The sequence below is a fragment of the Narcine bancroftii genome, chromosome 12 (genome assembly GCF_036971445.1).
Source record: "Narcine bancroftii isolate sNarBan1 chromosome 12, sNarBan1.hap1, whole genome shotgun sequence".
Taxonomy (NCBI): Eukaryota; Metazoa; Chordata; class Chondrichthyes; order Torpediniformes; family Narcinidae; genus Narcine; species Narcine bancroftii.
In genome coordinates this window covers 69,726,119-69,855,550 of record NC_091480.1, presented here as the reverse complement: position 1 = coordinate 69,855,550, position 129,432 = coordinate 69,726,119, and the positions used below count along the sequence as shown (strand labels likewise).

The window sequence follows — 129,432 nt, the reverse complement described above, 5'->3', positions numbered from 1 at the left end:
TTAAAAATATTATTTCATTGGGAAGTCAGACTGAGAAGTTTTGAACGACTGGCTTTCCAACAGGAAACTCAAGGTGAAAATATTTTAAAACTTTATTTCACTCGGAATTCAGGGTAAGAAGGTTTAAAACTATGTTTCACTCAGAATTCAGGGTGGAAGGTTTTAAAAGTTTATTACATTGGAAATTCGGGGTGAGAAGGTTTGAATGACTGGTTTTCCAACTGCTAACTCAAGGTGAGAAGGTTTTTAAAACTTTATTTCATTGTAAATTCAGAGTGAGAAGGTTTGAAGGACTGGGTTTCCAACTGGAAACTCAGGTTGAGAAGGTTTTAAAACATTATTTCATTGGAAATTCAGGGTGAGAAGTTTGAACGACTGGTTTTCCAACTGGGAGTTCAGGACGAGAAGGTTTTAAAACTTTATTTCACTTGGAATTCAGGGTGAGAAGTTTTGAATAACTGGGTTTCCAACTGGAAACTCAAGGTGAAAATATTTTAAAACTTTATTTCATTCAGAATTCAGGGTGAGAAGGTTTAAAACTTCACTTCACTCAGCATTCAAGTCGCGAAGGTATTAAAACATTATTTTATTGGAAACGTAGGGCGAGAAGTTTTGAATGACTGGTTTTCCAACTGAAAACTCAGGGTGAGAAAGTTTTTAAAACTTTATTTCATTATAAATTCAGTGTGAGTAGGTTTTAAACGACTGGGTTTCCAACTGGAAACTCAGGGTGAAAAGGTTTTAAAAACTACTTCACTCGGAATTCAGGCAAGAAGGTTTAAACGACTGGTTTTCCAACTGGGAGTTCAGGATGAGAAGGTTTTAAAATTTTATTTCACTTGGAATTCAGGGTGAGAAGGTTTTAAAACTATTTCACCGGGAAATCAGGGTGAGAAGTTTTGAACGACTGGTTTTCCAACTGGTAACTCATGGTGAGAAGGTTTTAAAACTTTATTTCACTGGGAATTCAGGGTGAGAAGTTTTGAACGATTACATCCACGAAGGCGGACCTAGGTATGCCGTGTTTAAAATCCGTGTGTCCCATCCCAACTCAAGGTGAGAAGGTTTTTAAAACTTTATTTCATTGTAATTCAGGGTGAGAAGGTTTAAAACTTTATTTCATTCAGAATTCAGGGCGGAAGGTTTTAAAACTATAACATTAGAAATTCAGGGTGAGAAAGTTTGAATGACTGGTTTTCCAACTGGAAACTCAAGTTGAGAAGGTTTTAAAACTTTATTTCATTGCAAATTCAGAGTGAGAACGTTTGAACGACTGGGTTTCCAACTGGAAACTCAAGTTGAGAAGGTTTTAAAACTTTATTTCACTGGAATCTCAGGGTGAGAAGGTTTTAAAACTTTATTTCATTGGGAAGACAGGGTGAGAAGGTTTGAACGACTGGTTTTCCAATTGGGAATTCTGGGTGATAAAGTGCAGGAGAAACTCAGCAGGTCACATGGGGTCCTTCCAAGATTCAGTTAACTGTGACCATGATAGAACAGCATCGTATTCCATGACAATCTAGTTCTGCCTGCTGCAAACGCAGGCGGGTTCACCTCTGGTAGGAACTGCCCCAAGCACCACTTGCAGTCAGGTTTGCATTCAGGCTTGGAACCAGGTTTGCAGTCAGGCTTGGAACCAGGTTTGCAGTCAGGCTTGGAGCCAGGTTTGCAGTCAGCTTGTATGCAGTCAGCTTGTATGCAGTCAGCTTGTATGCAGTCAGCTTGTATGCAGTCAGCTTGTATGCAGTCAGCTTGTATGCAGTCTGCTTGTATGCAGTCTGCTTGTATGCAGTCAGCTTGCATGCAGCCAGGATTGCATCTGGCTTGCAGTCAGCCTTGCATGCAGTCAGGTTTGCAGTCTGGGTCGCATGCAGCCTGGCTTGCATGCAATCTTGCTTGCAGTTTGGTCTGCATGCAGTCAGGGTTGCAGTCAAGGTTGCGATCTGGCTTTCAGTCTCACTTGCAGTCAGGCTTGCAGTTAGGCTCGCAGTCAGGCTTACATGCAGTCAGACATGTAGTCAGCTTGCATGCAGTCAGGTTGACAGTCAGCCTTACATACACTCATGATTGCAGACTGGATTGCCGTCTGGGTTGCATGCAGTCAGGCTCGCAGTCAGGCTCACAGCCGGAGAAGCAAAAGAGACCCCCAGCCTATCTCACCCCACCCCCCACAACAGAGTCACTGAGTGCTTGCGGTCCGCCTCCAGCACTTCTGCAGCCCCCAACCTGCAGAGCCCAGCCCTGCAAGCCAGTCTCCAGATGGATTGGGGGTGGGGTGGAAAGGAAGGGTTTGAAAGCCACTGCTTTAATCTTCCCTCATTGACTCATGATGCACATGGTTTCGGAATGCCAGGGGACAATTTTTCTCAAGCAAATGACCGGGGTTCCCTTCCCACCTGATCGCCGAACACAGATGGTGCAGGGATTAAAGTGGGAATAAGTTTGGGAACCACTGCATTTGAGGAATTAAACCTCAATTAAAGCTGAATGTACATCAGGTAAAAGTTGTTCAAATTAATTTGTCCACCAGCTAGAAAATGTACTGCCATATCTTGGAAGTCGGGTATTGGTTCGGGGAGAAACTTGCAGACAATTTAAGTCATGGAGATTCTCAACCTCCTTCTGCCCCTCTAAGTAATCCCTGCAATTGAAATGAAACATGGAAAGCACCACGGTCGAATTAAGAACACAAGACGGCAGGAGAAACTCAGCAGGTCACACGGGGTCCTTCCAAGATTCAGTTTGCTGTTATCGTAGTAGAACAGCATCGTATTCCATGACATTCTAGTTCTGCCTGCTGCAAGGCAGGCAGATTCACGACTGGCAGGAACTGCAGTAAGCACCTCTTGCCATCAGGGTTCCAGCCAGGTTTGCAGTCAGCTTGTACGCAGTCAGCTTGTACGCAGTCAGCTTGTATGCAGTCACCTTGTACGCAGTCACCTTGTACGCAGTCACCTTGTACGCAGTCACCTTGTACGCAGTCACCTTGTACCCAGTCACCTTGTACGCAGTCACCTTGTACGCAGTCAGTCAGGCTTGCAGTCAGTCAGACTTGCATGGAGTCAGGGATGAAGTCAGTCAGACTCGCATTCAGTCAGACTTGCTTGCAGTCGGGCTTGGAGTCTGGCTTCCAGTCAGGCTTGGAGTCTGGCTTCCAATCTGGCCTGCCGCCAGGTTAGCAGCTAGGAGTGCAGCCAGAGACAGGGAGAACCAAAATAGAATGGAAAGCAAAAGTTTGGGAAAACCTGCTGAACCGATTAGGAACCTTGAGACATTGGGAGGGCGGGGGAAAGCCCCTCCCCACCCTGTAATCCTCTATTTTCCTTCATTCCGTGTGTCTGTCTCAGAGTCTCTTAAATTCCCCCAGAGGTATTCGAGGCCCCCGCAACTCTCTGGGGAAAAAAAACTTTCCCTAAACTTCTCCCCTCCCCTCTCCCCCTCCCCTCTCCCCTCCCCTCTCCCCCTCCCCTCTCTCCCTCTCCTCTCTTCCCTTCTCCTCTCTTCTCTTCTCCCCCTCCCTTCTCCCACCCCTCCCCCCACTCCTCCTCCCACCCCTCCTCTTACTCCTCCTCCCCTCTCCTCCCCCCACCCCTCCTCCCCTCTCCTCCACCCCTCTCCCTCTCCCTTCTCCCCACTCCCCCCTCCCTTCTCCCCACTCCCCCCCCACCCCTCCTCCCCTCTCCCCTCCCCTCCCTCCCCTTCTCTCCCCCTCTCCTCCCCCTCACCCTCTCCCCCTTCTCTCCCTCTCTCCTCCCCCTTCTCCTCCCCTCTCCCCCCTTCTCCCCTCTCTTTCCCCCCTCCCCAAGTTGTTACATGTGTGGAAAGAAAAAGTTTTCATCATCCCTCATTGACTCATTATGTGCATGGTTTCAGAACTCCAAAGTATTCATCGCTATGTGCTTGCCACTCCTTCCTATAATGTAAAGTTGTCCGATAAGGTTAGAGAATATAGGGAGCCTTAGCTTTTCAAAGGATATTGTGCAGTTTCATTACTCCAGAGGGACAATTTTTCCCATGAGCACAAGGTTTCATTAACGATCGGGGCTGGAGCAGCGGGTCCCCAACCTCCCCTTCCCATCTGAAGTGATCCCTTACTTGGAAGAGTGGGCTGGCATTTGCTGTCTTCTGGCAATGGCGCGTCCTGTACCTTCGGGCAGGAAGAGTTTGCACGCACCTGTCAGTGGCATCGGGAACCTCGCCTTTCTGGTGGGGAGGCAGGGTGAGATGTAGAGCAGGTGTAGGGCCAAATGAGGCCTCAGATAAGTGGGGAAATCCAACCGTGGGAAAACAAATTTGTCCATCAGTCCCAACATTGTAAGTTTTTAGTTAAAACTTTGACCCCATTACCAAATGTTGACCCAAGCACACCCCCCATAAAAAAATTTCAGAATGCTCTTAAATAAATATTTCCATTCTGATCTATCAAAAGCTCTTACAGCATCTGAAGCTGGGAACCAGTGCCAGTTCTAACTTCTGTTGAGACGCAGGGTTTGAAAGGGAACATTGCTTTTCTTATCAAAACAGGAATTAAGTCCGTTCAATATTTAGTTAAGCCTAATATTATAAACAAAATATGTTTTTAAAAAAATACCGAACAAGGCCAGGAAGGTAAAAATGGATGCGTGAGAGGGGGCCTTTGGCAGATAACGCAAAGGGCTTCTTCTGTGCAAGCAACAGGGAGTAGTGGTAGAAGGGGGATTGAAATGCTGACTGCAGCTCTTGCACCAGAAAAGGGGCTTGGAGTTTGTCGAAGGCGCCCGCCCAGAAGTTTCCTAAACCGACACGCAGAGAAACAAGCGAGAGAGTGGTGCAGGTGGCAGAAGGTGAGCACTTTGGCTGCAAGGTCATGAGTCTCAAGTTACTTACGGAGAAGGAGAGATCTGGTCCTCAGTTGAGAACCCCCATCTTAAATTCTACATAATTTTCTCAAGTTCTGTCTGTTCCTGAAACAATACCTGATTTCCAAGTTACGGCAATACATTATCCAGCCATGGGCAAAGCCAATTGAACAATACTTTACCTGATACACATTCAATTTTAATTGTAAAAATTGAATGAGAGATTACCAGGATGGTAGACGAAGGAAAGGGTGTGGACGTTGTCTACACGGGGATTCAACAAGGTTACCAATTTGATAGATGAAGGAAAGGCTGTGGAGTTGTCTGCTGGACTTTAGTCAGGGCTTCGACAAGGTTACCAAGAAGGTTGATGAAGGAAAGGTTGTGGATGTGGTCTACATGGGCTTTAGTCAGGGCTCTGACAAGTTCCCACATGAGAGGTTGGTTGGGAAGGTTCAGACACTTGGTATTCATGGTGAGGTAGTGAAATGGTTGGACGGGAGAAGCCAGAGAGCAGTGGTTGCTTCTCAGTGGCTAGCGGTGTGCCTCAGGGGCAGGGGGGGGGGTGTCATGGCTGGGACCACTGTAGTCTGCCATCTATGTCAGTGATCTGGATGAATCGGATCAGCAGGTTTGCAGATGGCACTGAGATCAGAGGTGTCGTGGACAACAAGGAAGGTTTTCGGGGCTTGCTGAGGGATCTGGACCAGCTGGGAGAATGGGCTGATAAATGGCAGATGCAGTTTAATGCGGGAAAGGGTCAGGTGCTGCATTTCAGAAGGACAGACCAAGGAAGGACCCTGAAAGTGGCATCACAGGTGGACAGTGTCATAAAGAGAGTTTTTGGCATGTTGGCGTTCATAAATCGAAGTGTTGAGTCCAGGAGTTTGGATGTTATGATAAAATTGTACAAAACATTGGTGAGGCCAAATTTGGAGCATTGTATGCAGTTTTAGTCAACGAACTACAGGAAAGATATCAATAAGATAGAAAGAAGGCAGAGAAGATTTGCTAGGATGTTGCTCGGACTTCAGGAACTGAGTTACAGTGAAAGGTTTAACAGGTTTGGGACTCTATTCCCTGGAGGGTAGAAGAACGAGGGGAGGGAGATTTGATATTTAGGACTTTATTCCCTTGGAGGGTAGAAAAACAAGGGGACATTTGATGGAGGTTTTTAAAATTTTGAGGGGGACAGAGTAAATATAGGTGGGCTTTTCCGTCTGAGGGGAGGTGAGATACAGACCAGAGGGCATGGGTTAAGGGTGAAGGTGGAGAAGTTTTGGGGGAATGTCTTCATACAGAGAGCGGAGGCACGAGGGAAAGGGGGAAAAGTTTAGGGGGAACTTCTTCACACAGAGAGAGAGAGAGAGAGAGAGAAAGCGATGGGACGAGGGAAAGGGGGAAAAGTTCAGGGGGTACTTCACGCAGAAAGAAAGAGAGAGGGAGAGAGGTGGGACGAGATAAAGGAGAAAGTTTAGGGGAACTTCACACAGAGAGAGTGGTGGGATGAGGGAAAGGGGGAAAAGTTTAGGGGGAACTTTATACAGAGAGAGAGAGCGCAGTGGGACAAGAGAAAGGGGGAAAGTTAAGTTGAACCAGAGAGAGAGAGAACCGTGGGACAAGGGAAAGTGGGAAATGGTCCGGCAGGGACTCGTGGTCTCATCTGGCAGCTGCTGTGTCAATGCTGAGAGGTGTAGAGGGGAGGGCTAGTTTGACTGGCGTCAGGCAGATCTTCCAGACTGTCAGTGCTGGATCAACGACGCCCTGTGTGTGTGTGCGGCTGAGGGACACTGAGGACTGATTGAAGACTATTTATTTAGCCTGCTGCTAGCTGCAGACAGGCTCTGTCAATGGAGAATGCAGCCCATTCATGTGAAACCTCACCTCCCGCACACGTTCCTCCCTCTCTCCTTACCTTCTGCTTCCAGGCACAGGACTCGCTCCACTTGAGCCTGGAACTCCTGGCCCCAAGCAGAGATGACCCCCACACCCCATTGATCGAACCCCTTGTGGGGAAACAGCAGATCTCGTGGGAACGGAGAAGGTCAGGGGATCCTCCACCCATCTGGGCGGAAACCTATCTCCCGCCTTGTTAATTCTCCCCTCATTCTTCTACCCTCCAGGGGAATAAATATCAAATCTCCCCTCACTCTTCTACCCTCTGGGGAAAAAAGTCCTAAATATCTCATCTCCCCTCATTCTTCTGCATTCTGGGCTTACTCAAAGAAATAGCTTGTGAGCCACTGGGAAGGTTACCTTACCTCAGTCCTGTCCTGCATCCCTTCCCAGGCCAGTGCCACCCTTCTCTGCAGCCTGCCTGCCCTCACCTACCCCCTTCCTGCCATGTTTTCACCCTCTGCTCTCCACCGGGGAGGGTGGGATCAGCTTCGTGTTCTGAGAATCTTCCCCCAGAGATCCTACCATGACTAAATCAGACATTCTCAAACACTCTCTTACCACCCACACGCCGCCTCTCACGATCCCATACTAATTACAGAGCATTGATGACGTATAGGGATTATTTCGAGGGGTTTGTGAGTGAAAAGAAAATTAGAGGCTTTTGGTTAATACCTCATCGTTATGTGCTCATCACTCCCTGTTACAATGTAGGCATCCAATAAGGTCAATGAATATAGGGAGCCTTGGTTTTTTCAAAGGATATTGAGCGGTTTCAGAACTCCAGAGGGAAGCGAGCTGACAACGATTCTTCCCCAAGCAAAACGTTTCGGTAACAATCAGGGCCCGGGGTAAGGTGTCCACAACCTTTCCTTCCCACCTGAAGTGATCCCTTACCGATCACGGATCACCGATGGCACAGGGATTGGTTGGAGTGGGGAGAAGAACCCCTGCGTTCGATGGATTAAACCTCAATTAGAAACTAATTTTTGTATCAGAAGCCAAGACTGACCTGGGTGATTTATGGAATAAGTGACCAGAGTTAGGTTCCCAGCAGGTCCAACGTTATTGTTAACTGGGAGACATTAGAGGGATTAAACCTCCATTAAAAACTGAGTATTAGTGATCCCTTACTGATTGCGGATCGCCAATGGCGCAGGGATTGCTTAGAGTGGGAAGAAGATTGGGAATCCCTGCGTTCAAAGGATTAAAGCACAATTAAAACTAATGTGTATCAGGTAAAATTAGTTCAATTGGCTTTGGCCACAGCTGGGAAATGTATTGCCATAACTTGGAAGCCGGGTATTGGTTCGGGAACGGACAGAGGTCCGGAGTTAAACTCCACCTGAGAAAATCACATACAATTTAAGTCAGTGATTTTTAACCTTCTTCTTTCCTCTCTAAGTAATCCATACGGCATCAGTGCTCGGCTATCAGTAAGGGATTGCTTCAGGTCATATGTCCGCGGAAAGAAAAAGGTTGAGAAACCCTGTTTTCATTGTCCCTGATTGACTCATGACATGCATGGTTTGAGATCTCCAAAGGACAATTTTTCCAAAGCAAAATATTTCAGCAAAAGATTGGAGGTCTGAAGCATGGATTCTCAACCTTCCCTTCCCACCCAAATGCCACCTTAAGCAATCCCACACTGATTGCAGAGTATAGGGGTTACTTTAAGGGGTTTGTGAGTGGAAACAAAATTAGCAGGATTAAACATTAATTAAAATTGAGTGTACGTCAAGTAAAATTGGTTCAAATTCCTTTGGCCATAGCCGGGAAATGTATTGCCATAACTGGGAAGTCGGGTATTGGTTCTGGAACAGACAGAGGTTTGGAGTTGTATTCAACTTGAGAAAATCATGCACAATTTAAGGCCCAGTTGTTCTCAACCTTCTCTTCCCACCGAGTCAATGAGGAAATGATTAAAACCTTCCCTTCCCACCCACACACCACCTTAAGCAATTGTAGAGCATATGGTTTACTTAAAGGGGTTTGTGAGTGGAAAGACAATTATAGAGATTAAACCAATTAAAATTGAATGCGCATCAGGTAAAATTGGTTCAAATTTCTTTGGCAACAGCTAGAAAATATATTGCCATAACTAGGAATTCGGGTATTGGTTCGGGAATGGACGGAGATTCGGAGTTGTACTCCACTCTGCTAATGATTGGGGTCTGGAGACACTGTGTTTTTGGCATCTCAAGCAATGGATGGGGACTTGTTCTCGGGATTAAAGCTCTTCAGCTGCTTCTGGGCCACTAATCGATGTCTCGCCCTCTCTCTCTCCCTCCTGGCATCCGCGCATGGCCCGCAAGGGAGCTGCGTCCAGGATGGGGAAACCTACAGGGACAAAGACGTCTGGAAGCCCGAGCCATGTAGGATCTGTGTGTGCGACGCTGGGACCGTGCTGTGCGATGAGATAGCGTGCCGGGAACTGCACGCCTGCGCGAACCCCGAGATCCCCTTGGGGGAGTGCTGCCCCATCTGCCTCGAACAGCCAGCTGCTTCTGCCAACCGTAATTTATCCGTCTAACTCTCTAACCACCCCCCCCACCCCCGCTGTCAGTGTGAATAAATTACGGTAAACCGTGGACAAGGATCCGAACCCCCACTCCTTGGGGGTGGATCTGTCTGTCGGCGGTCGCTTAGCTCCCTTTCAAAGCCTAAAGTGTGAAATCTCTGATTGAGGTCTTGTGCTTCGAGTTTCTGGTCATTTCCAGGGGAGTAAAGTCCTGAACATCAAATCTCCCCTCGTTCTTCTACCCTCCAGGGGAATAAATATCAAATCTCCCCTCCTTCTTCTACCCTCCAGGGAAATAAAGTCCAAAGTATCAAATCTCCCCTCATTCTTCTACCCTCCAGGGGAATAAAGTCCCAAACCTGTTTAACCTTTCCCTGAAACTCAGTTTCTGAAATCCGGGCTGCATCCCAGTAAATCTTCTCTGCCCTCTTTCTATCTTATTGATATCTTTTCCTGTAGTTCGGTGACCAAAGCTACACACAATGCTCCCAATTTAGCCTCACCAGTGTCTTGCACAACTTTACCACAATCTCCTGGACTCAATACTTTGATTTATGAAGGCCAATGTGCCAAAAGCTCTCTTTACAACCCTGTCCACCTGTGACGCCAATTTCAGGGAATTATGCATCTGCATCCCCAGACCTTTCTGGTTCTAGTGCACTCCTCAGTGCCCGACTGTTCCCCATGGACATCCCTTCTTACTTTTCCCTTCCGAAGTGTAAAACCTCATGCTTTGCTGCGTTAAACTACATCCTTCGTCCACCTTCCTGATAATCTCCTTAAAAATCTTATACAACTTTACACTTATGCCCCAACCCAGTGTCTGAACCAACCTCCCATGTGGGACCTTGTCAGATTCCTGACTAAAGGCCATGTAGACAACATCCATAGACTTTCCTTCAACTACCTTCCGGGTAACCTCCTCGATAAACATACAACTTTACCACAACCTCCTATTCTCAGTCCTTTAATTTATGAAGGCCAACGTGCTAAAGTCTCTCTTCATAACCTGTCTACCTGTGATGCCACTCCCGGGGAATTACATCTCTGCATTTCCCAGCTCCCCTCTATCCTCCCGCACTCCTCAAGGCCCGGCTGTTCCCCAAAGAAGCACAAGACCTTTCTTTAAAATCGCATTTCACCTTTTGTGAAGAAGCTGTTTGTGACTGAATTTTAGAGATAAGAGTTTCCAGCTTTTAACAATCTCGAGTGTTGTCTCACCCAGCTTCTCAAAGGTGGGGCTTGAATAAATCATGTTTTCAATCATGGTTTGATTTAACCTGGTCGCTACGCTTGAACAGGGACAAATAGAGGGAAGATTAGAGTCAGACAGACTTCCCGGGGTTATTTTAGTTGATGTTCCATCTCTCTGCCCACTGGCGCAAGCCTGGGATGAGTGCAGAAATTTATGTCAGCGCCCGCTGTCCCGCGGTGTTAAGTTGTGGACCGCGTCACTCATTGAAGACATTGCCTAACTCTGCATTTCTTACCCCCCCCCCCCACCCACCTCCCCTTTGCAGGGCTATCAAGATGGAAGGTAAGATTTCTCGACTTGTGACAGGCACATTATGTCCTAATAAATCATCAAGGGATAAAGTCCCGAACCTGTTGAACCTTTCCCTGTAACTCAGTTCCTGACATCCAGGGAACCTCCTAGTAAATCTTCAGGGGATAATGTTCCGAACCTGTTGAACCTTTCCCTGTAACTCAGTCCCTGACATCCAGGGAACCTCCTAGTAAATCTTCAGGGGATAATGTTCCGAACCTGTTGAACCTTTCCCTGTAACTCAATCCCTTAAGTCAGGGCAACGTTCCAGTAAATCCTCAGGGAATAAAGTCCCAAACCTGTTGAACTTTTCCATGTAACTCAGTCCCTGAAGTCTGGGAAACATCCCAGTTTATCTTCAAGGTATAAAGTCCTGAGTAAGTTGAACCTTTCCCTGTAACTCAGTCCCTGATATCCAGGCAATGTTCAAATAACGTCCTAAACATGTTGAAGCTTTCCCTGTAACTCATTCCCTGATGTCCAGGGAACTTCCCAGTAAATCTTTAGTGAATAGATTCCCAAAACTGTTGAATCTTTCCCTGTAACACATTCCCTGAAGTCCAGGCAACATCCCCATAAACCTTTAGGGGATAAAGTCCCTAAGCTGCTTAACCTTTTCCTGTAACACAGTTCCAGAAGTCTCGGCAAAATCCCAGTAAATCTTCAGGGAATAAGTCCCAAACCTGTTTAACATTTCCCTGTAATTGAGTTCCTGAAGTCCGGGCAACCTCCTGGTAAATCTTTAGGGAATAATATTCTAAATACCTCTGTCAAATCTCCCCTCATTGTTCTACCCTCTGGGGAATAAAGTCCTAAATATCAAATCTTCGCTCATTCTTCTACGCTCCACTGGAGCGTAACTTGTTTAACCTTTTCCTGTAAATCCCCGAAGTCCAGGCAACATCCTAGTAAATCTCCTCTGCACTCTTTCTCTCTTATTAATATCTTTCCTGGACAACATCTTCGTAAATTTTTCCTGCACTTTTTTTCTCTTATTGATAGCTTTCCTTTGCAACATCCTAATAAATTTTCCCTGCATTCTTTTTCTTTTATTGATATCTTTCTTTTGCAACATCCTAGTAAATTTTCCCTGCACTCTTTCCATCTCTTTCCCTTAGTTCGCTGACCAAAACCACACGGAGCACTCAAGGTTGAGCCTCACCAAAGCCATGCATAAGTCGAGCCGCACCTTCATTCACCTCCTATGCACCAAGGCCTCCTCCTGACCCCTTCCCCCTATCTTCCATCTCCGCACATTTCGGAATGAAAGGTTGTGGTGAAGTAACCCTCCAGTTTTCGCTTAATTGTATTTTTTTTCCCGCGGTGGGGGGTGCCCTAAAATTCCGACGTTCATGGCAACATCTTTGAATTCATTTCTAGGGGAAGAAAGGAGAACCAGGAAACATTAGAGATGTAAGTTTATATATTAATGAACGTTCTGCTGATGCTTGCTGCTGATTCAAAGTGTCACCCAATGTCACCCCTCTCTCCTCCCAACCCCACCCTCATATAGAGTTGTAAAACTATAGAATAACACTTACGGGAGGACCAAATACCCCTGAAAGGAAACTTCAGGGTAATTCTTCGAACGCAACATATATAGTTTGGGTTACAGAGCAGCACGACCAAACACAACTTAAGCATGACCTAACTTGAGAGAGCCATTTCATCAAATCTTTTCTCAACTTAAACATGATGTAACTTGAGAGAGCCACTGCATCAAATCTTTTTCCTTGTGGCCACTGGTGACCCCCTTCTGTCACAGCTCGGACTGAGATTTGGAATGGGGCAGGAAAACTTATTCTTCGACATAGGGATCCCGATGGATCACTGCAAGCTGAAGCATGTTGGGCACATAATGACGAGGTGATGGCCATTCCAAACATCTCACCCCCCCCCTCCAAAGTTCCTCTACGAACTGAGTGAAGGTCCCTTTCCCGAAGCACCTCTAACTGGAGAGACTGACTGAAATTTGCAATTTTTTTTTGTGTGTTGATCAGATGGTCGGACGCAGAGGACAAACTGGACCTGCAGTGAGTATCTCCAGCGAATAATCTTCATCTTCAACATTTCGGTAGCTAAAGCCCCTCTCCCCATCTCATTCCAAGTCCCGGCTGTCTGCCCTGTATCCCCTGACTCATTCGGTCCCTGTCAAACTTATCAACTCGTGATAACCAACCGCGAACGGCCCCACATCTTATCAAATTGCGATCACCATTTTCTCTTCAGGGACCAGCTGGAGAGCAGGGATCAAGGGGATTGCATGGACCAAAGGGGGAACCGGTGAGTGAACACTCCCATCGCTCTCTCCACGTGAAGAAATCCCCCCCAAAACATTCCCCCTCCCGCTTAATTCATCGCTCTCTCCAGGTGAAGAAGCCCCCCCCCCTGAAACTTTCCCCCTTTCACCCTTAACTCATGACCTCTGGTCTGTATCTCACCTCCCCACAGATGGGAAAAGCTGGCCTACATTTACTCTGTGTGTCCCCCCTCATAATTTTAAACACTTCTATCAAATCTCCCCTCGTTCTACCCTCCATGGGAATAAATATCAAATCTCCCCTCGTTCTTCTACTCTCTAGGGGAATAAATATCAAATCTCCCCTCGTTCTTCTACCCTCCAGGGAAATAAATATCTAATTTCCCCTCATTCTTCTATCCTCCAGGGGAATAAAGTCCTAAATATCAAATCTCCCCTTGTTCTTCTATCCTCCAGGGGAATAAAGTCCTAAATATCAAATCTCCCCTCGTTCTTCTACCCTCCAGGAGAATAAAGTCCTAAATACCTCTATTGTCTACCTTCTTGGTAATCTACCCAAAAAACTTGTGCACCTTTACCATAATGTCCTGACCTAGAGTCAGAGCCCTGACTAAAGTCCATGTAGACAACATCCGCAGCCTTTCCTTCATCTACCTATTTGGTAATCTTGTTGAAGCCCTGACTAAAGTCCACATAGACAACGTCCACAGCCTTTCCTTCGTCTCCCTTTCTGGTAAACTCCTCAAACAACTCTAAAAGGTTCATTAAGCACGCCGGGCCCTGCCGACTGTCCAAATGCTTGTGCCCCCCCCAGGTGTGGAGGGCCGTAGCATATCCTGAACCTAATCATTCCTTCCCTGTCCTCACCTCTTTTCTCTCGCTCTTCTTTCAGGGTTTGCAAGGGCCTCGAGGCAGAGATGGGGACCCCGGAACTCCAGGAAATCCAGGACCCCCCGGACCCCCTGGAACATCTGGCATGTCTGAACTCGGTGGAGTATGTAACTTTCCCACAGTCTTTATAAATTGTATGCGATAATGCTACCAACTTTCCCATGGTCTTTATAAATTGTATGCGATAGCGCTACTAACTTTCCCATGGTCTTTACATATTGTGTGTGATAGCACTACCAACATTCCTAAGCTTTTAAAAAATTGTTCACTATTTCCTCTCTCTCTCTCCCCCACTCTCTCTCTTCCGCCGCGACTTTCTCACGAGCGTGTTATCCCATAATGTGATACTTTAACTTTGGACATGTGTATTCCATGCATAACATTGTATGAGACAATGTCGTGCACAGAATGAAGTATCATTTATCGGATCCCTGGGGGTTGGTGGCAGGAGGGCAAGTTGCGGTCAGCGGGAAAGTGGATGGCATCCAGGGAGAGGGTGACCCCAGTGGGGAAATGACCCAGGATCTGAGACCCAAGAGCTAATTCGAACTGGTGTGTTCCTTTGGCTGGAAATTGTTTCTGCAGAGCTTCGCTTCCCAGATGGCTCGGGGGTTCGACGAGAAGGCTGGAGGAGCCCAGATGGGTGTCATGCAAGGCCCAATGGTAAGTAGAGCCGTTTAGTCCCACGCGTCTCATTACTCAGGGTGTGAGCTGTCTGGTCCCTCTTCAACCACAATTGGGATGTTGCCTGGACTTCAGGGATGGAATTACAGGGAAAGGTTCAACAGGTTCGGGACTTTATCCCCTGAAGATTTACTAGGACGTTGCTCGGACCTCAGGGACTGAGTTACAGGGAAAGATTCAACAGGTTCAGGAATCTACTGGGATGTTGCCTAGACTTCAGGGACTGAGTTACAGGGAAAGGTTCAACATGTTCAGGACTTGATTCTGCAGGAGTATAGGTGAATGAGGGAAGATTTGATATTTAGGACTTTATTCCCCTGAAGGGTAAAAGAATGAGGGGAGATTTGGTATTCATTCCATGGAGGGTAGAAGAATGAGGGGAGATTTTATATTTAGGGCTTTATTTCCCTGGAGGGTAGAAGACTGAGGGGAGATTTGGTATTAAGGGCTTTATTTCCCTGGATGGTAGAAGAACGAGGGGAGGTATGATAGAGGTGTTTAAAATTTTGAAGGGGATAGACGGAGTAAATGTAGGTCAGCTTTTCCATCTAAGAGGAGGTGAGTTACAAACCAGAGGACATGGGTTAAGGGTGAAAGGGGAAAAGTTTAGGCGGAACCTCATTACACAGAGAGGGGGTATTCCTGGAAGACTCCGCACTATCTAACTCGATCTGTCTTCCCTTGGTAGGGTCCCATGGGGCCAAGAGGGCCTCCCGGACCAACAGGCGCTCCTGTAAGTATATACTATCTCACCACATGGGACTGTGGGGCAGTGGGATCAGTGTGGGGACTGATACAGGACTGTGGGGCAGTGGGATCAGTGTGGGAACTGATACAGGGCTGTAGGGAGAGAGTGGGCAGTGGGATCAGTGTGGGAATAGATACAGGGATGTGGGGAGAAAGACAGGGCAGTTGGATCAGTGTGGGTATGGATACAGGGCTGTAGTGAGAGAGTGCAGCAGTGGGATCAGTGTTGGAATGGATACAGGGATGTGGGGAGTGAGTGGAGCAGTGGGATAACTGGGGACTGATACAGGGCTGTGGGAAGAGAGTGGGGTAGTGGGATCAGCGTGGGGACTGATACAGGGCTGTGGGAAGAGAGACAGCGCAGTGGGATCAGTGTGGGGATGGATACAGGGCTGTGGGGAGAGAGTGGGGCAATGGGATCAGTGGGGACTGATACAAGGCTGTGGGGAGAGAGCGGGGCAGTGGGATCAGTGTGCGGTCGGATACAGGGTTGTGTGGAGAGCATGGGGCACTGGGATCAGGGTAGGGACTGATACAGTGCTGTGGGGAGAGAGTAGGGCGGTGGAATCAGTGTGGGGACTGATACAGGGCTTTGGGTTAGAGAGACGGGGGAGTGGGATCAGTGTGGGGACTGATACAGCGCTTTGGGTTAGAGTCGGGGGAGTGGGATCAGGGTGGGGACTGATAGAGGGCTGTGGGGGAAGAGAGACAGGGCAGTGAGATCAGTGTGGGGAGATAGGGCTGTGGGGAGAGAGAGACAGGGAAGTGGGATCAGTGTGGGGACTGATAGAGGGCTGTGGGGAGAGAGTTGGGTACTGAGATCAGTGTGGGATGGATACAGGGCTGTGGGGAGAGAGAGAGGGCAGTGGGATCAGGGTGGGGACTGATACAGTGCTGTGGGGTGAGAGATGGGGCAGTGGGATCAGTGTGGGGTCTGATACAGGTCTGTGGGGAGAGAGATGGGGAAGTGGGATCAGTTTGGGGACTGATACAGGGCTGTGGGGAAAGAGGGTCAGTGGGATCAGGGTGGGGACTGATAGAGGGCTGTGGGGAGAGAGTTGGGTAGTGAGATCAGTGTGGGATGGATACAGGGCTGTGGGGAGAGAGACAGGGCAGTGGGATCAGGCTGGGGACTGATACAGGTCTGTGGGGAGAGAGATGGGGAAGTGGGATCAGTTTGGGGACTGATACAGGGCTGTGGGGAAAGAGGGTCAGTGGGATCAGGGTGGGGACTGATAGAGGGCTGTGGGGAGAGAGTTGGGTAGTGAGATCAGTGTGGGATGGATACAGGGCTGTGGGGAGAGAGATGGGGAAGTGGGATCAGTTTGGGGACTGATACAGGGCTGTGGGGAAAGAGGGACAGTGGGATCAGTGTGGGGACTGATAGAGGGCTGTGGGGAGAGAGTTGGGTAGTGAGATCAGTGTGGGATGGATACAGGGCTGTGGGGAGAGAGACAGGGCATGGGATCAGGGTGGGGACTGATACAATGCTGTGGGGAGAGAGACAGGGCAGTGGGATCAGTGTGGGGACTGATACAGGTCTGTGGGGAGAGAGATGGGGAAGTGGGATCAGTTTGGGGACTGATACAGGACTGTGGGGAAAGAAGGACAGTGGGATCAGTGTGGGGACTGATATAGGGCTGTGGGAAAGAGACTGGGCAGAGGGATCATTGAGGGGCTGATACAGGGCTGTGGGGTGCGACGCGAGGCCATGGGGAGAGAGACCGTCTGCTGGATCAATGCTGATCAGGATTATGCCTCTCACAGGGACCACAAGGATTTCAAGGCTCCCCTGGAGAACCTGGTGAATCTGGTTCTGCTGTGAGTAGTTCTCTCTGGTGTTACTCCAGCTGGGATCACGTGGCAGTCCACGCCAACTTCCAATTGGCTGGAAAGGCGCAGGGGGGTAGGGTGCAGGTTTCGTCCATCATGGCCCCTGGATAAAAGTGCCCCTCCTTCTCAGTGGGAAACACACAAGGCTGGTCAAGCAGTTTCCTATGTTTGCACCCCTTCCCAGCTCTATCGGAACGTCCTGGATAATCTCCTTTGTAACGTCTCCATGCCCAACCTGTCACAAGGTGACCGGAACTGAACGTCCTGGCGAATTTCCTCTGCCCTCTCTCCAGGCGCTTCCTATCATGAGGTGACTGGAACTGAACGTCCTGGTGAATCTCCTCTGCACCCTCTCCATACCTGTCCCGGAACTGAATGTCCTGGTGAATCTCCTCTGTACCCCTCTCCACGCCTGTCCCAGAACTGAATGTCCCAGTGAATCTCCTCTGCATCCTCCCCATGCCCATGCAGGATTTTGTGATGGTTGTATCTTGAACTGTGGAGTCTGCCGGTTCTCGTGGTTGCAACTAGACCTTGGTCGATTGATGTCATCCTCTCTCCTTCCTCCCCGCAGGGTGGCTTAGGACCTCGAGGACCTCCTGGACCCCCTGGCAAGCCTGGAGAAGACGTAAGTAATGCCCCCCACCTCTGTTCCCGCTGCGTCACTGCCCCTCGCCCCCCCGCGGCCTCTCGGTCTGTGTCAATCTGCCCGTTTCTGTCCAACAGGGTAGCTCCGGACGACCTGGGAAGGCAGGTGAACGAGGACCGACTGGACCTCAGGTAGGATATTGACTTGGCACGCCCTGCACCCACCCCCCCATCCATCCAAATTCTTCGTTGGTGTGAAAATCAGGCTCAGCACCCCCCGCCACCCTTGGTGTGAAGACGTTCCCCCTAAACTTTCACGCTCTCCCTTGTCCCACCGCTCTTTCTCTGTATGATGTTCCCCCTAAACCTTTCCCCCTTTCCCTTGCCCCACCGCTCTCACTCCATGTAAAGATTTCCCCTAAACCTTTCCCCGTCTCCCTCGCCCCTGCCGCTCTCTCTCCGTGTAAAGATTTCCCCTAAACCTTTCCCCTTTTCACCCTTAATCCATGTCCTCTGGTCTGTATCTCACCTCCCCTCAAACAGAGAAGCCGACCTACATTTACACTGTCTGTCCCCCTCAAAATTTTAAACACCTCTATCAAATGTCCCCTCGTTCTTCTACCCTCCAGGGGAATAAATATCAAATCTCCCCTCATTCTTCTACCCTCCAGGAAATAAAGTCCTAAATATCAAATCTCCCCTTCTGTCTGTGTTTTTCTGTGTGTCTGCGTGTGTGTGCATGTGTGTGTCTGTGCGCACGCGTGGGTGTGTGTGTTTGTGTGTCTGTGCGTCTGTCTGTCTGCACGCACATCTGTGCGTGTGCATCTGTCTGTCGGTGCATGTGCACACACGTCAGTGTCTGTCTGCGTGTGTGTCTGCGTGCGCATCTGTCTGTGTGCACGTGTGTGTGCGCGGGCACGCGTCTGTGTCTGTCTGCATGTATATCTGTGCAAGCGTGTCTGCGTTTGTGCGTGTGTCTGTGCGCGTGTGCATGCCTGTGTCTGTGTGCCTGTTGTGTTGTGTACCCGATGGTCCCTTTGTCACTGTCCAGTCATTTCCTATTCACTTCTCAAACTTCACTGGTACCAGGCAGTTTTCAGGACTTCCAACAGGCTCTGGTGCCTTCATTTGTTCCCCATCAGGAAGGTCCTTGGTGGGTGCAGAGAGATGTTCACTGGACACACAAACTGATTCCCCTCAGTTGTAAACCGAAACGGGCCTTCTTCCTGGTTACTGCAAAGAGTTCTTCTCTTCCCCATTTCAGGAGAAAGACTGCAGCCAGTCGCTGTGGAGATTTCGAGTTGGCTCTACTCGGAACTCAAAACCCGCCTGGAAATGAGGTCTTTAGCAGGGTTCTCACCGTGCCAGCCTTTCACTGACTGTCACAGCTTTTACTCCCTCCCTCTCTCTCTTTCTGTTTCTCTCCCTCTCTCTCTCTCTGTTTCTGTCTCCTGTCTCTGTAATGTGATATTTCCTTGTGAAAAGTAACCTGAACAACCAAATCTTCTTCCCCTTTTTTTAAACATATCTTATCAACTTATTCTGTTACAATAGTTTGAAAATTTGGTGTTCTTTCAGGCCAGACCTCAGAAGTATATTAAACACAAGCAGGATACCTGGGAAATGAAACATTCAGTTGCTGGTTATTTTGGATTCTTGCTTTTTGTTTCTCTGTTTCCTGCTGCCTGCTTCTTGTATGTCTGGAAGCCTGAGCCCTGAGTGGGTCCCAGCTGAGCATTGAAGCAGGTCTGGTGTTGCTATTCAGTTTCCTGCTGCCTGCTCCTTGTTAGCTTGGAAGTCTGAGCCCTGAGGCAGGCCCGGCCAAGCACTGAGGTGGGCCTAGTGTTGCTGTTCTGTTTATGGCTGCCTGCTTCTTATTTGTTTTTTTTTTTGTTTTTTTTTTAATTTTTTATTTTTCACACCATAAATCACATTAGCCATGATATACACTTTTTCTTTTTCACACATATACAGTTCTGCTTCTTATTTGTCTAGAGGTCTGAGCACTGGGACAGCTGTATTGCTGCTGTTCAGTTTCCTGCTGCCTGCTCTTTGCCGGTCTGGAAGTCTGAACCCTGAGGTGGGGCCCGGCTGAGCACTGAGGTGGGCCTGCTTTGCTGTTCAGTTTCCTGCTGCCTGCTCCTGGTTTGTCTGGAAGTCTGAGCACTGAGGCAGGCCTGGTGTTGCTGCTCTGTTTACGGCTGCCTGCTTCTTGTTTTTCTGGATGTTTGAGCACAGGGCCAGCCGCATTGCTGCTGTTCAGTTTCCTGCTGCCTGCTCCTTGTCGGTCTGGAAGACTGAGCACTGAGGCAGGCACGGCTGAGCACTGAGGTGGGCATGGTGTTGCTGCTTTGTTTCCTGCTGTCTGCTTCTTGTTTGAGAGTCTGTCATCAGCTCTGAAGGGCCTCTCAATGACATGACCTGTTGTTTGTTGTGTCAGGTGACTTTTTTTAAGTAGAATCTGTATGTAAAGCCTCATAAATGAGGAAAAATATCCTCACATTTTATCCACAATTTTTCCAGGGGGCACGAGGTTTTCCAGGAACACCAGGACTTCCCGGAGTCAAGGGTCACAGGGTAAGTGCGCCAGTGTGGGGACTGATACAGGGCAATGGGTTCAGTGTGGGGACTGATATAGGGCTGTGAGGAGAGAGTGGTGCAGTGGGATCAGTGTGGGGTCTGATACAGGGCTGTGAGGAGAGAGAATGGAGCAGTGGGATCAGTGTGGAGACTGATACAGGGCTGTAGGGAGAGAGTGGTGTGGGATAGTGGGATCAGTGTGGGATCAGTGTGGGATGGATACAGGGCAGTGGGGAGAGAGTGGGATAAGTGGGATCAGTGTGGGGACTGATACAGGGCTGTGGGGAGGGAGCATGGCACTGGGATCAGTTCTGAACAGATATTATTCTCTTGACATCACTACAGGGTTACCCCGGTCTAGATGGAGCCAAGGGCGTCCCTGGAGTGGCGGGAGCTAAGGTACAGAAACGTATCGATACTGTCTCTCAATGTCCCCAAACTTTATTAACCACCTTAAAATTTTATTCCATAAAACCCCCTCCTGACCTTAAAGACTGGCCAGTCTCTCCAGGAATTTATTAATAACGTTTAAGTTGTCGGTTCTTTACCGACAGACGGAAGTAAAATTAAATCTAGTCCGGAAGGGAAAGTGATTCTACTAACTACAGTCGTGTGGAAGTATTTTGAAGTCTCTTCAAATTTAACAGAAGGGTCAAAGTGTGCGGCTCCTGAACTTCCTCTGGACTTGAACATGATGTCATTTGAGAGAGCTACCGAGTCAGTCAGTGGATTAGAAACTCCCCCCTCCTCACTCCCCCTCTCTCCTCCCCTTCTCTCCTCCCCTTCTCTCCCCACCTCTCTCTACCTCTTCCCCCCTTCTCTCTCTCACCCCTCTTAAAAATGACATCGTTTGATAGAGCCAAAAGTCGGTGGATGCGAACCAGTCCATTTCACTAAGATCACTCCACCGTGACATAGAAAAGGCTGCGACTTGATCCTATGCGGGAGAGGGAGCCCATCCCCCACTTCCGGAGGCACCACACCAAGGGTTCAAAAAGAAGCCTCTGATTTACCTCCATTGCAATCGGAAAATATGGGCCACTTCATCTTTTGTAAGATGAGCCTGTTATATGACCTGAAACCGGATCGAAGAATGACGAGCAGATATTGAAGATGCAGAGATCTTCCCCCATGATTCCCCTGAAGACCCTCTTTTTTTTAAAAAAAAGATCAGTTTCCCGTTTCCACCCACTGAAAATACAAACATTTCTCCACCCAGGGTGAAGCTGGTGCTGCAGGGGAGAATGGAGGAGCTGGACCCATGGTAAGTGTTGGACCATGGGGTGGAGGGATGTGGGGTGTGGTCCGCGCAACCTGGAGGGGGAGAAATGTCAAAATCCGAGACTCGGTGGTGGGGGAGGGGTTTCCTCGCGCAGGATTTATGGGTTGGATTGGCAAAATGAGGGATGATATTGAGGACTTTATTCCCTGGAGTGTAGAAGAAAGAGGGAAGATTTGATATTTATTCCCTGGAGGTTAGAAGAATGAGGGGAGATTTGATATTTATTCCTTGGAGGGTAGAAGAACGGGGGGAGATTTGATATTTATTCTCTGGAGGGTAGAAGAATGAGAGGACATTTGATATTTGGGACTTTATTCCCCAGGAGGGTAGAAAAATGAGGGGAGATTTGATATTTATTCCCGAGGGAGGTAGAAGAATGAGGGGAGATTTGATATTTAGGACTTTATTCCCCAAGAGGGTAGAAAAACGAGGGGATCTACAAGAAGTATAGATAGGGTGGGCACCCAGCACCCATTTCCCAGGGCAGGATCAGCAAACACCAGAGGACACATGTACAAAGTGAGGGAGGGAAGTTTAAGGGAGACTTCAGGGGTAAATTATTTATGCAGAGAGTTGCGGAGTGGCTGGGATACCTCAATGGGAATGTTTTCGGATGCTTGGACTCTGGTCGCATTTAAGAGACCTTTAATCACACGCATGGAAGGAAAATACGGTGGTTATGAGGTAGGGGGGGTTTAGTTATTTGCTTTTAGGGATATATGGGTGAGCACAGCATCAAGGACTGAATGGTCTCTACTCTGTCATTGAGTTCTAGGCCATCGGATTGTAACAAGAATGATTTTGCTCTTTGGAAGATAGAGTTTTTGTTCACTGTTGTAAAGCAGAGCCGATGGGCTGAATGGCCTGTGAGCTGGGTAACTGACCGATGCGAATTCTTGGCCGGGGTTCTTATGGACTTTGTTTCCTTGGCAGGGTCCACGCGGATTACCCGGCGAGAGAGGACGTCCCGGATCACCTGGTTCTGCTGTAAGTACAGGCACCATCTATAAATCGTGCATGTTCTTTTTTCTCACCAGGCCCCATCCATAAATCATGTGTGTTCTTTTTCCCCCAGACACCGTCCATAAATCGTGCGCTTTCTTTTCCCCCAGTCCCTGTCTATAAATCGTGCATGTTTTTCCCCCCAGGCCCTGTCCATAAATCGTGCACATTCTTTCCCCCCCCCCCCAAGCCCTTTCTATAAATTGTGCGTGTTCTTCCCACCCCCCCAGCCCTGTCTATAGTGTGCGCTCTTTCCCCCCCCCCCCCCAGGCCCTGCCTGTAAACTGTGGGTGTTCCTTTCCCCCTGGGCCCTGCTGTGAATCGTGCTCATTCTTTTCCCTCCCCTGGCCCTGTCTATAAATCATGCGCCTTCCTCTCCCCGCATCTGCTCTCGATGGCTCGTGAGCATTTGACAGGTAGCAATATACTCACGCAGGGTGCACATCTAGCGTACGGCGGCAGGGGTCTACCGAGTTTGTAGAATGTATGTCTAATGGGAAAACGCGTTCATCATGCTGTAAGGCTTTGTTGTCACTGCTCCCGAGACCTTTTGAGCGTTTCGTGCCCAGTGGACCACCTTCAATTGAATTATTGAATACTGCTGAGTGTCTGTAGACATGCCCCACTCTTTCCCCCATGCCCCCCAACAGCCGCGGAGCTGGCTCTTCGTGTTGACCTGAAATGTTGACTTGGCCTTGACTTCCTTCCTTGCAGGGAGCTCGTGGTAATGATGGTTTGCCTGGTCCTGCTGGGCCACCGGTGAGTATCTCCCAGTTGAATACCCATGCCAGAGGATGGTTCATTCTGCGTCCCCGCCACTCTCTCTGTGTGGAGAAGTTTCCCCTCTCCCTTATCCCACCACTCTTTCTCTGTGTGAAGTTCCCCCTAAACTTTCCCCCTTTCCCTCGTCCCGCCAATCTCTCTGTGTGAAGACTTTCCCACCTTAACCTTTCCCCCTTCCCTTGTTTGACTGCTCTCTCTCTGAAGAAGTTCCCCTAAACCTTTCCCTCGTCCCATCGCTCTCTCTGTGTGGAGAAGTTCCCCCTAAACCTTTTGCCCATCAGCTTAAAACTTTGACCTCTTGTATTGATCTCTCCCAATATGTGGAAAAAGCTTGTTTGCATTCACTCTGTATATACCTCTCAAAATCTTGTAAACCTCAATAAAATCTCCCCTCCTTCTTCTACCCGCCAGGGGAATAAAGTCCTAAACGTCAAATCTCCCCTCATTCTTCTACCCTCCAGGGGAATAAAGTCCTAAACGTCAAATCTCCCCTCCTTCTTCTACCCTCCAGGGGAATAAGGTCCTAAATATCAAATTTCCCCTCAATCTTCTACCCTCCAGGGGAATAAAGTCCTAAATGTCAAATCTCCCCTCCTTCTACCCTCCAGGGGAATAAGGTCCTAAATATCAAATTTCCCCTCATTCTTCTCCCCTCCAGTGGAATAAAGTCCTAAATATCAAATCTCCCCTCGTTCTTCTATGCTCCAGGAGAATAAATTCCCGAACCTGTTTAACCTTTCCCTGTAACTCAGTCCCCGAAGTCCAGGCAACATCCCAGTAAATCTTCTCTGCCCTCTTTCTATCTTATTGATATCTTTCCTATGGTTTGGTGACCAAAACTGAACACAATGCTTCCAATTTGGCTACACCAATGTTTTGTGCAACTTCACCCTAACATCCCAACTCCTGATTTATGAAGGCCAATGTGCCAAAAGGTCTCTTTTCAATGCTGTCCACCTGTGATGCCAATTTCTGGGAATTATGTATCTGTGTCCCCAGATCCCTGTCCAAACACACTCCTCAGTGCCCGACTGTTCCCTGTGGACGTTCTTCCTTGGTCTGTCCTTCTGAAATACCACACCTCACACCACATTCAACTGCATCTGCCATTTATCAGCCCATTCTCCCAGCTGGTCCAGATCCCTCTGCAAGCCCCGAGAACCTTCCTCGCCGTCCACGACGCCTCCAATCTCAGTGTCGTCTGCAAACCTTCTGATCATCAAGCTCACTGACATAGACGGCAGACTACAGTAGTCTCAGCACCAACCCCACCCCCCACACCCCACCCCCTCCCCAGGTACACCACTAATCACTGAGAAGCATCCATCCACCACTGCTCTCTGGCTTCTCCCATCCAACCATTTCACTACCTCACCATGAATACCAAGCATCTGAACCTTCCCAACCAACCTCCCATACGGGAATTTGTCAAAGCCCTGACTAAAGTCCACGTAGACAACGTCCGCAGCCTTTCCTTCATCTACCTTCCTGGTAACCTTGTCGAAGCCCTGACTAAAGTCCATGTAGACAATGTCCGTAGGCTTTCCTTCATCTACCTTCTTGATGATCTTGTCAAAGCCCTGACTAAAGTGAACATATACAAGATCCGTAGTCTTCCCTTCTCCTCGAGAAACTCTGTTTAATGTTTTATTTTAACCGTGGTCTTCTGTTTTCAAGGGCGCTGTTGGACCCACAGGAACGCCAGGATTCCCAGGCGCCCCTGGATCTAAGGTGAGTTCAGCAGGCATGGCTTGATCAGTCTAATCACTGCTGACACCTGGAACAGGCATCAGCGCTGATCTGGAAGCTGCAGGAAGTGGAGGCCCCCCCACCCCCACACACAGTCTCCTTCCGCTCCAGATGCCTTTCTGTTTAGGGCAGGGAAGGAATGGGGTGGGTGGTGGAGGTAGAGAGAGAGAGGGTGGGGGGTTTGGAGAGCAAGACTAGAGAGAGAGGGTGAGGGGAGGGAGAGCAGGATTGGAGAGAGAGAGAGAGAGGGACGAGATAGGGAGAGACAGGAGATAGAGAGAAAGAGAGAGAGACAGGAGAGAGGTAGAGGGAATGAGGCGAGAGAGGGAGATGAGAGGCAGGTAGAGGAGAGAGGGAGAGGGGAGAGAGAGCGAGGGAATGGTAGAGGGGAGAGAGCAGGGGGCAGAGAGGTGGGGGGGGTGGGGGGAGGCGGGGAGAGAGAGGGAGCATAACTTGCCAGGGTGGCCAGATGACAGGAATTTCAGGTTCCAAAAGGCCACAACGCTGCTGGAACAAAGCAGCTCTTTGAAGCCAAATTCTCGGGCCACATTCTTTCACCAGGCTGCAACGCTCAGTGTGGGGGGCTGGGGATTTGCACCTGCACGACTTGGTTCCAGGGAAAGAGAGAAGTTCCCTCCACCCCACCCCCGGCAGTGTAGACTGCTGTCTGCACACAGAAAGACTTTACTCTGAGTGAACGCTTGCGATGGTCAATAACCGTAAATGCCTTCCCGAATTCCTTCAACGTGGGTTGTCTAATTAGGTTGTATTCACACAGAAATGAAAGGCTCTGTTTGAACTGGATAAATTCCTTGGCTTGCTGCACTGAAATCTCATTAAAATTCTTGGCCTGGAAAGTGAGGTGCGAGCTCTGAGCGAAGGAGTTAGTGGGACGTAGGAGGGAGGGGAATTAGGGGGAACTTTTTCATGCAGAGAGAGAGAGCGTTGGGACAAGGGAGATGGGGAAAGTTTAGGGGGAACTTAACGCAGAGAGTGAGAGAGAGTGATGGGATGAGGGAGAGGGGGAAAGTTTAGGGGGAACTTTCACAGAGAGAGAGAGAGAGCGGTGGGATGCAGGAAAGTTTAGGGGGGAACTTCACGCAGAGAGAGAGAGAGAGAGAGAGAGAGAGCGGTGGGATGCAGGAAAGTTTAGGGGGGGAACTTCACGCACAGAGAGAGAGAAAGAAGGGCTCAATTTTAACAATAGAGTAGAATTTGGATGGGAGAGGTACGGAGGGCTGTGGACTGGGTGCAGGTCACTGGGACTAGGCAGAAAATGTGGTTTGGCACAGATTAGAAGGGCAGAAGGGCCCTGTTTCTGTGCTGTAAGGTCCCAGAGTTCTCCATGTTAAATGAAATGAAAGCTCCCACGTGATTTGATTCCCTGTTCTTGCTGTATGAGTGTGTGTGTGTGTGTGTGTGTGTGTGTGTGTGTGTGTGTGTGTGTGTGTGTGTGTGTGTTTGTGTGTGTGTGTGTGTGTGTGTGTGTGTGGGTGGGGGCGGTGGGTGTATATCTGAGTGTGTGGGGGTGTGTGGGTGTATCTGTATGGGTGGGTAGGTGTGTGTGTGTGTGTGTGTGTGTGTGTGTGTGTGTGTGTGTGTTTGTCTGTTTGTGTGTGTGTGGCGTGTGCGTGCCTGTGTGTGGGTTTGTGTGGGTGTGTGTATCTGTGTGTGGGTATGTGTGTCTGTGTGTTTTTGAGTGTGTGTGTGCATCTGGGTGTGTTTGGGTCTGTGCGTGTCTGGGTGTATCTGTGTGGGTTTGTGGGTGTGTGTTTGTGTCTGTGTGTGTGGGTTTGTGTGTGTGTTTGTATGTGGGTGTGTGTGTATCTGTGTTTGTCTATGATTGTGTGTGTTGGTTTGTGTTTGTGCATGTGCACGCATGTGTGTGTGTCTGTGTGTGAGTGGTTTTGTGTTTGTGTGTGTGTATATGTATGAAGACTGTTTACGCAGAAGGCCTGTAGACGCTGGGATTTATTAATAAGGGGACTGAGTTCAGGAGTCGGGATGTTATGTTACAACTCTACAAATCTCTGGAATGATCACACTTAGGGTATTGTATTCAGTTCTGGGTCACCTCGTGACAGGACAGGTGTGGAGAGGGTGCAGAGGAGACTCACCAGGACATTCAGTATGTTCCCTCATTACAGGAAGGGTGTGGAGAGGGAGCAGAGGAGATTCACCAGGTCATTCAGTTCCGGTCTCCTCGTTACAGAACGGGTGTGGAGAGGGTGCAAAGGAGATTCACCAGGATGTTCAGTTCTGTTGCCTCATTACAGGAACGGTGTGGAGAGGGTGCAGAGGAGATTCACCAGGACCTTGCCCAGACTGGAAAACAGGTCTCTTGAGGCAAGGTCAGGAGAGCTAGGACTTTTTTTTTATAGCATTGAAGGATGAGAGGAGACTTGATGTAGAAGAGGCATGGACAGGGATGGACCAGAGGTTATGGGACAGGGAAGATCTGGTACCTGTTTTTTTTAAGGGACCTATGGGATAGCACAACATCAAGGGCTGAAGGGCATGTACAGTGCTGTAGTGTTCTATGTTCTGTACTTTTTTTTCCAGGAACTTAAAAGTGGCATTTCAAATTTCTTGGATGGTTAGAAGTTTTTATGACCTTAAAGGTTAAATTCACTGTTGCCATGACATTCAAGATCAAATGTTTACTGCACTTCGAGTAAATAGTAATGCAAGTCAGTGCTAGAAAATACTTGTATAACAAACAGTAAATGAATGTCAGAACAATCTTGTAAAAAAAATTAAACTTCATATGACCTTAAAGGTTAAATTAAATGCTGTCATGACATTTGGGGTCAAATATTTACTGCACTTCGAGTAAACAGTAATGAAAGTCTGTGCTAGAAAATACTTAAAACAGTAAATGAAAGTTAGAACAAGCTGGTCAGAAAAACACTTTTAAACTTTGTATGACCTTAAAGGTTAAATTCAATGTTGTCATGACATTCAGCATCAAATGTTTCCTACAATTTGAGTCAACAGATGCTAGTCAGTGATAGAAAATACTTGTACAATAAACAGTAAATGATAATCAGAACAAGCTGGTCAGAAAAACACTTAAATTTCGTATGATCATAAAGGTTAAATTCAATGTTTTCATGACATTCGGGATCAAATGTTTACCGCACTTGGAGTAACCAGTAACATAAGACAGTGCTAGAGAACCGACATGCCCAAAGAGTTCCCCATTCTTGCAGAACTCCAGTGTTCCTGGCCACAGCGAGTAAATGTGTCCTGCCCTCTTTCTGTCCCCACCCAGGGAGAAGCAGGGCCAACGGGGGCCCGGGGACCGGAAGGCCCACAGGGTTCAAGAGGAGAGTCGGGGAGCCCAGGATCGCCTGGCCCCGCAGGGGCGCCGGTAAGCTGTGTTTATTTCCCACCCCCCTTTGGAATGGTTCGATTGTTAAGAAAAAACAATAACGGCAGGAATCAGTTCTTCATGAAATTCTGATGAAATTACTTTCTTACTATTTTCCCTTTTGAAAGAAAATTTCCTGACTGGTTTGTTTACATCTCGAAAAACCTTTTGAGGTGTAAAAATAGGTAAAGATTGAAATAAATGTTGAATTCTTGGAAACATATCATTTTAGTACAACTAACTCTTTCGATGAATGTAATAGGAAAATTGACCCATTTCGATAAATCTTTTAAAATATTGGAATATAATTTAATGTACATAAATTTTTCAAATTATTATCAATACGTAGATGTTTCCCCTCTGGTCTCGTTCGATGTCCTCCCCTCTGGTCTCATTCGATGTCCTCCCCTCTAGTCTCGTTCGATGTCCGCACCCCCCCACAGTCTTGTTCGATGTCGCTCCCCCCCCCCCCCCCCCCCACCCCTCTGATCTGGTTCTTTCATTCTACTTGGTGATATGAGATGGTGAAACCCTTTTTGGAATAGATTTAAGAAAGTTTTAGAAGCTGTTTTTAAATTGAAGGTTCCACTTGATCCTTTAGTATTTTTGTTGGGTTACATTAAGAGATTGAGTTTGGAGTTAACATTATAATTTTATTCATCAATTATATTTAACTCTGGAGAAATTAATGTAACTCAACAAAAATACTAAAGGATCTAATGGAAGTTTCAGTTTAAAGACAGCTTCTAAAATTCCCTTAAATCTATTCCAAAAAGGGTTTTACCGTCTCACATAACCAAGTAGAATGTAAGAAGGAGCCGACTTCCTGATGACATCTAAAACATAAATCCTAAGGAATAAAATTATATTTCCTTAATTTCTCCAGAGTTAAATATAACTGATGAATAAAATTATGATGTTAACTCTAAACTCAATCTCTTAATGTAACCCAACAAAAATACTAAAGGATCAAGTGGAATTTTTAATTTAAAAATAGCTTCTAAAACATAAATCCAAAGGAATAAAATTATATTTCTTTAATTTCTCCAGAGTTAAATATAATTGATGAATAAAATTATAATGAGCTGATTGATATCTTACATTTACAATTTTAGTCCTCGCATAAATTCATCCAATCATCCTGAGAAATAGATATTGACAAATTTTTTTCCCATTTATGAACATAAGCATTTTATCCTACAATAAAGTGTACATCTCAGATAGAAATCCATTCTCGACACCCTCAGTAAGTAAAATTTCAAACTTAGACCGTCTGGGTATCCGTAAAGTATGCCCAAAATGATCCAAGAATAAGGCTTTAATTTGATAATAAGAAAAAAGAGTTTTCAAAGATGTTTCTTATTTCTCTTTCATTCTTTGAAAAAAATAAAATATCCTGCTTCGTAACAATCTTGCACCAATTTAATTCCCTTTTGATCCCACAACTTCAAAAGTCGATTATTAAGAGTAAAGGAAAAAAGCTTATTTTGATATAAAGTTTTACCTGAAACTTTACCTCAAGTCCCTATGACTTCATTTTTTTATATACCATAAATCCATTAAATGTTTCCAAAAGATAAATTATAATTACTCAATAATTTAGGATTCCATCTGTAAATAAACTGATCCATCTTCTTCTTGCCAATCTGAGATAACTCAATATCAGTACATAGCAAATGTTTATCCACTTCAAACATCCTGTTAATAAATTTCAATTGTGATGATTCATAATAATTTTGAAAATTAGGGAGACTTCTCACAAGGCATAGATCGAAGTGCATCTATTACTTCTTTAGCAGTAAGAATCATGTCTATTAGAATAGAATGAATAATCCCTTTCTCTAGGATATGTCCTTCTCCGGTTCAATTATTTTAACAGAATAAAAACTTTACACAGGGCATGATCTTTTATTTTCAAAGCATTTTCATTCATTTGATGGAGAGAGGATTTGGGATGATTGGCCGGCAGGGCCTGTTACCGTACGCACCCGAATTTTCTTTGTTAATAGAAATAATGATTTAAATTACAGACCGTTATTTTGGAAATATGCACTTACTTTTAATGTTGTTAAACTCTGCCTGTTTTTGCAGGGGAACCCCGGTACAGATGGCATTTCTGGAGCTAAAGGCTCTGCTGTAAGTTGAACTGCGCTGCAATGACAAGGCGCCACTCATTCCCAGCACTGAGCCTCACTCAAAGTACGACTGCACTGCATTAAAACAGGGTCTCTTGTTCCCCTCACTGAGCATCAATCAAAGTACACCCACACTGCGTTAAAATAGAGTCATTCATTCCCCACACTGAGGCTCACTCAAAGTACACCTGTGCTGCATTAAAACAAGGTCACTCATTCCCTGCATTGAGCCACACTCGAAGTACACCTGCACTACATTAATACAGTGTCACTCATTCACCACACAGCCTCATTCAAAGTACACCTGCACTGCATTAAAACAAGATCTCTCATTCCTCGCATTGAGGCTCACTCAAAGAACACCTGCGCTGCATTAAAACAGTGTCACTTATTTGACACTCAGAGCCTCATTCAAAGTACACCTGCGCTGAATTAAAACAGGATCTTTATTCCCCATACTGAGCCTCACTCAAAGTACACCCACACTGTATTAAAACAGGATTACTCATTCCCTGCGTTGAACCTCACTCAAAGAATACCCACCCTCTATTAAAACAGGGTCGCTCATTCCCCACACTGAGGGTCACACAAAGTACACCCGTGCTGTATTAAAACAGGGTCACTCGCTCGCCACACAGTGGCTCACTCAAAGTACACCCACACTGTATTAAAACAGGGTCACTCATTCCCCACACGGAGTCTCACTCAAAGTAAACCTATGCTGCATTAAAACAGGGTCACTCATTCGCTGCACTGTGGCTCACTCAAAGTACACCCGCCCTGCATTAAAACAGAGTCACTCATTCCCCACACTGAGGGTCACACAAAGTACACCGTGCTGTATTAAAACAGGGTCACTCGCTCACCACACTGTGGCTCACTAAAAGTACACCCAACACTACATTAAAACAGGGTCACTCGTTCCCCGCACTGAGTCTCACTCAAAGTAAACCTGTGCTCCATTAAAACAGGGTCACTCGCTCGCCACACTGTGGCTCACTCAAAGTACACCCAACACTACATTAAAACAGGGTCACTCGTTCCCCGCACTGAGTCTCACTCAAAGTAAACCTGTGCTCCATTAAAACAGGGTCACTCATTCGCTGCACTGAGGCTCACTCAAAGTACACCCACCCTCTATTAAAACAGGGTCACTCGCTCGCCACACTGTGGCTCACTCAAAGTACATCCAACACTACATTAAAACAGGGTCACTCGTTCCCCGCACTGAGTCTCACTCAAAGTAAACCTGTGCTCCATTAAAACAGGGTCACTCGCTCGCCACACTGTGGCTCACTCAAAGTACACCCAACACTACATTAAAACAGGGTCACTCGTTCCCCGCACTGAGTCTCACTCAAAGTAAACCTGTGCTCCATTAAAACAGGGTCACTCGCTCGCCACACTGTGGCTCACTCAAAGTACACCCAACACTACATTAAAACAGGGTCACTCATTCCCTGCATTGAGCCTCACACGAAGTACACCTGCACTGAATTAAAACAGTGTCACTCATTCGCTGCACTGAGGCTCACTCAAAGTACACCCAACACTATATTAAAACAGGGTCACTCATTCCCTGCATTGAGCCTCACACGAAGTACACCTGCACTGAATTAAAACAGTGTCACTCATTCGCTGCACTGAGGCTCACTCAAAGTACACCCACCCTCTATTAAAACAGGGTCACTCGCTCGCCACACTGTGGCTCACTCAAAGTACACCCACACTGTATTAAAACAGGATCACTCGTTCCCCGCACTGAATCTCACTCAAAGTAAACTTGTGCTGCATTAAAACAGGGTCACTCATTCCCCGCACTGAATCTCACTCAAAGTACACTTGCACTGAATTCAAACAGTGTCACTCATTCGCTGCACTGAGACTCATTCAAAGTACTCCTGTACCGCATTAAAACAGGGTCACTCATTCCCTGCATTGAGCCTCACTCAAAGAATACCTTGTATTAAAACCGTGTCACTCATTCCCCGCACTTAGTCTCACTCAAAGTAAACCTGTGCTGCATTAAAACAGTGTCACTCTTTCACTGCACTGAGCCTCACTCAAAGTACACCCGCGCTGTATTAAAACAGGATCACTCATTCTCCGCACTGAGCCTCACTCAAGGTACACCCGCGCTATATTAAAACAGGGTCACTTATTCCCTGCACTGAGCATCACTCAAAGTACACCTGCGCTGCATTAAAACAGTGTCACTCATTCGCTGCACCGAGCCTCAATCAAAGAACACAGCATAATTATTCAGGTTAAATAATCCTTTAGACAGGTGAAGTTTTACATTTGATAGGATAGTTGAGAAGGCCTACGGGATGCTGTGATTCATTAATAAGAGTTGAGTTCAGGAATAGAGAGGTCATGTTATAACTCTACAAATATCTGGTGAAACCTGGAGTATTGTGTTCAGTTCTGGTCGCCTCATAACAGGACGTATGTGGAGAGGGTGCAGAAGAGATTCACCAAGACATTCAGTTCTGGTCACTTCATTACAGGATGGGTGTGGAGAAAGTGGAGAGGAGATTCACCAGGACATTCAGTTCTGGTCACCTCATTACAGGAAGGGTGTGGAGAGGGTGCAGAGGAGATTCACCAGGATGTTCAGTTCTGGTCACCTCATTACAGGAAGGGCGTGGAAGCTCTGGAGTGGAGATCGACCAGGATGTTACCTGGATTGGAAAATAAGTATCACGAATTGGGGAATTGAATTCAGGAGTAGAGTAGAAAAATGGAATGGATGCTCTGTAAGCTTTGAGTGGGGCTCAGTGCAGAGAACGAGTTTATTAGTTATGATGACTGAAAAGTTATTTGTTTTGAAGATACCATTCTCTCGGTGAATTCGTATCACTGCCCACGGTGTCGCTCATGTCCTCTGACAATCACGGGGGTGGGGAGGGTGCCCCGGGGACCGTTGATGTTAACTTCTCTTGTTCTTCCCCCACTCCAGGGCGCACCTGGGATCGCTGGGGCTCCCGGGTTCCCGGGACCGCGTGGACCTCCAGGGCCCCAGGGGGCGACAGGCCCCCTGGGGCCGAAAGGCCAACAGGTAAGCCAGGCCACCAACTCCCCCCCTCCCCCCGTGCTCTCGTGGAGGGGCGGCGCTGCCCATGCAGTTTTTGCAGGATCTCACCCTGCTCATGTGGGGCCTGATTTTAAAAATGTGGACTGTATGCGGACAAGAGGGTACACAACTAACGTTTCCGTCTTGACCCAGCCCGTAGCCTCTGGACTCAGCCCATCCACAGATCTGTCCAAAATCTCCTTACGCATTAAAATCGAGTCGACATTCACCACCTCCACTCGTTCCACACTCCCACCACTCTCTCTGTGTGAAGTTCCCCCTAAACCTTTCCCCTTTCACTAATTCCATACCCCCACTGCTCTCTGTGTTAAGTTCCCCTAAACCTTTCCCCCTTTCACTCATTGCACACCCCACCACTCTCTCTCTCTCTGTGAATAATTTCCTGCTTAACTTTTCCCCTTTCACCTGTCCCACACCCCCACTGCTCTCTGTGAAGAAATTCCCCCTAAACTTTCACCCTTTCACTCGTTCCACACCCCCACCACTCTCTTTGGGTGAATTTCCTCTAAACCTTTCCACTGCTCTCTGTGAAGTCTTCTAGTCCATGCCGAACACCTTCACCCACCTAACCCCACTGACCTATATAACAATTACAGCACAGAAACAGGCCAACTTGGTCCTTCTAGTCCATGCCGAACACTCTCTCCCACCTAATCCCACTGACCCATATAACAATTACAGCACAGAAACAGGCCAAATTGGTCCTTCTGGTCCACGCTGAACACTCACCCCCACCTAATCCCACTGACCCACATAACAATCACAAAAACTTTTCCTTAAATATTAAAATTGTGCCTGCGTGGACCTCTTCGAGGGAAGAAATCCACCCTCCCCCAACTTCTCCCCATTCGGTCCCACTCCATCCCCGGCATTCTGCACAGGCACCCCACCCACCCCCAACAGCTGATCTCCCGTGTGGAGTCCCCAAAGCTGTCTTCTGGATCATCACATCTTTGATTTGTTCTGACAGGGTGGACCTGGGGCTCAAGGCTTCAAGGGAGAAACAGGCCCGAAAGGTGAAATTGTAAGTATTTAAAATTTTCTTTTGAGGGTAGAAGAATGAGGGGAGATTTACTATTTATTCCCCGGAGGGTAGAAGAGTGAGAGGAGATTAGATATTTAGGACTTTATTCACCTGGAGGGTAGAAGAAGGAGGGGAAATTTGATATTTAGCTCTTTATTCCCCCTGGAGGGTAGAACAACGAGGGGAGATTTGATATTTAGGACTTTATTCCCCTGGAGGGTAGAAGAAGGAGGGGAGATTTGACGTTTAGGACTTTATTCCCCTGGAGGGTAGAAGAACGTGGGGAGATTTGATATTTAGGACCTTATTCCCCTGGAGGGTAGAAGAATGAGGGGAGATTTGATAGAGTTGTTTAAAATTATGAGGGGTCAGACAGAGTAAATGTAGGTCGGCTTTTCCGTCTGAGGGGAGATGAGAAACTGATGAGAGGACATGGGTTAAGGATGAAAGGGCAAAGGTTAGGGGGAGCATTCAGATAGAGGGAGAGTGGTGGAACATGGGAAAGGGGAAAGGTTTAAGGGGAACATCTTCACACGGAGAGAGCAGTGAGATGAGTGAGGGGAATGGTTTAGAGGAACTTCATACAGAGAGATAGCTGTGGGATGAGGGAGAGGCAGAAAGGTTTGGAGGATAGTCTTCACGGAGTGAGCGGTGGGATGAGGGAGAGGGAATGTTTAGGGGGAACATCTTCACACGGACTGGACAGTGGGATGAGGGAGAGGGGGACAAATTTAGGGGGAACATCTTCACACGGAGAGAGTGGTGGGACAAGGGAGAGGGGGAACGTCTTCTCACGGAGGGAGGGCGGTGGGACAAGGGAGAGGGGAAAGGTTTAGGAGGATCGTCTTCATACAGAGAGAGCGGTGGGACAAGGGAAAGGGGGAACGTGTAGGGGTATGCCTTCACATGGAGGGCGGTGGTACGAGGGAGAGGGGGAAAGGTTTACGGGGATCGTCTTCACATGGAGGGCGGTGGGACGAGGGAGTGGGGAAAAGGTTTGGGAGGATTGTCTTCACACGGAGAATGTGGTGGGACAAGGGAAAGGGAACAAGTAGGGGGAATGTCTTCACACGGAGGAACGTCTTCACACGGAGGGCGGTGGGATGAGGGAGAGGGGAAAGGTTTAGAGGGAACATCTTCACGCTGAGAGAGTGGTGGGTTGAGGGAGAGGGAAAAGGTTTAGGGGGGACATCTTCACGCTGAGAGAGTGGTGGGTCAAGGGAGAGGGGAAAGGTTTAGGGGGACATCTGAGAGAGCAGTGGGATGAGGGAGAGGGGAAAGTTTTAGGGGGAACATCTTCACGCTGAGAGAGTGGTGGGTTGAGGGAGAGGGAAAAGGTTTAGGGGGGGACGTCACGCTGAGAGAGTGGTGGGTCGAGGGAGAGGGGAAAGGTTTAGGGGGGACATCTTCACGCTGAGAGAGTGGTGGGTCGAGGGAGAGGGGAAAGGTTTAGGGGGGACATCTGAGAGAGCGGTGGGATGAGGGAGAAGGGAAAGGTTTATCGGGAATGTCTTCATGCTGAGAGAGCAGTGGGACGAGGGAGAGGGGGAAAGATTTAGGGGGAAATGTCTTCATACAGAGAGCGGCGGGACAAGTGAGAGGAAGAATGTCTTCACACGGGGAGAGGTGGGGGTTTGGGACTGAGCTGGAACAGGGACTCCATTTTTTAACAGTGGAGAAGAACTTGGACACATACAGGTCTAAGAAGGTGTAGATCAGTGGGGCTGGTCCACAGTGGTCCAGCACAGACTAGAAGGGCTGAAGAGTCTTGCCCTTATGAGTCATTTATCGTTGGAAGTCGCCAATTAACTCTCAGGTCATTTAATTTTCTTCTCATTCACTTCCTCACCCCCTACCCCCAGGGCCCAGTCGGTCGACAAGGCGCCCCCGGGCCAGCCGGTGAGGAGGGAAAGAGAGGACCACGGGGTGAACCTGGCTCTGCAGGACCAAACGGGCCGCCGGGCGAGAGGGTGAGTCTATGGGGTGTGAGAGAGCAGGTGCCCGTTGGCCACGAACGTTGCCCGGATCTGTCCCCACACTGATCCCACTGCCCCCTCTCTCCCCACAGCCCTGTATCAGTCCCCATATTGATCCCACTGCCCCATCTCTCTCCCCACATCCCTACATCAGTCCCCACACTGATCCCACTGCCCCACAGCCTCATGTCGGTCCCCACACTGAGTCCACTGCCCTACTCTTTTCCTGTGGCCCTGTATCAGTCCCCACACTAATCCCATTGCCCCGCCTCTCTCTCCACAGCCCTGTATCAGTCCACACACTGATCCCACTCTCTCCCCACAGCCCTGTATCTGTCCCTACACTGATCCCACTGTCCCACTCTCTCCCCACAGCCCTGTATCAGTTCCCACACTGATCCCACTCCACCACTCTCTCTCCACAGCCCTGTATCATTCCCCACACTAATCCCATTGCCCCACTCTCTCCCCACAGCCCTGTATCCATCCCCACACTGATGCCACTCTCTCCCCACACCCTGTATCAGTTCCCATACTGGTCCCACAGTCCCGCTCTATCCCCACAGCCCTGTATCAGTCCCCACACTGATCCCACTTCCCCACTTCCCCACAGCTTTCTATCAGTCCCCATACTGATCCCACTGCCCCGCTCTATTCCCGCAGCCCTGTATCTGTCCCCATACCGATCTGACTGCCCCGTCTCTCTCCCCTCACTGATCCTGCCCCTCGAATACCGAGCTTCCGGAAACCTTGCCTTCCTTTAACGTTTAATGCTGCCCCTTTGTCCACCAGGGTGCTCCTGGTAACCGTGGCTTCCCAGGTCAAGACGGACTTGCCGGTCCTAAGGTAAGGGAGCCATCCGCCCCAAGTGGTATCGGGGTGGGGGGGGGGGAAATGACACAGGACGTCTTTGGGGGTGCGTCTCTACGGTCAGAATGGGACGTCTCTGAGAGGGTCGTCTCTAGGGGTGTGTCTTTGGGGGTGTGTCTCTGGGAGGGTTGACTCTGGAGAACGACAATGGGGGGCCGACTCTGGGGTGTCGACTCTCGGGTGTTATCTTTGTGGAGGGGGAAGCACGGTGTTTTAATAAAAGGGACGTCTCCTTGTTCCAGGGTGCCCCAGGGGAGCGAGGAGCTGTTGGTGTGGCAGGGCCTAAGGGTGCCAACGGGGATCCTGGACGTCCTGGAGAGCCTGGCCTTCCTGGAGCAAGGGTAAGTCGCAGTCTTTGCCTGGCCACAGTAGAGTGTTTGCCAGATGTGCTTTCATGACTTTATCCCCAGACTATTTACGGGGATGTTGCCCAGACTTCAGGGACTGATCTGCAGGGAAAGGTTCAACAAGTTCAAGAATTCACTAGGATGTTGCCTGGACTTCAGGGACTGAATTACAGGGAAAGGTTAAACAGGTTCAGAACTTTATTCCCCTGGAGTGTAAAAGAATGAGGGGAGATTTGATATTTAGGACTTTATGCACCGAAGGGTAGAAGAATGAGGGGAGATTTGATCGAGGTTTATAAGATTTTGAGAGGTATATGCAGAGTGAATGCGAATAGGCTTTTTCCACAGATTAGGGGAGATCAGTACGAGAGGTAAATGTTTTAAGCTGATGGGGAAAAAGTTTAGGGGAAACCTCTTCAAACAGAGAGAGCGGCGAGATGGGAGAAAGTTTAGGGGGGAACTTCTTCACACAGTGAGTGCGGTGGGACAAGGTAAAAGGGAAAGGATTAGGGGGAACTTCACACAGAGAGAGTGGTGGGATGAGGGTGAGGGGTAAAATTTAGGGGGAACTTCTCCCCGCAGAGAGAAGTGGATCATTTAGGGGGAACTTCTTCATGCAGAGAGAGCTGTGGGACAAGAGAGAGGGGGAATGTTTATGAGGAACATCTTCACGCTGAGAGGGAGAGCAGTGGGACAAGGGGAAAGGTTTAGGGGAACTTCACACAGAGAGAGAGAGAGAGAGAGAGAGAGAGAGAGAGAGCGGTGGGACAAGGGAAAGGGAAAAGGTTTAGGGGGAACCACAGAGAGAGAGCGGTGGGATGAGGGAAAGGGGGAAAGTTTTAGGGGTAACTTCTTCACGGAATAGCTGAGTTGACGAATGCAGAGATCACTGCTGGGTAATGGGCAATGTCGATGTTCTGCTTTGTCCCCTTCTGTTTTGATCCAGGGTTTGACGGGCCGACCTGGAGATGCCGGGCCACAGGGAAAAGTTGGAGCAACTGTGAGTCTCTCCCACCAACCCACCCTGCCCTGTCCCTCACCAATGCCTTGTGTAACTTTCTCCCTAACGCCCCGACTCCTGAAGGCCATCGTGCCCAAAGGCTCTCTCTTCACCACCCCATCCATCTGCGTCACCACTTTCAGGGGATGGTGCCTCTGTTTCTCCCACATCCCTCTGTTCTCGCGCATTGGTCATGGCTCAGCCATGGACGTCCTTTCCTGGTTTGACGTTCCTGACTCTCTAACACACTAAGACCCTGACCCCTTAAACTCTGACCTTTTAGACCCTAACTTCGTAACCCAAAATCAGTGCCCGTAAATCCCTGATCCTCTGACACCCTAAAACACTGACCCTCTAACACCCTGACTCTGACCCTAAAACCCTGACTCAAAATCCCTGACCCCACCCTCACACCCTGACACTGACCCTCACCCTCATTCTGGGGCTGACCCTGTCCACCCTCCTACCTCCCCGCCTCTGGGGCCGAGATCCACCACATATCCCCCTCGCACTGGCCCTGGACTGAAGCCCGTTTGCCACCGCTGACCTTCTGCCTCTCTTTCTCCCCAAAGGGGGCTTCTGGAGAAGACGGGAGACCAGGCCCCCCCGGTCCTCAGGGGGCAAGGGGCCAACCTGGAGTCATGGGATTTCCTGGTCCCAAGGGTGCCCACGTAAGTAAGACCATCCATCGATCTCCTCATAATGCAGAGGGTCGAGGAGAATTCAGAAATGTATGGCCCACTGAAGGATAGTCAGCGCAGCTTTGTGTAGGGAAGGTCGAGCCTCACGCATCTAATAGGCGAGGGTAGGGTGGTGGATTTTAGCAAGGCACCTCACAGCGTCCCCTACAAGACACTCATTCATAAAATCTCCTCTGCACACTCTCCACACCTGTCCTATAATGAGGCGACCGGAACTGGACGTCCTGGTGAGTCTCCTCTGCACCCTCTCCACACCCTTCCTGTAACGAGGTGACCAGAACTGAATGTCCTGGTGAAGCTCTTCTGCACCTTCACACCAGTCCTGTCACAAGGTGACCAGAACTGAAGTCCTGGTGAATCTCCTCTGCACCCTCTCCACACCTGTCCTGTAATGAGGTGACCAGAACTGAACACAATTCTCCAAGTGTGGTCTCACCAGAGATTTGTAGAGTTACAACAGGACCTCTCTACTACCAAGCTATATAACAAATACAGCACAGAAACGGGCCAACTTGGCCCTTCTAGTCTGTGCCAAACACCTTCTCCCACCTAACCCCACTGACCTATATAACAATTACACTATGGAAACAGGCCAAGTTGGCCCTTCTAGTCCATGCCGAACACCTTCTTCCACCCATATAACAATTACAGCATGGAAGCAGGCCATCTTGGCCTTTCCAGTCCATCCTTCTCCCACCTAAACCTCGCTGACCCCATATACCCACATAGCTATTAGAGCCCAGGAACAGCATGCCCTGTCCAGCGCCGTGGAATTCCTTGCCTGAGGGTGGTCGACGAGTGACTTTGACCACCCCCAGGCAAGGAATTCCCCAGAATACATAGTCCCTGAAGAGGTTGGCAATCTAGGAAAGTTTGGGGGTCCCTGTTTTAACTGTAGAAGATATTCCCTCTTGGCCTTTTCGACCCTTTAACATTCCACATGGTTATCTCCATGGGGGCAAAATCCTGATTATTCCTAGGATTGAGTTAAAGCACAAGCCGATCTGAATGCCAACTGGTCTGCACTTTTGGCCTGGTCATGGGCGAACCCCAGGGTACTGAGAACAAATGCATGCTAAAGTCAAACTTTCCTTTCCTCAGGGGGAGCCCGGGAAGGCTGGAGAGAAGGGTCTCCTTGGACCTCCTGGATTGCGGGTAGGTAAACCCTCTCCTTGGGGGTATTACACATGTGGTTACATTGTTTAAAAAGGGGTTCGAGGAGTGGGCCTGGCAATTATCGGCCTGTAAGTTTGACGCCGATGGTCGGTAAGTTAATGGAAAGCATTCTTAGAGAGATCATCTGGAGAGGCAGGGTCTTATCAGGAACACTCAATGTGGAAGGTCATGTTTGATCAATCTTGTTGAAGTTTTTTGGAAGAGGTGACTGGGAATGTAGAGAAGCCAATATTGTCTATATAGACTTCAGTAAGGGCTTCAGTAAGGTTCCGAAAGAAGGTTAGTTAGGAATGGTCAGATGCCAGGTATAAACTTTGAGACAGTCAAATGGATTCAACGGTGGCTGGAAGGGAGATGCCAGAGAGTCGTAGTGGATGACCATCTGTTGGGCTGGAGGCTGGTGGCAAGCAGTGTGCCTTGGGTCCCTTGGTACATTAACAATCTGGATGATGGATTAGAAAATGCGTGGGTGATACTAAAATAGGTGGAATTGCAGATAGTGAAGAAGGTTTTCAAAGATTGTGGGAAGGATTTGGACTGCTTAGAAGAATTGGCTGAGAAGCGTGAAGCACTTCAGTTCAGAAGGACTAATCGAAGCAGGACATCCATAGTAAACGGGAGGGCATTGAGGAATGCAGGGGAGCAGAAAGATCTTGGAATAATGGTGCATCATTCCCTAAAGGTAGAATCTCATGTGGACAGGGTGATGAAGAGGGCTTTAGGTAGACTGGCCTTTTATCATTCAAAGCATGGAGTACAGGATTTGGGATGTGATGTTGAAACTGTACGAGGCATTGGTGAGGCCAAATTTAGAGTTCTGGTCAACGAATTATAAGAAGGATATCAACGAGTTAGAGAGGGTGCAGAGAAGATTTACCTGGGTTTCAGCATCCAGATTACAAAGAAAGATGGAGCAGATTATGTCTTTATTCCTTTGGGCATAGAGGGGATTTGATAATTAAGATTATGAAGGGGACAGATTATTCCTTGGAGCGTAGAGGGGATTTGATAGAGGTCATTAAGATATTGAGGGATGGATTATTCCTTGGAGCGTAGAGGGGAATTAATAGAGGTCATTAAGATTATGAGAGGGATAGATTATTCCTTGGAGCGTAGGGGGGATTTGATAGAGGTCAATAATATTCTGAGGGGCAGAGATGGAACTGATGTGGATAGGCTTTTAACCCTTGAGGGTAGGAGAGGTCATGAGTTAAGGGGCAAAAGTTGAGAGGTAACAGGAGGGGGGGAACTTCTTCACTCAGAGTGGCGGTTGCGTGGGACGAATTTATGGCCGCGTCCACTTTGTCATTCAAGGAAATATTGGATAGGTCAATGGATGGGAGGGAAGTGGAGGGTTATGGTCAGGTTGTGGGTAGGTGGGCCAAGAGGAGAGGAATTGGTTCAGCACGGACTAGAAGAGCTGAAATGGCTTGTTTCTGTGCTGTAACTGTTATATAGGTCAGTGGGGTTAGGTGGGAGGAGGTGTTCAGCTTGTTTCCGTGCTCTAAATAGTTCTATAGTTATAATCAAGTCATGTTGAAAAGAACCTGCTTCTTTACAACAGCTGAAGCATAAATCTGATGAAATTCTATTTCTTTAATCTTTGAAAAGTTAAATACAACTGACATATAAAATTATAATGAACGAATCTATATCAAACATTGACAATCTTTACTAAATGCATTGTGTTATCATTATACATTATTGTGACAGATTATGTTATAGTGTGTATAAATATGTTCTGAAGGAGATAGATTGTTGGGGGTATTATAGAGTAGGGCACGATACATCACAAAACTGATCTCATTTGAAATGCCAGAGCTCTGCTCATGCCAGACTGTCCAGGCTCCCAATTGCTTGGTAAAGACCACGGAAACTGCTTCACTGAAGGACTTCACGAGTCGGCGATAATCGGACGCGCTGAGGAGTGAACGGGTGGTCAGTTTTGGAAAGCATCAGCTGAAAGGGCTCGGAAGATTGGGTCCAGTTCCGCAGTCCATCTGGGTGGCAGTTTGATGTTCTAGGACAGTTGTGGGGTTTTGCAAACAGAGAGGTCCAACAAACTTCCCTCTGTGTGTGTGTGTGTGTGTGTGTGTGTGTGTATGGTTAGGCGCCAGGTATAAACTTTGAGACAGTCAAATGGATTCAACGGTGGCTGGAAGGGAGATGCAGGGAGTCGTAGTGGAGAGAGACACACAGCTGGTTTCCTGCAGTGGTTTTTTGGAAGGTGTTTAGGGCATCCCGCTTTTGAAGATGGATGATGGGTTCTGAGTTCAGCCTGTTCAAAGACCAGAGGAGATGGCTGGCTGCATATGTTTCGCCTGAGTTCAAGGGAACAGAAAAGGAACTCTGTGGTGAGAAAGAGGTGGTCACCTGAAAAACCCATGATGGGGACGTTTCTTCAGCAAGACACTGACGTGGCTGATTAGAAGGTATCAGTTTGTGTCCAACGAGCAACATATTTCTCTCTGAAAACTGATGAGAACCTTCCTGAGCAGGTAACCATTTACCTTTCAAGACCCTGAAGTGGCTGATCGGAAGGGATCAGTTTGTGTCCAACGAGCAATTAATCACTCTCTGAAAACTGACGAGAACCTTGCTGAGCGGGTATCCTTTCAAGACAGTGACGTGGTGATCAAAAGGAATCAGTGTGCATCCAACGAGCAACAAATCTCTCTCTGAACAAAATGACGAGAACCTTCCTGAGCAGGTAACCATTTACCTTTCAAGATCCTGAAGTGGCTGATCAGTGGTAATCGGCGTGCGTCCAAAGAGCGACGGATCGCTCTCTGAAAAAAACAGAGGAGAGCCTTCCCCAGCACCAGAGCCTGATGGAAATTCACAAAATGTTCAATTCTGTGCACAATAGAAGAATTGCCCTGACACCAGTGAACTTGGAGGGGTGGGATTGGACTGTGAAACAGGGAAATTTCCTGAACTTATACACGTGCATTTAGAATTAAAAGGACAGGGGCAGGAACAAAACATTTGTTTCCGAAAGGTATAAATTATTTTGATCTGTCACATGAGGGGTGAACCTATGGGGTGGGTGATGTGTGGAAGAGATTGGTGGAGAGCTGAGGGCTGCCTCCTTCATTGTTACACATTGCTCTCGACAGGGTGTACCAGGCAAAGATGGGGAGACGGGAGCCCAAGGACCCTCCGGCCCGTCGGTGAGTTGGATGTTTGCTGCCTCCCTGCCCCCCCCAAATATTCCGGCCTCTGCCAGTAAGCCCCCCCCCCCCAACCGCATCTATCCCTGAAGTCCCCTTGGTTCATACACGTGCCCTCTACATGTGGCCTCTAGTGTTGGCTGGTCCCATCCTGGGGAAACGGGCGCTTTATGTCCATCCCTGTCCATGCCTCTTGTAAGACCTCTGTCGAGTCTCCAGATAGAAAAGTCCGAGCTCTGCTCACCTAGGCTCATCGGATTTGTTTCCCAAACCCGGCAACGTCCTGGTGAATCTCCTCTACACCCGTCCTGTAATGAGGTGACCAGAACTGATTGTACTGGTGAATCTCCTCTGCAACCTCTCTGCACCCGTCCTGTAACGACGCAACCGAAGTTGAACGTCCTGGTGATTCTCCTCTGCACCCTCTCCACACCTATCCTGTGACAAGGTGACTGGAACTGAATGTCCTGGTGAGCCTCCTCTGCATCCTCTCCATGCCCTTCCTGTGACGAGGCGACGGGAACTTCCTCAATCACCTCTTTGGCAGAACTTGTGTTTCCAAGCGGGGGGTGGGGAGGGGTTTTGGGCTCAAAATTCACACCTGATTGCTCGCTGTTGTGTTTTACAGGGTCCAGCTGGTGAAAGAGGAGAACAAGGTCCGCCAGGACCATCTGGTTTCCAGGTAAGCGCCACTGGACTGTAGACCACTGCTCTCTCTGCGTGAAGAAGTTCCTCCTAAACTTCTCCACCTCCCTCATTCCACCGCGCTCACTGTGCGAAGAACATCCCCCAAAACTTACCCCCTCTCCCTCATTCCACTGCTCTCTCTTGGTGTGAAGAAGTTCCCCCTAAACATCTCCTCTTTTGCTCGTTCCACTGCTCTCTCCATGTGAAGATATTCCCCCTAAACTTTCCCCCCTTCACCCTTAACCTATGTCCTTTGGTCTGTATCAGACCTCCCATCGGACAGAAAAGCTGACCTACATTACACTGTCTGTCCCCCTCAAAATTTTAAACACTTCTATCAATCTCCCCTCTTTCTTCTACCCTCCAGGGAAATAAAGTCCTAAATATGAAATCTTACCTTGTCCTTCTATGCTCCAGCGATTAAAGTCCTAAATATCAAATCTCCCCTCATTCTTCTACCCTCTGGGGAAATAAACTCCTAAACATCAAATCCCCTGACTAAAGTTCATGCAGACAACGTCCTTAGTCTTTCCTTCATCTACCTTCTTGGTAACCTTGTCGAAGGCCTGACTAAAGTCCATGTAGATAACGTCCGCAGCCGTTCCTTCATCTACCTTCTTGGTAACCTTGTCGAAGCCCTGACTAAAATCAATGTAGACAACATCCACAGACTTTCCTTCATCTATCTTCCTGGTTATCTCGAAAATCTTATACAACTTTTCCAGAACATCCCAACTCAGTGTCTGAACTAACCTCCCATGTAGGACCTTGTCGAAGCCCTGACTAAAGTTCACATAGACAGGTATAACAGACTGACATGTATAATGATACTGGTGTTGTTGAGCAGGAAGATTTATTTGACTGCTGTTTCTGCTCACTGTGTCTTCTCCTTCTGTACCAGGGGCTCCCCGGACCCCCAGGACCGCCAGGTGAAGGAGGGAAACCCGGAGATCAGGTACGTGGTCCACTCCTGACCAGCAGCCCTTGCTTGAGTCAATAAAAGGCCCATCTGCTCTGATGGGGTGCAAAACCTAACCACCCCCCTCCCTCCTAAATCAAAGACCCAAGGGTACAGTGCTGGAGGATTGGCATTTTGCATGTTTGGTTCCGTTGTTTAAAAAAGGGTTCGAAGAGCGAGTCTGGCAATCATCGGTCTGTTAGTTTGACGTCGGTGGTCGGTAAATTAATGGAAAGCTTTCTTAAAGATCAGAAACACTCAATGAAGGTTTGTGTGTGGAAGGTCGTGTTTGACCAATCTTTTTAAATTTTGTTTGGAAAAGGGGACTGGAAATGTAGAGAAGCGGATGCTGTCTATATGGACTTCACTAAGGGCTTTGGTAAGGTTCCGCAGAGGCTAGATAGGAAGGTCCAGTCGCCAGGTATGAACTTTGAGACAGTCGAATGGATTCAACAGTGGCTGGAAGGGGGATGCCAGAGAGTCGTAGTGGATGACCATCCATTGGGCTGGAGGCCGGTGGCAAGCAGTGTGCCTTGGGTCCCTTGGTATATTAAAAATCTGGATGATAGATTAGTAAATGCGTGGGTGATACTAAAATAGGTGCAATTGCGGATAGTGAAGAAGTTTTTCAAAGATTGCGGGAAGGATTTGGATGGCTTAGAAGAATGGGCTGAAAGGTGGCAGATGGAATTTACTGCTGAGAAGTATGAAGTGCTTCATTTCAGAAGGACTAATCGAAACAGGACATGCATAGTAAACGGGAGGGCATTGAAGATTGCAGGGGAGCAGAAAGATCTAGGAATAATGGTGCATCATTCCCTAAAGGTAGAATCTCATGTGGACAGGGTGGCGAAGAGGGCTTTTGGTAGACTGGCCTTTTATCATTCAAAGCATGGAATACAGGAGTTGGGATGTGATGTTGAAACTGTATGAGACATTGGTGAGGTAAAATTTGGAGTTCTGTTTACCGAATTATAGGAAGGATATCTACGAGTTAGAGAGGGTGCAGAGAAGATTTACCTGGGTTTCAGCATCCAGATTACAAAGAAAGATGGAGAAGATTAGGTCTTTATTCCTTGGACCGTAAATCCCGGCTCTCTTTTATGGCCCCATGTATCGGGGTCTAGGAGAGGTAGATAGGAGCGCTGTTATTAGGGCCCCATGTATCAGGGTCTGGGTGGGTGGATCTGAGCTCTGTTATGGGGCCCCATGTATGGTGGAGGGGGAGCAGCTGTTCCTGAACCTGGCGGTTAACAGAGATCCTACCAACTATGCTGAATCTGTCACGGAAATTAACTCAAAGGTGGACACTTTGAGGTTCTCTGAGTTTATCAACATAAGGTCACCTGTCTGTTATAGGGTTCCATATATACAGGTCTGTTGGGGCTAGATCTGGGCTCTGTTATATGGCCCCATGTATGGTGGAGGGGTAGCAGTTGTTCCTGAACTTGGTGGTGTGAGTCTTGTGGTGTCTGTGCGCCCCTCTCCGGATTGCAGCCGCGGTCACGCAGCCTGTGCCGGGCGGTGGTGGACCCTTGATGATCATGCTGTTCTGAGCGTTTGGTGACCTGCCCTCTCTCTCTCTCTCTCTCTCTCTCTCTCTCTCTCACTCTCTCTCTCTCCCGGACAGGGCGTTCCAGGGGAAGCTGGAGCAGCAGGGGCAACAGGACCCAGAGTAAGTAACAGCCTCCCGAGTGCAACACCTGTACCTCACGGCGATGTCCCCACCAGGCATGTCCCTGTCTCAACCATCGTCAAACACACAACTCTCTGCATAAATAAACTTCTCTCCCTTCACTTTCTACACTGGTATTTGCTGATCCTGGCATCGGTGGGGAATGGGCGCTGGGTCATCCAACCCCCCTGTCCGCACCTCCTGTGGACCTCCGTCGAGTCTCCTCTCGTCCTTCTAGGGCCCAAAGAGAAAAGACGCAGCTCTGCTCACCTTGCCATCATGAGACTTGCTTCCCAATCTGGGCAGTGTCCTGGTGAGTCTCCTCTGCACCTTCTCCAAGCACGTCCTGTAATGAGACGACCAGAATGGAACATCCTAGTGAATCTCCTCTGCCCCCTCTCCACACCCTTCCTGTAATGAGGCGACAGGAATGGAACATGCTGGTGAATCTCTTCTGAACCCTCTCCACACCCATCCTGTAATGAGGCAACCGGAACTGAATATCCTGGTGAATCTCCTCTGCACGGTCTCCACACCTGTCCTGTCATGAGATGACCAGAACTGAACACCCTGGTGAATCTCCTCTGCACCCTCTACACACCCTTCCTGTAATGAGGCAACTGGAACTGGAGATCCTGGTGAATCTCCTCTGTAAACTCTCCACACCCCTCCTGTAATGAGGCAATCGGAACTGAACATCCCGGTGAATCTCCTCTGCATCCTCTCCACACCCATCCTGTAACAAGGTGACCGGAACTGAACATCCTGGTGAATCTCCTCTGCAACCTCTCCACACCAGTCCTGTCATGAGATGTCCAGAACTGAACATCCTGGTGAATCTCCTCTGCACCCTCTCCACACCAGTCGTTTCATGAAATGACCGGAATTGAACATTCTGGTGAATCTCCTCTGCACCCTCTCCACTGACTCATATAACAATTCTGGCACAGAAACAGGGCAACTTGGCCCTTCTAGTCCATGTCGAACACTCTCTCCCTCCTATCCCCAATGACCCATACATGAATTACAGCACAGAAACAGGCCACTCTCTGAGTAACAAAGTCCCCCCTCATGTTTCCTCTAACTGTCAGCTCTCGTTAGTTTCTTATAGCAAAAAGCCTCTCCATGTCAACTCTGTCCTAAATTCCTCAATCAAATCTCCCCTCTTTCTTCTACCCTCCAGGGGAATAAAGTCCTAAATATCAAATCTCCCCTCGTTTTTCTACCCTCCAGGGGAATAAACTCAGAACTATCAAATCTCCCCTCATTCTTCTACACTCCAGGGGAATAAAGCCCTAAATATTAAATCTCCCCTCGTTCTACCCTCCAAAGAATAAAGTCCTAAATATCTAATCTCACCTCATTCTTCTACCCTCCAGTGGGATAAAGTCCTAAATATCAAATCTTGCCTCATTCTTCTACCCTCCAAGGGAATAAATATCTAATCTCCCCTTGTTCTTCTACCATCCAGGGGAATAAATATCAAATCTCCCCTCATTCTTCTACCCTCCAGGGCAATAAACTCCTAAATAACAAATAAATATGCTTTTCTTCAGGGTGAGCGTGGTTTCCCTGGTGAACGCGGTGCCCCCGGATCACAAGGCCTGCAGGGACCCCGCGGGCTTCCTGGAACGCCCGGCGCTGATGGCCCAAAGGTAGGTTTTCCCTCACCTTGATTCTGCAGGGTTTCCCCTTCGGAAGATGACGCTGAGGAATTGTCGTTTTGAGGGATCTTCTGTTCGATGACAAGGTGGATCCGGGGGGAGTGGGGGTGTCATGGACAGCGAGGAAGGTTTTTGAAGCTTGCAGCTGGGAGAATGGGCTACAAATTGGCAGATGCAGTTTAACATGGGCCTTTCGGAGGGACAGATTGAGGAAGGGCGTCCACGGGGAACGGTTAGGTATTGAGGAGTGCGGTAGAACAGAGGGATCTGGACCAGTTGGGAGAATGGGCTGATAAATGTCAGATGCAGTTTAATGTGGACAAGTGTGATGTGCAGCATTTCGGAAGGACAGACCAAGAAAGGGCATCCATGGGGAACAGTCAGGCATGTAGGAGTGCGGTAGAACAGAGGGATCTGGACCAGTTGGGAGAATGGGCTGATAAATGTCAGATGCAGTTTAATGTGGACAAGTGTGATGTGCAGCATTTCAGAAGGACAGACCAAGAAAGGGCATCCATGGGGAACAGTCAGGCATGTAGGAGTGCGGTAGAACAGAGGGATCTGGACCAGTTGGGAGAATGGGCTGATAAATAGCAGATGTAGTTTAATGTGGACAAGTGTGAGGTGTGGCATTTTGGAAGGACAGACCGAGGAAGGGTGTCCACAGTGAACGGTTGGGCACTAAAGAAAGCCCAAGGGGGGAGTAAAGATCTGGACCAGCTGGGAAAATGGGGATACAGATATAAAATTCCCAGAAAGTGGCGTCAAAGGTTGACAAGGTCATAAAGAGAGCTTTTGGCACAGTGGCCTTCATAAATCAAAGTACCAAGTCCAGGAGGTTTTGGTAAAGTTGTATAAGACATTGGTGAGGCCAAATTTGGAGCACTGAATTGGGATGTTATGATAAAGTTGTATAAGTTTTTCAAGGAGATTATCAAGAAGGTAGATGAAGGAAAGGCTGTGGATGTTGTCAACATGGAACTTCGACAAGGTTCCTTGTGGGAGGTTGGTTCAGACACTGGGTCAGGATGTTATGGTAAAGTTGCACAAGTTTTTCGAGGAGGTCTCCAGGAAGGTAGATGGGGTGAAGGGGACCTGTTCCTACGGTGGCAAGACCTCTCTCTGACCAGCCTCTCCACCTCGCAGGGAGCGGGAGGAGCCCCAGGTCCAAACGGGGCGCAAGGTCCGCCCGGTCTTCAAGGGATGCCAGGAGAAAGGGGAACAGCCGGAATTCCTGGACCCAAAGGCGACAGAGTAAGTTTCCAGCCTCAGTACTACCCCACGCAGGCTCGTTTGTGGGCCGGTCATAGACAACATTTCCAAGTCCTCTCCCCCACTCTCTCTCCACCCTCCCTCTCACCCCCACCCTCTCTCTCTCTCTCCCCTCCTCTCTCTCTCTACCCCACTCTCTTTCCCCTCCCCTCTCTCTCCCCTCACATCTTTCCTGTAATGAGGTGATCAGAACTGAACACAACACTTTGTGTGGTCTTCCCAAACCCCCTCTCTCCCCATCCCTCTCCCCCTCGCTCTCCCCCCTCTCTCTTTTTAAATCATTTTATTAACCATCCTGGCTGTGTATGGTGCAGGAGGAGAATCGGAGGATGTAATTGGGAAGGGGGAAGAGGAGACACTGATGCACTACATTACATCGCACCACAGTTCACCTCAAACCCAAATCTTCAAAAAAAGGGAAACATTTTATTCTATAAAACCCCCTCCTGATCTTAGACTGGCCATCCGCTCTGGAGAATTTATTAATAAAATTTAAATCGACGGAGGGAAGTAAAATTAAATCTAGTCCGGAAGGGAAAGTGATTCTACTAACCATAGTCGTGTGGAAGTATTTTGAAGTGTATTCAAATTTAACAGAAAGGCCAAATGTCTGGCTCCCGAACTTCCTCCGGACTTGAACATTACGTCATTTGAGAGAGCCTCTTTACTGCTGGCTCTGCGATTGGTAAGGGATCGCTTCAAGTGGTTGGGGACCCCTGCTCCGGACCCAGTCATCACCAAAATGTTTGGCTTGAGAAAAATTGTCCTCTGGAGTTCTGAAACTGTGTGCATCAAGAGTCCTTGAAGGATGGTTAAAATTCTCTCTTCCCACCCACACAGAGGGGCATTGGCGCAGGGATTACTTAGAGCAGAAAGAAAAAGGATGAGAACCGCTGTGACTTAAATTGTACGTAATTTTCTCAAGTGGAGTACAACTCCAAACTTCTGTCTGCGACTGAATCAATACCATACTTCCAAGTTATGGCAACAAATTTTCTAGCTGTGGCCAAAACAATTTGAACCAATTTTGCTTGATACATATTCAATTTTAATTGAGGTTTAATCCCTTGAATGCAGGGGTTCTCAACCTTTTTCTTTCCACTCTTAGTAATCCCTGTAAAGAATCCCAATAAAGAATTTAAAAAGAGAAGGAAATATCTATCCAATACCTCTCCAACCTCAGGAGCGACCACTCTTGACATCCTTTCTCCAGGGAAAGGAGAGATAAAAAATAAAAAACGGGGGCCTCTCCATCAGCTTGCCAAGATCTTGACCAAAGTGCAGACACAAAGTCTACCTTTGCATAGCTCTGGCCTGGCAAGTGAGGTGTTTGATGGCGAAGAACGACCTGATAACTAAAACCTCATGGTCTTTTAAGATAAATTTTTACCATCATCACGTCACAGTATGTCACGGCATTCGTTCGTTAAATTTGATGGAGGGGAGGGCAAAGGGGAGCTGAACCCGTAAAAGCAAAAACCTGAACTTAAACTGAAATGTTTGTTTCTCAGGGTGACAATGGCGAGAAAGGTCCTGAGGGCGCGCCTGGGAAGGACGGAGCTCGAGTGAGTAAATTCAATATCCTTCCTGTTACAGGAAGGATGTTGAAGCTGTGGAGAGGGTCACATCATTACAGGAAGAGTGTGGAGAGGGTGCAGAGGAGATTCACCAGGACATCCAGTTCTGGTCACATCATTACAGGAAGGGTGTGGAGAGGGTGCAGAGGAGATTCACCAGGACATTCAGTTCTGGTCGCCTCATTACAGGAAGAGTGTGGAGAGGGTGCAGAGGAGATTCACCAGGACATTCAGTTCTGGTCGCCTCATTACAAGAAGGGTGTGGAGAGGGTGCAGAGGAGATTCACCAGGGCGTTCAGTTCTGGTCACTTCATTACAAGAAGGGTGTGGAGAGGGTGCAGAGGAGATTCACCAGGACATTCAGTATTCAGTTCTGGTCGCCTCATTACAGGAAGGGTGTGGAGAGGGTGCAGAGGAGTTTCACCAGGACATTCAGTTCTGGTCACATCATTACAGGAAGAGTGTGGAGAGGGTGCAGAGGAGATTCACCAGGACATCCAGTTCTGGTCACATCATTACAGGAAGGGTGTGGAGAGGGTGCAGAGGAGATTCATCAGGACATTCAGTCCTGGTCGCCTCATTACAAGAAGGGTGTGGAGAGGGGTAAGAGGAGATTCACCAGGACGTTGCCCAGATTGGGATACAAGTCCAAAGAGGCAAGGTCAGTGGAGTTGGGACTTTCTCCTTTGGAGCGTAGAAGGGCAAAAGGAGACCCAACAGAGGTCCACACGGGGCATAGATGGGTGAACGGACAGTGCCCGTTTCCCCTCCCGGGGGGGGGGGAGATGGTGGCAGAGACTGGGACATTGTGGGGGGCATTTAAGAGACTCTCAGACGCACGGGTGGAATAGAGGGTTACAGGGCAGGGTTTTCTCCCTGGGGGGAGTGTGAAGCTGGTGTGATCGTTGCTTCTCTTTCTGGCTTCCAGGGTTTAACCGGTCCCATTGGCCCACCAGGCCCTGCTGGACCCAACGGCGAGAAGGTAAGCCCGTTTCACTTCCTTTTTCCTAGTCTGGCCCCACCCAATCCATGTGCAGGACATAATATGAAAAAAACCATTTAATCACTGTTGTCAGCCTAGGGTGTTTGGAGTTCAATAGGATGGCTCTTCTAGCCAACAATGTAGAGAAGGTCACAACCTGCTGCTTGGATCCAGAAAAATGTCCTAAATAACCCCTGGAAAGAGCCGTTGTTGGACTGGGGTCAGAGCTCCACCCAGAAAGATATTAAAGATTTCTTTCCGGTAGATTTCTAAGCAATACCAGGTTTGCATCTGTCCAAGAGGAGGGTTAATATTAAAAAAGATACAAGTCAGCGTATCTTTGGCCACATGAGCACAATGCATGACATTGAGTTGGATCTATGAATGTTGGGCACATTTTGAAGATGCATTCCCCAGTTATTACGCTTGCCCCAGACATCCTCCGATAAGGGTCTTGCAAGTTCCAGTTTTCAAGCCTTTTCTTTCTTGTTCAATCTTTTTAATTGGTTTTTATAATAAGGGAATGAAACTTAAAATACAGTATCACATTTGCATGTATATATCAAGATAAAACTTCAAACAGTATAAACTCGGTCCCTTACTCCACTGCACTATTAAGACATCAAAAATATCATATTTATTTATAAAAAACACTAAAATCTTACTCTATCAAAAAAAAACATCTTACCCTGAGGGCTACATCCATTTTGTACCTTTTGATTCCTGCTGTGAATCAAAACAAAGGTCAGGCTGTATCTCATTGGGGAGGAGGGAGCGCATCTAATCATATTAAAGACATTTACATCGAAGGAAAATTAAGACGTAAAAGATCGCCATGTATCTTCAAATTTCTCTGATGGACCAAAGGTGTGACATCTAATATTTTTCTTGAGCTTAAACAAGACAAAATACAAAAAAAAACCATTGAATCACTGTTGTCATTCTTGGGTCTTTGCAGTTGAATAGGATGGCTCTTCTAGCCAACAATGTAGAGAAGGTCACAACCCACAGAGCAGGTCCAGAAAAGCTCCCTATGCCTGGGTCAATACCCCCCAAAAAGAGCCTAACACATCTACATTTTTTTTCCCCCTCGAGCCTAAGTGAGACTTAATACGAAAAAAAACCCATTGAATCATGGTTGGTGGTCTAGGGTCCACCTAACTAGCTCTGCTGTGCTTCATTCAGGGTGAAGTTGGCCGTCGGGGTCCGGCAGGAGCGGCTGGTGCCAGGGGTGTTCCGGTGAGTGTGAATGGTTTTATTTTTTTAGGCTCCTGGGCCTTTATCCCCGATTGTAGTAAGAGTGATCTGGGTGGTGGGGGATCTTTGAGGTTAGAGGCTTCAGTTCGCAGAGGTCAGGGTGGGGGCTGAAGGTTGTCGTAGGCTACAGGAGGATGCGGAGCTGGGCCGAGAAGCGGCAGATGGAGTTCAATCCAGATACCTGTGAGGTGACGGATTTTGGAAGGGCAAATCAGAAAGGCTGAGGACAGGGTCATCAGTCAGTGACTGAAGAGTGTGCTGAACAGAGGGACCTTAGGGTTCAAATCAAAGTCGCTGTGCAGGTTGACAGTACCATTAAGATGGTCTATGGGATGCCGGGCTTCATTAGTCAAGGGATTGAGTTCAGGGTTGGAGTCCACCTCATTACACGATGGGCATGGAGAGAGTGCAAAGGGGATTCACCAGGACGTTCACCTCATTACATGATGGGTGTGGAGAAGGTGCAGAGGAGACTCACCAGGACATTACCTGGATTGGAAAATAAGTATCATGAATTGGGGGCTTGAATTCAGGAGTAGAGTAGAAAAATGGGATGGACCCTCTGCATGCTTTGAGTGGGGCTCAGTGCAGAGAACAAGTTGAATAATTTTAGAGGATACCATTGTCTTGGTGAATACTTATAACTGCTGGTCTACAGGGTAGATGGGGCTTGATAGAGGTCGACAAGATTATGAGAGGCACAGACAGGGTGTCGGTGTTAATTTTTTTTAAGTAGACTTAAGTACAAATTACTGGCAATGTTCCCCTTTGGCCAGTATCATGAACTTTGTGACAGCATTGCTAACTGTGTGTACTCTCGTGTTTCAGGGTGAACGCGGAGAGACAGGTCCTCCTGGCCCGGCCGGGTTCGCTGGCCCCCCTGTAAGTATGAACCCCACCGCCCCCACCTCCAGTAACCTGCGTGATGCCCCCTCGCCAGGGAGGGGTGGGTGGTGTGCCAGGAATGGGTTAGTGGGTTGTGGGGTGGGGAGAGACTTTACCTGATGGAAGCTGTCCATTAGCCCCGAAAGATGGCAGGCCTCTTCAAACTTAGTGTTATCAAAGTGTTCCTGAACTTAAACATGACGTAACTTGAGAGAGCCACTGCATCAAATCTTTTTCCTGAACTTAAACATGGCATAACTTGAGAGAGCCACTGCCTCAAATCTTTTTCCTGGACTTAAACATGACGTAACTTGAGAGAGCCACTGCATCAAACCTTTTTCCTGAACTTAAACATGATATAACTTGAGAGAGCCACTGCACCATAAAAAGTGAATTGGTATATCTTGGTGGGGTAGGGAAAAGTTCTCTCCGGTATTTAACTCTCAGACCAGGAAATCGTATCAAAATTAAAAATGAGACAATTTTGCCTTAGAAATGTGCACTCTCTGTACCACTTGGAATTGAAAGAGAGAATGTCGATCACGTAATGAAGAGCTACTAACCGAGAATTGTGCTCAAATTGCGGAAGCGTTCCACAACCGAAAGACAAAAATAAACTGTGGAAAGGATTCTCGAAGCAGCCACTCACACGCCAGCCTTGTCCCCCCTCTCGTCTGCAGGGTTCCGACGGCCAGGCCGGTCCCAAGGGTGAAGCAGGAGAAACTGGGCAGAAGGGTGATGCAGGGGCCCCGGGTCCCCAGGGCCCATCGGGAGCCCCAGGTCCACAGGTGAGCAAGCCCTGTGCACCGAGCTGCAGCGTACTGCCCCGCACCGGTCACGCAGGAAAATCCAACCTGTACCGACCCACTATTTTCCTTCCATCCGACTGCCCATCTCTTGAATGCACACAGGGTTTCAGGCTCGTAAATGCCCCCCATAAATTCCCAGCATCCACCAACAAGGTGTACCAGGCCACCATGACTCTCTGTTGATCTTGCCCCAGGGGGTGAAACAGGCGTTGGCCATCCAGGCCCTGTCGGGTCTCCTCTTGTCCTTCTTCCCTCTGAAGAGAAAAATTCCCAGTTCTGCTCACCTTGCCTCATGAGACCTGTTTTCCAATCCGGGCAACGTCCTGGTGAATCTCCTCTCCACACCTGTCCTGTAATGAAGTGACCAGAACTGAAGGTCCTGGTGAGTCTCCTCTGCACCCTCTCCACGCCCATCCTGTTACGAGGTGACCCAGAACTGAACACAATGTGTGGAGTTGCAACATGACCTGAACTCAATCCCCCTATTAATGAATCTCCGTATCCCCTAAGACACTGCAGCGCAGAAAACAGGCCATTTTGGCCCTTCTAATCTGTGGCGAACCAGTTTCCTGCCCAGTCATGCTGACCTGCCCCCTTTCCCTCATCCTACTGCTCCCCTGATCAAAGAACTTTCCCCTTTCCCTCCACTCTCCCTGATTGAAGAATTTCCCCCTTTCCCTCATCCCGCCGTTCTCCCCGATTGAAGAACTTCCCTTGTCCCGCCATTCTCCGGTTGAAGAATTGCCTTGTCCTACCGCTTTCCCTGACCAAAGAACTTCCCCTTTCCCTCATCACGCCACTCTCTCTGATCAAAGAACTTCCCTCGTCCTGCCGCTCTCCCCAATCGAAGAACTTCCCCCTTTCCCTCATCCCGCTTCTCCCTGCACAGGGGACAGGCATGCAAAAGTGCAACCTCACTGAGAATTTTCTTCTCTCCCCGGTTCCAGGGTCCGACTGGCGTTTCTGGTCCAAAAGGTGCTCGTGGGGCCCAGGGCCCACCAGTGAGTATGGGTTTTGATACCAGTTGCTTGGGAAGGTTTTGGAAGGTTGTTACGCAGGGACAGACCCATTCCCACCAGTACTGTACCCCGGTGTTACACAGTGACAGACCTGTCCCCACCAGTACTGTACCCCATTGTTACACAGCGCCCGACCTGTCCCCAACCAGTCCTGTTCTCCGGTGTTACACAGCGATAGACAAAGAAAAGGCTGTGGACGTTGTCTACATGGATATTAGTATAGCCTTCGACAAGATCCAACATGGGAGGTTAGTCAGAAAGGTTCAGACGCTCGAAATGGTTGGACGGGAGAAGCCTGTGGGCATGTTGCTTCTTGGTGACATGTGGTATGCTTTAGGGCTCGGTGCTGGGACCCCTGTGGCCTGTCATCCACATCAATGAGTGCCCCACTTCTTAGCATGGCAGCTTAAGACAGAGCAAACTAAGAAAATGGTATTGGCAACAAGGAAAAAAGACAAACAAATTACATATAATCCAAAAGAAATTAAGGAAAACTTCAGAGAATTCTATGAACAATTATACCGAACCGAAAACGAAGGGAAAGAAGGGAAAATAGATGAATTTTTGACTAAAATTGAACTACCAAAACTACAAATAGAGGAACAAAATAAATTAACAGAACCATTTGGAACAGTAGAAATACAAGAGATAATAAAAAATTTACCAAATAATAAGACACCAGGAGAGGATGGACTCCCAATAGAATTCTACAAAACATTTAAAGACCTAATAATACCGCCCCTCCTGGATGTAATCAACCAGATTGATGAGACACAAAACTTACCAGATTCATGTAAAACAGCAATAATTACAGTGATACTAAAACAAGGGAAAGATCCACTCTCACCAGCGTCATATAGACCAATATCTCTGCTAAACACAGATTATAAGATAATAGCTAAACTATTAGCGAACAGATTAGCAGAACAGGTACCGAAAATGGTAAATTTAGACCAAACTGGATTTATCAAAAAAAGACGCACAACAGACAATATTTGTAAATTTATTAACTTAATTCATGCAGTAGAAGGAAATAAAGCACCGGCAGTAGCAGTTGCTTTAGACGCAGAGAAGGCCTTCGACAGAGTAGAATGGAATTACTTGTTCAAAGTATTGCAAAAATTCAGTTTACCGGAGAAGTATATTAATTGGATTAAAGCATTATATAAGGGACCGTTAGCGAAAGTGACAGTAAATGGACATGTATCAAAGCAATTTAACTTAAGCAGGTCAACGCGGCAGGGATGCCCACTATCACCATTATTGTTTGCACTAGCTATAGAACCACTAGCAGAATCGATAAGAAGAGATAATAATATAAAAGGAATAAAAATAAAAGACAGGGAATATAAAATCAGTCTGTTTGCGGATGATGTGATAGTGTACTTAACAGAACCAGAACTATCAATAAAAGAACTATATAAGAAATTGAAGGAATATGGAGAAGTGTCGGGATACAAGATAAACGTAAATAAAAGTGAAGCAATGCCTATGAATAACGCGGATTTCTCAAAATTTAAGGAGGAATCCCCATTCAGATGGCAAACGCAGGCAATAAGATACCTAGGTGTGCAAATAAACAAAAATCTAGGCCAATTATATAAACTCAATTACAATCCACTAATGAAAAAATTACAGGACGATTTAGAGCATTGGAAAGAGCTACCACTAACACTGATAGGAAGGATAAACTGTATTAAAATGAACATTTTTCCAAGGATACTATACTTATTTCAGGCATTGCCAATACAACTGACAGAAAAATTCTTCAAAGAGTTAAAGAAAATAATAAGGAGATTTTTATGGAGAGGGGGGAAACCGAGGATAGCACTAGATAAATTAACAGAATGGTATAAACAAGGAGGCTTACAATTGCCAAACTTCAAAAATTATTATAGAGCCGCACAATTAAGGTACCTATCAGATTTTTATCAAACAAGGGAAAAACCAGACTGGACGAGACTAGAATTAGATAAAATAGGGGAAAAGATACCTGAACACATATTATATAAATGGGACGAAAAATTGGTACAACATAGAACTTCTCCAGTATTACACCATCTCCTCAATATATGGAAGAAGATTCATGTAGAAAGAAATAAAATAAATTACCAAATACCAAAACTAATATTGACGCAAAATAAGCTACTCCCTTTTACAATAGACAACCTTGCCTTTAGAAAATGGGAAAAAAAAGGGATTAAAAGAATAGAAAATTGTTTTTCAGGAAGTAGATTCTTATCCTTTGAACAAAAGAGAGATAAGTACAATATAACTGGAGATACAGCGCTGGCATATTACCAACTGAGATCCTACTTGAAAGATAAATTAGGAAGCAACTTGAGTTTACCAGAGGGAAGTAACCTTGAATATGTGATTACAGATACAATGTTAATCAAAAGATTTATAAAAAATATGTATATTAAACTGCAAGAAAAGGAGAATGAGGAAACAAATGGTAAAACTAAACAAAAATGGGAACAAGATTTAAATATAAAGATAAAAAAGGAAACATGGGAGAAGTTATGCTCTGGAACGATGAGAAATACAATAAATACGAGGCTGCGTATGATACAATATAATTGGTTACACAGACTATACATTACACCGCAAAAGTTAAATAAATGGGACCCAACAGTATCTGATAGATGTTTTCGATGTAAAAAAGAAAGGGGAACAACAATTCATGCAATCTGGACATGTGAGAGAGTAGAAAAATTTTGGGATGATCTCAATCAGATATTAAATAAAATAACAGAAAACAATATACCAAAGAATCCAGAGATCTTTCTCCTAAGTAACATAAAAAATAAAGAATTTGGAATTGACTTGGAAGATGCACAAAAAAGATTTGTCAAGATAGCCCTAGCCGTAGCAAAAAAATGTATTATGTCAACCTGGAAATTGGAAGATAATTTGAAAATACAACAATGGTATATAGAAATGAATAAATGTATTCCATTTGAAAAAATAACATATAGTTTAAGAAATAATATTGAAATATTCGAACAAGTATGGGAGCCTTACATTAAATACAATAGCGAAAACCTACCGGGAACAAACATTACCTAAGTTGATGGAAGGAGAAGAAAAGAAAAGAATGGACTCAGTAGAATTTCTGGTGTATTTTTGTTGAATGACAACATTGTCTAACTGAATTAATGCAACCTAGATTGTATACCTAAAATGGATGAGAGGGGGGGGGGTGGGGGGGTGGCTTGGGAGGAGGGAGGGGGGAGGGAGAAAAAAGTCACTGTAAATGTGTGGAAAAGAAAAAGTGTATATCATGGCTATTGTGATTTATGGTGTGAAAAATAAAAAATTTAAAAAAAAAAAAAAAAAAAAAAAAATGAGTGCCCCACTGACTTCATTGTTGGACATCAGTCTCACTCGTTCCCTGCACTGGACCTCACTCACTGGCCCCAAAGCGAATTAAAACCTATTTTTCAATTCACACCGTGGCAAGGGGTCCACAGAAAGCAAAGGGGCTTCACATTGTCGTCTGCTTCTCTTCTAGGGTGCGACCGGATTTCCCGGAGCTGCTGGTCGGGTGGGACCTCCTGGTCCTAATGTAAGTGCTACTCAGAGTCATGTCTTCCCTTTTAAATGGTGGTCGATCCGGATTATCCTTCGGGAACTTGTCCAAGATCCCCCGACTGATTTAGCTTGAAGAGTGTGAAGATTGTCCCCAACTTGAGAACTTCTGCACATCCTGCCCGTATTTTGGTGGCCAAAACTGCATGCAATGCTCCAAATTTGGCATCACCAATGCCTTCTACAACCTTACCCGAATGTCCCCGACTCCTGGATTCAATACTTTGACTTATAAAGGACAACATGCCAAAATGTACTCTTTCTGACCCCCGTCCACCTGTGACGCCACTTTTGGGAAATTTTGTATCTATCTCCCCCCGATCTTTCTGGTTTTAAAGCACTCCTCAGTGCCCAACCGTTCACCAAGGATGCCCTTTCTCAGTTTGTCCTTCTGAAATGCCACACCTCCCCCCTGTCCGCATTAAACTGCATCTGTCATTGATCAGCCCATTCTCACTGCTGGTCCAGATCCCTCTGTTCTACCATACTCCTCAGTGCCCAACCATTCACCCTGTAGGTCCTTTCTTGGTTTGACCAACCTACATTTACTCTGTCTGATCCCCCTCATAATTTTAAATACCTCGATCAAATCTCCCCTTATTCTTCTACAATCCGGGGGAATAAAGATCTAAATATCAAATCTCCCCACATTCTTCTACCCTCCAAGGGAATAAAGTCCTAAATATCAAATCTCCCCTTGTTCTTCTACATTCCAGGGGAATAAAGTCCTAACCTGTTGAAACTTTCCCTGTAACTCAGCCCCTGAAGTCTGGGCAACATCCCAGTCAATCTTCTCTGCTCTCTCTCTATCTTATTGATGTCTTTTCTGTAGTTCGGTGACCAAATCTGCACACAGTTCTCCCAGTTTGGCCTCACCAATGTCTTGTACAACTTTACCACAACCTCCTGGACTCAATACTTTGATTTATGAAGGCCAACGGTGCCAAAAGCTCTCTTTACAACCACGTCCACCTGTGACGCCACTTTTGGGGAATTATGCATCTGTATTTCCAGATATTTCTGTCCTACCACACTCTTTAGTGCCTGACCATTCCCCGTGGAGGTCTTTCCTTGCTCTATCCTTCCGAAATGCCACTCCTCACACTTGTCCACGTTAAACTGCATCTGCTGTTTATCAGCCCATTCTCCCACCTGGTCCAGATTCCTCTGTTCTACCGCTTTCTTTAGTGGCCAACCATTCACTGTGGACACCCTTCCTCGGTCTGTCCTTCCAAAATGCCACACCTCACACTTGTCCACATTAAACTGCATTTGCTATTTATCAGCCCATTCTCCCAACTGGTCCAGATTCCTCTGTTCTACCGCTTTCTTTAGTGCCCAACCGTTCACTGTGGACACCCTTCCTCGGTCTGTCCTTCCAAAATGCCACACCTCACACTTGTCCACGTTAAACTGCATCTGCTGTTTATCAGCCCATTCTCCCAGCTGGTCCAGATTCCTCTGTTCTACCGCTTTCTTTAGTGCCCAACCATTCACTGTGGACACCCTTCCTCGGTCTGTCCTTCCGAAATGCAAAACCTTACCCTTCCCCGCATTAAATAGCATTTGCCGCTTTGCAGCCCAACTCCTGAACCCACCCCCCATTGACGAACGGCTGCAGATTTCCCTGATGCAGACCTGACTGGAGATGTTCATCGGCCCGATCCTGACCCCCTTTTTGCTTCCCCCTTGCCACACAGGGTAATCCTGGTCCTGTGGGTGCCCCTGGTGCCCCGGGCAAAGATGGACCCAAGGGGCTACGTGGGGACCCTGGTCAAACTGGCAGAGCAGGAGACCCCGGACTGCAAGGTCCCGCTGGCGCTCCTGGGGAGAAGGGAGAGCCTGGTGAAGATGGACCTTCTGTAAGTCGATTTGATATAGTTCTGGGGGATTTAGATGGGAGAGGGTGTTCGGCATGGACTGGAATGGCGAAGTTTGCCTGTTGCTGCGCGGAATTGTTATATGGGTTTTGGTGGGAGAAGGTATTCATCATGGACTAGAAGCTCTTCACAGGAGATCTTCTCTGCCCCTTCTCTGCATTGAAGTCCCCCCTTTGCTCTTCCCCCGCAGGGTCCTGATGGGCCATCAGGCCCTCAAGGTCTGTCGGGCCAGCGTGGTATCGTAGGTCTTCCCGGTCAACGTGGAGAAAGAGGTTTCCCCGGCCTCCCTGGCCCATCTGTGAGTATCACACAAATCTCCTCTCCTCTCCTGCCTCGTAAAGGGCTTTAGATCACAGCTGTGAGACTGCGCTCATTGACTGGCTCTTTCCCACCCCTCCCCCAGATCTCCTGACACCTGGCTCTGGATCCTCCTCCAGGGCTGCCAAGAGGATGGTCCAGACCCAGTCGTCAGCAGGGGTGGCAGGGGAGTTGGGGGGAAGGTCATTGGGGGCAGGGAAGTGGAAGTAGAATGGGGAGACATCTGAAATGGGGTCAGTTTTCTTTCCAATTTCAAGTCAAGTCTGTTTGGCCCCCAAAAGAAAATTTGGATAATTGTAAATTCCTGATTTGTTCTCATCTATACAGAGTTGCACTTGAAATATTGTGGAAGTCTGCTATGTTCAAGCCAATTTTTTATCCATACAGTCAAGAAAATGGTTGAGAACTACTGTCTTGTTGAATTTTTTGAAGAGGTGACGAGGAAGTTTGATGAGGGTAGAGCAGTAGATGTAGTCTATATGGATTTCAGTAAGGCCTTCGATAAGGTTCCACATGGAAGATTCACACGCTAGGTATTAATGTTGAGATAGTCAGATGGGTTCAACGGTGGCTAGAGGGGGAGATACCAAAGGGTCGCAGTGGGTGACCATATGTCAGGATGGAAGCGGTGTGCCTCAGGGATTGGTGTTGGGTCCCTTGTTGTTCATCATTTACATTAATGATTTGGATGATGGAGTAGTAAATTGGGTTAAGAAATATGTGGACAATACAAAAATAGGGGGAGTTGTGGAGAGTGAAGTTGGTTTTCAGGGACTGCAGAAGGATTTGGTTAGCTTAGAAGAGTGGGCTGGAAGATGGCAGATGGAGTTTAATATCGATAAGTGTGAGGTGCTTCATTTTTGGAAGAATAATCAAAACAGGACTTGTGCAGTGAAGGGGAGGGCATTGAGGAACAGAGAGATCTTGGAATAATGGTTCATTGTTCTTTGAAAGTGGTAAAGAAGGCTTTTGGTAGGCTGGCTTTTATAAATCAAAGCATAGAATGTAGGAGCTGGGAGGTGATGTTGAGACTGTTCAAGGCATTGGTGAGGTCATATTTGGAATACTGTGTGTAATCTTTTCCCCAAATTATAGGAAGGATATCAATAAGGTAGAGAGGGTACAGAGAAGATTTACTAAAATGTTGCCTGGATTGCAGTATCTAGAATACAAAGAAAGATCGAGTAGACTGGGCCTTTATTTACTGGAGTGTAGTAGGTTGAGGGGGGATTTGATAGAGGTATTTAAAATTATGAGGGGGATACAGTAGATGTGAATAGGCTCTTCCCCTTGAGGGTCCGTGTAATTGGAACGAGGGGGCATGTTATGGGTTAAAGGTAAAAGTTTAGGAGTAACATGAGAGGGAGAGGGGTGGCTGAGTGGAATGACCTTCCAGAAGAGGTGGTCAATTTTGTAATTTAAGAGGAGGTTGGATGAGTGTGTGGATGTGAGTGGATTGCAGGGCTATGGACAGGGAGTGGGGAGGAGATTACTTAAATCGGTGCAGACAAGAGGGGCCGAGATAGCCTGTTTCTGTTCTGTAATTGTTATATGTTTAAATTGCCTCTAGTGGAATGCAACTCTGAACTTCTCTCTGTTCCTGCACCAATACCCGACTTCCCAGTTATGTCAATACATTTTCTAGTGGTGGTGAAAGCAATCTGGGCAAATTTTGCTTGATACACGTTCAATTTTAATTGAGGTTTAATCCCTTGAATGCAGGAGTTCTTTTTCCCACTCTAAGCAATCCCTGCTCCGTCGGCAATCCGCGATTGGTAAGGGATTGTTAATTATCAGTTTTTAATGGAGGTTTAATCCCTCTAACATCTCCCCATTAACAATAATGTTGGACCTGCTCTGAACCTGACTCTGGTTGCTTGTTCCATAAATCATCCAGGTCAATCTCCGGCTTCTGATACGTAAATCAGTTTATAATTGAGGTTTAATCCCTCGAACACAGGCGTTCTTCTTCCCACTCCAACCAATCCCTGTGCCATTAGTGATCTGCCATCAGTAAGGGATTGCTTCAGGTGGGAAGGATAGGTTGGGGCACCCTGCTCCGGGTCCCGATTGTTACCTAAATATTTTGCTTGGGGAAGAATCGTCTTTGGCCTACTTCTCTCTGGGGTTCTGACTAAAACAGCACAATATCCTTTAAAAAACCTTGTCTCCCTACATTCTCTAACCTTATTAGACAACTTTATATTGTAGGAGGGAGCGGCAAGCACATAACGATGAGGTACTTTGGAGTTCTGAAACCACACACATAACGAGTCAATGAGGGACGATGAAAACTTTTAATTTCCACTCAAAAGCCACCTGATGTGATCCCTTGCCAATTGGCAAACATTGTCAGCATAAGGATTGCTTCGAGTGGAAAGAAAAATGTTAAGAACCTCTGTGGATGTAATTGTATGTGATTTTCTCAAGTGTAGTACAACTCAAACTTCTGTTCATTCCTGAACCATTACCTGACTTCCAAGTTATGGCAATACATTTACCCAGCTGTGGCCAAAGCCAATTGAACCAATTTTACTTTACCCCGATCATCACTGAAACGTTTTGCCTGGAGAAAAATTGCCTATGGCTTGCTTCCCTCTGGAGTTCCAAAACTGAGTGTCACAAGCCAACGACTGAAGCTGCGGCTTTCAAAACTTTCCCACTCCCACACCGCCTGAAGGAATCCCTGTCCATACAAGGGGCCTCTGTGGTTAGCGCCACTTGGTTCAGGGGTGGCTGCTCCCCTTCTGCTGCCAGGACCCCCCCCTTTAACGATCCACTCAATCAGGGACTCGTTTGAGGACTCTGCACTTGGGCCCTTGGCTGATCTCCCTTGATGCTTCCCTCTGGAGTTCTGAAACTGCGCAATATCCTTTGAAAAACCAAAGCACGCTATATTCTCTAACCTTATTGGACTACTTTACATTATAGGAGGGAGTGGCAAGCATATATCGATGAGGTATTAACCAAAGCCTTTGGAGATCTGAAACCGTCCACCTGAGTCAACGAGGGACAATTAAAACTTTTCCTTTCCTCTCACATACCACCTTAAGCCATCCCTTGCCGATCACTGAGCATCGATGTACAGATTATTTAGAGGGGAAAGAAGAAAGTTGATAACCACTGTCTTAAATTCTATATGATTTTCTCAAGTGTAGTGCTACTCTGAACTTCTGTCTGTTGCCAAATTGATACCTGACTTCCCAGTTATGGCAATACATTTCCCAGCTGTGAACAAAGCCAATTGAACCATTTTTACTTGACACAATTTTAATTGAGGTTTAATCACATTAATTTTCTCCCCGCTCACAAGCTCCTTTAAGTAATCCCCATGCTCTGCGATCGGTAAGGGATTGTGTCAGGTGGCATGTGGGTGAGAAGGGAAGGTTGTGAATCCACTGCTCCATACCCCCAATTGCTGATGAAATATTTTGCTTGAGAAAAATCACCAGTGGCCCCCCCCCCACCCAGAGTTCTGAAACTGTGAACGTCATAAGTTGACAAGGGACGGCAAAGTCAGTGGTTCTCAAACTTTCTCTTTCCACTCACATGCCAGCTGAGGCAATCCCTTACTGATCACAGAGCAATGATGGTGTAGGGATTACATAGAGTGGAAAGAAGAAGGTTAAGAACCCCTGCATTAGAGGGATTAAACATCGGTTAAAATTGAATACATATCAAGTAAAATTTGTTCAAATTACCTTTGCAATAGCTAGAAAATGTTTTGCCATAACTTGGATGTCAGATATTGATTTGGGATGGAAAGAAGTTCGGACTTGCACTCCACTTGAGAAAATTGCGTACAATTTAAGACAGGGGATCTCAAACTTTTACTTTCCACTCTCATCCCACTTGTTGATTGCTGCAGCGTTCCCTGTAGATGTTTTGGATGGTGGGGAGGGTTTTTTCAGATCTAGTTTCAATAGAGATCCTACCAACTATGTCAAATCTTCATGGAAATGAATTCAAAGGCAGAGACTTTGAGTTTATCAACATAAGATCACCTGACTGTTATAGGGCCTTGTGTATTGGGGTCTGGGGGTATAGGTCCCACCTCTGTTATAGGGCCCCATGTATGGTGGAGGAGTAGCAGCTGTTCCTGAACCTGGTGGTGCAAGTCTTGTGGCCCCTGTGCCCCTTTCCTGATGGCAGCCATGGGAGCAGTGAGTGCCGGGTGGTGTGTATCCTTGTTATTTGCTGCAGTATTCCCTGTACATGTTCTCAATGGTGGGGAGGGTTTTTTCAGATCCTGTTTCAATAGAGATCCTATCAACTATGCCAAACCTGTGGTGGAAATTAACACAAAGATGGAGACTTTGAGATTCTCTGTGCTTGGGGGGAGGGTTTTCCCCCATACTGGACCCCGTGTTTGGTCCCAGGAAACACAAAATAGAATCTCTCCTTTTTCCCTTTCAGGGTGAGCCTGGAAAACAAGGAGGCCCAGGACCTTCCGGCGACAGAGGACCCCCTGGTGCCGTTGGGCCACCAGGTCTCACAGGACCCGCTGGAGAAGCAGGGCGCGAGGTTTGTATATTTTCCATACTGCATATGATGATCCGCTCCTGATGTCGTGCTATCCCATTTATTCCCAACCCTCCCTGCTTTTATTTTCCTTCTGTCCATGTGCCTGCCTCTCAAATGCCCCCCCCCCAATCCCAGCCTCCGCCGCCTCCCCCCATCCCCCCCCTCCCCCAGCGAGAGGTGTTCCAGGCCACCATGACTCTCTGCACTGAACAGAAAAATACTTCCCTCCCTTCACTCTGTACGCGCATCCTCTGGTCCCGCCCTGGGGAAACGGGCGCTGGCCATCCAACCTGTCTGTGCCTCTCAGGACCTTGCAGACCTCTATCAAGTTTAGTCTCCTGCTACGTTGTAAACCAGCAGCCATATAAATTCACCAAGAGAGTATCACTAAAATAATTTTTAGTGATAATAATTATTGAACTTGTTCTCTGCACTGAGCCCCACTCAAAGCATATAGAGTGTCCATCCCATTTTTCTATCTACTCCAGAATTCAATCCCCCTATTAACAATACTTAATTTCCATCCTGTCCTGTAATGAGGTGACCAGAAATTAACAAAACACTCTGTGTGGTCTTCCAAACCGTCTCTCTCCCCATGTCTCTCTCTCCCCCTCTCTCTCACCCCTCTCTCTCTCTCCCCTCCTCCCTCCCCCCTCTCTTCCCCCTCACCTTCTCTCTCTCCTTATCTTCCCCCCACTCTCTCTCTTCTCACCCTCTCTCCCCTCATTTCTCTCTCTCCCCAATCTCTCCCCCACCCCACATCTCTCTCCCCTTTTCTTAAGATAAACATGACACAGTTGGAGAGAGCCACCTAGTCAAATTTTGTGGATGCAAGCCATTCCATTTCCCTAAGATCGTTCTTTCCCATCGCAATGTAGATAGGTCTGCGTCCTGACCACATGCATGAATTGGAGCTTGTCCCCCACTTCTGGAGGTACCACCCCAACACAAGTTCAGCTGCGAACAGACATCCAGTGTCACCAGCAAAGTCTTAAAAATAGCTCTCCCAATGTCGGGTCTGCTAGAGATAGAGAAAACACCTCAGATTTACCTCGATCGCATACAGAGAAAAGTACAGAATTTTTCTTTCCGCATCTGAGCACTTTAAACCGGATTGAAGAACAACAAGCACATATTGAAGATTCCTCTGGAAGGTTTATCTGAAGTTCCTCCTTTACCCACACCCTTTTAATGTTGTCTTGTATTGTCCCAACAGGGTAATCCTGGAGCAGATGGCCCCCCAGGCCGTGATGGTGCACCTGGAAATAAGGTACAGTGATCTAAGAGATCAGAAATACAATTGTTTGGGCAGATTAGGGATAGTCAGCATGGTTTTGTGTCCGGTAGGGTCATGTTCAACCAATCTTATTGAGATTTTCAAGGAGTTTACCAAGAAGGTAGACTAAGGAAAGGCTATGCATGTTGTCTACATGGACTTTAGTCAGGGCTTCGAGAAGTTCCCACATGGGAGGTTGGTTCAGACACTGGGTTGGAACATTATGGTAAAGTTGTACAAGTTTTTCAAGGAGGTTTCCAGGAAGGTAGACGAAGGAAAGGCTGTGGACGGTGACTAGTGGTGTGCCTTGGGTGTCAGTGCTGGGACCACTGTTACCAATGATCTGGATGATAACGTGATGAATTGGATCATCAAGTTTGCAGACAACATGAAGATTGGAGGCATTGTGGACAGCGAGGAAGGTTTTCAAAGATTTTACCTGCTGGGAGAATGGGCTGATAAATGGCAGATGGAGTTTAATGCAGACAAGGGTGAGGTGTTGCATTTCAGAAGGACAGACCAAGGAAGGACGTTCACAGGGAACGGTCGGGTTCTGAGGAGTGCGGTAGGACAGAGGGATCTGGGAATACGGATACATAATTCCCTGAAGCTGGCATCAAAGTTGGACAGGGTTGTAAAGAGACCTTTTGGCACATTGGCCTTCATAAATCAAAGTATTGAGTACAGGCTTGGGATGTTAGGGTAAAGTTGTACAAGACATTGGTGAGGCCAAATTTGGAGCATTGTGTGCAGTTTTGGTTACCGAACAACAGGAAAGATCTCAATAAGATAGAGAGAGTGCAGAGAAGATCAACTGGGATGTTTCCTGGGCTTCAGATTTATGGTCAGAGGACGTACACGAGATCATGTACGACCCTGAGTTTCCTTTTCCCCTGCAGGCTAGACAGAATTACTGCAAAAATTAACTGTACATGTAAACAAATAAAGGTCTGTAAACAGATTTATCGTCAGAGGACGTACACGACATTATGTACTGCCCTGAGATCCTTTTTTCCCCCAGGCACAGGAAAAAACTCTACAGAATGTACACATGTAGACAACCAAAAGAACTGTAAACAAATAACAGTTAAACAAACTGACTGTGCAATACAGAAAGAGAGCAAAGAAAATCATCAAGTTCACAAGTTAGAGTCCCTGATTGAGTTTGTTTCTGAGGGGACTAACGGCGGAGGGGAAGCAGGTTTTCCTGAACCTGGTGGTTAACAGAGATCCTACCGACTATGCCAACTCTGTCATGGATATTAACTCAAAGGCAGAGACTTTGAAATTCTCTAAGTTGATCATCATCAGATCACCTATCAGTTATATGGCACCATGTATCGGGTTCTGGGGGGGAGTAGTTCTGGGCTCTGTTATAGGGCCCTATGTATGGTGGAGGGGTCAGAGCTGTTCCTGAATCTGGCAGTGTGAGTCCTGTGCCCACCATGCCTCTTTCCTGAGGGAAGCAGCATGTGCTTGGTGGTGCAGGGCTTTGCCAATCACCGCTGCCCATATACAGGACCATTCCCTTGGGTATTGGTGTTTCCCGTGCCAGATGCTTTCAATCGCACCTCTGTGGAAAGTCCAACCAGATTCTTGAGGCACTGATGGGCTTCCTTTGCAGTGCCATTGACCCAGGAAGAGAGATCCTCTGATACCGCAACTCCCTAAATGTCCCATCCCCCCCCACCGTTGATTCGCCCCAAAAAACAGATTTCAGCTCTAATCCGCTGCAGTTTGCTGATGACTTTACTTCTTGCTGACAGGGTGAACGAGGTCAGACTGGCCCAGCAGGTGCCTCAGGCTCTGCCGGTGCGCCGGGCGCTCCTGGTCCTGTTGGCCCAACTGGAAAGCAAGGGAACAGAGGTGAACCTGTGAGTATCCGTGGCTTTGGAATGTCGGTGGTGTCCTTTCTGGCTCTTCACTTTCCCTTTTTAAAATATGTTTTTTATACTTGAATTCAAAAGAAAAACAGTCGCCTTTACTACATTGATGGCCAGACGAGCAATGTCAATGAACTGGGAAGCTAAAGTTAAATTAACTCGTTACAGGATAACAAGCTTGATCTGATTAATAAAACTTCATTCTGTGCATGACATTGTCGTGGAATACGCATGCCCAAAGTTAAACTATCTCGTTACTGGAGAACATGCTCAATCTGATTAATAAAACTTAATTTAATGTCGCGCGTAGAATACACATGTTCAAAGTTAAACTATCTCATTATGGGGCAGTGCACTCGATCTGATTAATAAAACTTCATTCTGTGCACGACATTGTTTAATTTTTCAGAAATTTTATTATATAAAACCCATCCTGATCTTAAAGACTGGCAACCTCTCCTAAGAATTTATTAATAAAATTTAATCATCTGATCTTCACTGATGGAGGGAAATAAAATTAAAACTAGTCCGGAAGAGAAAGTGATTCTACTAACCACGGTCATGTGGAAATATTTTATAGAAGGTCCCCAAGTCTCTTCAAATTTAACAGCAGGGTCAAATGTACGACTCCCAAACTTTCTCTTAACTTAAACATGGCATCATTTAAGAGAGCCTCTGAGTTAGTGGCTTAGAATCTCTCCCCTCCTCTATCTTCCCTCTCTCTTCCCCTCCCCTTCTCTCTCCCCTCTCTCTTCCATCTCTCCCCCCCTCTCTCCCCACCTCCCCTCCCCCATAGCTCTCACAATGTCAGGTCTGTTAGATTTGCCTCAATCGCAAACAGGGCTAACATTGAAAAAGATACAAGCCAATTTGTCTTTTGACGTATGAACGCTTTTAAACCAGATCAAGGAATGATGAGCACATATTGAAGATTCCCTCAGGAAGATGTGGCTGAAGTTCCTCTTTTACCCGTGTTGTTATGAGGTTAACAATCTTTGTGTTGAATTATTGTGCTTTGACTGTATGTTATCATCAAAATAAATTAAATTGTGTTCTTTTGATGCAGGGTGTCCAAGGCCCAATGGGTCCTTCCGGACCGGCAGGTGCCCGTGGAATGCCTGTGAGTAATTTCATTTTAATTTTTAAATTATTATTCATGGTGGGCTTGGACTGCAGAAGGTTGGGTGGAAATCTTAGGTTGAACCCTCACGGTGGAGGGTGGAGAATAGGAGAGTGGACTGGGCACAGGCGAAAATATTGAATTTTCGAATTTACAGTCGACGTCACTAACATCCCTGAGATTCCTCTTTCCTTGCAGAATTACTGCTAATCGGCAGTGCAAAGATTAACTGTACATGTAAACAAATAAACAGATTTACTCTCGGAGGATGTATACAACATCAAGTATGTCCCTGAGATTCCTACATCCCCGTGGGCCAGGCAGAATTACTGCTAATCGGCATTACAAAAATTAACTGTACATGTAAACAAATATACAGATTTATCATCAGAAAACATGTCCCTGAGATTCCTTTCTCAGAATACTTTCTCCCGCCTAACCCACTGACCCATATAACAATTACAGCACTGAAACAGGACAACCTGGCCCTTCTAGTCTGTCCTGAACACCTTCTCCCACCTAACCTCACTGACACATCTAACAATTACAGCACAGAAACAGGCCAACTTGGCCCTTCTAGTCCATATTGAACACCTTCTCCCACCTAAACCCATTGAACCATATAGCAATTACAGCACAGAAACAGGCCAGTTTGTCCCTTCTAGTCTGTGCCAAACACTTTCTCCCATGAAACCCCACTGATCCATATAACAATTACAGCACAGAAACAGGCCAGTTCGTTCCTTCTAGTCTGTGCCGAATAGTGGTGGACGTAAGGGTCACCCCCCACACTCAGTGTGATGGCCTTGGAAACAGCCGGACTGATGTGGTCTCCCCGACAGGAAGTCAGGAACCCCCAGTGGCAGAAGGGAGGTGCACCCTAGGGCCCAACCTCCCAACCCGCTACTGAACTATGATCATACTACTATTAACTTAACTCCCCCCCATCTAATTGTAACTGCATGTGTATGTGATATGTGTGCAGTTACGAGCCCAGAGGACCTCAAACAAAAGTTGCTTTTAATAATCTTTAAACCTGGAAACAGGTTCAAACTCCACTTAATACTATTAACTTAACTCCCCTTCTAATTCTAAGTGCACATATATATAATGTGTGTGTATAAGTTCAGAAAAGTTCTTTAATTCACAGTCCAATCTCACTCCTCCAAGTTCACTGGTTGCAGTCAATTCTTCTGCTGTGCACAGAACTTAACATTTATGAATCTTCACCAGGCTTTGGTACTTTAAAAGTAAAGGGTTACCGCTCAGGAAGGTTCTCATTGGGGTTTCAGAGAGAGATTCGTTGCTCATTGGACACCCACAACTGATCCCTTCCGATCAACCCCTTCAGTGTCTTGAAAGGTAAAGGGTTACTGCTTAGAAAGTTTCTTGTCAGGTTTTTAGAGAGAGATTTGTTGCTCGTTGGACACAAACTGATCCCTTCTGATCAGCCACATCAGTGTCTTGAAAGGTAAAGGGTTACCGCTCAGGAAGGTTCTTGTTGGGTTTTCATAGAGAGGTTCATTGCTCGTTGGATGCAAACTGATTCCTTCCGATCAGCTACTAATCAACCTAAGAAGACAAAAATCTCCATCAAGCTGCTTCAGAATAGCTTTTAAAATTCGGTCATCTCAAACTTCCTTGATCTTTTCTCCATGTCAAGTCACCCTTGCCAAATTTCCTCTCCATAAAAACTCCCTGATATTCTTATTTGGCCATCTAAAAGAAAACACGTTGGGTGCCTCAATCGATGAGCGAATGTTTTGCTTTTTTGGAGAAATCGTTTAGAATTTCACCCATCTCTTCTGGCTCCCTCCTCATCCTCAAGGGGCCCAGTTTTACCCCTCACTATTCTTTTAGTGTACCTGTCAAAGTACCCCTTTGGATTTATTTTAAACTTCCCTGCCAAAGCAGCTCTGTGGCTCCTGTTTACCCTTCAAATCTCCTGAAGATTTTTTGTGACCGCTCCTCAAGGGTTCACCCCTTCCTTGCAGCTTGTACTCATGAGACATCGGGCGAGAGTTGGTATCAGACCAGAGTCACTGCCTCCCGGTGGCCGTCCAGGCGTGTTCTGCTGGAAACGAGGACCCTTATGGGCCTCTCCTCCCTGGGTAACCCCTATATAACAATTGCCATACAGAAACAGGCCACCTAGGCCCCTCTGGTCCATGCTGATCTAAGTGATCTCCTCTGACCCCTAACTCTCCAATCCCCAATTGCAAAATTTGACCTCATCGCGACCACTTCTCCCAGAAGTTTGTTCCGCTCAGGCACCCCTCTCTCTGAGTGAAGAATCTCCCTACTCACGTTACACCTAAACGTTTTCCCCATCCCTTAACTTATGACCCCTCGTTCCAATCCCACCTACACTCAAGGGGAAAGAGCCTATTCACATCTATCCCCCTCATAATTTTAAACACCTCTATCAAATCTCCCCTCAGCCTTCTACACTCCAATGAATAAAGACCCAGTCCACTCAATCTTTCTTTGTATTCTAGATACTGCAATCCAGGTCACATTTTTGTAAATCTCCTCTGCACCCTCTCTACCTCGTTGAAGTCCTTCCTATAATTCTGGGACCAGAACTGCATACAGTATTCCAAATTTGTCCTCACCAATGCCTTGAACAGTCTCAACATCACGTCCCAGCTCCTATATTCTATGCTTTGATTTATAAAGGCCAGCCTACCAAAAGCCTTCTTTATCACCCTATTCATGAGAATCCACTTTCAAAGAATGATGAACCGTTATTCCAAGATCTCTCTGTTCCTCAATGCCCTCCCCTTCACTGCATATGTCCTGTTTTGATTATTTTTCCCAATATGAGGCACCTCACACTTGATATTAAACTCCATCTACCATCTTCCAGCCCACTTTTCTAAGCAAGTCCAAATCCTTCTACAGTCGCCAAAAACCATCTTCACTCTCTACAACCCCCCCTATTTTTGTATCGTCCGCATATTTACTAACCCAATTTACCAATCCATCATCCAAATCAATGTAAATGACAAGCAACAAGGGACCCAACACCGATCCCTGAGGCACACCGACTCATCACCGGCCTCCATCCTGACACAGTTTTCCACCATGACTCTCTAGCATCTTCCCCTCCAGCCACCGTTGAACCCATCTGACTATCTCAACATTAATATCCAGCACCCGAATCTTCCATGTGGAACCTTATCGAAGGTCTTGCTGAAGTGTGAGTAGCGGCATTTCACCAGTGGCCTCCCAGAAGGTCTCCACCCTCATTCTGCACTGTCTCCCCACAGTGCCAAGCTAGAGTCGAGCTCAACAGGGTCTTCTTTCCCCGCCACTTCTGCCAAGCCCGTTCCCGTGGCTGCAGTTTCGCGAAGTAGGGACAGTGTGAATCTCATTCATACATTCTCGCCCGTCACTAATTAGATGATGAGGCGCTTGGAAAATACATGGATTGCAAAAAGAAGCTTAAGAAAGACATTAGGAGAGCGAAAAGAAGGTAGTGATCAGGGTGAAAGTAAATCCAAAGGGTATTTACAAATATGTGAAGAGCAAAAGGACAGTGAAGGATAAAATTGGTCCCTTAGAGAATCAGGGCAGACAACTATGTGTGGAGCCGAATGGAGCTGGGGGAGGAGATATTGAATGAGTTCTTCTCTTCAGGAGAAGGATATGGAATCATGTAGGATAAGGGAAGCCAAAGGGATGATTATGGAAAATGCGGGGATTAGGAAAGTGGTGCGGGGGGGGGGGGGTGTTGGAATGAGTTCTTCTCTTCGGGAGAAGGATATGGCATCATGTAGCATAAGGGAAGCCAAAGAGGTGATTATGGAAAATGCGGGGATTAGGAAAGGGGGGGGGGGGAGAGTGTTGGAACTTTTGAGGCAGACGAAGGTGGACAAGTCCCCAGGTCCTGATGGGATATTCCCCAGGACCTCGAGGGAAGTCAGGGAGAAATAGTGGAGGCTCTGACAGTAATCTTTCAACAGTTACTGGAGGTGGGGGGGCATGGTGCTGCAGGATTGGCGTGTCGCAAACGTGGTTACACTGTTTAAAAAGGGCTTCAGGTGTAGGCCCAGCAATGATAGACCAGTAAGTTTGACGTCAGTGGTTGGTAAACTAATGGAAAGTATTCTTATAGATAATATATAAGAGAGGCAGGGATTGATCAGGGACACCCGACATAGGTTTGTGCAGGGAAGGTCATGTTTGACAAATCTTGTTGAATTTTTTGAGAAGGTGTCTAGGAAGGTTGATGAGGGTAGAGCAGTAGATGTAGTGTACATGGATTTCAGTAAGGCCTTCGATAAGGTTCCACATGAAAGGTTCAGGCGCTAGGTATTAATGTTGAAATAGTCAGATGGGTTCAACAGTGGCTAGAGGGTAGATGCCAGAGAGTCATGGTGGATAACTGTCTGTCAAGATGGAGGCCGGTGATGTGCGGTGTGCCTCAGAGATCAGTGTTGGGTTCCTTCTTGTTTATCATTTACATTAATGATTTGGATGATGGAATAGTAAATTGGGTTAGTAAATGTGTGGACAATACAAAAATAGGGGGAGTTGTGGATAGTAAAGATGGTTTTCAGAGACTGCAGGAGGATTTGGACTGCTTAGAAGAGTGGGCTGGAAGATGGCAGATGGAGTTTAATATCAATAAGTGTGAGGTGCTTCATTTTGGGAAGAATAATCGAAACAGGACGTATGCAGTGAAGGGGACGGCACTGAGGAATGCAGAGGAACAGAGAGATCTTGGAATAATGGTTCATTGTTCTTTGAAAGTGGAATCTTGTGGATAGAGTGGTAAAGAAGGATTTTGGTAGACTGGCCTTAATAAATCAAAGCATAGAATATAGGAGCTGGGAGGTGATGTTGAGACTGTTTAAGGCATTGGTTAAGCCAAATTTGGAATACCGTGTGCAGTTCTGGTCCCCAAATTATAGGAAGGATATCAATAAGGTAGAGAGGGTGCAGAGATTTACTAAAATGTTGCCTGGATTGCAGTATTTAGAATACAAAGAAAGATTGAGTAGACTGGGTCTTTATTCATTGGAGTGTAGAGGTTGAGGGGGGATTTGATTAAGGTATTTAAAATTATGAGGGGGATAGACAGAGTAGATGTGAATAGTTTCTTCCCCTTGAGGGTAAGTGAGATTGAAACGAGGGGTCATAAGAGTTAGGGGGCAAAAGTTTAGAAGTAACATGAGAGGGAGAGGGATGGCTGAGTGGAATGACCTTCTGGAAGAGGTGGCCAATTTTGTCATTTAAGGGAAGGTTGGATAAGTGCATGGATGTGAAGAGATTGGAGGGTTATGGACAGGGAGTGGGTAGGAGATCACTTAAATCAGTGTGGACTAGAGGGGCCAAGATAGCCTGTTTCTGTACTGTAATTGTGTTATGGTTATAACGCTATGTTGTTTTTGACAATGATGAGGTGCATTTTTCACAGTTTAAAGGGTTGTGTCCATTACTGTTGTTATTGGGAACGAGCCCCAATCTTTAAACTGTTGTATTGTTATAGCCAATCGTCTTTGGCCAAGGTGAACATCTTGTTATTAGGCTTGGTGTAAACCACTGATTCTTGGGCAACTCTAGGCCGGGAGCGGTGGCTGGGAGATCAGAGTGAAGAGGATATCCGGGAGTGACTGCGGGGTGAAGGACGGAGTGGAACGGGGAGAACTCGGACAGTCCAGACAAAAGTTGCTTTTAATTTTCTTTGAACATTAACGTAGGAACAAACTTTAACTGATTAACTCAACACCCCCCCCCCCCCCCCCACACCAAGCGCATGTGTACGCTTTCAGCAAGGTTCTCCAATTCGAAGTCCGGCCTCACTCCTCCAAGTTCACCGGTATCATGCAATTCTTCTACTGTATGCAAAATTTAACATTTGTGAAGCTTTGCCAGGCTCTGGGGCTCAGGAATGTCTTTGCTGGCTATTTCGGGGAGGGGGTTGATGCTCATTGGATGCAAACTGATTCCCTCTGATCAGCCACTTCTTGCTGGAAAAATTTGCCTCCCCCCATCCATGGGTTTCCCAAGCGATCGCCTCTTCTTCTGGGTCACTGCCAAGTTCCCCTTGTTTCAGGAGAAACACTCCAGCCAGCCGTTTCCTCTTGTGAGGACAGCAAGAGTTTTGAACGGAGGGGTTCTTCAAAAGCCACTGGTGCCTGGATGTCTGGCTTCAGCAAAGCACTTGCATTTTGAATGAGGTGTCTTTTGTGAAGTGCTATTCTGTTTGTGAAGTGTAACCTACACATTAAACCCCCCACAATCTATCTCTTTTAAAGACACATTTTACCCATAACTATTCTAACATACCCCGTAACACTCTCCCCCTATAAAGGAATTTTAAATGAGATGTGGTGGAAGTATCTGTTTGTGAAGTGACCTACACTAAACCCCAGTAATCTATCTTTTAATAACATTTATGTATAATATAAAATGTAATAGTACCCGTAACAATCTCCCTCTCCAAATAATTTTAACTCTCGAGTTTTGTTACACTGTGAATTGTAACCTACACTAAACCCCACAATCTCTTTTTGAAGACACACTTTACCCATAACCAATATGACCCATAACACTTGCCAACCTTAACCTGGTCCACTTGATCTCCTTCCTGCAGGGTCCTCAAGGTCCTCGTGGAGACAAGGGTGAAGCTGGAGAGACGGGGGAGAGAGGCCAGAAAGGTCACAGAGGTTTCACTGGCCTACAAGGTCTGCCAGGGCCCCCCGTGAGTACTGTTGTATTTTATTTTTGTTTGAAAGAAACTCAGATTAAATTGAAAATGTAATCTCAATCCTGCCAGTGCATCGTTTGATCCCACATGCATCTAGTCTTCCTAATGGCTCAGGTAGTGATTTGGAAGATTTCTGTGTGAGGTGATGCATTTTGGAAGGAGAAACCAGAAGGGTGAGTACAGGGTAAATGGTCAGTGACTGAAGATTGTGGATGAACAGAGAGACCTTGGGGTCCAAATCCACACATCCCTCAAGGTCACCGCACAGGTTGACAGGATAGTTAAGGAGGTCTTTGGGATACTGGGCTTCATTAGTTGAGGGATTAAATTCAGTAGAGAGGTCAGTTGGAACTCAACAAATCGCTGATGTGACCACACTTGAGTGACGTTCAGTTCTGGTTGCCTTGTTACAGGGAGGGTGTGGAGAGGGCACAGAGGAGATTCACCAGGACATTCACCTCATTACAGGAAGGGTGTGGAGAGGGTGCAGAGATTCACCAGGATATTGACCTCATTACAGGAAGGGTGTGGAGAGGGTGCAGAGGAGATTCACCAGGTCATTGCCCGGATTGGAAAACAGGTCTTATGAGGCAAGGTTAGCAGAGCTGGGACTTTTCTCTTTGGAGCATAGAAGGATGAGGGGAAACTTAATTGGAGAGTGCAGAGAAGATTTACCAGGATGGTTCCTGGGCTAACATAGATCAGCTCTTGGACTGTACTTATGGGGAGTGTAGAAGAAGGAGAAGGGATCTCACAGACAGGTTTGGACAGAGTGGATGGGAATAAGACGTTGCCCTTGGTGGGTGAATCCAGGACTAAAGGGCAAGGTCTCAGAATGAGAGAGTGCCCATTTGAAACCGAGAGGGGGAAAATTCCTTGAGCCAGAGATTTGTGGAGGTCAGATCATTGGGGGTATTCAAGAGGGAGTTTGATGGAGACCTAATGAGTCGGAGGATACGGGGAAAAGTCTGGGAATTGGAACTAGATGGGAAGAAGCTGTCCTTGTGCTGCTGAGTGCTCATCTTTAGGCTCCCGGACCCTTCCCCCCTCCCCCCCGCCCGATGGTAGCAGAGTGAAGAGGACATGGCTTGGTTGGTGGGGGGGGGGTCCTTGAAGATCGAGGCTACTTTCTTACGATACCACCTCATGCCACAACAACCCTCGAGTTTATTCATGCCCTGAGGGTTACCAGGCAGGGAAGGCTCACTGCGGTACACCTGCAGAAGTTTACGAGAGTCTTCACACCTCGGAGAGCTTGCGCTGATTTCGAGATACGAGTGAGAGGCATTAATTGATTTATGTTTTGTTCTCTTCCAGGGCCCCTCAGGTGATCAAGGAGCTGTTGGACCGGTCGGTCCTTCCGGTCCCAGAGTGAGTACCAGCTGTTCGTTTGGGGCTTTTCACTAAAGAACAATACTCCAGAGTCAGAGCCCTTGAATGAGTCCCTCATTGAATTGGTCACTGAGGGGGTCTGGCAGTGGAAGGGGAGAGGCTATTCCTGAACCTGGTGGTTAATAGAGATCTTACCGACTATGCCAAATCTGTGGCGGAAATTAACTCACAGACGGAGAATTTGAGATTCTGAGTTTATCAGCAAAAGATCATTTGTCTGTTATAGGGCTGTGTGTATTGGGGTCTGGGGGTAAATCCAGGCTCTGTTATAGGGCCCATATATGGTGGTGCCAGTCTTGTGGCCCCTGCACCCCTTTCCTGATGGCAGCCGTGAGAACAGCGTGTGCGCTGAATGGTGTGGATCCTTGATGCAGCATTTTCCTGTAGATATTCTCGATGGTGGGGGGGGGTTTCAGTTCCTGTTTTGTGAGAGATCCTACCGACAATGCCAAATCTGTCACAGAAATTAACTCAAAGCCGAAGACTTTGAGATTCTCTGGGTTTATCAACACAAGATCATCTGTCTGTCATAGGACCCAATGTATCGGGATGTATACGCAGTTAAAGTGATGGGGACCTGCGTCTGAATCCTGTGCTCCCTGTCAGGAGTTTGCATGATGTCCTGTTCTCACACCCCAACCGCTTTCCTCCGGCCATTCGAAATGTGCTGGGGTAGGGGCCAGGTTGTGTAAATTGGGCACATGGGCTGTGCATCCAACCAAAAGGAACTTTAGGCCCACCCCCGAGACCCGTCTTGGAGTCAACCCCACTCTGTTCTGCCACACAGCGGTCTGGCGGTCAGTGCAACACCTTCATGGTGCCAATGTAAGGGTTAAAATGGCTTGCAGACATATTTATTAGCTTGCATTGGTCTGAGAAGATTGTGTTGACATTCTCTTGAATGTCTCTATAGGAACAGGGTTCTTTATCAAGGTTTTGTTTTGAATTTGCTTTTTAGATGGAGGCAAGCCGGACAATTCTTTTTGACCGCCCTTTTGATTGTATTCATGTTTTATTGTCAGTTTTTATCAATTGTTTTAAGTGTAGTTTAATGGACAGCGAGCAAATTGTGGGGGCGTTGCCACGATGACTGCGTGTCACTACGATCGATGATGGAGGGGAGAAAACTGTAGCAGCCGGCGAATGGGGTTCGAACCCCGTGCTGCCGGCGAGGTGTTCGTGCATCCTCCCTCCCACTTCCGTGGCACCCAATGAGCTGAAATGAAAATATTAGATTTGATTGACGGGTGGTCTGTTGCTGCTATTTCAGGGAGCGCCCGGCCCCATCGGGCCGTCAGGAAAGGATGGATCGAATGGTCTCCCAGGCCCCATTGGTCCCCCCGGTCCACGAGGTCGGTCTGGTGAGAGCGGTCCAGCGGTAAGTATCATGCTGTCTTCTACCCGCTATTTGTGCTGAGGGTCTCCATTCCATCTCAGTACATCTAACAGCCTATTCTCATCTGTGGCCCACCTCCTGGATTTCCCCACCCCTTCAATGTCCCAGCCCCCACCACCGTCCCCCTGGCAGGGCCTTCTGGGCCCCTACAACACTGTGTAAAATAAAAACTTCCCTCCCTTCACTTTGTACATGCATCCTCTGGCATTTACTGATCCTGCCCTGTGGAATGGGTATTGGCCATCCAATCTGTCTGTGCCTCTCAAGACCTTATAGACCTCTATCAAGTCTATGCTCCTGTTACATCTTAGACCAGCAGCGATAGAAAATCACCAAGAATGTGATATCTTCAAAACAAATAAGTTTTCATAATAATTGATGAACTCATTCTCTGCACTGAGACCCACTCAAAGCATAGAGTGGCCATCCCATTTTTCTACTCTACTCCTGAAATCAATGGTACTTTATTTCCATCCTGGTAAATCTCTGCACCCTCTCCACACCCTTCCTGTAACGAGGCGACCACCAGAACGTTCAGTTCTGGTCACCTCGTTACAGGACCGGTGTGGAGAGAGTGCAGAGGAGATTCACCAGGACATTACCTGGATTGGAAAATAACCATCATTAATTGGGGGATTGAATTCAGGAATTGAGCAGTACAATGGGATGGACACTCTGTATGCTATCAGTGGGGCTCAGTGCAGAGAACGAGTTACTGGACTCTTTTGCTAGAGGTCAGCAAGAAGTGATTGCAGCATGAATCTTGACACTTCTCTGCCCATCGCAGGGTCCCCCTGGGAACGCAGGCCCCCCCGGACCCCCGGGGCCCCCTGGGCCTGGCATCGACATGTCCACCTTCGCCGGCCTGTCGGCCCCTGAGAAGGCGCCGGACCCCCTCCGGTACTTCCGTGCAGATGAGGCGGCAGCCAACCTGCGCCAGCGAGACGAGGACGTGGACACCGCCCTGAAGGATCTCAATGGCCGGATCGAGGGCATCCGCAGCCCAGAGGGTAGCAGGAAGAACCCAGCCCGGACCTGCCGCGACCTGAAGCTTTGTCACCCAGACTGGAGGAGCGGTACGGGGGGGGGGGGGGGGTGCTTCGAGCCTGCTCTGGTGGACACTGGGGGACAGGCCCCATGGGTGACATGGGTTCGTGGACCTAAAAGGAGGGGGGAGGGAGAAGGGGAGAGAGAGGAAAGCAGGAAAGAGAAGTGGGGGAGAGAGAGGTGGGGGGAGATAGGGGGAAGAGGGAGGAGAGAGGAGGAAGAGAAAGGAAAGGCTGTGGACATGTCTCCATGGACGTTAGTCATGGCTTCGACAAGGTTACCAAGAAGGTAGATGAAAGAAAGGCTGTGGACGTTGTCTACATGGACTGTAGTCAGGGCTTTGACAAGGTTACCAAGAAGATAGATGAAGGGAAGTCTGTGGACATTGTCTACATTAACTTTAGTCAAGACTCTGACAAAGTCCCACGTGGGAGGTTGGTTCAGACAATGGGTTGGGACATTATGGTCAAGTTGTGCAAGTTGCAGACGATTGAGCGGAGATTTGATAGAGATGTTTAATATCTTCAATATCTTCTTCCATCGCAGGAGATTACTGGGTCGATCCTAACCAGGGCTGCACTCTCGACGCTATCAAGGTCTTCTGTAATATGGAAACAGGCGAGACCTGTGTGTATCCCAACCCAGCAAGCGTTCCCCGCAAGAACTGGTGGTCCAGCAAGGCAAAGAAACACGTATGGTTTGGGGAGACTATGAACGGTGGATACCATGTAAGTTCCTGAAGGACACAGCACCGATCCTCGTTCAGCCTCACCCTGCTTCCTCCCATCCATGTAGCTCTCTGAAAAAAATAACTCAACCCCCCCCCCCCCCCATATTCCTCCTAAACCTCTCCCCTTTCACTCGTTCCACAACTTTCTCCATGTGACGAAGTTCCCCCTAAACGTTTCCCCTTCTACACTCCAGGGAATATAGTCCTAAATACCTCGATCAAATCTCCCCTCTTTCTTCTATCCTCCAGGGGAATAAAGTCCTAAATATCCACACTCTAAAGTGAAAACTCCCAGCTCTGCTAACCTTGCTTCATAAGACTTGTATCCCAATCCGGGCAACAACCTGGTAAATGTTATCTTCACTCTCTCCAGAGCTTCCACATCTTTCCTGTAATAAAGTACCAAACACTCTCTCCCACCTAAACCCACTGACCTATATGACAATTACAGCACAGAAACAGGCCAACTTGGCCCTTCTATTCAAAGCCAAACACTTTCTCCCACCTAACCCTACTGGCCTATATAACAATTACAGAAACAGGCCAACTGGCCCTTCTAGCCCATGCTGAATCTCCCACCTAATCCCACTGATCCATATAACGATTACAGAAACAGGTCAACTCGGCCCTTCTCGTCCACGCTGAACCTTTCAGTTCTTCCCCCCCCCCCTCCCCCCCACCTCCGGCCCTTCAGACACTCACCGGAGGGGGCTTGCACACATTGGGCTCATTTCCTAATCACTCTGCTGACTGAGCCTTGACCTCCCTCTACCTTCCAGTTCAGCTACGGAGACAGCAGTCTGCCGGCCAGCGCAGCCACAATCCAGATGACCTTCTTGCGTCTGTTGTCGACTGAGGCGTCCCAGAACCTCACTTATCACTGCAAGAACAGTATTGCCTACATGGACAGAGCGATGGGTAACCTTAAAAAAGCTGTCCGATTGCAAGGGGCCAATGACATCGAACTGCGGGCGGAAGGCAGCAGGTTTACCTACACAGTCCTGGAGGACACCTGTACAGTACGTCCTTCCTATTCTCCACTGAGGGCTGGGTGTTTATCCTCTCCAGTCGGGGCCATGCACAAAATAATTCCTAACACACGTCCCACTGCATTAGGGGGGTTAAAGGTGGGGGGGGGGAGGAGAGAGAGGAAGGGAGAGTGAAGGGGGAGAGAGAGAGAGGGAAGGGAGAGGGGGTGTTAAAGGTGGAGAGGGTGGAGAGAGGGGTGTGTTAAAGGAGGAGAGAGGGGGGGTTAAAGGTGGGGGAGAAAGAAAAGGGTAGAGAGGGGGAGAGATGGGACTGGGGGAGAGAGAGGGAAGGGGAGAGAGAGGGGAGAGGGAGAGAAAGGAGGAAGAGATAGGGAGAGAGAGGAGGAAGAGATGGGGAGAAAGGGGAAGGGAGGGAGAAATAGAGGTTGAGAGAGGGGGGGGTGAGAGAGAGGGAGGAGTGATGGGGAGGGAGAACAGCACTCTCCCACCGGTCCCCGCCTGCTGGATCCACCCTCATGCGCAGTGAGCCCAGAGAACATTTGAGGGGAGACAGTGTGGGTGCAGGATAGCGAATGTAAAGGGAAGCTTGGTTCCCTTCTGTCATTCGCAACTCCTGCCTGCACGGTTGAGACGAGATAGCACTTTTCACGAATCCCGTAAATGTAGACACCCTCCACCCCCAGGTCCCCTTCTACATCAAATTAGTCCAGAGCGGGGACGTCGAATTAGACCGGGGGGGGGGGGGGGGGAAATGACATCGAACTAGACCAGAGGGCGCGGGGGGGGGGGGGAACGACATCGAACTAGACCAGAGGGCGCGGTGGGGGGGGGAATAAAAGTAGACCAGAGGGAGAACATTGAACTAGACCAAGAGGGGAAACATCCTACTAATCGTGAGGGGAATCTTCCCTTCCAATCTTACTGCACCGCGTAAACGTAGATCCCAACCCCCTCCTTCCTGTGGTGTAGGGTGGGGTTTCATTCCTGCCTGCATCAAGATCGCGTGCCGGGGGCGGATCTGGCAATTGATGTCAGCGTTCTTCTATGTTCCCCCCCCACTAGAAACACACCGGAAATTGGGGCCGGACAGTGATCGCCTACAGGACCCAGAAGACAGCCCGACTCCCGATCATTGACATCGCGCCCCTGGACGTCGGAGGCCCAGATCAGGAATTCGGTGTGGACATCGGGCCGGCCTGCTTCCTGTAACGCAAGGAGGGAAGGAGATGAGAGAGAGAGAGAGAGAGAGAGAGAGAGAGAGAGAGGAGGGGGGTTGGTGGTGGTGTGCGTGTAGGACTTTATCCGCACACTGGCCGGCATTGGAGAGTCGCGGGCCAACATATTTTTTTGTGGGGGGGTGGGAGCGAACTCTGCGGTGAAATCGGCCGATTTATTTATTGTAAGATCTGTGGGTCAAGCGAAACATTTCTCGAAGCTGTACCTATTTGTAAAAAAAAGTAATTTTAAAACTTTGCGTCCATGAAACTGTAAAATACAGAAAGGAATGGTGCTATTAAGTTGTCGAACTGGTGTGTAAACGCGAAGGTGAATCCATATATTAAAAAGCCACCCGTAATAAGCGCAAATCGATCCGGGCTTTGTTTTCTGAATTCTCCTCCCTCGCAGCCCAGAGCTTCGAGGGCAGGGTCAGACTGGTCCAAACTGGACAGAGCGGCATTTACGACCACCCAGAGGAACACAGCAGTTTCGGAGATGAGAGGGAAGTTTATATTTTGAGAGCGTCAAACCTTTTCCTTGAACTGTAAATCTCCCCTTCTTCTTTTGCCCTCCAGGGGAATAAAGGCCTAAATATCAATTATCCCCTCATTCTTCTACCATCCAGGGGAAATAAAGTCCAAAATAATAAATCCCCCTCATTCTTCTACCCTCTGAGGGAATTAAAGTCCTAAATATCCAATCTCCCCTCTTTCTTCGACGCTCCAGAGAGGTTTGCCGAATTTTCTTTTCTGAAAGTGTCATACTGTTTCCTAAGGGGTTTTCCTGAACCTCTGCATTTGCACGTTCCAGCATACACTGTTCAGCTAGCATTCGGATTCCTAAGTTGCCGCTGTGCTCTTCCTGGCCTCTGCCAAAGCGATCGTTACGATCTGAAATCTGGATGGGTTCGTTATAAGGTTTCTGTCAGGGTTTCAGAGAGAGACTCTTTGCTCATCGGACATAAGCTGATTACTTCTGATCAGCCATGTCAGTGTCTTGAAAGGTAAAGGGTTACCACTCAGGAAGACTCTCGTCTGGTTTTCAGACAGAGATTCGTTGCTCGTGGGGCGCAAACTGATTCCTTCCAATCTGCCATGACAGTGTCTTGCAAGCTAAATAATTACTGTTAAGGGAGGTTCTTGTCGGGTTTTCGGAGAGACATAGTTGCTCATTGGACGCAAATTGAATCTTTCTGATCAGCCACTTCAGTGTCTTGAAAGGTAAAGGGTTACTGCAGAGGAAGGCTCTTGTCAGGTTTTCAGAGGGAGATTAATTGCTCTTTGGGCGCAAACTGATTCCTTCTGAGCAGCCACATCAGTGTCTTGAAAGGTAAATGGTTACCATTCAGGAAGGTTGTTATGGGTTTTCAGATAGAGAAATTTGTTGCTCGTTGGACGCAAACCGATTCTCTCCTATTAGCCACTTCAGTGACTTGCCGAAAAAATATGCCCCCATCATGGGTTTTCCAGGTCACCACCACTTCCACCCAGATGGACTGCAGATTCGGACCCAATTATCCGAGCCCCTTCTGCCGTTGCTTTCCAAAACCGACCACCCACTCACTCCACAGCGCGTTCGATTATCACTGATTCATGAAGTCCTTCAGTGAAGCAGTTTCCATGGTCTTTACCAAGCAATGGGGAGCCTGGAATTTCTGGCATGAGCAGAGCTCTAGCATTTCAAATTAGATCTGTTTTGTGATGTGTCATGCCCTAAACTATAATACCCACAACAATCTATCACCTTCAGAACATATTTCTACACACTATAACATAATCTGTCACAATAATGTATAATGATAACAAAATGCATTTAGTATTCTAAGATTGTCAATGTTCAATATAGGTTCGTTCATTATAAATTTATATGTCAGGTGTATTTAACACATCAAAAATTAAGGAAATATAATTTCATCAGATTTACACTTAGCTGTTATAAACAAGCAAGTTATTTTCAACACTCAACTTGGTTATCACCATAGAACCATTTACAGCATAGAAAAGGCAGTTTGGCCCTTCTAGTCCATGCTGAACACCTCCCACTTAACGACATTGACCGATATAACAATTATAGCATGGAAATAGGGCAGTTCAGTCCTCCTAGTCCATGCTGAACACCTACCTAATGCCATTTACTATATTACAATTACAGAAACAGGCAAACTTGGCTCTTCTAGTCCGTGCAAAATACCTTCTCCCACCTAACCCCACTGACCTATAAAAAAATTACAGCACGGAAACAGGGCAGTTCTGCCCCTCTAGTCTGCGTTGAACATCTCCCACCGAATCCTGCATTTGACACTCTTCGCCTCTCACGTCCGTGTACCTATCAATCTTTTCCTTGATCTCAATTCTGCCATCCCACAGCCGGATGCTCGTTCCACACACACCACCCCGAGTACACTGCGCGAAGAAATTCCCCTTAAACCTTTCTCACTTCAATCTCAATCCACAGCCTCTTGTTTGATTCCCCCCACCCCAATCTCAGTGGAAATAGCATGCCAAAGTTGACTCTCCATTCCCCCTTACAATTTTAAATACCTCTATCAAATCGCCCATCAATCGTCTACGCTCCAGGGGAACAGAATCCAATATATCGAATATCATTCTTTCTTCGACGCTCCAGAGAGGTTTGCCGAATTTTCATTTCTGAAAGTGTCGTACTGTTTCCTCGAGTTATAAGTGGTTTTCCTGAACCTCTGCATTTGCACGTTCCATCACACACTGATCAGCAAGCATTTGGATTCCCAGGTTGCCGCTGTGCTATTCCTGGCCTCTGCCAAAGCATCGTTACGATCTGAAATCTGGATGGGTTCATTATAAGGTTCTTGTTGGGGTTTCAGAGACAGTTCGTTGCTCATTGGACATAAGCTGATTCGATCAGCCATGTCAGTGTTTTGAAAAGTAAAGGGTTACGGCTCAGGAAAGCTCTCATCTACTTTTCAGAGAGAGATTCATTGCTCGTGGTGCGCAAACTGATTACTTCCAATCAGCCACGTCAGTTTCTTGAAAGGTAAAGGGTTACTGCTCAGGAAGGTCCTTGTCAGGTTTTCAGAAGGAGATTCGTTGCTCTTTGGGCGCAAACTGATTCCTTCCAATCTGCCACGTCAGTGTCTTGCAAGCTAAATAATTACTGTTCAGGGAGGTTCTTGTCGGGTTTTCAGAGAGAGAAATTAGTCGCTCGTTGGATGCATCTGATTCCCTCCGATTAGTGACTTGCTGAAATAATTTACTCCCATCATAGGTTGACCAGGTGACCACCACTTTCACCCAGATAAACTGCAGAACCGGACCCAATCTTCCGAGCCCTTTCAGCCATTGCTTTCCAAAAACAACCACCCATTTGCTCCACAGCGTGTCGGATGATTGCCAACTCATGAAGTCCTTCAGTGAAGCAGCTTCCATGGTCTTTACTAAGCAATTGGGAGCCTGGACTGTCTAGCATGAGCAGAGCGCTGGCATATCAAATGAAATTTTTTTTTGTGATGTGTCGTGCCCTACACTATAATACCCCCAACAATCTTTCACCTTCAGAATATATTTATACACACTATAACATAATCTGTCACAATAATGTATAATGATAACAAAATGTGTTTAGTAGCTCTAAGATGGTTGATGTTTAATATAGATTTGTTCATTATAATTTTATACGTCAGGTGTATTTAACACATCAAAAATTAAGGAAATATAATTTCATCAGATTTACACTTCAGCTGTTGTAAACAAGCAGGTTGTTTTCAACACTCAAATTGGTTATAACCATAGAACCATTTACAGCACAGAAACAGGGCAGTTTGGCCCTTCTAGTCTGTGATGAACACCTGCTCCCACTTAACGACATTGACCTATATAACAATTACAGCATGGAAACAGGGCAGTTCGGCCCCACTAGTCTGTGCTGAATATCTGCCTTGTAATCCTGCATTCGACACTCCGTGCCTCTCGTGTCCATTTTCCTATCAATCTTTTCCTTGATCTTGATTCTGCCCTCATTCAGCTGGATGCCTGTTCCATACACCCCACCCCCAGCATACTATGCATGAAGAAATTCCCCCTAAACCTTTCCCGCTTAAGTCTCAATCCATTCCCTCTTGTTTGAATCTCCCACCACGATCTCAGTGGAAATAGCCTGATGACGTTGACTACCTCCATACACCTTACAATTTTAAATACATCTATCAAATCTCCCATCAATCGTCTACGCTCCAGGGGAACAGAGTCCAATATATCGATTCTCCCCTCATTCTTAGATGCTCTCGAGAGGTTTGTTGATTTTTTTCTGAAAGTGTCGTCTGTTTCCTCAAGTTGTAAGGGCTTTTCCTGAACCTCTGCATTTGCATATTCTAGCACATTATGTTCAGCTAGCATTTGGATTCCCAAATTGCTGCTGTGCTCTTCCTGGCCTCTGCCAAAGTGATCGATACGATCTGAAATAAGGTTTCCGTCAGAGATTCGGAGAGAGACTTGTTGCTCATTGGACATAAGCTGATTCCTTCCAATCAGCCATGTCAGTGTCTTGAAAGGTAAAGGGTTACCGTTCAGGAAGACCCTCGTCTGGTTTTCAATGAGTGGTTCGTTACTCGTGGGGCGCAAACTGATTACTTCCAATCAGCCATGTCAGTGTCTTGAAAGGTCAAGGGTTACTGCTCAGGAAGGTCTTTGTTGGGTTTTCAGAGGGAGATTCGTTGTTCTATGGATGCAAACTGATTCCTTCCGATCAGCCACATCAGTGTCTTGAAATGTAAATGGTTACCACTCAGGAATGTTCTTATGGGTTTTCAGAGTGAGAAATTTGTCTCTTGTTGAACGCAAACCGATTCCATCTGATTGGCCACTTCAGTAACTTGCTGAATACAATTGCCCCATCCTGGATTTTCCAGGTGACCACCACTTCCACCCAGATGAACTGCGGGACAGGACCTGGTCTTCCGAGCTGTTTCAGCCGTTGCTTTCCAAAACCGACAACCCGTTCACTCCACAGCGCATACGATTATTGCCGACTCGTGAAGTCCTTCAGTGAAGCAGCTTCCATGGTCTTTACCAAGCAATTGGAAGCCTGGACTGTCTAGCATGATCAGAGCTCTGGCATTTCAAATGAGATCTGTTTTGTGAAGTGACATACCCTACATTATAATACCCCCAAACAATCTATCTCCTTCAGAACATATTTATACACACTATAACATAATCTGTCACAATAATGTATAATGATAACAAAATGGGTTTAGTTTCTCTAAGATTGTTGATGTTCGATATAGATTCATTCATTATAATTTTATTCATCAGGTGTATTTAACACATCAAAAATTAAGGAAATATAATTTCATTAGATTTACACTTCAGCTATTGGAAACAAGCAGGTTGTATTCAACATTCAAATTGGCTATCACCATAGAACCAATTCCAGCACAGAAACAGGGCTGTTTGGACCTTCTAGTCCGTGCCGAACACCTTCTCCTACTTAACGACACTGACCAATATAACAATTACAGCATGTAAACAGGGCAGTTCGGTCCCTCAAGTCTGCACTGAACATCACACACCTAGTCCTGCATTAGACAATCCGCGCCTCTCGCGTCCGTGTACCTATCAATCTTTTCCTTGAACTCAATTATGACCTCCCACAGCCTGAAGCCCGTTCCACACACACCAAACCCAGCACACTCTGTGCGAAGAAATTCCCCCTAAACCTTTCTCACTTCAATCTCAATCCATGGCCTCTTGTTTAAATTTCTCCCCCACCCCCCACCCCCAATCTCAGTGGAAATAGTCTGATGACATTGACTATATCCATCCCCCTTACAATTTTAAATACATCTATGAAATCTCCGATCAATTGTCTATGCTCCAGGGGAACAGAGTCCAATATATCGAATCTTCCCCGCTTGTTCGACGCTCCCGAGAGGTTTGCTGAATTTTCTTTTCTGAAAGTGTCATACTGTTTCCTCAAGTTGTAAGGGGGTTTCCTGAACCTCTGCATTTGCACGTTCCAGCACACAATGTTCAGCTAGCATTTGGATTCCCAAGTTGCCGCTGTTCTCTTCTTGGCTGCTCCCAAAGTGATCGTTACGATCAGAAATCTGGATGGGTTCCTTATAAGGTTTCTGTCAGGATTTCAGAGAGAGATTCATTGCTAATTGGACATAAGCTGATTCCTTCCAATCAGCCATGTCAGTGTCTTTAAAGTTAAAGGGTTACCGCTCAGGAAGGACCTCGTCTGGTTTTCAGAGAGTGGTTCATTGCTCGTCGGGCGCAAACTGATTACTTCCAAACAAGCACATCAATGTCTTGAAAGGTAAAGGGTTACTGCTCAGGAAGGTCATTGTCAAGTTTTCAGAGGGAGATTCGTTGCTCTTTGGATGCAAATTGATTCCTTCTGATCAGCCACATCAGTGTCTTGAAAGGTAAAGGGTTACTGCTTAGGAAGGTCCTTGTCCAGTTTTCAGAGGGAGATTCATTGCTCTTTGGATGCAAATTGATTGCTTCCAATCAGCCACATCAGCGTCTTGAAAGGTAAATCATTACCACTCAGGTAGGTTCTTATGGGTTTTCATTGAGAGAAATTTGTTGCTCGTTGGAAGCAATCCGGTTCCCTTTGATAAGCCACATTAATGACTTGCTGAAGAAATTTGCCTCTATCATGGATTTTCCAGGTGATCACCACTTCCATCCAGATGAACTGCGGTACCGGACCTGATCTTCTGAGCCCTTTCAGCCATTGCTTTCCACAATCGACCGCCCATTCTCTCCACAGCACATCTGATTATTGCCGACTCGTGAAGTCCTTCAGTGAAGCAGCTTCCATGGTGTTTACCAAGCAATTGGAACCCTGGAATGTCTGGCATGAGCAGAGTTCTGGTATTTCAAATGAGATCTGTATTGTGACGTGTTGTGCCCTACACTATAATACCCCCAACAATCTATCTTCTTCAGAACATATTTATACTCACTATAACATAATCTGTCACAACAATGTATAATGAAAACAAAATGCGTTTTGTTTCTTGAAGATTGCCAATGTTCAATATAGATTCGTTCATTATAATTTTATACATCATGTGTATTTAACTCATTAAATATGAAGGAAGCATATTTTTATCAGATTTACACTTCAGCTGTTGTAAACAAGCAGTTTGTTTTCAACACTCAACTTGGTTATCACCATAGAGCCATTTATAGCACAGAAACAGGGCAGTTTTGCCCTTCTAGTCCATGACAAACATTTCCAACTTAATGACACTGACCGATATAACAATTACAGCATGGAAATAGGGTGGTTCAGCCCTTCTAGTCCATGCTGAAGACCTTCTCCTACCTAACGCCACTAATCTATGCAACAATTACAGAAACAGGCCAACTTGGCCCTTCTAGTCCATGCAAAATACCTTCTCACACCTAACCCTACTTACCTATATAACAATGACAGAAACAGGCCAACTTGGTCCTTCTAGTCTGTCACAACCACCTTCTCCCACCTAACCCCATTTACCTATAAACAATTACAGCATGGAAACAGGGCAGTTCAGCCCCTCTAGTCTGCGCTGAACATCTCCCACCTAGTCCCTCATTCAACACTGCGAGCCTCTCATGTCTGTGCCCCTATCAAATTTTTCTTTGATTTGTATTCTGCCTCCACACAGCTAGATGCTCATTCCACAGACGCCACCACCAGCACACTCTGCGCAAAGAAATTCCCGCTTCAATCTCAATGCATGTCGTCTTGTTTGAATCTCCTCCCAATCTTAGTGGAAATAGCCTGCCGATGTTGACTATATATATCCCCCTTATAATTTTAAATACATCTATCAAATCTCCCATCAATCATCTACGCTCCAGGGGAACTGAGTCCAATATACCGATTCTCACCTCGTTCTTCGACGTTCCCGAGAAGTTTGCCAAATTTTCTTTTCTGAAAGTGTCGTATTGTTTCCTCAAGTTGAAAGGGTTTTTTCTGAACCTCTGCATTTGCACATTCCAGCACACACTGTTCAGCCAGCATTTTGATTCCCAAGTTGCCGCTGTGCTCTTCCTGGCCACTGCCGAAGTGATTGATATGATCTGAAATCTGGACGGGTTTGTTATAAGGTTTCTCATGGGGCTTCAGAGAGAGACTCATTTCTCATTGGACATAAGCTGATTCCTTCCAATCAGCCACGTCAGTGTCATGAAAGGTAAAGGGTTACTGCTCAGGAAAGCCATCGTCTGGTTTTCAGAGAGTGGTTCGTTGTTCATGGGCACAAGCTGAATACATCCAATCAACCACGTCAGTGTCTTGAAAGGTAAAGGGTTACTGCTCAGGAAGGTCCTTGTCAGGTTTTCAGAGGGAGATTCGTTGCTCTTTGGACGCAAATTGATTCCATACGATCAGCCACATCAGAGTCTTGAAAGCTAAATGATTACTACTCAGGAAGGTACTTGTCGGATTTTGGGAAAGAGATTTGTTGCTCATTGAACGCAAACTGATTCTTTCTGATCAGCCACTTCAGCATTTTGAAAGGTAAAGGGTGACGGCTTCGGAATGTCCTTGTCCTGTTTTCAGAGGGAGATACGTTGCCTTTGGACGCAAACTGATGACCTTTCAAGACCCTGAGGTAAAGAGTTACTGCTCAGGAAGGTCCTTGTTGGGGTTTCAGAGGAAGATTCATTGCTCGTGGGGTGCAAACTGATTACTTCCAATCAGCCATGTCAGTGTATTGAAAGGTAAAGTATTACTGCTCAGGAAGGTATTTGTTGGGTTTTCAGGGAGAGATTCATTGCTCGTTGGGTGCAAACTGATTCATTCCAATCAGCAACATCAGTGTCTGGAAAGGTAAAGGATTACTGCTTAGGAATGTCATCGTCTGGTTTTCAGAAGGAAATTCGTTGCTTGTTGGACACAAACTGATTCCTTCTGATAAGCCACATAAGTGTCATGAAAGGTAAATGGTTACCACTCAGGAAGGTTCTTATGGGTTTTCAGAGAAAGAAATTTGTCGCTTTTTGGACGCAATCTGATTCCCTTCAATTAGACACTTCAGTGACTTGCCAAAGAAATTTGTCCCATCATGGGTTTTCCAGGTGACCACCACTTCCACCCAGATGAACTGTGGGACTGGACCTGATCTTCTGAGCCCTTTCAGTCGTTGCTTTCCAAAACTGACCACCCGTTCAGTGAAGCAGCTTCCATGGTCTTTACTAATCAATTGCGAGACTTGACTGCCTGGCATGAGCAAAGCTCTGGCATTTCAAATGAAATATGTTATGATGTGTTGTGCCCTACAGTATTATACCCCCAACAATCTATCTCATTCAGAACATATTTAAACACACTATAACATAATCTGTCACAATAATGTATAATGATAAAAAGATGAGGTCAGTTTCTCTTCGATTGTCGATGTTCGATATAGATTCGTTGATTATAAATTTATACGTCTGGTGTATGTAACACATCAAAAATTAAGGAAATATAATTTCATCAGATTTACACTTCAGCAGTTGTAAAGAAGCAGGCTCTTTTCAACACTCAACTTGCTTATTACTGTAGAACCATTTACAGCACAGAGACAGGGCAGTGCTGTCCTTCTAGTCCGTTCCGAACACCTTCTCCCACATAGTCCCGCGTTCAACTATCCACGCATCTCACATCCATGTACCTATCAATCTTTTCCTTGATATAGATTTTGCCCACCCACAGCTTAATGTTCGTTCCGCATACACCCACCCCAGCACACTTGGCGCGAAGAAATTCCCCCTAAACCTTTTTCTCTTCAATCTCAATCCACTACCTCTTGTTTGAATCTCCTCCCCAACACAAATCTCAGTGGAAATAGCCTGTCAAAGTTAACTATATCCAATCCCCATACAATTTTAAATACCTCTAACAAATCTCCCCTCGATCATCTACGCTCCAGGGGAATAAAGTCCTAAATATCAAATCTCCCTTCATTCTTCTACCCTCCAGAGGAATAAAATCCTAAATATAAATTTCTCCCTGATTCTTCTACCCTCGAGGGGAATAAAGACAAAAATATCAAATTTGTCCTCATTCTTCTACCATCAAGTGGAATAAAATTCAAAATAACAAATCCCCTCCAGGGGAATAAAGTCCTAAATATCTAATCTCCGCTCTTTCTTCGACACTCCAGAGAGGTTTGCCGAATTTTCTTTTCTGAAAGTGTCGTACTATTTCCTCAAGTTTTAAGTGGTTTTCCAGAACCTCCGCATTTTCACGTTCCAGCACACACTGTTCATGTAGCATTCGGATTCCCAAGTTGCTGCTGTGCTCTTCCTGGCCTCCTTGTTGAGTTTGCAGAGAGAGTTTGTTGCTCGTGGGGTGCACACTGATTACTTCCAATCAGGCATTTCAGTGTCTTGTAAGGTAAAGGGTTACTGCTTTGGAATGTCCTTGTCCTGTTTTCAGAGGGAGATATGTTGCACTTTGGACGCAAACTGATTACCTTTCAAGACCCTGAGGGAAAGATTAACTGCTCAGGAACCTCTGCATTTGCACGTTCCAGCACACACTGTTCATCTAGCATTCGGATTCCCAAGTTGCCGCTGTGCTCTTCCTGGCCTCTGCCACTGCAATAGTTGGGGTTTCAGAGGGAGATTCATTGCTTGTGGGGTTCAAACTGATTACTTCCAATCAGCCATGTCAGTGTTTCGAAAGGTAAAATGTTACTGCTCAGGAAGGTATTTGTTGAGTTTTCAGGGAGAGATTCATTGCTCGTTGGGTGCAAACTGATTCATTCCAGCAAGCAACATCAGTGCCTGGAAAGGTAAAGGATTACTGCTTAGGAATGTCCTTGTCCAGTTTTCAGAAGGAAATTCGTTGCTTGTTGGACGCAAACTGATTCTTTCTATGAAGCCACATCAGTGTCATGAAAGGTAAATGGTTACCACTCAGGAAGGTTCTTATGGGTTTTCAGAGAAAGAAATTTGTCGCTTTTTGGACGCAATCCGATTCCCTTCGATTAGACACTTCAGTGACTTGCCAAAGAAATTTCTCCCATCATGGGTTTTCCAGGTGACCACCACCCAGATGAACTGCGGGACTGGACCTGATCTTCCGAGCCCTTTCAGTCGTTGCTTTCCAAAACTGACCAGCCGTTCACTCCACAGCGTGTCCGATTATAACCAACTCGTGAAATCCTTCAGTGAAGCAGCTTCCATGGTCTTTACTAATCAATTGCGAGCCTCTACTATGTAGCATGAGCAGAGCTCTGACATTTCAAATGAAATAGGTTATGTGATGTCTTGTGCCCTAGAATATAATACCCCCAACAATCTATCTCCTTCAGAACATATTTATATACACTATAACATAATCTGTGACAATAATGTAGAATGATAAAAAGATGAGTTCAGTTTCTCTAAGACTGTCCATGTTCGATATTTATTCGTTCATTATAATTTTATATGTCTGGTGTATGTAACACATCAAAAATTAAGGAAATATAATTTCATCAGATTTACACTTCAGCTGTTGTAAACATGCAGGGTCCTTTCAACACTCAACTGGGTTATCACTGTACAACCATTTACAGCACAGAGTCCTAGAAGCACAGTGCTGTCCTTCTAGTCCGTTCTGAACACCTTCTCCCACATAGTCCTGCATTCGACTCTCTTCGCATCCGTGTACCTATCAATCTTTTCCTTGATATCGATTTTGCCCACCCACAGCTTAATGTTCGTTCCACATACACCCACCCCAGCTCAATTGGCGCAAAGAAATTCCCCCTAAACCTTTCCCTCTTCAATCTCAATCCAGGCCTTCTTGTTTTAATCTCCCCCAACCCAAATCTCAGTGCAAATACCCTGCCGAAGTTAACTATATACAACCCCCTTACAATTTTAAATACCTCTAAAACAATCTCCCCTCGATCGTCTACGGTCCAGGTGAATAAGATCCTAAATTTCAAACCTCCCCATATTCTTCTACCCTCCAGGGGAATAAAGTCCTAAATATCAAATCTCCCTTCATTCTTCTACCCTCCAGAGGAATAAAATCCTAAATATGAAATTTCTCCTCATTCTTCTATCCTCGAGGGGAATAAAGACAAAAATATCAAATTTGTCCTCATTCTTCTACCATCAAGGAGAATAAAGTCAAAAATAACAAATCCCCCCTCTGGGGTAATAAAGTCCTAAATATCCAATCTCCGCTCTTTCTTCGACACTCCAGAGAGGTTTACCGAATTTTCTTTTCTGAAAGTGTCGTACTATTTCCTCAAGTTGTAAGGGGTTTTCCAGAACCTCTGCATTTGCACGTTCCAGCACACACTGTTCATCTGGCATTCAGATTCCCAAGTTGCCGCTGTGCTCTTCCTGGCCTCTGCCACTGCAATAGTTATGATCTGAAATCTGGATGGGTTCGTTATTAGTTTTCTGTCAAGGTTTCAGAGAGAGACTCGTTGCTCATTGGACATAAGCTGAATCCTTCCAATCAGCCATGTCAGTGTTTCGAAAGGTAAGAGTTACCACTCAGGAAGGGCCTCACCTGGTTTTCAGAGAGTGGTTCGATGCTCGTGGGGATCAAATTGATTACTTCCAATCAGCCACATCAGTGTCTTCAAAGGTAAAGGGTTACTGCTCAGGAAGGTCCTTGTTGAGTTTGCAGAGAGAGTTTGTTGCTCGTGGGGTGCACACTGATTACTTCCAATCAGGCATCAGTGTCTTGAAAGGTAAAGGATTACCACTCAGGAAAGCCCTCGCGGGGTTTTCAGAGAGTGCTGTGTCGATCGTGGGGCACAAACTGATTACTTCCAATCAGCCACGTCAGTGTCTTGAAAGGTAAAGGGTTACTGCTTCGGAATGTCCTTGTCCTGTTTTCAGAGGGAGATACGTTGCAATTTGGACACAAACTGATTACCTTTCAAGACCCTGAGGTAAAGAGTTACTGCTCAGGAAGGTCCTTGTTGGGGTTTCAGAGGAAGATTAATTGCTCGTGGGGTGCAAACTGATTACTTCTAATCAGCCATGTCAGTGTATTTAAAGGTAAAGTATTACTGCTCAGGAAGGTATTTGTTGGGTTTTAAGAGAGAGATTCATTGTTCATGGGGTGAAAACTGATCATTTCCAATCAACCACAACAGTGTCTTGAAAGGTAAAGGGTTACTGCTCAGGAAGGTCCTTGTCAGGTTTTCAGAGGGAGATTCGTATCTCTTTGTCTGCTTATTGATTCCATCCGATCAGCCACATCAGTGTCTTGAAAGCTAAATGATTACTACTCAGGAAGGTTCTTGTAGGATTTTGGCAAAAGAGATTAGTTGCTCGTTTGATGCGAACTGATTCTTTCTGATCAGCCACTTCAGTGTCTTGAAAGGTAAAGTGTTACTGCTTAGGAATGTCCTTGTCCGGTTTTCAGAAGGAAATTTGTTACTTGTTGGACGCAAATTGATTCCTTCTGATAAGCCACATCAGTGTCATGAAAGGTTAATGGTTACCACTCAGGAAGGTTCTTATGGGTTTTCAGAGAAAGAAATTTGTCCCTTTTTGGACGCAATCCGGTTCCCTTCGATTAGATACTTCAGTGTCTTGCCAAAGAAATTTGTCCCATCATGGGTTTTCCAGGTGACCACCACTTCCACCCAGATTAACTGCAGGACTGCACCTGATCTTCCGAGCCCTTTCAGTTGTTGCTTTCCAAAACTGACCACCCGTTCACTCTACAGCGTGTCTGATTATCACCAACTCGTGAAGTCCTTCAGTGAAGCAGCTTCCATGGTCTTTACTAATCAATTGCGAGCCTCAACTGTCTGGCATGAGAAGAGCTCTGGCATTTCAAATGAAATCTGTTATGTGATGTGTTGTGCCCTACAGTATAATACCCCCAACAATCTATCTCCTTCAGAACATATTTATACACACTATAACATAATCTGTCACAATAATGAATAATGATAAAAAGATGAGTTCAGTTTCTCTAAGACTGTCCATGTTCGATATTGATTCGTTCATTATAATTTTATACGTCTGGTGTATGTAACACATCAAAAATTAAGGAAATACAATTTCATCAGATTTACACTTCAGCTGTTGTAAACAAGTAGGGTCCTTTCAACACTCAACTTGGTTATCACTATAGAAGCATTTACAGCACAGAGACAGGGAAGTGCTGCCCTTCTAGTCCGTTCCAAGCACCTTCTCCCATGTAGCCCCGCATTCAACTCTCCTCGCATCTCGCGTCCGTGTACCTATCAATCTTTTCCTTGATATCGATTTTGCTCACCCACAGCTTATTGTTCGTTCTGCATACAACCACCCCAGCTCACTTGGCGCAAAGAAATGCCCCCTAAACCTTTCCCTCCTCAATCTCAATCCACGCCCTCTTGTTTTAATCTCCCCCCCAACCCAAATCTCAGTGGAAATAGCCTGCAGACGTTAATTATATCCAACCCCCTTACAATTTTAAATACCTCCAACAAATCTTCCCTCGATCGTCTACGGTCCAGTTGAATAAGGTCCTAAATTTCAAACCTCCCCTTATTCTTCTACCCTCCAGGGGAATAAAGTCCTAAATATCAAATCTCCCTTCATTCTTCTACCCTCCAGAGAAATAAAATCCAAAATATGAAATTTCTCCCCATTCTTCTACCATCGAGGGGAATAAAGACAAAAATATCAAATTTGTCCTCATTCTTCTACCACCAAGGGGAATAAAGTCCAAAATAACAAATCCCCCTCTGGGGTAATAAAGTCCTAAATATCCAATCTCCGCTCTTTCTTCGACACTCCAGAGTGGTTTGCCGAATTTTCTTTTCTGAAAGTGTCATACTATTTCCTCAAGTTGTAAGGGGTTTTCCAGAACCTCTGCATTTGCACGTTCCAGCACACACTGTTCATCTAGCATTCGGATTCCCAAGTTTCCGCTGTGCTCTTCCTGGCCTCTGCCACTGCAATAGATACGATCTGAAATCTGGATGAGTTCGTTATTAGTTTTCTGTCAGGGTTTCAGAGAGAGACTCGTTGCTCTTTGGACATAAGCTGATTCCTTCCAATCAGCCATGTCAGTGTTTTGAAAGGTAAGAGTTACCACTCAGGAAGTGCCACACCTGGTTTTCAGAGAGTGGTTCGATGCTCGTGGGGAGCAAATTGATTACTTCCAATCAGCCACATCAGTGTCTTCAAAGGTAAAGGGTTACTGCTCAGGAAGGTCCTTGTTGGGTTTGCAGAGAGAGTTTGTTGCTCGTGGGGTGCAAACTGATTACTTCCAATCAGGCATGTCAGTGTCTTGAAAGGTAAAGGGTTACTGCTCAGGAAGGTCCTTGTCAGGTTTTCAGAGGGCGATTCGTATCTCTTTGTCTGCTTATTGATTCCATCCGATCAGCCACATCAGTGTCTTGAAAGCTAAATGATTACTACTCAGGAAGGTTCTTCTCGGGTTTTGGAATAGAGATTTGTTGCTCGTTTGACGCAAATGGATACTTTCTGATCAGCCACTTCAGCGTCTTGAAAGGTAAAGTGTTACTGCTTAGGAATGTCCTTGTCCTGTTTCAGAGGGAGATAAGTTGCACTTTGGACGCAAACTGATTATCTTTCAAGACCCTGAGGTAAAGAGTTACTGCTCAGGAAGGTCTTTGTTGGGTTTTCAGAGGGAGATTCATTGCTCGTGGGATCCAAACTGGTTCATTCCAATCAGCAACATCAGTGTCTTGAATGGTAAAGGGTTACCACTCAGGAAAGCCCTCGCGGGGTTTTCAGAGAGTGGTGCGTAGATCGTGGGGCGCAAACTGATTATTTCCAATCAGCCACATCAGTGTCTTGAAAGGTTAAGGGTTACTGCTCAGGAAGGTCCTTGTTGGGTTTTCAATGGGAGATTTGTTGCTCGTTGGACCTAAACTGATTCATCTGATCAGTCACATCAGTGCCTTGAAAGGTTAAGGGATACTGCTTTAGAAGGTCCTTGTACTGTTTTCAGAGAGATTCATTGCTCATTGGATGCAAACTGATTCCTTCCAATCAACCACATCAGTGTTTTGAATGGTAAATCATTACCACACAGGAAGGTTCTTATGGGTTTTCAGAGAGAGAGAGAGAAATTTGTCGCTCGTTGGACGCAATCGGATTTCCTCCGATTAGCCACTTCTGTGACTTTCCTAAAATATTTGCCCCAATCATGGGTTTCCCAGGTGACCACCACTTCCACCCAGATGAACTGCGGAACCGGTCCCAAACATCCATGCCCTTTCAGCTGTTGCTTTCCAAAACAGACCACCCATTCACTCCACAGCGCATCGGATTATCGCCGACTCTTGAAGTCCTTCAGTGAAGCAGCTTCCATGGACTTTACCAAGAAATTGGGAGCCTGGACAGTCTGGCATGAGCAGAACACTGGCATTTCAAATGAGATCTGTTTTGTGACGTGTCGTGCCCTACACTATAATATCCCCAACAATCTATCTCCTTCAGAATATATTTATACACACTATAACATAATTTGTCACAATAATGTATAATAATAACACAATGCATTTAGTATCCCTAAGATTGTCAATGTTCAATATAGATTTGTTCATTATAATTTTATACGTCAGGTGTATTTAGCACATCCAAAATTAAGGAAATATAATTTCATCAGATTTACACTTCAGCTGTTGTAAACAAGCAGGTTGTTTTCAACAATCAAATTGGTTAACACCACAGAACCATTTACAGCACAGAAACAGGGCTGTTTGGCCCTTCTAGTCCATGCCGAACACCTTCTCACACTAATGACATGGACCTATATAACTACAGCACGAAAACAGGGCAGTTCGGACCCTCTAGACTGCACTGAACATCTCCCACCTAGTCCTGCATTCTACACTCCGCGTCTCTCGCGTCTGTGTACCTATCAATCTTTTCCTTGATCTCGATTCTGACCTCTCACAGACGGATGTCCATTCCACACATGCCACCCCAGCACACTCTGCACGAAGAAGTTCCCCCTAAACCTTTCCCGCTTCAATCTCAATCCATGCACTCTTGTTTGAATCACTCCCCAATATCAGTGGAAATAGCCTGATGACATTGACTATCACCATCCCACTTACAATTTTAAATACATCTATCAAATCTTCCATCAATCTTCTACGCTCCAGGGGAACAGAGTGCAATATATCGAATATCCCCGCTTGCTACGGTATTCCCGAGAGGTTTGCCGAATTTTCTTTTCTACAAGTGTCATATTGTTTCCTCAAGTTGTAAGTGCTTTTCCTCAACCTCTGCATTTGCACGATCCAACACACACTGTTCATCTAGCATTCGGAGTCCCAAGTTGCCGCTGTGCTCTTCCTGGCCTCTGCCAAAGCGATCGTTACAAACTGAAATCTGGACTGGTTCGTTATAAGGTGTCTGTCGTGGTTTCAGAGAGAGACTCGTTGCTCATTGGACATAAGCTGATTCCTTCCAATCATCCATGTTAGTGTCTTGAAAGGTAAAGGGTTACGGCTCAGGAAGGCCCTCGTCTGGTTTTCAGAGAGTGGTTCATTGCTCGTGGGCCGCTAACTGATTTCTTCCAATCATCCATGTTAGTGTCTTGAAAGGTAAAGGGTTACTGCTCAGGAAGTCCCTTGTCGGGGTTTCAGATGGAGATTCATTGTTGTTTGGACGCAAACTGATTCCTTCCGATCAGCCACATCAGTGTCTTGAAAGGTAAATGTTTTCCATTCAGGAAGGTTCTTTTTTTTTTTAATTTTTTTTTCACACCATAAACCATGATACACACTTTTTCCTTTTCAAACATATACAGTGCCATTTTCTCCCCCCCCTCCCTCCTCCCATCCCACCCTCCCTACCTCCCCCCTCCCGTCCATTTAAAGTACAAAATCTAGGATACATTAAACCAGTCAAACAATGTTGTCATTCAATAAAAATACACAAGAAATTCCACTGAGTCAATTCTTTTCATTTCCTTCTCCTTCCGTTAATTTAGGTAGTGAATGTCCCCGGTAGGTTTTCACTATTGTGTTTCATGTAAGACTCCCATATTTGTTCAAATATTTCAATATTATTTCTTTAACTATATGTTATTTTTTCTAATGGAATACATTTATTCATTTCTATATACCATTGTTGTATTTTCAAATTATCTTCCAATTTCCAGGTTGACATAATACATTTTTTTGCTACGGCTAGAGCTATCTTAACAAATCTTTTTTGTGCATCCTCCAAATCAATTCCAAATTCTTTGTTTTTTTATGTTACTTAGGAGGAAGATCTCTGGATTCTTTGGTATATTGTTTTCTGTAATTTTATTTAATATCTGATTTAGATCTTCCCAAAATTTTTCTACTTTCTCACATGTCCAGATTGCATGAATTGTAGTTCCCATTTCTTTTTTACATCGAAAACATCTATCAGATACTGTTGGTTCCCATTTATTTAACTTTTGAGGTGTAATGTATAGCCTGTGTATCCAGTTATATTGTATCATACGTAACCTCGTATTTATTGTATTTCTCATAGTTCCTAAACATAACCTCTCCCATGTTTCCTTTTTTATCTTTATATTTAAATCTTGTTCCCATTTTTGTTTAGTTTTACCATTTGTTTCCTCATTCTCCTTTTCTTGCAGTTTAATATACATATTTGTTATAAATCTTTTGATTATCATTGTATCTGTAATCACATATTCAAAGTTACTTCCCTCTGGTAAACTCAGACTGCTTCCTAATTTGTCCTTCAAGTAGGATCTCAATTGGTAATATGCCAGCGCTGTATCTTGAGTTATATTGTATTTATCTTTCATTTGTTCAAAGGATAATAATCTATTTCCTGAAAAACAATTTTCTACTCTTTTAATCCCTTTTTTCTCCCATTCTCTAAAGGAAAGGTTATCTATTGTAAAAGGGAGTAACTTGTTTTGCGTCAATATTAGTTTTGGTAATTGATCATTTGTTTTATTTCTTTCTACATGAATCTTCTTCCAAATATTGAGTAGATGATGTAATACTGGAGAACTTCTATGTTGTACCAATTTTTCATCCCATTTATATAATATGTGTTCAGGTATCTTTTCCCCTATTTTATCTAATTCTAATCTGGTCCAATCTGGCTTTTCCCTTGTTTGATAAAAATCTGATAGGTATCTTAATTGTGCGGCTCTATAATAATTTTTAAAGTTTGGCAGTTGTAAGCCTCCTTGTTTATACCATTCTGTTAATTTATCTAGTGCCATCCTCGGTTTCCCCCCTTTCCATAAAAATTTCCTTATTATTTTCTTTAACTCCTTGAAGAATTTCTCTGTCAGTTGTATTGGCAATTCCTGAAATAGGTATAATATCCTTGGAAAAATGTTCATTTTAATACAGTTTATCCTTCCTATTAGTGTTAGTGGTAAATCTTTCCAATGCTCTAAGTCGTCCTGTAATTTTTTCATTAGTGGATAACAATTGAGTTTATATAGTTGGCCGAGATTTTTATTTATTTGTACACCTAGGTATCTTATTGCTTGCATTTGCCATCTAAATGGTGATTCCTTCTTAAATTTTGAGAAATCCGCATTATTCATAGGCATTGCTTCACTTTTATTTACGTTGATCTTGTAACCCGACACTTCTCCATATTCCTTCAATTTCTTATATAATTCTTTTATTGATAGTTCTGGTTCTGTTAAGTATACTATAACATCATCTGCAAATAAACTGATTTTATATTCCTTGTCTTTTATTTTTACCCCTTTTATATTATTTTCTGTTCTTATCAATTCTGCTAGTGGTTCTATAGCTAACGCAAACAATAAAGGTGATAGTGGGCATCCCTGCCGTGTTGACCTGCTTAAGTTAAATTGCTTTGATACATATTCATTTACTGTCACTTTCGCCAATGGTCCTTTATATAATGCTTTAATCCAATTAATATACTTCTCCGGTAAACTGAATTTTTGCAATACTTTGAACAAATAATTCCATTCTACTCTATCAAAGGCCTTCTCTGCGTCTAAAGCAACTGCTACTGTTGGCGCTTTATTCCCTTCTACTGCATGAATTAAGTTAATAAATTTACAAATATTGTCTGTTGTGCGTCTTTTTTTGATAAATCCAGTTTGGTCTAGATTTACCATTTTCGGTACATACTCTGCTAATCTGTTTGCTAATAGTTTAGCTATTATCTTATAATCTGTGTTAAGTAAAGATATTGGTCTATATGACGCTGGTGTGAGTGGATCTTTCCCTTGCTTTAGTATTACTGTAATTATTGCTGTTTTACATGAATCTCGTAAGCTTTGTGTTTTATCAATCTGGTTGATTACTTCCAGGAGGGGCGGAATTAATAAATCTTTAAATATTTCATAGAATTCTATTGGGAATCCATCCTATCCTGGTGTCTTATTATTTGGTAATTTTTTAATTATCTCTTGTATTTCTACTATTCCAAATGGCTCTGTTAATTTATTTTGTTCCTCTATTTGTAGTTTTGGTAGTTCAATTTTAGTTAGAAATTCATATATTTTCCCTTCTTTTTCAGTTCGGTATAATTGTTCATAGAATTCTCTAAAGTTTTCCTTGATCTCTTTTGGATTATATGTAATTTGTTTGTCTTTTTTCCTTGATGCCAATACCATTTTCTTAGCTTGTTCTGTCTTAAGCTGCCATGCTAGAATTTTGTGCCTTTTTTCACCTAGTTCATAATATTTCTGTTTTGTCTTCATTATATTCTTCTCCACCTTATATGTTTGTAGTGTTTCATATTTTATTTTTTTATCTGCCAATTCTCTTCTTTTAGTTGTATCTTCCTTCATTGCTAATTCTTTTTCTATATTTACTATTTCCCTTTCCAACTGCTCTGTTTCCTGATTATAGTCCTTTTTCATCTTGGTTACATAACTTATTATTTGCCCTCTAATGAATGCTTTCATTGCATCCCATAGTATAAACTTATCTTTCACTGATTTTGTATTTATTTCAAAATACATTTTAATTTGTCTTTCAATAAATTCTCTAAAATCCTGCCTTTTAAGTAACATGGGGTTTAATCTCCATCTATACATTCTTGGAGGGATGTCCTCTAACTTTATTGTCAATATTAAGGGTGAATGGTCCGATAGTATTCTATCTTTATATTCTGTTTTTCTTACTCTATCTTGCATACGAGCTGTTAACAAAAATAGGTCTATTCTTGAGTGTTTTATGTCTAGCCGAGTAATATGAATATTCCTTTTCCTTTGGGTCTTGTTTCCTCCATATATCCAAAAGTTGCATTTCTTCCATCGATTTAATTATAAATTTGGTTACTTTGTTCTTTCTGTTAATTTTTATCCCAGTTTTATCCATATTTGGATCCAAATTCAGGTTGAAATCCCCTCCTATTAATATGTTCCCTTGCGTATCTGCTATCTTCAAAAAAATATCTTGCATAAACTTTTGATCTTCTTCGTTAGGTGAATATACATTGAGTAGATTCCAAAACTCCGAATATATCTGACATTTTATCATTACATATCTCCCTGCTGGATCTATTATTTCCTCTTCTATTTTAAATGGCACATTTTTACTAATTAATATAGCTACTCCTCTTGCTTTTGAATTATACGATGCTGCTGTTACGTGTCCTACCCAATCTCTCTTTAATTTCTTGTGCTCCAATTCAGTTAAATGTGTTTCTTGCACAAATGCTATATCAATTTTTTATTTTTTCAGTAAATTTAGCAGTTTCTTCCTTTTAATTTGGTTATGTATTCCGTTAATATTTAAAGTCATATAGTTCAGCGTAGCCATTTTATACTTTGTTTATCTTCCCTTTCCGTTTCTCCATCATTACCTTTCCTTCTTATCCATTTCTGCTTTCTTGTTTTGAACACTTTATAAGACAACATTTCTAAAACATCAAACATTTTCCTTATTCTCCTATTTAAAACTTCTTTAGCCCCAATCTCCCCTTCCCCTCCTGAGTTGTCCTTTATCCCTTGTCGGACAACCACATCTCCCCTCTCCATTTGGATTTGCGAATTCACTCGCAAACATCAGCTGATTTTGCAGTGACCGTAACTCCTCCCCACCCAGCCCCCCCCAGAAAATATTTCAATTTTCATATGTAACAAAGGTCACTCTTTTAATTCCCTCCTTATTCCCTCTATTCCATTTCCTTCCCTTATTAATTCTTGTCTCTCCTCTATATATTTTCCTCTAAATACGGATACATTCATGTATGCACACTATTCTTTCTTTGGCTTGGCTTCGCGGACGAAGATTTATGGAGGGGGTAAAAAGTCCACGTCAGCTGCAGCCTCGTTTGTGGCTGACAAGTCCGATGCGGGACAGGCAGACACGGTTGCAGCGGTTGCAGGGGAAAATTGGTTGGTTGGGGTTGGGTGTTGGGTTTTTCCTCCTTTGCCTTTTGTCAGTGAGGTGGGCTCTGCGGTCTTCTTCAAAGGAGGTTGCTGCCCGCCAAACTGTGAGGCGCCAAGATGCACGGTTTGAGGCGTTATCAGCCCACTGGCGGTGGTCAATGTGGCAGTCACCAAGAGATTTCTTTAGGCAGTCCTTGTACCTTTTCTTTGGTGCACCTCTGTCACGGTGGCCAGTGGAGAGCTCGCCATATAACACGATCTTGGGAAGGCGTTGGTCCTCCATTCTGGAGACGTGACCCATCCAGCGCAGCTGGATCTTCAGCAGCGTGGACTCGATGCTGTCGACCTCTGCCATCTCGAGTACTTCGACGTTAGGGATGAAAGCGCTCCAATGGATGTTGAGGATGGAGCGGAGCCGTAGGTGGTGCCGGTAGAGGACCCATGATTCGGAGCCGAACAGGAGTGTGGGTATATATATATACAAAATGAGTGGTGGACTAGCCTCGCCAAACGAACACAGCTCAGCGCGGACATTGGCGACTTCAGGGGTTTCTACGAGGCTCTAAAGGCTGTGTACGGCCCCTCACCCCAAGTCCAAAGCCCGCTGCGCAGCTCAGACGGCAAAGTCCTCCTCAGCGACAAGATCTCCATCCTCAACCGATGGTCAGAACACTTCCAATCTCTTTTCAGTACCAACCGCTCAGTCCAAGATTCCGCCCTGCTCCAGCTCCCTCAACAGCCCCTAAGGCTAGAGCTGGATGAGGTTCCCACCCTGGATGAGACATATAAGGCAATCGAACAACTGAAAAGTGGCAAAGCAGCAGGTATGGATGGAATCCCCCCAGAAGTCTGGAAGGCTGGCGGCAAAACTCTGCATGCCAAACTGCATGAGTTTTTCAAGCTTTGTTGGGACCAAGGTAAACTGCCTCAGGATCTTCGTGATGCCACCATCATCACCCTGTACAAAAACAAAGGCGAGAAATCAGACTGCTCAAACTACAGGGGAATCACGTTGCTCTCCATTGCAGGCAAAATCTTCGCTAGGATTCTACTAAATAGAATAATACCTAGTGTCGCTGAGAATATTCTCCCAGAATCACAGTGCGGCTTTCGCGCAAACAGAGGAACCACTGACATGGTCTTTGCCCTCAGACAGCTCCAAGAAAAGTGCAGAGAACAAAACAAAGGACTCTACATCACCTTTGTTGACCTCACCAAAGCCTTCGACACCGTGAGCAGGAAAGGGCTTTGGCAAATACTAGAGCGCATCGGATGTCCCCCAAAGTTCCTCAACATGATTATCCAACTGCACGAAAACCAACAAGGTCGGGTCAGATACAGCAATGAGCTCTCTGAACCCTTCTCCATTAACAATGGCGTGAAGCAAGGCTGTGTTCTCGCACCAACCCTCTTTTCAATCTTCTTCAGCATGATGCTGAACCAAGCCATGAAAGACCCCAACAATGAAGACGCTGTTTACATCCGGTACCGCACGGATGGCAGTCTCTTCAATCTGAGGCGCCTGCAAGCTCACACCAAGACACAAGAGAAACTTGTCCGTGAACTACTCTTTGCAGATGATGCCGCTTTAGTTGCCCATTCAGAGCCAGCTCTTCAGCGCTTGACGTCCTGCTTTGCGGAAACTGCCAAAATGTTTGGCCTGGAAGTCAGCCTGAAGAAAACTGAGGTCCTCCATCAGCCAGCTCCCCACCATGACTACCAGCCCCCCCACATCTCCATCGGGCACACAAAACTCAAAACGGTCAACCAGTTTACCTATCTCGGCTGCACCATTTCATCAGATGCAAGGATCGACAATGAGATAGACAACAGACTCGCCAAGGCAAATAGCGCCTTTGGAAGACTACACAAAAGAGTCTGGAAAAACAACCAACTGAAAAACCTCACAAAGATAAGCGTATACAGAGCCGTTGTCATACCCACACTCCTGTTCGGCTCTGAATCATGGGTCCTCTACCGGCACCACCTACGGCTCCTAGAACGCTTCCACCAGCGTTGTCTCCGCTCCATCCTCAACATCCATTGGAGCGCTCACACCCCTAACGTCGAGGTACTCGAGATGGCAGAGGTCGACAGCATCGAGTCCACGCTGCTGAAGATCCAGCTGCGCTGGATGGGTCACGTCTCCAGAATGGAGGACCATCGCCTTCCCAAGATCGTATTATATGGCGAGCTCTCCACTGGCCACCGTGACAGAGGTGCACCAAAGAAAAGGTACAAGGACTGCCTAAAGAAATCTCTTGGTGCCTGCCACATTGACCACCGCCAGTGGGCTGATAATGCCTCAAACCGTGCATCTTGGCGCCTCACAGTTTGGCGGGCAGCAGCCTCCTTTGAAGAAGACCGCAGAGCCCACCTCACTGACAAAAGGCAAAGGAGGAAAAACCCAACACCCAACCCCAACCAACCAATTTTCCCTTGCAACCGCTGCAATCGTGTCTGCCTGTCCCGCATCGGACTGGTCAGCCACAAACGAGCCTGCAGCTGACGTGGACTTTTTACCCCCTCCATAAATCTTCGTCCGCGAAGCCAAGCCAAAGAAAAAAGAAAGAAATATATATATATATATACACGCATATACCTCTTTACCCACATACATATAGATCGTGGTAATTTTTACTCTTATTACATATCTTCATCTCTCTGCTTGTTTTGTAGTTGTTCTGCAAATTTCCTTGCTTCCTCTGGATCCGAGAATAGTCTTTTTCCATAAGATCGTTTTTGCTGTATTGAACTCCTTCCTCTTCTTCAGGAGTTCAAAACTTATGTGTCTTTTTAGTTCGCAGTCTTTTGTACTCCCATTACACGTCTTCATCTCTCAGTCTATTTTGTAATTGTTCTGCAAATTTTCGTGCTTCCTCTGGATCCGAGAATAGTCTGTTTTGCTGTCCTGGAATAAATATTTTCAATACCGCTGGATGCTTTAGTATAAATTTGTACCCTTTCTTCCATAAAATCGCCTTTGCTGTATTGAACTCCTTTCTCTTCTTCAGGAGTTCAAAACTTATATCTGGATAAATGAAGATTTTTTGCCCTTTGTACTCCAGTGGCTTGTTGTCCTCTCTTACTTTCTCCATTGTTTTCTCCAGTACCTTTTCTCTTGTAGTATATCTTAGGAATTTTACTAAAATAGATCTTGGCTTTTGTTGTGGTTGTGGTTTAAAGGCCAATGCTCTATGTGCCCTTTCTATTTCCATTTCTTGCTGTAGTTCTGGACATCCTAAGATCCTGGGGATCCAGTCTTTTATAAACTCTCTCATATTCTTGCCTTCTTCATCTTCCTTAAGGCCCACTATCTTTATGTTATTTCTTCTGTTATAATTTTCCATTATATCTATTTTCTGAGCTAACAGCTCTTGTGTCTCTTTAACTTTTTTATTCGATTCCTCTAATTTCTTTTTTAAGTCCTCTACCTCCATTTCTACTGCTGCTTCTCGTTCTTCCACCTTGTCCATTCTTTTTCCCATTTCTGATAAGGTCATATCTAATTTATTCACTTTCTCTTCTGTACTGTTTATTCTTCTTCTTAAATCACTAAATTCTTGTGCTTGCCATTCTTTAAATGAATCCATGTATTCTTTAATAAGAGAAAGTATATCCATTGTCTTGCCTTTCCCTTCTTCTTCCATTTCACTGTACTCTTCCTCTTCTTCTTCCTCTGGGTTGGCCATCTGTTGTTTCTTTGTTGTCCTTTCCTTCTCTTCTTTCTTGTTTTCGTTGTCTTCTATGTTCTCCTCTTGCTGCTGCTGTTCTGTAGCTGTCATTGCCGGCTGTGGAGATCGACTCCCCAGCTGGTCGCCCCTCCCGTCGGTGTGTTTTTTTGCATGCGCGAGGAGTCGTGCATGCGCAGTTGCGCACTTTTACTCGGCTCAGCGAGCCATTTTTGTAGTCCACTTTCTACCGACATGAGGGAGCGGGTTTCTCTCTCCACCGCGGGCCTCTTCGAACAGGTAAGGCCTTCTCCTTCTTCTTCCGTTGTCTTCTCTTCCTCTCTTCTTACCGTTGGTTTCGATTTTTCTTTTTTCGTCGCCATTTTCTTTCCACCTTTATACTCACTTTACTTTAATTTTTATTTTTGTGCCTTTGTGTTTTCCTTTATTTTTTTCGACTTTTCTGGAGAGGGCTGGAGTTCACCGTCCGGCCACTACTCCATCACGTGACTTCCACTCCCAGGAAGATTCTTATGGGTTTTCTGAGAGAGAAATTTGTCGCTCATTGGATGCAATCCGATTCCCTCTGATTTGCCACTTGAGTTATTTGCCGAAGAAATTTGTCCATATCATGGGTTTTTCAGGTGACCACCACTTCCACCCAGATGAACTCTGGTACTGGACATGATCTTCCAAGCCCTTTCAGCCATTGCATTCCAAAATCGAAAACATGTTCACTCCACAGCGCGTCCGATTATCGCTGACTTGTGAAGCAGCTTCCATGGTCTTTCCCAAGCAAATGCGAGCCTGGACTGTCTAGCATGAGCAGAGCTCTGGCAATTCAAATGAGATTTGTTTTATGACCTGTTGTGCCCAACATTATAATACCTCCAATAATATATCTCCTATATACGTTATAACATAACCTGTCACAGAAATGTATAATGCTAACGAAATGCGTTTAGTTTCTCTAAGATTGTCGATGTTCAATATAGAATCATTCATTAAAATTTTATACGTCAGGTGTATTTAACAGATCAAAAATTAAGGGAATATAATTTCATCCGATTTACACTTCAGATGTTGTAAAGAAGCAGGCTCTTTTCAACACTCAACATGGTTATAAACATAGAAACATTTACAGCATTGAAACAGGGCACTTTGGTCCTTCTAGACTGCACTGAACATCTCCCACCTAGTCCTGCATTCTACACTCCGCGACTCTCGCGTCCGTGTACCTATCAATCTTTTCCTTGATCTCAATTCTGCTGCTGTAAACAAGCAGGTTCTTATCAACACTCAACATGGGTATCACCATTGAATCATTTACAATACAGAAACGGGGAAGTTCTGCCCTTCTAGTCCATTCCGAACACCTTCTCCCACCTTGTCCTGCATTCGACTCTCTGCGCATCTCATGTCCGTGTACCTATCAAACTTTTCCTTGATTTCGATTCTGCCCACGTAAAGCCTGATGTTCGTTCCACATACGCCATCCCCAGCAAACTCTGCATGAAGAAATTCCCCCTCAACTTTTCCCACTTTAGTTTCAATCCCTGCCCTCTTGTTTCAATCTCCCCCCCTTCATTCTTCCACCCTCCAGGGATTAAATATCAAATCTCCCTTCATTCTTCTACCCTCCAGGGGAATAAAACCCTAAATATGCAATTTCTACTCGTTCTTCTACCCTTCAAGGGAAAACAATCTTAAATATCAAATTTCTCCCCATTCTTCTACCATCCAGGGGAATAAAATCCAAAATAACAAATCCCCCTCATTCTTCTAACCTCTGGGGGAATAAAATCCTAAATATCCATTTTCCGCTCTTTCTTCGACATTCCAGAGAGGTTTGCCATATTTTCTTTTTTGAAAGTGTCGTACTATTTCCTCACGTTGTAAGGGGTTTTCCAGAACCTCTGCATTTGCACGTTCCAGCACACACTGTTCATCTGGCATTCGGATTCCCAAGTTGCCGCTGTGCTCTTCCTGGCCTCTGCCACTGCAATAGTTATGATCTGAAATCTGGATGGGTTCGTTATAATGTTTCTGTCGGGGTTTCAGAGAGAGACTCGTTGCTCATTGGACATTAGCTGATTCCATCCAATCAGCCATGTCAATGTTTTAAAAGGTAAGGGTTACCACTCAGGAAGGCCATCGTCTGGTTTTCAGAGTGGTTCGATTCTCGTGGGGTGCAAATTGATTACTTCCAATTAGCCACATCAGTGTCTTAAAAGGTAAAGGGTTACAGCTCACGAAAGTCCTTGTTGGGTCTGCAGAGAAAGATTTGTTGCTCGTGGGGTGCAATCTGATTACTTCCAATCAGGCATGTCAGTGTCTTGAAAGGAAAAGGGTTAAAGATCAGGAAAGCCCTCGTCTTGTTTTCAGAGAGTGGTTCGTTGCTCGAGGGGCACAAACTGATTCCTTCCAATCAACCACATCAGTGTTTTGAAAGGTAAATCGTTACCACACAGGAAGGTTCTTATGGGTTTTCAGAGAGAGAAATTTGTCGCTCGTTGGATGCAATTGGATTCCATCCGATTAGCTACTTCAGTGACTTTCCTAAAAAATCTGCCCCGATCATAGGTCTCCCAGGTGACCACCACTTCCACCCAGATACACTGCAGAACCAGACCCAAACGTCTGAGTCCTTTCAGCTGTTACTTTCCAAAACAGACCACCCATTCACTCCACAGCGCGTCGGATTATCGCCAACTCTTGAAGTCCTTCAGTGAAGCAGCTTCCATGGTGTTTATCAAGCAATTGGGAGCCTGGACAGTCTGGCATGAGCAGAACACTGGTATTTCAAATGAGATCTATTTTGTGACGTGTCGTGCCATACATTATAATACCCCCAACAATCTATCTCCTTCAGAACATATTTATACACACTATAACCTAATCTGTCACAATAATGTATAATGATAACAAAATGCGTTTAGTATCTCAAAGATTGTCGATGTTTGATTGAGATTTTGTCATTACAATTTTATACATCAGGTGTATTAACACATCAAAAATTAAGGAAATATAATTTCATCCGATTTACACTTCAGATTTTGTAAAGAAGCAGGCTGATTTCAACACTGAACATGGTTATAAACATAGAAACATTTACAGCACAGAAACAGGGCACTTTGGCCCTTCTAGTTCGTGCCAAACACCTTCTCCCACTTAATGACAATGACCTATATAACAATTACAGCATGGAAACAGGGCATTCCGGCCCCTCTAGTCTGCGCTGAACATCTCCTACCTAGTCCTGCATTCGACACTCAGCGCCTCTCAATCTTTTCCTTGATCTCGATTCTGACCTCTCACAGCCGGATGTCCATTCCACACATGCCACCCCCAGCACACTCTGCACGAAGAAGTTCCCCCTAAACCTTTCCCGCTTCAATCTCAATCCATGCACTCTTGTTTGAATCACTCCCCAATATCAGTGGAAATAGCCTGATGACATTGACTATCTCCATCCCACTTACAATTTTAAATACATCTATCAAATCTTCCATCAATCTTCTACGCTCCAGGGGAACAGAGTGCAATATATCGAATATCCCCGCTTTCTACGGTGCTCCCGAGAGGTTTGCCGAATTTTCTTTTCTGTAAGTGTCATTCCGTTTCCTCAAGTTGTAAGTGCTTTTCCTCAACCTCTGCATTTGCACGATCCAACACACACTGTTCATCTAGCATTCAGATTCCCAAGTTGCCGCTGTGCTCTTCCTGGCCTCTGCCAAAGCGATCGTTACAACCTGAAATCTGGACTGGTTTCTTTTAAGGTGTCTGTCGGGGTTTCAGAGAGAGACTCGTGGCCCATTGGACATAAGCTGATTCCTTCCAATCAGCCACGTCAGTGTCTTGAAAGGTAAAGCATTACTGCTCAGGAAGGTCCTTGTTGGGTTTTCAGAGAGAATTTGTTGTTCGTCGGGTGCAATCTGATTACTTTCAATCAGCCATTTCAGTGTCTTGAAAGGTAAAGTGTTACTGCTCAGGAAAGTCCTTGTTGGGTTTGCAGAGAGAGTTTGTTGTTCGTCGGGTGCAATCTGATTACTTTCAATCAGCCATTTCAGTGTCTTGAAAGGTAAAGGGTTACTGCTTAGGAAGGTCCTTGTCTGGTTTTCAGAGGGAGATTCATTGCTCTTTGGGCGCAAACTGATTCCTTCCAATCAACGACATCAGTTCAGCTCTTCTAGTCTGCACTGAACACCTTCTCCCACTTAATGACAATGACCTATATAACAATTACAGCATGTAAACAGGGCAGTTCGGTCCCTCTAGTCTGCGCTGAACATCTCCCACCTAGTCCTGCATTCGACACTCAGCGCCTCTCGCCACCGTGTACCTAGCAATCTTTTCCTTGATCTCGATTCTGACCTCTCACAGCCGGATGTCCATTCCACACATGCCACCCCCAGCACACTCTGCACGAAGAAATTCCCCCTAAACCTTTCCTGCTTCATCTCAATCCATGCCCTCTTGTTTGAATCACTCCCCAATCTCAGTGGAAATAGCCTAATGACATTGACTATCTCCATCCCACTTACAATTTTAAATACTTCTATCAAATCTCCCATGAATCATCTACGCTCCTGGTGAACAGAGACCAATATATCAAATCTCCCCTCTTACTTCAACGCTCCAGAGAGGTTTGCCGAATTTTTCTTTTCTGTAAGTGTCGTACTGTTGCTCAAGTTGTAAGGGCTTTTCCTGAACCTCTGCATTTGCACATTCCAACACACACTGTTCAGCTAGCATTCGGATTCCCAAGTTGCCACTGTGCTCTTTCTGGCCTCTGTCAACGTGATTATTACGATCAGAAATCTGCATGGGTTCATGATAAGGTTATTGTCGGGGTTTCAGAGAGAGACTCGTTACTCAAGGACATAAGCTAATTCCTTCCAATCAGCCATGTCATTGTTTTGAAAGTCAAAGGTTACCACTCAGGAAGGCCCTCGTCTAGTTTTCAGAGTGTGGTTCATTGCCCATGGGGTGTAAATTGATTCCTTCCGATCAGCCACTACAGTGTCTTGCAAGGTAAGGTGTTAATGCTTTGGAAGGTCCTTGTACTGTTTTCAGAGGGAGATTTGTTGCTCGTTGGACGCAAACTGATTCCATCTGATTAGCCATTTCAGTGACTTGAAGAAAAGATTTTCCCCATCATGGGTTTCGCAGGTGACCACCACTTCCACCTAGATGGACTGCGGAACTGAACCAAATCTTCCGAGCCCTTTCAGCAATAGATTTCCAAAACCGACCAGCCGTTCACTCCACAGTGTGTCCGATTATTGCCGACTCATGAAGTCTTTCAGTGAAGCAGTTTCCATGGTCTTCACCAAGCAATTGGGAGCCGGGACTGTCTGGTATGAGCAGTGGTCTGGCATTTCAAATGAGATCTGTTTTGTGATGTGTTGTGTCCTACACTATAATACCCCCAACATTCTATCTCCTTCAGAATATATTTATACACACGATAACATAATCTGTCACAATAATGTATAATGATAACAAAATGCATTTAGTATCTCTAAGATTGTTGATGTATGATATAGATTTGTTCATTATAATTTTATACATCAGGTGTATTTAACACATCCAAAATTAAGGAAATATAATTTCATCCGATTTACACTTCCGATTTTGTAAAGAAGCAGGCTGATTTCAACACTGAACATGGTTATAAACATAGAAACATTTACAGCACAGAAACAGGGCACTTTGGCCCTTCTAGTTCATGCCAAACACCTTCTCCCACTTAATGAAAATGACCTATATAACAATTACAGCATGGAAACAGGGCATTCCGGCCCCTCTAGCCTGCGCTGAACAGCTTCTCCCAACTAACCCAAATGACCTATATAACAATTACAGAAACAGGTGAACTTGGCCCTTCTGGACCGTGCCGAACACCATTTTCTATCTAACCCCACTGACCTATATAACAATTGCAGCACGGAAACGGGGCATTTCAACCCCTCTAATCTGCATTCAATATATCCCACCTAGTCCCACATTTGAAACTCCGTGCCTCTCCCATCCGTATACCTATCCATCTTTTTTTCCTTGATCTCGTATCTGCCCACCCATGGCCAGATGCTCTTTCCACACACGCCAACCACAGCACACTCTGCGTAAAGGAATTCCCCATAAGCGTTTCCCGCTTCAATCTCAATCCACGCCCTTGTTTGAATCTCCCTACCAATCTCAATGGAAATAGCCTGCCGATGTGGACTATATCCGTCCCCCTTACAATTTTAAATACCTCTATCAAATCTCCCCTCGATCGTCTACGCTCCAGGGAATAAGGTACTAAATATCAAATCTCCCCTCATTGTTCTACCCTCTGGGGGAAATAAAGTCCTGAATATAAAATCTCCCCTCATTCTTCTATCCTCGAGGGAATAAAGTCATAAACATCACATCTCCCCTCATTTTTCTACCTTACAGGAAATAAATATCAAATCTCCCATTCTTCTACCCTCCGGGGGATTAAATCCTATATATCAAATTTCCCCTTCTTCTTCTACCCTCCAGAGAATAAAGTCCTAAATATCAAATCTCCCCTTGTTCTTCTCCCCTCCAGGGTAATAAATACCAAATCTCCCCTCGTTCTTTTACCCTCCGGGGAAAAAAAGTCCTAAATATCAAATCTCCCCTCATTCTTCTCGATCCCAGGGAATAAAGTCCTAAATATTAAAGCACCCTTCCTTCTTCTACCCTCGAGGGGAATAAAGTACTAAATATCAAATCACCCCTCATTCTTCTACCTTCCAGAGGAATAAAGTCCTAAATATCAATCTCCCAGAGTTCTTTTATCCTCCAGGGGAATAAAGTCCTAAATATCAAATTTTGCCTCATTCTACTACTCTCCAGGGGCACAAAGTTCTAAATTTTGAAGTTCCCTTCGTTATTCTAAGCACCAGAGAAATTTGCTGCATTTTCTTTTCTGAAATTATCGTAGTTTCCTCAAGCCCTGCATTTGCACGTTTCAGCATACCCTGCTCAGCTCACATTCGGATTCCCATGTTGCCGCTGTGCTCTTCCTGGCCTCTGCCAAAGTGATCGTTACGATCTGAAATCTGGATGGGTTCATTATAAGGTTCCTGTCAGGGTTTCAGAGAGAGACTCATTCTCATTGGACTTAAGCTGATTCCTTCTGATCAGCCATGTCAGTATCTTGAAAGGTAAAGGGTTTTCCGCTCAGGAAGGCTCTCATCTGGTTTTCAGAGAGAGATTCATTGCTTGTGGGGCACAAACTGATTCCTTCCAATCAGCCCCTTCAGTCTCTTGAAAGGAAAATAGTTACTGCTCAGGAAGGTTCTTGTCAGGTTTACAGAGAGATTCGTCGCTCGTTGGACGCAAACCCATTCCCTCTGATTAGCCACTTCAATTCTTGCCTAAGAACCCATCATGGGTTTTCCAGGTGACCACCTCTTTCTCACCAGAGTTCCTTTTCTGTTCTCCTGATCTCAGGCAAAACATTATGCAGCCAGTTGTCTCCTCCTGTCTTTGAACAGGCTGAACTCAGAACCCACCACCCATCTTCAAAAACAGGATGTCCTAAACACCTTCCAAAAAAACCACTGCAGGAAACCAGCTGTCTCTCTCTCTTTCTCTCTCTCACACACACAGAGAGGAAAGCCTGTTGGACCCTCTACACTTGCAAAACTGCACAACCCTTCTAGAACAGCAAACTGCCACCCAGACAGACAGCGGAACTGGACCCAATCTTTTGAGCTCTTTCAGCCATTGCTTTCCAAAGCCAACCAACCGTTCCCCAGCACATCTGATTATCACTGACGCATGAAGTCCTTCAGTGAAGCAGTTTCCATGGTCTTTACCAAGCGACCGGGAGGCTGGACTGTCTGGCATGAGCAGAGCTCTGGCATTTCAAATGTGATGTTACGTGACGTGTCATGCCCTACACTATCTCCTTCAGAACATATTTATACACACTATAACATAATCTGTCACAATAATGTATAACGATAACAAAATCCATTTAGTATTTCCAAGATTATCAATCTTCGAAATAGATTCGTTCATTATAATTTTATACATCAGGTGCATTTAACTCTTCAAAAATTAAGGAAATGGAGGGAGTCACGTGATGGAGTAGTGGCCGGTAGGGGAACTCCAGCTCTCTCCAGAAAAGTAAAAAAAAGATAGAGAAAAAGCAAAGGCACAACATAAAAACCAAAACAAAGTGAAAGTAAAAGTGTGGAGAAAATGGCAGCGAAGAAAGAAAAACCAAAAACAACAGGAAGAAAAGAAGAAGGAAAGACGTCGGAAGAAGAAGGTGAAGGCCTTACCTGTACGAGGAGGCCCGCCGTGGAGAGAGAAGCCCGCTCCCTGAGGTCAGGCGAAGCCCCGAACTCGGGACTACAAAAATGGCTCACGGAGCCAAACTTCACACGTGCGCGATACACACGACAAAAATAACACTGACGGGAGGGGGGACCAGCTGAGGAGTCGATCTCCACAGCTGAAACAGACAACTACAACACAACAGCAAGAGGAAAACAGAAAATAACGAGAGCAAGAAAGAAGAGAGTGAAAAATAAGAAATTAAAGAAACAACAGATGACCAACCCAGAGGAAGAAGACCAACATCAAGACACTTCTAATAAAAATAAGAAGACCAAAAATACCCAACAAAATAAAACAAACAACCCAACAAGAAAACCAGAAGAGACAGAGGTAAAGGACACAGATCCTGGAGTGGACTCAGAAGAAGAAGAGGAAGAACACAGAGAAATGGAAGATGAAGGGAAGGGCAAGTACATGGATATTTTTATTAAAGAATATATGGAAACAGTAAAAGAATGGCAGTCACAAGAATTCAGTGAAATAAAAAGAAGAATAAAAAGTACAGAAGAAAAAGTGAATAGATTAAAGATGATCATGTCAGATATAGGAAAAAGAGTAGACAAGGTGGAAGAACGAGAAACAGCCATAGAAATGGAAGTAGATGACTTAAAAAAGAAATTGGAAGAATCTGATAAAAAAAGTTGAAGAGACACAAGAGCTGTTAGCTCAGAAGATAGATATAATGGAAAATTATAATAGAAGAAACAATAGTGGGCCTTAAGGAAGATGAAGAAGGCAAAAATATGAAAGAATTTATAAAAGAATGGATCCCCAGGGTCCTAGGAAGACCAGAATTACAGGAAGAAATGGAAATAGAAAGGGCACACAGAACATTAGCCCCTAAACCACAACCACAACAAAAACCAAGATCCATTCCAGTAAAATTTATAAGATATACCACAAGAGAAAATATATTGGAGAAGGCAATGAAGAAAATAAGAGAAGACAAAAAACCACTGGAATACAAGCGACAAAAATTTTTTTTCAATCCAGATATAAGTTTGAACTCCTGAAGAAGAGGAAGGAGTTTAATGCAGCAAAAACGACCTTATGGAAAAAAAGTTATAAATTTATGTTAAAATACCCAGCAGTACTTAAAATAGTTATTCCGGGGCAGCAAAACAGACTATTCTCGGATCAGGAAGAAGCTCGAAAATTTGCAGAACAACTACAAAACAGACAGAGAGATGAAGAGATGTAACAAGAACAAAAATGACCACAAACTATATGTATGTGTGTATGTAGGTATACATATATATGTATATGTGTGTATGTAGAAATATAAAAATAGTCCCGCATCGGACTTGTCAGCCACAATCGAGCCTGCAGCTGACGTGGACTTTTACCCCCTCCATAAATCTTCGTCCGCGAAGCCAAGCCAAAGAAGAAAAATAGAGTATAGGCAAGAACTAAGAAGGGAAAGAAAGGGAAGAAAGGAAGTAAGGAGGGAATTAAGAGAGTGACCTTTGTTATATATGAAGATTAAAATCTTTTCTGGGGGAGGCTGGGTGGGGAAAAATTACAGTCACTGCGAAATCAGTTGACGCTTGCGAGTGAATTCGCAAATCCAAATGGAGAGGGGAGATGTGGTTGCCCGACAAGGGACAAAGGGCAATTCAGAAAGGGGAGGGACTATTGGGGTTAAAGGAATTTTAGATATGAGAATAGTGGAAATATTTTATGTTTTAGAAATGTTGTCTTATAATGTGTTCAAAAAAAGAAAGCAGAAATAGATAAGAAGGGAAGGTGGTGATGAGGAAATGGAAAGGAAAGATAAACAAAGTATGAAATGGCTATGTTGAACTATATGACTTTAAATATTAAGAGAATACCTAACCAAATCAAAAGGAAGAAACTGTTAAATTTACTGAAAAAAGAAAAAATTGATATAGCATTCGTACAAGAAACACATCTAACTGAAGTGGAACACAAGAAATTAAAGAGAGATTGGATAAGACATGTAACCACAGCATCATATAATTCAAAAGCCAGAGGAGTAGCTATATTAATCAATAAAAATGTACCAATCAAAATAGAAGAGGAAATAATAGATCCAGCAGGGAGATATGTAATGATGAAATGTCAGATATATTCGGAGTTTTGGAATCTACTCAATGTATATTCACCTAATGAAGAAGATCAAAAATTTATGCAAGGTATCTTTTTGAAGATAGCAGACACGCAAGGGAACATACTAATAGGAGGGGATTTTAACCTTAATTTGGACTCAAACATGGATAAAACTGGGAAAAAAAACTAACAGAAAGAACAAAGTAACCAAATTTATAATTAAATCGATGCAAGAAATGCAACTTTTGGATATATGGAGGAAACAACACCCAAAGGAAAAGGAATATTCATATTATTCGGGCAGACATAAAACATACTCAAGGATTGACCTATTCCTGTTATCAGCCCACATTCAAGGGAGAGTTAGGAAAACGGAATATAAAGCTAGACTATTATCGGACCACTCACCCCTCTTATTGGCAATAGAGCTAGAGGACATCCCACCAAGAATGTATAGATGGAGATTAAACGCCATGCTACTTAAAAGACAGGACTTTAGAGAATTCATTGAACGACAAATTAAAATGTACTTTGAAATAAATACGGAATCTGTGAAAGATAAGTTTATACTATGGGACGCAATGAAAGCGTTCATCAGAGGGCAAATAATAAGTTATGTAACCAAGATGAAGAAGGACCACAATCAGGAAACAGAGCAGTTGGAAAGGGAAATAACAAATATAGAAAAAGAATTAGCAATAAAGGAAGATACAACTAAAAGAAGAGAATTGGCAGATAAAAAAATAAAATATGAAACACTACAAACATATAAAGTGGAGAAGAACATAATGAAGACAAAACAGAAATATTATGAGCTAGGAGAAAAAACGCACAAAATTCTAGCTTGGCAGCTTAAGACAGAACAAACTAAAAGAATGGTATTGGCATTAAGGAAAAAGGACAAGCAAATTACAAATAATCCAACGGAGATCAATGAAAACATCAGGGAATTCTACGAGCAACTATATCAAACTGAAAACGAAGGGAAAGAAGGCAAAATAGATGAATTTCTAACTAAAATTGAACTACCGAAATTACAAATTTAGTAATTTACAGGAGCAAAATAAATTAATAAAACCATTTGAAATAGAAGAATTACAGGAGATAATAAAAAAACTACCGAACAATAAAACACCAGGAGAGGATGGATTCCCAATAGAATTCTATAAAACATTTAAAGACTTATTAATTCCTCCCCTTCTGGAAGTAATCAACCAGATTGATAAAACACAAAGCATACCAGATTCATGCAAAACAGCAATAATTACAGTAATAACAAACACAGGGAAAGATCCACTTGCACCAGCGTCATATAGACCAATATCTTTACTGAACACAGATTATAAGATAATAGCTAAACTATTAGCAAACAGATTAGCCGACTATGTACCAAAAATAGTAAATCTAGACCAAACTGGATTTATTAAAAAAAGACGAACAACAGACAATATCTGTAAATTTATGAACTTAATTCATGCAGTAGAAGGAAATAAAACTCCAACAGTAGCGGTTGCTTTAGACGCAGAGAAGGCCTTTGACAGAGTAGAATGGAATTATTTATTCAAAGTACTACAAAAATTCAGCTTACCAGAGAAATATATTAATTGGATTAAAGCATTATATAAGGGGCCATGGGCGAAAGTGACAGTAAATGGATATATATCAAAACAATTTAACTTAAGCAGATCAATGAGGCAGGGATGTCCACTATCTCCCTCACTGTTCGCGTTAGCTATAGAACCACTAGCAGAACTGATAAGAACAGAAAATAAAATAAAAGGGATAAAAATAAAAGAGAAGGAATATAAAATCAGTCTATTTGCAGATGACGTTATAATATACTTAACAGAACCAGAAATATCAATAAAAGAATTACATAGGAAATTGAAGGAATATGGAGAAGTGTCGGGGTACAAGATCAACGCAAATAAAAGTGAAGCAATGCCAATGAATAATGCGGATTTCTCAAAGTTTAAGAAAGAATCGCCATTTAGATGGAAAACGAAAGCAATGCGATACCTAGGTATACAACTAAATAAAAACCTCGGCCATCAAAATAAACTTAATAACCATCCATTAATGAAAAAAATTACAAGACGACTTAGAGCATTGGAAAGACTTACCTCTAACACTGATAGGAAGGATAAACTGTATTAAAATGAACATTTTCCCAAGGATACAATACCTATTTCAGTCATTACCAATACGCCTAACAGAGAAATTCTTCAAGGAGTTAAAGAAAATAATAAGGAAATTTTTATGGAAAGGGGGAAACCGAGGATAGCACTAGATAAATTAACAGAATGGTACAAACAAGGAGGCTTACAACTACCAAACTTTAAAACTTATTATAGAGCCGCACAATTAAGATACCTATCTGATTTTTATCAAACAAGGGAAAAACCAGATTGGACCAGATTAGAACTAGATAAAATAGGGGAGAAGATACCTGAACATATACTATACAAATGGGATGAAAAATTGGTACAACGTAGGAATTCACCGGTATTGCATCATCTGCTCAACGTTTGGAAGAAGATTCATGTAGAAAGGAATAAAACAAATTACCAACTACCAAAATTAATATTGACGCAAAATCAGCTAATCCCTTTTACAATAGATAACCTTTCCTTTAGAGAATGGGAGAGAAAAGGGATCAAAAGAATAGAAAATTGTTTTTCGGGAGGTAAATTATTGTCCTTTGAACAAATGAAGGATAAATATAACTCACGATACAATGTTTGCATACTACCAACTGAAAACCTACTTGAAGGACAAATTGGGAAACAATCTGAGGTTACCAGAAGGAAGCAATTTTGAATATGTGATTACAGACACAATGATAATTAAAAAATTTGTAACAAACATGTACATCAAACTGAAAGAAAAGGAGAACGAGGAAACAAAAATGGGAACAAGATCTAAACATAAAGATAAAGAATGAAACATGGGAGAAGCTATGCTCCGGAACTATGAGAAATACAATAAACACGAGGTTATAACTGGATACACAGGCTATACATCACACCTCAAAAGTTAAATAAATGGGACCCAACAGTATCAGACAGATGTTTTCGCTGTAAAAAGGAAATGGGAACAACAATTCATGCAATTTGGACATGTGAGAAAGTGGAAAGATTTTGGGAAGATCTAAACCAGATATTAAATAAAATCACAAAAAGCAATATACCAAAAAACCCAGAGATCTTCCTCCTAAGTAATATAAGAAACAAAGAATTTGGACTCGATTTGGATGGAGCATAAAAAAGATTTGTTATGATAGCCCTAGCTGTAGCAAAAAAATGTATTATGTCAACCTGGAAATTAGAAGATAACTTGAGAATACAACAATGGTATATAGAAATGAATAAATGTATTCCATTAGAAAAAATAACATATAATTTAAATAATATTACAATATTCGAACAAATATGGGAGCCATACATGAAACACAATAGAGAAATCCTACCGTGGACTTCCACCACCTAAAATGACAGAAGGAGAAGATAATGAAAAGAACTGACTCAGTAAAATTTCTTGTTTATTTTTATTAAGTGACAACATTGTTTAACGGGTTTAATGTATCTTATAGTTTGAACTTTAAATAAATGGGAAAAGGAGTGAGGGAGGGAGGGAAGGGAGGGGGGAAAAGGGGGAAAAAATGACACTGTATATATTTAAGAAGAAAAATGTCTGTATGTATCTTGGTCAATATGGTTTATAGTGTGAAAAATAAAAAATTAAAATTAAAAAATTAAGGAAATATAATTTCATCAGGTTTATGCTTCATCTGTTGTAAACAAGCAGGTTCTTTTCAACACTCAACTTGGTTCCACCATAGAACCATTTACAGCACAGAAACAGGGCAGTTTGGCCCTTCCAGTCCGTGCTGAACAACTTTTTCCACCTAACAACTCTGACCGATCTAACAATTACATCACGGAAACGGCCCTTCTAATCCATGCCAAATACCTTCTACCACCTAACCCCACTGACCTATGTAACAATTACAGCATGTTAACAGGACAGTTCAGCTCTTCTAGTCTGCACTGAACACCTTCTCCCAACTAACCCCAATGACCTATATAACAATTACAGAAACAGGGCAACTTGGCCCTTCTAGTCCATGTCGAACACCTTCTTCCACCTAACCCCACTGACCTATATAACAATTACAGCACAGAAACAGGACAGTTCAGCTCTTCTAGTCTGCACTGAACACCTTCTCCCAACTAACCCCAATGACCTATATAACAATTACAGAAACAGGGCAACTTGGCCCTTCTAGTCCATGTCGAACACCTTCTTCCACCTAACCCCACTGACCTATATAACAATTACAGCACAGAAACAGGACAGTTCAGCTCTTCTAGTCTGCGCTGAACACCTTCTCCCAACTAACCCCAATGACCTATATAACAATTATAGAAACAGGGCAACTTGGTCCTTCTAGTCCGTGTCGAACACCTTCCACCTAACCCCACTGACCTATATAACAACTACAGCACGGAAACAGGGCAGTTCGGCCCCTCTAATCTGTGTTGAACATCTCCCACCTAGTCCCGCATTCGACACTCCGCGCCTCTCCCGTCCGTGTACCTATCCATCTTTTCCTTGATCTCGCTTCTGCCCACCCACGGCCGGATGCTCGTTCCACACATGCCAACCAAAGCACACTCTGCGCAAAGAAATTCCCCCTAAGTGTTTCCTGCTTCAATCTCAATCCACGCCCTCGTTTGAATCTCCCCCCAATCTCAATGGAAATAGCCTGCCGATGTGGACTATGTTCGTCCCCCTTACAATTTTAAATACCTCTATCAAATCTCCTCTCGATCATCTACACTCCAGGGAATAAGTTCCTACATATATAATCCCCCCTCATTCTTCTACCCTCTAGGGGAATAAAGTCCTAAATATAAAATATCCCCTGATTCTTCTATCCTCCAGGGAATAAAATCCTAAACATCAAATCTCCCCTCATTCTTCTACCTTCCAGGAAATAAATATCAAATCTCCCCATATTCTTCTACCCCTCCAGGGAGAAAAAGTCCTAAACATCAAATCTCCCCTCATTCTTCTACCCTCCAGGGATTTGAATTTGCCTTTGTTAGAGGAAGATGGTCCATTTATAGATATGGAACTTAAGGAGGCATTACAATCTATGCCAAGTGGGAAACCGCCTGGAGAAGGTGGATTCACAACAGAATTTTATAAAGAATTTCATGATTTGTTATTTCCTGTGTATACTGATGTACTTAAACCAGATTATTCCCAGAATCGTTTTCAAAGTAATTAATAAGTTATACCAAAAATGGATAGAGATCCATTAAAAGTAGCTTCATATAGATCAATATCTTTATTGAATGTAGATTATAAAATTGTAGCAAAGGTTTTAGCAAATAGATTGGCTAATTTTTTTTACCGAAATTAGTACATGTGGATCAAGCAGGATTTATTAAGAATAGGTATTCAGCTGACAATATCATTAAATTAATTACTATAATTAATGCTTCTAGACAGCAACTCAACCAACCAACGATACTAGCGCTAGATGCGGAAAAGGCTTTCGACTGTGTGGAGTGGAATTTTTTATTTAAGGTATTAGAAAGATTTAAATTTGGACCACTCTTTACAGGTTGGCTTAAGGCATTACATACCAACCCTTCTGCTCGGGTGAAAACTAATGAACAGATTTCGCCGGTATTTAATTTGTTTAGATCAACAAGACAGGGCTGTCCATTGTCACCAGCCTTACTTGCATTAGTTATAGAACCTTTAGCTCAAGCTCTTAGGCAAGAAGTGAATGTCAAAGGAATTATAATTGGTGGATATGAATATAAAATCAATCTGTTTGCAGATGATGTTTTGATATATTTGTCCCAACCTAAGAATTCCTTAGAACCACTACAAAATTTGTTGAAACGATATGGGGTAATTTCGGGTTATAAAGTAAATTGGGATAAAAGCAAGATATTACCATTATCGGATGGAGATTATTCAGATTATAAACAACTTACCAAGTTTAAGTGGTCAAATAAAACTAAATATTTAAGTGTAATAGTGGATAAAGAACATCAAAATTTGTATAATTTAAATTATGTGCCTTTATTAAATAAGAGTAAATCCGATTTAAATAGATGGATGGAATTACCATCAACATTGATTGATGGGTAAATTGCATTAAAATGAATATATATCCTCATATTCAATATTTGTTTCAGTCTATTCCGAGTCCTATACCAGGAAATTTTTAAAGAATTAAATAAAGTAGTTCGTTTGTTTTTACGGAAAGGTAAATTATCTAGTTTCTATGCACAAGTTGACATGGAGGTATGATTTAGGAGGTCTTCAATTACCACATTTTCAGAATTACTATGAAGCTGCACAATTAAAGTTTATTTAATAGATTGTTTGATCTTTATCAACCTCCGGTGTGGGCGAAGGTGGAGATGGATCAAATACAGAAAAGAACTATACGTAAGTGGAATTCATTACTTTTACAGCAGTATTAATTGCCAGTTTTGAAACATTTATGGGGGTGTGGTCTAAATGGAATCAATTAATAGGATCGAAAGGAAAAATTCCAGTTAAGACACCATTATATCAAAATCAGATAATTCCATTTTCAATGAATATTCCTTATTTGAAGGATTGGGAGTCAAAAGGAGTTGTATTAGTGGAGGATTGTTTTGGAGTAGGTTCATTTCTTTCATTCAATAGATTTAGGGAGAAATTTGGTGTATTACAAAATACTTTATTTGTTTATTATCAATTACAAGACTTTTTAAACCAGATTTTTGGGAGAGAATTAATATTACCAAGTCAAATAAAGTTTGGAAGATGAATTACTAATAAGTGTTGTAAAGGTTTTGTTTCAGGAATGTATTGGTTATTACAGGAAAAGATGGATATATTTAAAATAAAAGAGAGGATTTACTTATTCCCATTTCTGAGGAAGTGATCAGAAATGTGTTTGAATAGTGTTACAAAATTAATTAATGTGAGATATAGTTTAGTAAATTATAATTTTTTGCATCAGTTATATTTAACTCCTGAAAAATTGAAAAATATGGTTTCAGACAGTCAGATTTGTGATTTCAGTGTGGTGATCAGATAGGTACTTTGTTACATTCGGTGTGGGATTGTATAAAGATTAAGCCTTTTTGGGAAAAAGTTATCAAATTTTTGCAAGATTTATTCAAAATAGATCTATATGTTGACCCTTGGGTATGTTTATTGCGATATATGAATACAATTACGGCTAATTTACGTTTGGAGAAACCTCATATTGCATTTACACATTTTGGATCGGCGGTTGCTAGAAAATGTGTAGCTGTAACTTGGAAAAATGATGTTGAATTGAGTATTCAGAGATGGCATAATAAAATTCAATCATGTATTCATTTGGAGAAGATAACTTGTAATTTGCTAACAATTTCTTTGTTGAAATGTATGGGTTTAGAGGTTAAGTAATGGCTTTGTATGTGATGGAAGATGTAAAAATGGCACACCACACAACACCCTATTATGAGTTGTTTTTATTGTATTGTGTTAGTTTTATTTTTTTTTAATAAGCTCTGAAGTTGGGAGGTTTCTAGGGGGTGGGGTGGGTGGGAGGGATATTAGGGGGTAGTTTACTTCATATTTTTTTGATTTTGTAAAATTTTAAATAAAGTTGGACACAAACTGATTTCTTCGAATCAGCCACATCAGTGTCTTGAAAGGTAAATGGTTTCCACTCAGCAAGGTTTTTAAATCAGGTTTCCAGAGAGAAATTCATTGGACGCAAACCGATTCCCTCTGATTAGCTACTTCAGTGTCTTGTCGAAGAAACTTACCCCCATTATAGGTTTTCCAGGTGACCATCTCTTTTTCATCACAGAGTTCCTTTTCTGTTCTCCTGATCTCAGGTGAAATATTATGCAGCCAGTGTTTCCTCTGGGCTTTGAACAGGCTGAACTCAGAACCCACCACCCATCTTCAAAAAAACAGGATGTCCTAAACACATTCCAAAAAGTCACTGCAGGAAACCAGCTGTCTCTCCCTCTCTCTAGCACACACAGAGGAAAGCCTGCTGGACCCTCCCCGCTTGCGAAAACCACACGACCCTCCTAGAACAGCAAACTGC

At 45.1% G+C, this 129,432-nt stretch overlaps 1 protein-coding gene across 1 annotated transcript; it reads left to right on the top strand.

Annotated features, from left to right (window-relative positions):
- Positions 1-8,940: 8,940 nt before the first annotated feature.
- Positions 8,941-85,310, top strand: LOC138746655 (collagen alpha-1(II) chain-like). The gene is made up of 53 exons (XM_069904943.1): positions 8,941-9,250; positions 10,776-10,792; positions 12,182-12,214; positions 12,802-12,834; positions 13,031-13,084; positions 13,954-14,055; positions 14,538-14,615; positions 15,325-15,369; positions 17,151-17,204; positions 17,791-17,844; positions 17,943-17,996; positions 20,328-20,381; positions 20,730-20,783; positions 21,604-21,648; positions 22,600-22,653; positions 23,383-23,427; positions 25,129-25,182; positions 28,475-28,573; positions 30,665-30,709; positions 33,671-33,769; positions 34,776-34,829; positions 36,692-36,799; positions 37,598-37,651; positions 37,918-38,016; positions 38,969-39,022; positions 39,595-39,693; positions 40,825-40,878; positions 44,019-44,072; positions 44,701-44,754; positions 45,661-45,714; positions 47,348-47,392; positions 48,949-49,047; positions 50,203-50,310; positions 51,840-51,893; positions 52,834-52,887; positions 54,073-54,126; positions 54,973-55,026; positions 55,710-55,817; positions 56,786-56,839; positions 60,375-60,428; positions 62,152-62,313; positions 62,522-62,629; positions 67,066-67,173; positions 68,390-68,443; positions 70,216-70,323; positions 71,399-71,452; positions 78,057-78,164; positions 79,488-79,541; positions 80,833-80,940; positions 81,746-82,034; positions 82,552-82,733; positions 83,515-83,754; positions 84,787-85,310. Exons 1-53 carry the CDS (start codon positions 8,941-8,943, stop codon positions 84,931-84,933), a joined length of 4,473 nt encoding a protein of 1,490 aa, XP_069761044.1. The 3' UTR covers positions 84,934-85,310.
- The last annotated feature ends 44,122 nt before the right edge of the window (positions 85,311-129,432 follow it).

Excerpts from the sequence above, each read along its gene's own strand:
- LOC138746655 (XM_069904943.1), top strand. The coding sequence starts at position 8,941 with ATGGATGGGGACTTGTTCTCGGGATTAAAGCTCTTCAGCTGCTTCTGG. Across the intron at positions 14,616-15,324 it reads GTGTCATGCAAGGCCCAATG|GGTCCCATGGGGCCAAGAGG; the intron begins GTAAGTAGAGCC and ends TTCCCTTGGTAG. Across the intron at positions 17,845-17,942 it reads CTGGCAAGCCTGGAGAAGAC|GGTAGCTCCGGACGACCTGG; the intron begins GTAAGTAATGCC and ends TCTGTCCAACAG.